General features: G+C 38.1%; 2 protein-coding genes across 2 annotated transcripts; one reads left to right on the plus strand and one right to left on the minus strand.

Annotated features, from left to right (window-relative positions):
• Positions 1-4,378: 4,378 nt before the first annotated feature.
• On the minus strand, positions 4,379-84,967 carry LOC118802933 (LHFPL tetraspan subfamily member 6 protein). The gene is made up of 4 exons (XM_036563382.1): positions 84,628-84,967; positions 83,218-83,754; positions 9,422-9,520; positions 4,379-5,233 (listed from the first exon to the last, which is right to left on the minus strand). The coding sequence occupies exons 2-4, from the start codon at positions 83,600-83,602 to the stop codon at positions 5,115-5,117; spliced, it is 603 nt and encodes a 200-aa protein (XP_036419275.1). The 5' UTR covers positions 83,603-83,754; positions 84,628-84,967; the 3' UTR covers positions 4,379-5,114.
• A 4,473-nt stretch (positions 84,968-89,440) lies between these two features.
• Positions 89,441-136,628, plus strand: cog6 (component of oligomeric golgi complex 6). The gene is made up of 19 exons (XM_036563393.1): positions 89,441-89,586; positions 91,459-91,602; positions 91,701-91,772; positions 92,400-92,458; positions 110,298-110,409; positions 111,065-111,147; positions 112,101-112,171; positions 112,471-112,564; positions 117,569-117,697; positions 119,299-119,390; positions 120,913-120,977; positions 121,206-121,297; positions 121,391-121,508; positions 124,288-124,419; positions 125,500-125,667; positions 126,636-126,743; positions 131,852-131,905; positions 132,015-132,094; positions 136,187-136,628. The coding sequence occupies exons 1-19, from the start codon at positions 89,449-89,451 to the stop codon at positions 136,332-136,334; spliced, it is 1,959 nt and encodes a 652-aa protein (XP_036419286.1). The 5' UTR covers positions 89,441-89,448; the 3' UTR covers positions 136,335-136,628.
• Positions 136,629-144,179: the final 7,551 nt, after the last annotated feature.

Genomic DNA, 144,179 nt, shown 5'->3' on the forward strand with positions numbered 1-144,179 from the left:
TGGAAGAACAATTTACAGTTCATGAAGCTGCACCTGTGGATGAAAATGAGTGCAAATTTACACCTCAGAGGGCAGCTTGTCCTTGAATTTAAGTGCATCAGAGGTCTTTACTGGGGCGTAAAGAGGAATTGTGTAAATGACCATCACTGCAGTGGGTGTTGCATTTCAGAGAATCATTGTTGGCAAGGGGACTGTCAAGTGGACTCCTATATCATTATTGTGGAAATAGCTAGAGGAAAATCCTGGCCTATATCAGCACCTATAGCATCAGGACGGATAATTACTTCACATGTGACTGTAATGGCAGTACGGGACTGCTCCTCTACTGAGAGGTTAAATCATATTGGTCATGGCCTGGATCTCTGTGAATCCTGCTTTGCAACAATGTCTGCTGAAAAAAGCTGCTAGACATATTTTCTCAAATTGAATTTCCTGGATGTAATGCTGATGTACAGGATTTTTTTACATATCTGAAAATGCTGTGTCTCTACATGAAACTAAATAGCCTGTTTAATTTGAAGGCATAAAAAGAGGTATGAAATGGTCGTTTAAAAATGAATTATGGTTTTGGAACATAAACCCACATAAATGTATTACATGGACCTCAGGCAAAAATAAAATATAAGAATATAAGAAAAATGTAGGATATGTGCCAAAGAACTGAAGCTTTTTTCCTTCGCTTTTGGAGGTATGGGTGGTGGTGGTGGTGGTGGTGGAGGATAGATAGACAGACAGACAGACAGACAGACAGACAGACAGACAGACAGATAGATAGATAGATAGATAGATAGATAGATAGATAGATAGATAGAAAGAAAATATCCCCTGAGGTCCATTTGTTAAGTTTGTGTGGTTTTATGCAGCAAACAGAGTCATAATTCATTCTACATGACCATTTTCCAACCTTTCTTCATCCCTTAGAATTAAACAGAATGATTTTGTTATTTTTCCTTTCAGTCTGATATTTGTAAGTGACCTCTGATTGACACACAAACACACACACACACACATATATATATATATATATATATACATATATATAAACACCAGAAAAACTAGGAGTCTGTGGGACTGAAAACACACATCAGAAGGTAGTACTGGGTTGAATACATCAAACTATCAGCCTGATTAATCTGTTTAATATTCTCTTGCTATTCAGGATGATGAATACAGTTTCAAATAAGCATAAATGGTTTATTAAAATAAGTGACACAATGTTACAGTTTATTTGACCACTGGGTGAGTGTTTGAAGTGCCTATAACACTGTCAACACCACTATCAGTATGAAATCTCTTGCATGTCATTATCACACACAGGAGATCTCACAGGAGCACTGCAGGCTATGAGAAATCAGGCTGAGATAATGGGGAAGAGCCAGTAACCCTCTTCACAGACCCCAATAAGTCACGCCACACTGCTATTCAGATGTCTGTCTGGCGCTCGGTAACAATCACAGGCACAAAAGAAAACGGAACAGAGCTAACATGACAGTGAGGGAGAAATAAAACTCAGAGTTTCTTCAAGCATGAGTGAGGAGGAGCATCATTATGGTGGTATCAGCCTGCAGATGAGGCTGCAACTCAACATAATGAGTAACAACCCTAGAATTCTGAATATATGAATGCTGAATATGATTATTATATGGAATTCCAGTGAAATACACTGGTTTACAGAGAATGTTTGCCCACTGGATTGCTGCAGGAACACTTCCAAAAGTCATTACATCCAGCTTACATGGCTAGTATGACTGCAGGAAATGTTTCTTGTTAATCGTTATCATGAACTGGCTTTGGCAATATTGATATTGTTGAAGGCTGCGTTATGCAGCCCTTTAAACGTTGACATTGTTTTTGTGTACTGTGTACTGGAAGCATCTTGACCAATCATGATTCTTGTGTTTCAATAGGAATTTTGATGAATGAGGTATTCATGTAATCCAACAAAAGTAAAAGAATTTGGTCAATACAGTGCAGGCTGGTTTTTAACCAAGCCTCATTGTTGATTCATCAATGTTTTTAAAAGGAATTCCCCTGATCTTTCAATATTTCTGCATGATTAAATGGTAAGATGTAAACAAAGTCATTCAGAGTGGTGTACACACTCCATTCCAGAATTGTTCGCAGTGTGAAATGAACCAGACATTTCAAGCGTTTAATGCCTCTAAAATGCCTCCCTTACAGAGAGTTATTACATGAGGTGGTTACAAATACACTACCTGAAGCTGAGATTATATAATAATTTTGCGATAAGGTTTTGTTTTTTGGTTTTAAGCCACTTGGTTATGTACATGGCTTATTAAGAAAAAAATAGAAAAACAATTTTTCTAAATTCTGAGATTTACCAGATTTACCACTACTTTATCATTATCAGCATTACAAATAAATGTTTAAAATACATGTGTAGGTCCATTTGCCATTTTGAAAAGTAAATAAAATGGCCATGTTTGCACTGTAGACATTGTGACCCTTGGTTTTTCTCACCACAACTTTAAAGAAATATTAGTAGTTAACTTTCTCTACAATGAGCCATTTCACACTAAATGACTGTTTATATCTCAAAAAATTCAGTCATGCAGAAATTGTGAAATATTGGTGGAATTCCCCTTTAATACACTGCAGGGCATATTGCCATCACAGTATGTAGTAATGTAATCACAGTACTAGTATGTTTTATAGTAGCAGTTCAACCTTTTGTGTTAAAATATCATATCTGGGTGAGAGCTAAAGGCTCCTTTTTGGCCCAGTCTTGGGCCAAAAAGTAAACAAAAGGATGAATGCCAGAAAAAGGAGACCATAGCTTTTATTTATGGGCTGTTAATGTTCAAATGGATTAAATGCATCATTTGTTCTCATGTGAACTCTTTGCATAGTGAGTACCTACAATCCCATTCAAAAGTTTGGAATATTAGTCTTGGGTTTTGTTAAAGGAAAACTTTCCTTTTTTGGACATATTATAGACATATAGTCATATAGTGGCCTTAAACTACCATTTGTGTGTTTGTAATAGATCTGACTATGTTCACCCTTCTGTTAGCCTTCAATCAAAACATGATGCAACAGTTAGCAAACTGGAAGTTCAAATCTTGGTGCAACCAACTTTTTTAGACCTAAAGGCAGCCCTACACATCAAGAATTCCTTTGAAAGAAACTTCAGGCACATATACTGTACAGCCTGTGAGGGATCTGTATGAGATGGATGCGTGGCTGTCATACCAGCTACAGTCCCAGGGTGCATCTGTAAAGCTAAAAACCCCTCTGAAGGATTAAGGCTACAATTCTGCATTTCATGTGCTATTTATGTGCTCTCCTCTCTTGCAGCACTGGCTGGATTTAAAGATTTGCATTTTTGTGTGGAAAGTTGATTTTTTCCCTCCCGCTAAGTCTCATTTAACTTGCATTTGCGCTGCAAGAGTGACTTCCTGAGATGGGCTACTGTACCTGAACTGGTTACATTTAGATGCTAATAAGGGCATCAAGTGTGGTTCCATATGGACCAGAAGTTGTTGTATTACTGAAGCGTGTAATTTATATACTGCATAGTCTGTAGTTCCCTGGACTTTTAAAGGAATACTTCAGTTAAAAAAGACGAATGCAAGAAAAAGGAAAAAATAGCTTTTATTTATGGGCTGTTAATGTTCAAATGGTATGAATTACTTCATTTTTTCTCATGTAAACTCTTTGCTTAGTGGAAACCTACACTACCATTCAAAATTTGGAATCACTTTTCATATTGGCAATTTCTAATATTTTATATGCAATAATTTATACAATGAACTTTCAAATACTTTAAACTAGACAACTAAAAGTACTTTTAGATGCGTCACTCAATTTCTGAAATATTTTAGCAACAATAAGCATTACTAAAGGATAAAAGATGGACTGTAATTATCTATTTATAGGATTTTTGTGAAGTGCGATGGTCACTTCTGAAATACAATGTATCATAGATATTATAGATTTAAAGCACTTCATTTTAGAATCTTCAACAGCTTTGTTCATCACTCTGAATAGATCCTACTGGCCTCTACTGGCCATCACTTTCAAATAGACAGCAATCTTATTACCTCGCAAATTCGAGATGAGAGTCCATCTGAGCCAATTCCATACCTGATCTTTATGGCTTGCAACCGTTACCGGACCTGACTTTGGTCAGACACCTATTACCTGAAGACCCTTCTGACCCTTTCCTGGTTGCTCATTTCATTCCTTTTTTAATTTAGATAGTGTTGCTACCTCACCATGAGCCAGTCAGGCCAATCTAGAACACATAGAACACTGAGAGCAATCCTGAAGAACTGTATTACAGTAGGCGGCATTGGAAACAGAGTACAAAATGGTCCGAAAGACACTGAAATGTATAGATAAAAGTCAGCAAATATACTGTTTATAAACAGGTTTTATTTACAAACATAAGATGAATAAAACAATACATGGTTTGGATATTTTCCTCTTCATAAAACATGTATGTCAATGAAGCATACATTGTCCATATTGTATACAATGTATATAATGTATACTGATCCTATAGCATATACTGGCATTAAATGATGAAATGCATCAGTCTTTTGAAAATGTTTTTTGACCGTGTAGAGGGTGAATATGACAATTATTGCATTTCAAAGTGTGCTGCAAAAAATAGGTTGAAATAAATGTATATGAAGATATAAACAATCAATAACAAGAATGCATATTTTCTTTTTCTTTCTTTTTTTTGTAACAGACATCACTAGCACTAGTACATCACCAAACAGGGAAGAAAAAATAACACTCTCGGGATTAAGAGTAGACATAAAAAAGGGAAATTGGTCCTTCTGAGTTTTCCAGTAATCATCCTGTAGACAGACACAACACAAGTTAATAACAGTCACTGTATGTGATCAAGCTGTCAAAATTCCATCACTGGATGTCCATCAGAGCATATAGCCCACTGACTGGACAGTGGAGGATACTGCAGTTGAAGAAGTAATAGATAAAGTGGTCACGCCCTGGATGAACGAGTGCGTCTCTGCTGTTTATGTAGTCCACACTCAGGCATCTGTCCCTCTGCTGTGTGCTGTTGGCAGTGGCTCTGTGCTTGAAGCTGGATTTGAAGCGGAAGGTGAAGCAGGCTCTCTTTAATAAGGGTACTGCTTCTGTTTCTTCCCAGCAAAGCAGGCCAGCCAGGTGCACAGCAGCATGGCAGAGGCAGCTCCCGCCCCGGTGCAGTAATACGCCCAGCCAATCTCACACGAACCTGGAAAAAACACACAGGTAAACCATTAGGACCAACTCATGGCTAAATAACTCTCACTCATGCTGAAACAACAGAATTCCATATGCCTGTGTGACGTGTTCAAAGGGGAGTCGGAATCTTGGGGGAATCAGAATTTGGCACAACACAATTGTCTAAAATGGTTGCTGTGTTCGGCTACAGGTTGAGGTCATTTTTACGGTCCACGGTACGTCATACTGTGTCCTAAACCACATCAACAAGTCTGAGTGACCTGACTGAAGGTCTGGATGTGATTTGAACAGGTTGAGAAAAGTTTTGGGGAAGGATTTACAAAAAAGATTTGGGTGGCTATTGACTTCTAGTGCTTGTTAGCAATGTTAGCCTCAGTTGTAGCGCTAAAATACAGAAGCAAGATTTGGACACCATGCATGCCTTGGCTGATAGACTACATCTGTGAAAGTGGAAAATTGTGTGTTAGATTTTCATTGAATTATTTTTTCAAATCTCGTAATATAAATATTTAAGTTTTATGCAAGCGACCACTAGTCCTGGATCAGCACTCCTTCTCTGAGAAGATACATAAAAACAGGCCCTGACCTCACAATGATTCAAGCTATTTTGCTTAGTATTCTTCAGGAAATTATTAAATGTGTCATGAAGGTTTAACATGATGCCAAACGTTTTAAAAAATCGACTGACAAAATGGACTGATGGAAGCGTTTACACAGGAGTGGAATACAGACAATTATTATGTTTAATATGTTTGCCTATATAGCCTGAGAATTATATTCTGGCCAAAAAGTGAGTGCATACTTTAATTAATATTATTACAGTCAACTAAAATTCCAAACTCAATGCACTTGAACTGCCAACTTCAGATCAATCCATTTTACAACCTACTATACACCTTTATTCACATGCACCACAATCATAATAGCATCATCCTACAGCCTTCAGGGTGTTTCAAGGAAAGGAATGAAAATGAGAGGGTGTAACTATTTTTGGGCAGAGATTAAAGAAACAGTCTGAGAGCCCTGCTTTCTGTCTTGGTTTATATAACACAATGCCTTCCACACAGAGGATAAACTTTCCATAAATGCTCATTTGAACACATAACCAAAATATACAAAATAAAGAAGAAATGAGAAATTTGCTCCGTACAAATTAGGTTATGTTCTTTTTCACATACAGCTCATGAACAATGTCTACTCTAATGCTTCTCATGTTAGTTTTAGTGGAGCCAAGAAAGAACTATCAGAAACCTCTGTTCAGTATCTTAAACTGTCAGTCCTCGGTGTGAAACAGGGTCGATCATGCTGAAAGCAGAGGAGCTAAAGCCCAGTGAAGCTCATTTTAAGAAGCAGAGTGGAGGAACTGATGGACGTCACTCAGCTAAGTGTGACACTTGTTTTTTATGTCAGAAGCTTTTGAGTTCTGCGCTCTCTTAAAGACAAAGGAATAACTTTCAGTGAGAGCAGAAATGTTAGCAATTCATTCTGAATTCTTGAGTATTCTGAGTTCTCTAGTACAGTTTTAAAGAAGCGCTTGATGTCACACTATGAAGGATGTCTGAGCTCCATAGACTTACATCCAACACAGGCTTTGCTGCAAGCAGTGCTGATTTAAAATAGTGTCTAACAGACAGAATAATAAGCCAGACATTGGCTGGAACAAGTTCCATTTTTGCAGAGATCCCTTACAGAGGAGTTCAGGCTGAATGCAAAATAGGCTGTGAAACCACACTCTTACAAGTGAACTGAGCAATTTTAGCCAAGTATGCATTTCAAGAGAGATACAAAAATGTTTTCCTCTTATCCCAAGTGATACCAGATCCCAACATGATTTGCAATACCTCAAAGACAACAAGAACAACACATTGCTCCTCAACATAAAGTAAGTTAGCTCTTGTGGCACCTCTTAAGGTTCTTTTTGGGCACTATGAACAACAGGGCATTAATTTTATTGAGTCCACAGGCCTGTAGCCCAATGCATGATCAACTTAAACAGGATTCCTGACTAAGTTTCAGCTTTACAAAACTAATGCAAATGTCATCTTATGGCAGTTGATAGCTTTCTCTGTAAACTCAGATTTAGATATTCAAGCTATGATAACTCCCAATATGTGTGCACATGAAAGCGGAAATCATGTGAAACATGAGGAGTCGGGTGGCCTATTTTGCAAAGAAGGAAAAACAAATAATTTATAATGTAAAAAAGTAAAGTAAAAGTAAAGCATTTATAATAGTATAAATCAATGCTGTCATTTCTACCCCAGTAGTGCTTACTGGAGTTACAATTTCCTCATATTCTTAATATCTATACAGCATGATTTGTTTCCTACACTGAAGCGCTACATTTTTCACATTATTTTTCACAAAAAATAATAAATGTAATACGAAAAGGATGAGTTCCATCATAAGCTGATCCCTGATTGGTCAGGAACCTGGCTCTAATTGGTCCAAGAGCTGTTCATGATCTAAAATTTTGAATTTCTGAAGCAGGTTAAGTATGCAGTATAAGCTGCTCTGGTAATGTTGCCCAGTAAAAAGTGATCCACCTTTGTGAGAGCTTATTTAGCTGGCTTAACTCACAAAAAATCAGAATGCCTGTTACAATATTCAAATGTCTGTGTTTAATATACAGCTGTCATAAAATGTTCATAAGCACCACCGCTAGTTTGGTGTAATATAACAGTGCCAATCCTAACAGGGCGCTAGTGGAAATTAGTAATATGCTAAAATGGGGTTATCGGGTGCACAAAGCCTACTTATTAAGCAAATTATGCTATGAAAAATGATTTATTTTAAAGCTTGTTTGTGAGACTAGCTATCACTAGAGACCCTCTGCCCACTGCTATATTGATATTTAGTATTAGATCAAATTTGTAAATTTCAGCATCATGATGGCACATAGTTCTTCCCTTTAAATTTGACCGTACTCATGACCTTCCTTTAAGTCACTATGACTGTGTCATGATAAGAGAATCTCTGTGGACTAAGCACTTCATCAAATAGTCAGACTTGGCCATTTGTTCCGTGCTGTGCACTTGTCACTGCATGCCTTAATATGAGGAATAGCGCCAGTGCTTTGGGACCAAATCCAGCGTTCTCTCTAGGGAAGGGTTTATATTTATGAGGGTGTGAAAAATGAATAAAATAAAATGAGAGTCTACACCACCATCTATTATCTCCACATGCTCTGCTGAGCTTTTAGAAGTTTCGGCAACAAAAGTGTGAGTGTTAGTTCGATTTTAGTTGTATTATTTTGTAGGGATGCACTGATGGACACAAATCATAGATCATAGAAATCATAGAACATTCTTAATCGAGAAAACCACTCATTAGCCAGTGACAGTATATTTCCTTTTTTAAAGTGGTCTCAGATGATACTAAATGCATTAGCACCTTAATTCCCATTCAAAAACTGCTGACAAAGTATGACCATGTCCCAAGGGCAAGGTCTAAAAATGCTATAATAAATGCACACTACACATTTTTGTGGTGCAGTCCAGCAGAGCTGTTTTAACTCAGGTCTTTGTTGTCCCAGTACAAAAACCATTCCTGACAGTAAGATAGCGTGCCAATGCTGCTCCTGCACAAAATGTTAGCCTTTAGTGGGTATTCTACATTAAATATTACATTTAATTATGAAGAGATTGGAGCAGTATTCAGGGACCTTGAGTGGGAGAGTATCAGAAGCTATTACGAGTTTTGAAATTCACTATATTCAACTATAAATCTACCAAATAAACAAAAAAACTCAAATGGCATGGGGAGTTCCATGACAAGAGTGCTTAAAGATTAGTAAACATGAAAAGATGAATGAAAACGAATACCAAGAAAGAAAGATATTAAACAGAAGAGAAAGCATGCCTTCGCTTTTGCATTTGAATTAGCTTTTGTTTCAAATGGCCCAGTAATTCAAGCTTGTAGAGCTAAGCATATACACAAATCAATCACTACCACCGCTGGGGAATTGATGATTGATGTTTAACTCAATATCTGTGAAGCTCAAATCAGAGAATGGGCTTCTTGTACAAAAGTATTGCTTCTCTTGACCACACTGTTGTAAATATGTAATGATAACGATTAGGGCAGTTCAATAAAGATTTGTGTGCATGACAACATTAACAGAAGCTGATGTGGATGGTGAATAATGAATGTGCTCTTTAGAATGATTAAGTTGTATAATGGTGTAATGAAGTCTTACCCAGTTGAAACTGGTCTGAGCTGTTGTCACAGGTTTGTCTGACCTCCTCACTGTCCCAGCCAAGGGGGTAGAGGGCACATCCTGAACCAATGAGCAGACCTGCAGGGAGAATGATAGTGACAATGTTTAGAGAAATGCCCACTTTTCTTTCCTTCCATTTAAGTCTTTACTTAGAACCATACATCCACACCAAGAACCATTTAGAACATTTTATGAGTGTAAATGGGTAACATTTACTTAGACTGTGTTACATAACATCAATATAACATTAACATGCCATTAACATGTCATATGCTGTCATGAGTTGGATGACACTGATTATGTCCAGTAATATGACAGTGTCATGTTACCATTACTGTTTATTGTCATGATGTTTGTAATAGTGATGTTGGGAGAGTTAACTAGCAAAAATTAGCATGTCAGGAGCTGTTTTGACATCAAATATTATGACATATGTCACGACAGTTACAAGTAATGGCATCATGACACTATTATATTAATGAACCAAACTTATCATAATGACTTATGACAGCATCAGACATCTGCCATGACATGTTTATGCCACAGTTACGTCAACATTATGTAACAAGGTTCAAGTAAACTGTTACGGGGAAATGCTATGCTAATGCATTTACATTTTTCTAAATGTTACACTATCCATGTCTTCTATTCCCCCTCTCGCCACTACCACTGCAAGATGCTCTGTCCAGTGGTCAGAAAGTAATGTGTGGAAGCCTCTCTTTAGTCCATGAAATATTTGGTGAGGATGGTGAGAACCACTGAGGCTGTCACTCACTCATGTTTAGCAGGCTGAAGATTCTTCACAAGAGGGTGCCAGTGTCACTCAAGTAGCAATGAGCCAAAGAACTTTTGCTAGCCTCTCACTGTACAAAATCCAGATTTATACTGCACATATTTTCCTATTATGGAAATATTACTTTTTCCATTCAGCTGAATGAGAATAAAGAAGCTAAACATAATTTATAGGCATGCTTAGTCTACCAGTCTCACAATGAACACAATACAAAATCCACTTCACTTAATTTTTGCTTCTTTATGATTGACTTTACCAAAACAGCAGTGACAGACTATCATAGCATTCCTGTAGCAGATTAAGCAGGCTACGTTTGTCATCTTGATAAAGATACAGGCTACAGTGAGTGACTGCTTTGAAAGAAAGGGAAGAAAACATAAAATGATACCAGAATTCTTCAAATTAAAGCAAATGGAAGAGGCAACAGTGACAACAGCTACCGAGGGACAATTTATTTTCAATCATGCATACGGTCAAGTAGCACAGGCGTGTAGTTGGCAGGTGCCAAAAGGGGTTTAAAGATCCTCCACATAATGTAAAGGTTCTATTTCTCAAACAGGGTTTTCTATTGAACCATATGTCTGAGCCAAGAACCATTAGGAACTTTTTTCTGGTTGTTGTTGATGTTGGTGTGGTGGATAGTTCCATAGCACATGCTTCAAGTGTATAATGATGCAATCTCTTACGCTTCTATGTGAGTGCAAGTGATACTAAAAGTAGTATAAAAGAGCTCTTTTGCCTCAGTTCCACTAGCAGCCCACTCGCTGGTGTCTCAGGAGGATACTTGCTGCTCTGTGCAATTTGCTGTTTGCCAGGTCTCAGCATTGAACTGCAAGGCCACGGCTGCTCTGCTCTGGATGGATATTAGCCCACAGACCTTCAGCTAAGGGGCTTTGCTATCACATTAGCTTAATCTCTTCCAATTTGCCTCTCGCTCGCCTATCAGTTTTGGGCCAGTCGGGGAGAGGGAGAGAGAGACACAGAGGCACAACCACACTAACCCCGTCACATACCGGGGCAGGAGAAGATAACGGGAAAAATTAATCCCCACACCAGCGCAGTGTGAGCTTCAGAAATGAGTGAGTGAAGAATTAAAGCTGAACAGATATAAACAGGGCAAAGTAAACACATTCATACAGCTAGATTCCTCTAAAGTCCTCATAAACACGCAGCAGTTTCCATACTTAGATATGTACATTACAGGAACCTGGCTGGACTACAGAGAAAAATAATTAGCAAAATATTATATTGTAAAATAGCGTGTTGATTACATTAACATCCATGGTTTTTTTTCTCATTTAGGTGTTTTCGATCATTATAGTGTAGGCATTCTGGAATCCATCTTTAAATTTCTGGGATACTACCAAGATATTGAAATGTCTTTAAATGTCTTCAAGCCATTGAGACACTAGAAAATGCTTAGAATCAGTTACAAACTGGGAAACCTGTAGCAGAGACAATAGGAAATGTTCTCTACTGAGGCCTAATGACTTATTAATGCCCTGTAACAATCTATTGCATTAACAATCCTTTTAACAGTAACATAGAGAAATATATTACATATAACATTTAATTTATATTATGTTTAATATTATTTGCCTGGCTGCTTAAAATTCAGTTAGGTTTAGCTGAATCTTAGCTGTTCTTTCCTAACATGGATGATTATCAATCAGCACCAATGCTGCCATATCACCAGCCCTATGAAGGAATCAATATGAGGATCAGAATGTACGGTATTGTGAAAAAATCAGAGACCAGAAATTTTGATCTGAATTTCAGAATGCCTCCAATATAACTATAGAAAAATTCCCATTAATTTCCCATTAAGGACAATTTATTAATTTTCTAGTTTCCAAAACTGGAGCTAAAACAAATTGGACTACTAACAACCATGCAAAATCTTGAAGACCACCAAAACTGTCAGCATAAGATTAACAGAACTCAAAGCTTTCATCTTTGAGAGAGAGGAGAAAATTAAGCTCCACTCTTGCTTCAGATCTGAAAACAATCCACAGGTGTTTCTGTCCATCTGTTATGAGTCTGAAAGGATGTGCAGCTGTCAGGAAGCCCTTACTGAGAAAAAGAAAATTTGCAAATCAAACAAAGAGGCTGCTGGTGTTCTCAGAACACTGAGTGCCCACCAGAGTCCAGACCTCAACATCACTGAATGGGTTTAGGATTACTTGGATCGTGAGACGCAGAAAATACAACCGACTTCTAAAACTGAACTTTGGAGGTGTGGAAAAATGAGCCTGCAGCTTTCTTTGAAAACTAAAAGCAAGTGTCCTGAAGAGAATGGAAGCTATGATAAAAGCCTAGTGGACACAATAAATACTGAAACACCTGATATTTAGTTATTGAGGCTTTTGCGTAATTCTCTGATAAATATGTTTTTAAATTATGTTTTTTATGTTTTTTTTTCCCGATGCTGAAAAATGACTAACTTGTACTTAATGGCTATTTTGACAGGAAAGTAAATTAATGAAGGGTGGTCTCTAAATTTTGCACAGTACTGTTTATAGGGACAAATCATCAACGTCACTGAAGGATCGGACTTATCAGAGTGTAAAATAAATTGGTGCACAGGGAGAAAGAGTTGTGAACACATTGTTTACTAGTGTCAGCATTTATTTGCACCTAATAATGAACACACTCTTCTAGGCCTAACCTTGTATTTTAATATGAAGAGAGTAATAAGTAGAATTTCTTCTTTAAAATTTGATGAAACATTATGAAAAATGAATATTGCCCAAGTGCTAGGTGTGCAAGGTCACACAATGAAAAGAAGGTTCATCTTAACATAAAGTCCATGAGCCTCTCTTTTCTCCGGATTGCCTCCAGCTTGGTGGTGCAGCACATGACCAGAAACATGCAACAGACAAAATGAAAGAAACATGCAAAAGCCCAACATATCGCTCTTTAATCGCTAGCGCAGCTTCAAACACGCTAACCAAGTCTGACTTAAAGTATGATTAAAAGAGCAGATCAGAGATGTGCCGCCTCTTCAGATGTAGCAGAGTCTTTCTCCAGAGTCTGTTCCGTCTGTAAATCGCTGCCCCACTTTTCAAGTGTGGGTGGGTCTGTACCACACCGAACACTGAAAAGACGAGACCTAAAATATGCTAAATCAAAAGCTGCTAGTCTTCTCTTCTGGGCGCTACCAAAAACCTAGATACTGAAATTTCTCTGCCACAATTTGGAGGTGAGATAAGCTTCTGGTGCATTGCTGCAGCTGAAGCCATGATGCATAGCTCTTAGAAACCATGTTGTGATGGTAATGTATTCATGCTGAATTTTAAACAAAATCACGGATTCTCTTTCAAGTCACAAGTAATGTCAAGAGATAAAGAGGCGTGTAATGAGCTTGAAATGCCCTGCAGTTCTTAATAAATGAAAACAAAAGGAGGACAGTAACGCTTTCCTCCACAACTTGGGTGAAAAGGAGGATGTTAGTCTTTTCCCCTGAGTATGATTAATCTAATGGCTATTTTGGCACAAATTTAGAGTGCAGTACCTATTTACAGGGGATTTAATGTAAATCCCTTCTCTGTTATTACAGAACTACAAGGTAGTGATCCTCATGATTCCCTGTTAGGCAGGGTGAAGGTGTGTCATGTCAGGAAAAAAGCAAGAAACAGTTATCAGTAGTATGAAAATGTCCTCAAGTCCTAATTGCTTCATTTACATTAACTTTATTTGTACACAATAGAAACAGTCTTCATAATATTTTTGGACTTTGATGGGACAAAACATTGCTGAACAATTAAGGCATTCAAAAAATTGCTTTTGCAATATTGACCTTGGAAAAGGCTTGCAGACTGTCAGTGTCCAAAAAAATTTCCTTTGTAATTTTTTTTACATGATTTGAGCACAAAAACTGCCCGTTACAATATGTGAAAACTTCATGAAGAATAAATCAAAATAAATGCTCCAAAATTGCATGAAATAAAATCTCTTTACATTGACTTGCACTAGAGGCATGAACATATTTGCGCTGTCCTGTTAAGCTGCCATTTTGAAGATAACTGCAATGCTAGTATTTTGAGCATATTATTCAGCAACCCTTCAAAAAGCTGATTAAAAATGTTTTCCATGCTTGCTTGGAAAAGAGCATATTAGCTTATGGATGTGGTGACATTTACTGCTACTTTGCTCATGCATCTTGAAAAATGAATAGACTCCCAACAGCAGTGGGAAACAGGGATAATGGTGCAAGTGAGTCCTTTCCGTACTCATTTCCTTGCTCACAAACAGCTGGATGAACAAGAAGCCAGGGAAGAAGATGGCCTACTATCTCCATTCATCATCTAACCAATGTGCAGCTTCATTCTTTCATCTTCTTCCTGTCTTCTCTCCTCCTGCATGCTTTATTCATTAAAACTTTAGCAAAGCACCTTATTAACTTGAATTTGGAGTGAACTTGCAGCAGATGTTGATGACATTTCTGCACATGCTTTCCTCGCAGGAATGTAATGAGGTAAGGGAACACTGCAAATCACTGCAGGTTCTGGGAAGGGAAACTGTTGCCCCAATGAAAAGGAATGCAGTGACGTAATCATAAAGCAGACTCATTTTTGTGCCTTGTTATTAAGGTTCACTGCAAAAGAACCTACAGGCTTAAAGGTCATTCTTCTCCAAACCGTAGCTCAAATCCTTCCATAATGCAAACACCACCACATAGTCTATTACTAGCCTACATTCTTAGCAAAAAGGGTTCCATATTGTACCAAAAATGGCTCTATGACTTTTAACTCTTTGAAACATTTTTTGGGGCTAGATAGAAAGGTTCCTTAAAGAACTATCTACAAGAGTTTCTTCTTCACAGAGGCTGCAGTACAGCAATAAAAGGCCTCACAGTAGCAATAAAAATGCAATACAGAATATAACATAACACTTTACTGAAAGGCAGCTTTCCTCAGGCTACATGACACTTACATAAGCCATAAGACTTTGATCACAACTGACATAAACCTACATTTCTAAAGGCTTATTGCAACAAACATCAGTTGTCATAATTGACAAAAGCAGCTTTTTTGTCAACTGACACTTGTTGGAATACATGTATATGTAGGTGTATGTCAGTTATCATGTACACTTATATAAAAGATGGTTCTTCACAAGTTCTTAAGTAAAGAAAATGGTTCTACATAGAGCCATGAACACACACAGAACCCTTTGCATGTTTTAATGGTTCTTTGCATGGTGAAATGGTTCTTCAAATTGATGGAGAGTGTGTTGCATATCGTTCTATATGGAACATTTTTAAAAAGGGTTTTATATAGCACCAAAAAGTGTTCTCCTATTGTTACAAACTTGATATTATAACAATAGAAGAACCATTTTGGTTCTTTATGTAACCATTTTCTTTAGTAAAGAACCATTGTTTTTAAGAGTGTAGGCTTACAAATGCTGCACTTCAGTACAGCGATACTACATATAAAAACAAACCCTCATAACCTTGTGGACGCAACTGCATTAGAACTAAAATGGCACACAAAAGGAGCCCCTGATGGACCCCTCTTTCACCAAGCATGTTTAAAAATATACGACACAGAAATAGACATATACAGATATAGTGCGCAAAGCACTTATGCTAATTTCTACACAATGTGGTCTTTCCATTGCATCTTTGTTTGACTGCCTTTTGCGCTGAGTGTTTTGGGTGTTAAATCCCATCCTCCACACTCCCTATGTGGGTTATTGAGTCTGAGATGGATGGAGGGAGGGGGCAAGAGGGTGGGCGAAGATTACTAAGAATGGAAACAGCAACTGCACATTTTGTCTACATGCCAAGATTCCAAGAGGGAAGGCAGACTTATGAACGACAGCTTGAGGTTGGAGACAATCTCTGGTGTCATGGAGGCAGACATGTGTTCATGTGTTTCTAAACTACAAAGGCTATTCTGGAAGTTCCTGAAAGTGGTAGGATTATTCACTGGGTCTTATGAGCTTGAGTGCCAGGAACCATTAGACCCAGCCAGACAAAGCAAAATAATCAACACATGCACTGTAAAACATCACTGTTTTAAGTTGAAGTCAGTTTCTGGGCTGCATTAAAACTTCAGTAAGTTAACAGGACAAGATTCTGTGTCTTCAGTTGTATTGATTTACCATTTGAAGTTCAGTAAACTCAAATTTTGGTGTGCGTCTGCTGCTGTGAGTTGGGTCAGATTTTGTAGGAGTTTTCAGACCACATCACACGTCTTTACATTTCACCATCACATGCACAGGCTCAAAAGATCCAGCTCGATGTTTAGGTTTCAAATGCAAAATGTACCTGACAACAGTAGATAGTTCACTTGTAAATGTTCTTTCAATTCTTTCTTTCAGATTCATCTGCTCGAGGAAGGGGTCTGAAGCATAGTTTAGCTTTAAAAGTAATTCCAGTTTTATTTTTTTTAGACCATCTGAAAACATCAGCCGCACCTATCCTTGTGTAAACATTTCATGACAAATGTATCAACGGAAAAGTGAAAAGCATGTGAAATGAAAAGTTACAATTATATTTACATTTATTGAAAAATGTTTTCTTTCTCCTACAAAGATGACATTTTCTTACAACAACAACAACAACGTGTGTGCTTAAGAAAAGAGTGCACCTCCTATATCGGCTTTGTTGCATTATTTCAAGATGAATTTCTAGATTTCAAAAAGGCTGACATGCCACTCACATGTCACTGAGTGAGGAAACACAAATGTTCTCCTGGAAAAAAGTAACAGTGCATCCCAGGAAAGGAGCCATCAATTCCAGGTGGAGATTTTAATGCTATGACTGACAAGGTAGTCAGCTGCTTGGATCACAGAACAGATGCCAGAATATTAATGACTGTTCTCTCTCAGCAGGGAAGCGGATGACCTAGATGTTCAGTAACTAGCTGTGTAACACACTCTCCTTAGCTTATTCACCTGAAGAATGCAAGACATAAAGCACCTTAGATGATTTGAGGGAGAAGTAAGGGCAAGACACAAGGCAGGTTGGAAACAACAAGGAGGAATTTAGCTAACATTAGCTTAATTTGATTACCAACAGTAAAACTACACGGCATGACCTTTCACACGCATACAAAATAAGTATTATTATAAACTCATAACACTTGTTAACAGATGCTACAAAACAATGCATGTGTGAGCAGAGCATAGATAGAACTCCTCTGCTCTAGTTTTAGTCTGAAAGCTATTTGAAACTGCCAGTATCGGTTTAAATTTTAGCAGCACATACTGACAACAGGCCTGAAACCAGATCCCATATTCTTGTCACATCAACATCCAGATGTATGTGTAATTACTTGACTGAAGCGAGAGAACAGCACAGCTGAAATCACTCACACCAACGCCGTAAACGTGTCATGATGAAAGACTTTTGAGAGGCTCTGACAAACTGTGAAGAGGTGCTTCTGTTTTTACCACAGCCCTCATGGGAATGGAAATTGGTTAGGCCTGTTACAAGCCCACAGACACCTACTTCACAAAAATGCTGCGCACTTGCTGGGTGCCTCTAAAACCGACCTAACATTTTTTACTGCAAGGCTATAACAAAGAACACAGCATGAATAGCCTCTTTACTGAACAACTTGATGCACAACCAAAGGGCTGTAGTCCCTTATCTGAATGAATTATGCTAACAGTCTGACTAGCTAAGTGTCATATATCAAAACTGCATTACCTTTGTTTGTTGTTCTGTGGTTGTAGTTTAAAAGTGCCAGCTTTACATTATATAGTGAATGTTTTGTGACAAATGGGCCAATAGAAATGGCCCACAACTAACTGGATTCAAATTTTGCTACATTAATGTACATTAAAGGGGAATTCCACATTTAAAGGTCATTATTTCAACATTTCTGCATAATTTAATCACTGAGATGTAAACAAAGTCAATCAGAGTGATTTGATTTGAGAAACTTATTGACTCAGAATTTCTTTACAGTGGTAGTCATAAGGACTTGCAATGTCAAAGATGCACATATAGCCATTTACTATTACTTACTTACTTACTTAATTAATTAATTTATTCATTCGTTCATCATTCAAAATGACCAGTGAACCTTTGTTCCTTTGAGTTTTCACATGAAACACTGATATAAGTTAAACATTGGTAAATCTGAAAAAAGTTTTCTGGGTACTATTTTGCCTCATAAGGCCCTGCATGTACCCTTACTGTGATTGCATTTTTAAAAACAGGTTTTTGAGCTAAAACCCTCCCTCAGGACTGAAACAATGTTTCAAGCATCAGACACTGTATTCATTGCCACTTTTATCACTTTCTGTGAAGACGTTTTTAAATGGGTTGTGCTCCAGACATCTTGTTCCTATCACCACCACTGTGAACAATTCTGACTTGCTAAGCTTCTCTAGAACTTTGTAAATCTTATGGGTTTAATTATGTTGACATTTTTCAAATTCAGTGGAATTCCCCTTTACAGTTAAGCAGAAAGTTATCATTTCAGAAATATTAGAGTATGAGCAGGAGTGAGGCTTAATCCCTTTAATTAAAATCATCTACAGAAATGTTACGTGTCAGTGTTGTACTTTTTCTGTTGCCCTATTGAGACCCAACTGAGGAACCTTGACAATGACGGTGTCGAACTGTAAAGGTTGTTGGCATGGTAACCAGACAGCAGAGCTGGTGGGCAGCTATCAGCATGAACCCAAAGGCTCCTCTGCACTCCATAAGCTAAATCACTAACTTTCAGTACCTTTGACAAATTCTGCCTAGTTATTTGGAACGAGAATTGTGGCGTGTAGAGCTTGTCTATTACAGAGCGGTACTACTGTGCTCCATTAGGGAAGTGTTCAATACGCAGTTGTGAGTGGGTACTAATGAGCCCTCGCCTACAGTTAATGCTTCCACACACTCTCAGTGATTACCTTACAGCTACTTATTCAGCCCGGCCTGAGAGCAAGCAAGCCTCGCATGTCCTTACAAGTAATTAAAGATTTAAGCTGCTCCCCCCGAATACAGACTAGGTTTAGGAGTTCAGCAAAAAGGCCAGTGGATAAGCCCTACGAGACTGGCACACATTCAGAACCTTTAACACTTAAAGGGTACAGATTACAAACCAGGGCTAAAGCATATAGTGGGATTTAAAACCACGTGGTGAATTCTGAAGCTATTTTCTTTGGAGCAAATTTACATCTAGTCTTTATTGGGAAGTCACGCTTAGAACATTCTTTTAAAAAGCATCACTTGTTTGTGAAGCTACCACTTGTGCAAAACATGATCCAGGCTCCCCACTATTTTTCACTTTATAGCACATGAAAGCACATAGAACATGAACATAGAACTCTCTTATTACATGTTAATCCTATAATAAGAAAAATGCTACAGACTGATGAAATGTAGCCTCTTTCTCCAGGCCCCCTTGTGACCATTCTGCAGGCAAAATAGAAATTGAGTCACATATTTTTTAATTAATACCATCAAATAAATGATTTTACCCCTTAACTCTGTTACCAGATTAACTAGGACACTGTTGCCTCTCTTTGTGTGAAATGTTGTAACTTTGTGTTGAGCTGCTAGTGAGCAATGAGGGGTGAAAGGCAAGGAATAAGTACCCCCTGCTGTGAAAACAGTTCACATCTCTCCAGAAAGATGGCTGTGCTGAGATAAAATGGACATCACAACTGGAGCTTTCTTGATATTAAAAATTCATGTAGAACTACCACAATGAAAATTTGCAATTAAACACAATAAAATCACAATAATATCTAAATATTGACTTGCCTGCTCACCTATGAAGACAAAATATAGTTTGCTTGACGTTTTGTAAATCGTACACATTTATTTCTTAATATATCAATAAGTTTCTTGATATTAAAAATTCATGTAGAACTACCACAATGAAAATTCATATTTAAACACAATAAAATCACAATAATATCTAAATATTGACTTGCCTGCTCACCTATGAAGAAAAAACATAGTTTGCTTGATGTTTTGTAAATCGTACACATTTATATCTTAATATATCAATAAATTACATTCCAACATAATATATTTGAAGAAAATAATGCTTAGTTCAACTAACAGAACTCCAAAACAGGAGTAAATTTGCTTGGCTACTATGGAAAGGGTAAATGCTACAGACTAGGAATGGGACAGTTATGGTTTTATTGATATGCTGTCATATAAAACTCAATGATAATCATTCAGTTTAAAATGTTAATGATTCCAATAACCGTGTATGATTAACAAGCATGTTTACACAGTTATACAGCAGTAGTGCAAGAAAACAGCAGTAATGCTGGTCCCTGCTGAAATAAAACAGCTTAGACCAGCATGAATTCCAAGCTAGAACTACAAAACTCTGCAGGATCGTAAAGCCTGTACAGAAATAGTGTGCTTGTGATTTTGGGACTAATCACATTTACGATTTTCATTCAACGTTCATTCAAACATATTTTTCCCTCCTTAGGATACAAATGGCAGAATGTTGACAGACACATACACACAAAAACACACATATTAGCAACCACCAGGGATACCATAGCAACAGCCTACCATCACCTTAGCAACCACCTGGGATACCACAGCCATGGCCTAGCATCACCTTAGCAACAACCTAGGATTTCACAGTCATTGGTTTTGTCAAGCCAACTTAAAGTTTGTTCATAAACTTCCTCCATCTACTTTGAATTGTAGCTGTTTTTGGTTTTCTAAAAAATATTAATAAAAAGTATATCAATATAGTACCTGCATTGAAATTATTTTGACATGTATTAGCATTTTTTAAAACATTTAAAGAATTTTTTAACCATGTTTTTTCATATTTTTTCATACCACCATTTATACCATTTTATACCAACTCGACATTAAGCATGTCTAGGAGCAATGATTTAGAAGTACTCAGAATGACAAAAATACCACAAGAATTAAAGATTACCTCTTGCATTGCTGAGCAGTTTAAAAGATGAAGACCTGGCCTGTATTTAAGCGTGTTAAAACTGCTGGCAGGTGAGCTCTTAATCTAGTCATTGGAGGTTTACATAGACTATGTGAAATCCCTTCAATTCTGCAGAAGCAAAAGCAAGCCCCTCTCTTTCATCTCCCTGCCATGCTACTGTGTTGGGACCGCTCGTTTTTATGTCCTCCCTTCCTTGTTTACCTCAATGGGGATTCAGGAATTCTGTGCCTTGCTCTCTTGGCCCTCAGTGCCTTTCACGTTTAGCATTCAAAGGGGTAGAGAAAGAGAGGAGAGAGCAAAAAAACGAAATAAAGACTGGCTGGGTTTTTCAGAGAGAGTGGAGAATAGAAGACATGAATAGGTCTGGAGCTAGTTTTAAAGGGCCGGACAATCATTCTAAGAGGAACAAGAGATGGAAAAATGGGGAAGAACTGAAAACAGTGCACCAAGGTAGGGGTGAATGAATCTTCTGGATGGGATATGTTTCCTTGATACACTACAACACAAAGAGAATGAGAAAAACAAAGAGAATGAATGAAATGAGAAGCAGGGCAGTATACTCCCAAAATGAACTCTTAAATGGTTCTTAGTTTGGATGTAGTTGAAGGAAAAGTCTTTATTTGGTATAGATTTTTTACGTGGATTAGGGAAAGTAAATATCATTATTGTGATGAAGTCTCGCGATATGCTTTTCTGAGCACAGATATACTTAGTACTGATTTTTTTTTGTCTGTTCTAACTTATCATACCTAAAAAACCTATTTATAATTATATATAAACTATATATTATTATTAATATTATGATACTTATTGTGAATCCTAAAAATATCTTCATGTATCATGATATTTTTGCAATATCATCCACCCCTAATGTGGAGGTTCTTCAGAAAGGTGCTTCATACTAACATGTTTCAACAAAAGTGGTTCTTTATGGTACTGCTGCAAAGGACCCTTTTGGCTCCAAAGGAAATTTTTCATGTTTTTTCTGTGAGGTCCAGATCAGACATCTGGTTTTATGTACCAAAAACAGTTAATTCATGTTTACCTGACTATTTTCCAACCTCTCTTCATCTCTTAGAATTAAACAGCTTTTTCTGATTTTGTTACTGTGCCTTTTAGGCCTTTATATGTAAACTACCTCTGTTCTGATTGGCTTCCCTGTGTTGTGCCTTATTCAAAAAGTTGAAACACTCCTTATAACTTTGATTTGAATGGGCCGGGCTAAACTTTTTAGGCTGAATCGGCAGATACATAAAACTGTGCAGGTTTTTGTGACATCACAAACACAACAAATTCAAAACGGGCTAATTTTATAGCTCAGTTTCCATGTATGGATGGCTGGACCAGGTAATGAATGGTATGTTTTGAAACTTTTAGCAATGTTTTCATTTTACTTCCAACCTATATCAATGAGAAAAATTGGGTTTTTCATGGTATGAGCCCAAAAACAACTGTTGATTACTTTGAAACTCCATCTCTCTGATAATAACACTGTCATTTGGTGAAGTAATGGTGGTGGAGTAAAGCTTTGATATTTTTTCCAGAATTTTTTCATCCTAAAAAAGAAACAGCACATGGCTTAGTTCAGACCAGAGGAAACAACTCTGGTTTATTTTTAGAAGGCAGTTATATTTTATTGCTCGTCCTCTTTCTTCATTTTCTCCTGTGATCTGATTACTTGTGTCACAAACACTGAGTGCTTAGCTTAGTCTCCGGCTTTTCCTACACTGTTTCATCTTCTTTTAAAACTCTAACAGGATCAGAGCAGAATTTCTCAGAGGAGCTTTATTCCATGGTGAGCTTATCAATGGAGAACGCTTCCCTTAATCCTGTGAGGGGGCGCTGGGGACTCTAGAAAGCCAATGAAAGGATCTATAGCATAGCTGTTTGGGGGAGGAGAAACTTAACTGGGAAAGTTTGAGTATTAGAGTTCAGCAGCTGAGCACTGAGATGATTCTAAGTCCAGAGGGATAAATATCCTCTGGCATTAAGGCACTGAAACACATCAAATGGTGTGCCATTCAGATTAAAACCGCTGCCTTCAGAAATCTAGGAATAAAATTCCAGAATTCTTGACAGAGAATTAGAGGATGTCAAAGGTCAAATGGCTACAAATATTAGGTTTCTAAATGGTTCCTGTCTTGGACATCTAGGAAAAACCTTTGATTGGTATAGAACGTTTACATTATGGGTTGGTTTTGGAAATCTTAATGCTGAATACTATGTAGTCCAGGAGTAGGCTTAATCCTTGTCCAGGAACCTGGCTCAGTGTGTAGTTCTTTGAACTTTGAAAAGGTTTTTCACACTTCATTTACAAAAAACAGCTCTTCAAAGATTCATCCATTGAAAGGTTCTTTAGGGAGCGAAAGTATTTTTTTTTATGACTCCAAGTAAACCTTTGTGGCAACTTCATTTTTATTCTCATTCTGGAAAAATCCATGTCTATCTTTGACTTTTCAATGTAGAACAAATATTATCTACATGTGAGCACAAGAAAACTAAGCAGGTCTCATCTCTGGATTTAGGTGCCACTGGGTCAGGCTGAACTCCATATATCTTCACATGCACTGACCTCAAAAAGACCAGGGTCAAAGCCTAATTAGTCTAACTAGATATTCTTTAAGTGATGGAAACCTTGTAGAAATGCTCCAAAGCATCACCATAGAACTGGCCTCAAGAAAGCAATGAGCTGAGTTGCATCAGTGCCACATTTTGACTAAGGCTCAGTTTCAGAAGACAAATGTAGCTTTTCAAAAGCTGAACAAGAATTGACATGTCAAGCAAGTGCCATCTCTACTGCTTCTTTTCAACCTTTAACATCTGCTTGTCAACAGGGCTAAGGCAGTACTACCACAGCTACATTAAGCTGTATAATCTGAATGCAATTTAGTCTAAGACTAGACTTGTCTGAGACACTGACCAGTATTGTTGTTGCTGGAAGAAAAATCTCCATTGTCAAAGAAAAGGAAAAAAACATTCTTAACGTCTTTTCATAGTAGCCATACAATGTGATTTCTGCCCATTGTGAAGGAGGCCTCTCAGTTGAACTATGCATTTTTTCTTTAATAATGCTGACGGTATATATTTCAAAGGAAATGTGTATGATTTTTTTTACAGCAGGGGGTCCTCGGCCCTCCCATTTCACCCCTTGTTGCTCACTAGCATTCAAAACAGAGTCACAAAGAGAAAGGCCGGACTGGAAAGGCCACAAGGGGGCTTGCAGAAAGAGGTTCCCTTTAATGTAAGTTATTGTAATGAGATATTAATGCAATTTTGAAGCATTTCTATTGGTCCACTGGTGATGAAATGTTTACTCAATGTAGAAAGCAGCTTGAATTTCAAACCGTATAACAAAATAAAACAAAGTTTTGAAAAGACACCAGCAATATGAAGCTAGCTGTGATGTATTCAGCTGACCCGTTGGGTGCTAGTGGCCAATTCCCACAAGTGAAATCTTCAGGGCTCTTTGACACAAGGTCGATTTGTTCCATGTCCCAATGGCTGTCATGTCAGTCCCCCACCCCATACCCACCACCCTGCTTTTGTTCCATTGATCGGTCTTCTGTTAGCGTCTCAGAGGTCTCCAGTCAACCAAAGCTTTTATCTGATTACATGCATAATAAACCGTGCAATGCTATTTATTAGATATGATAATGAATTAAAACATGAGTTAATGTTGTGGAAGCAATACTGAAACATTTAGCTTGGAGAAAAGCCACCAAGTCAGCATGTGGTGTTTCACTGTTTAAATTCTGCTAGGCTCTCTTTATTTTGGGAAAGCACTGAAACCACTTTGAACACACAAGATTCACTGTGGCCTCTCTGAAAAACTTTAAGATTAGCATCAAAAGTTCACAGGTCTGGCAGAGGCCAAACAAACAGAGTCCAAATAAGGCTGAGGCACTTATCCCCAACACACATTTCTTGAGGACTATCTCCAAAAGAGTTTTCATATTGGCCACAGCTCACTTTTCTAAAGATTACAAATTGAAAAGCTTTGCCATTTCCAGTTGAGGCTTAGTGGAGCAGCCGCAAGTAGAATGAGGGGAGGAGAACTTTGAGAGGAACTGGAGAATTAAGGAATGCTCTAGTGCCTGTGAAATGTCCTGCTTTTCTAGCTGTCCCCCTTTTAAAAATGCAGGCGGTCTGCCTCCTTTCCAAAAACTGTTGCTAAAACTCTTGGCACAACATAACTCAGACACCGAAGAGTTGGTGTGGACTTGTACGAACTGCAGAGTGGCTTAGCTATTAAGCCAGTGGGGTGTTCTTTGATGCGTGAGGATTTTCAAAAGGAATATGCCCAGTGATTTTGACTGACATGCTCACAACAGTGAGCAAGTAGAATGATCAGTGCAGCACAGTGATGCACTTTCTTCAATTGCTCCTCTGAATAATTAATGGCACTGAACGTGTAGTAGAACACTGTTAACAGTGTCAATGTTAAAAAGTTTCCTCCACTTTAAGGACAGCATGCTCGCTCTGGGATCTAGCCTGCAGTGCGTCTACTCAATTCCCATGACCCCACAGCTCCCAGGGAGTAGACTGAGGTTGAATTAGTGATGTGAAGGCCTTGGAGAAAGCAGTGCAGTCTAAGCATATATAACTAGGTATGGAAAATCTCATGCTATGGAAGCACACACTATTATAAGGAAATGGTTCTGGCTCGGAGATATCCCAAAATTTGGACCTTTAATACAGTTTCTAGTCCGAGATTTTGTAATCACTGGGAGTTAACTGAATTATATAGAATCTTTACAATATGTGAAGGGTCTTTATTTTTCTTTACACTCACACATCTCATTAACAATGGTTCTTTTAAGTCAACCTGATATCAAAATGGATCTTTTTTACCTTCAAGTAAGTATATAGTCAGATTAAAGGGCTCATATCACAGAAACACAAATTTTTCTCACTTTTTTGGAATAAAAGAGCTTGAAATCATATGTAAGCATTGGTAATATTTCAAGATGTGCCATTCACTCTCCAGCCCACGTAGTCCATATATGGAAACTAAGGCACAAAAACAGCCCATTGAATTCATAGCTTTAGTGATGTCATAAAAAAACCGATCATTTTCATATATTTGCCCACGACACCTCCATCAGTTTAGCCCCAGCCATTCACACTAAAGTGATAAGGAGTGTTTCAGATGACACTTCTTTTTGAATTAAGCACAATACAGGGAAGCCAATCAGAGTGAAGCTCATTTACATGTATCAGCCTTAAAGTTTAAAGTTCAGTATCGGCCTTGGCAGTTATGTACATGAAAATATTACATATTAACAGTGACCCACAATTCCCATATCTGTGCATCTCTAATAATATTGAACAATAAAATCATGTTTCACCTCCACCTCCTATCACTCACACCAGTCATCACGTGAAAATGCTCTACTAGCTTAGAGACCCTCCCTAATACCATGTTCCACTCAGAAATACATCACAATACAGAAAGCAAATGTGATATGATTGCCAGTTTAAACTGAAATTTAAAGACTTTTCACTAAAATATTTAGGAAACCAAAAGTGTTTTTTTAATGGTAACACTTCAAAGAACATGTTTTGCACCCTTATTTAAAGAATATAATTACACCAATATATATGAACTGTAGAATTTTATTAAACTATTTTTTTGGGTCAATGTTCACCCAAGACTATAAGCAAATCTTGGGCCTCTATTCAAATGCCTCTTTCTTTTGTCAACCCACAGTAAGCCAACTGTTGCATCACAACTAAACACATTCATATCAAGCTGTGCATGAGCTGCAATTACGTATTTTCTCTGACACAAACCAGGCTGTGTTTTCCCCTGAGCTTTGTGTCAGGCTGCCTGAAGGTTTACATTGCCAGTACATAGCACAGTTAAAAGAATTCACAATATGGTGGAATATTGTTTTTGATGTTGTTCAAACTATGATGAGTAACACATTCATGTTACTGCAGTAGCAACATGTTATGTGGCAGAACAATCAAATGTGTGGTAGCCTCATCATGCACAATAAAAGCTGTAATCTGTGAAAACGCTGAAATCAATGACAGTTATCTCTACAGGCACACAGCCTATAAGGCGTTAGTCAGGAACTGCAGAAACTATCAGAAAGTTCTTCAACTATTTTACTATTTCATAAAGCCTGGACAAAAATTCTGTTGTTACAGCTTCAAAAAAAGGCCTGCCACTTTCACCAACTCGACAGAAGATGTAAATCTGTGGGTTCTGAATCTCCCTTCTCTACAACCGTTTGATTTTACTTTTTGGCTTTTGCTTTTCCCTCTCAAAGTTTTTCTGGTTCTTCAACATTTCCACAGTGCATCAGACAGTGCTCTGTTCACGCTCTGAGAGAGAGGTAACAGCTTAGACCAAGCAAACCTGATAACCTCACAGCCAGTCTCCAAGGATTAAGGAATTAAAGTATAGTAACAGTTTCTATTTGACCTGAGATGACTTCAACCCACTTATCATAGTAGCTGTAGATTTAAAAGGAGTATGTTCTTAATCCATAATTCATACACAGATTGGGCCACTTGGAACAAAGAAAAACACAAAATAATAAGAGATATATATGCCAATGGATACATAAAGACAACTGTTCACTTCTCAAACCCTCTAAACCTGTCATGGAGATGAAAGCTGTCAGCTACATGCCCCTGGGCTTTCCCAAGTCAAATCTCCTCCCAGTTTATTTTGGTTTCTTCTTTTTTTTCTGCTGCTGTTTGATGTGCACTAGCCTCTGGGTTCATGACTGACAGCAGGTTTCTTTTGCTTTTATGAAATGTATCAATATACAGTAGCGGAACACATTTGGGGTTGGTAAAGTGATCCGTGCTCCTGCAGAGATGTCCTTTAGCCAGACTGTGGAAAAAAAAGCTTAACCTTAAGTTTTCAAAGGCTTCAGGCAAAGAGGTGTGACAGTATTAAACCTGCAGTACAAACCGAGTTAGACGATAAGGAATACAGGGTGTTACACAAGCTGTCGAGGATTATTTCTGGTTTAAAGGTGCTTTATGTTTTGCTGTATTAGATGTGGTGTATTGCCAAATTCTCTCACTAGCTGTTGGGGAAAATGAGGGCTGGGGAAAACAAGATTACTGTACTGTTATGGTTGAAGCTTGACTACATGTCAAGCTTCAAGCCTCAGGAATTTGAGTTCAAATCAACTATGACTTATTACACAATAGTTGATTTATTATGCTATTATGTAACAGTTAGTTCCAATCACACATCATGATTGGCAGAAAAGAGTTGTTTTTTGCAAACAGTTTGGGTTTTTTTCATTATAAAGGCCTTCACACACCAAACTTATTTGTTTGATTTATTTGGATGTCAGTAAATGAATTAAAACTTGTTTAACTGCTGATTACTTGCACATCAAATGCAGTTTTTAAAGGGCAAAAATGCAACACTATTTTATTCATCCTTTGTTTGATTTTGCAAAGTTTTGCAGGCAACTTGAACTCAACCTATCACAGTTGTCTCTGGTGCTAGCATAGCGACAACCAAGATGACTGATCAGTTGTGTCTCAGCAAGCAGAACTTTTTGACACATGTATGCTGCTAGCGTCTCCTTAAGCAATTTAAACTGAATGAGTAATTGTGTGGACAATTCCAGGCACAGCTAATTACAACCTTGTAATTCAGAGAATCCAGCGATGTTTAGTAGAAAAATGTACATAGGACAAAACTTATGGACGTATGAACGCAGGGCGTGGCAGAAGTGGTTTTGAGAATGCCATTCATTTTTTCCATAGGGAAAAAGACTTAGACCCAGAGTTCTATATATGGGCACATGTGCAACAGCCGTAACTCTATCATTCCACAGAACACTGGTTGGTAAGTAACAACAATGTTTTTATATATATAAATACTATGAAGTGGACTTATTTTCTGACCGGGGGCCCAAACTTTTGCATATGACTGTACAGGGACTTTGGTGAAATCAGTGAACTTGGCTTTGCAAACTTAACAAGTGTGCTAAAACTGAAATCCATCTCAGCTGCAGCATCTTATCTTTCTTTCTTTCTCTCTCACTTGCACACAATTTTCAGTGTTTGCCTGCATTTCTTGCATTCGACTCCCTCTGTTCTCACTTCCCAGAAGCCCTTCGGCCTGCTGCTGCTGCCTCCACACTTCCGAGACCACCCGTCCAAAGAGCTAATTAATCCCGCTGCAGATTGACTGTGGATCCCTCCTTCTCCTCTCCCTGTCCAATATACCACTGTGTTCAGCTGCCCACAAGCCCTCTGACAAGCATTCAGCTGGGATCAGAACTTCATTACACTACAGCCTCCCAAGGTTCCTTCATCAGCTCCACACTTGCTCAGATATCTGTGTGGAGTGACGCATCCTTAAAGCTCAGTGGAACAAAACCAGGATCAGCAGCAGATTTTGCTAAACTCTTCTAAGATCTTTGAAAGTCTGGTGTGTTAACTATATTTTTATTGTTTGGTCTATTTGAGAAAATCAAATACTCGATTAATCATCAGAATAATAAGAAGATTCGTTTATTACCATTGTGTGTACCATTAGCTCTATTTTAAAACACCATCTTGGAAATGTTGAATTAATATAATCATTTAAAATATGTTTCCCCATGACTCTGTTGAGCTGTTAGCGAGCAATGAGTGGCAAAATGAGAGGGGTGAGAATCTCCTGCTGTGAAACAATTCACACCCCTCGAAAGACAGCTGTGCAAAGAGAGATAGCACAACTGCAGTTTTCCTTATATCAAACAATCATGTACAACTGCCATTTTAAAAAAGCATTTCAATAGTTCTATCATCAATACAGAATTTAACCTAATGAAGTATTGATTAGACAAACCATATCAACAATTATGGGCGGCACGGTGGCACAGTGGGTAGCGCTGTCGCCTCATAGCAAGAATGGCCTGGGTTCGATTCCCGGCCGGGTGACCAGGGTCATTTCTGTGTGGAGTTTGCCTGTTCTCCCCGTGTCTGCGTGGGTTTCCTCCGGGTACTCCGGTTTCCTCCCACGGTCCAAAAACATGCAGTCAGGCTAACTGGATGTGCTAAAATTGCCCCTAGGTGTGTGTGATTGTATATGTCTGTCTGTCTGCCCTGCGATGGACTGGCGACCTGTCCAGGGTGTATCCTGCCTTCCGCCCAATGACAGCTGGGATAGGCTCCAGCACCCCACCGCGACCCAGAAGGATAAGTGGTTTAGATGATGGATGGATGGATATCAACAATTATAGGATGATTATTACAATTAATACGGGATTTAATGAGGAGAGGTTAAGCAAACACAATAACAATTATAAAATCACTACTTATTGTATTAATATTGTTTGTATTTATTGCAATATCTATTTACAATACAGATTCAAATACAAACATCTTTTAAAATCTATTTAAAAACTTTTTACATTTTTTTCAGGTGCCTAAAACTTTTGCACAGTGCTGTATGTTGACTTGCTTGCTCATCTACAAAAATGAAAACCAAGTTCGCTTCTGGTTTCATAAATTATGCATATTTCCACCAAAGTATATTCCAGCTGTATTATTGAAGAAAAAAATGCATAGTACAAAGACTAAGGAACATCCGAAACAGATGGAAATTGCACTTTGTGGCAACTGTGAAACAAGCTGAATTCTCATGTAATTGTGTATCTTCAGACCAGCATTTGTAGACATTCTCATCTGCATATGTAGAGATATTCGCACATCTCTTTAAGCTTCTCTCACATTGGCTCTTCATTATTTCTTTCTTATTCTCTATTCTATTTACTGTGTTCTTATTATATTTGCCCCTTAGTTAAATATATGTTACTAGCCTGTGTGCCTGTCTGGTTTGTTCAGTATGTTACATCATACATGTGTGCACTCACCAAGACAAATTCCTTGTATGTGTAAACATATTTGGTGAAATAGTGATTCTGATTCTGATTCAGTCAGAACAGTGATCACATCATGTTACAGAATCATAAATATTTACATCCAAGTTCTTCATAGCAGTTTTCACTGACTTTCACTGACTTCACAGCATGCAGCCCCTGCTAGGGTTTGAGGAACCTTATAAAACAGGATGGAGCTGTTTGTGTTTCTCAATACCACATCTGGAACAATACTGTAATTCATTACACTGTGCAGAAAAATTCCTCATGAAACATCTGGATGCAATTTAGCCAACCAAATCATGAGAAAGAAGGTATAAACACACCTAGAAACACACTGGAGTCCAATCCTGTGAATTTACAGGGCTCTGTGGATCACATTTAATGCTTGCATTTTCGATATGACTGTGCTAAGCTGACTTGTGCTAACTGAAAGCTCAGCAGAAACCCAGCTGTTGGGTAAAATCAAGCATGACCCAAGTTTGCAGCACTATGAACAGTTAAAACAGCATTAAATCATCTAGTATTATCTGTGAATTCAATCATTTGCTTCAGTAGGACAAATGTTAAAGCTCTTTTGAGGCTACAAGCTGAGTTTAGATGATGTTATTTATGCTTTGTGTAATACACTCAATGGTTAGGATTTTATCTGTAAAACATATGCAGATTTTGGGGGGTGTTAACCACGACAGCCAAAAGCCACAGTTGTGGTTAATATTAAACACACAGGTCTAAATAAGATATATAGGGTGCTAAGGAGGTTCTAAACAGACAAAGGAAATACTACTGTATGACCGATGCAGACACTGGGGGCATGTTTGTAGGCTGATTGAGTCAGGTCAGGTGAAGAAGGCATGCCATTTGCTTGTTTAAAGCTAATTTTTGGGCTCTAGTCGATGATGTGGTTTGTGTCATGTTTGATAAAACGGCTGGGCTTGGGTCAGGTTCAGACTCCAAATCTGATATAGTCTTTAAACACCACTAAGGTTTTAGGTTCGGACTCAAAATCCAGAATTTTCCTCAATTTTTAAAAATAAGTTTAATGTAGTTTTTAATCACTGCTAAAGTTTTAAAATCCTCAGCAGCCCAGTCCATACATAGAAAATAAGCAGCAAAATGATCTGTTTAGAAGTTTTTTGTGATATTACACATTTGCATATATCCACTTATTCAGCCTTCGGCAGTTTAGCCCTGCTCATTAATGCTAAGGCTGTAATGGGTGTTCTGGCCTAAACTGCTTTTGAATGAGGCACAATACAGGGCAGCCAATCACAGCAGAGGTCATTTACCTATATCAGTTATAAAGGTGCAGCAAAAAGCAGCCTGTTGTTATTCTAAGGGATAACAAGTAGATCCAAAATTGACAGAACTCCTCATATAAGGTTCAGATGTCATTTCTTAAATATGTGCTTTGCTCAGGTTGGGTTCAAATGTCATGTTTGGGGTCCCACAGCCTACCTCAAATTTTAACAGATTTTATTTGACAATTTGGGTGATGATTGACTGGTTCTGGTCAGTTTCGGGCAGAATTTGCTGGTGCTCAAGTTAGTTTCAGACATGATCACATGGTTTGAGTCGATGATGTGGTTTGGGTCGTGTTTGGGTAAAGTTGTGCTGGGCTTGGGTCAGGTTCAGACTCAAAACTTGATTATGTGGTTCAGATTGGGCCGAGTTCAGAAAAACATTCATCAAGCTTGTGTTGAGTTTTGACTCAAAACTTCAAGTAGTGGTTCAGGTTGGGTCAGGCACGGACAGACAGTTCTCAGGCTGTAATTGAGTTCAGATGACCATTTCAGGCCTGATAAAGCTTTAATAGAGAGAGGTTGTAAAAATTTCCGGGTAAAATGACTGATGACTGAATTAGCCAGATTTGAGGGTAAAGAAAAATGTTAAAAATTAGAAAAATGCAGGATATAGCCACTTTAAAGACTAAAGGTGAAATCTGTCTGTGAAAAATGAAAATACAGAAAATAGATTTTAATGAAACATAAATACATAGGATGTACATCAGTGAGTACAGCTATCTGGACCCGTTTGTTGTTTTGACCTTATGTGTGGTGGGCAGGTCTTTAGTTTCTGAGCTGATTAGTGCAGTGGTCTGTGTCATTTGGACCATGAAAGCACTTGTGCACACAGGCTCTGCCAGAGAGAAAGTAAATAAATTAAATTGTCCATATATAATACCTGAACTATCGGAAAATAGATCACTTCATTGACTTGATATTTAATTCAGTAATATGTGACACTTGACAGCATTGAAGAATTCACGGCGGGTTATAAAAATGCCTTTACTAAATCACTGCTAGTTCACATTTTGTATTTTCAAAGTCAGTGCATAAATGCAACCTGACTTTTCATGTCTTTCACTGAATATTTTACAGTGCTTAAAAAGATAATAGATTGCAAGGAGACAAATTCCTTTAGACATTCACTGTGTGTATGTGTGAACGTGAAAGTGTCTTGACTCCAGCCCTCTCTTTCCCACACCACTCTTCAATATTCAGTGCATTCATTAGCACATACACACATCTGTGGGAATATACTCCCCCCTCACATGTGCACACACACACACACACACACACACACACACACACACACACACAGGGAAAGCCCAAGATTGTTCGCATTCACAAAAGTGAGAACAATGCGAGGTGCCACTATGCACACACCCACACATCCCCCACACATCTCACACACATCCCCCACCCAGCCCACAAGCTCAATGTCAGTGTGTCCTAAGCAGCTCCATCAATGTGCTGATGATTTGAGACAGAACAGTCAGGGTTCCACATATTTTACCACAGCTATAAACACGACACTGTATACACTGTATAAAAAACATTTCAGTTTTTGTTAATCATCGCTTTTCCTCTTTCGTCAAGTCAATTTATATTCCCCAGCATTGTTCAGATTATAATCTGGGTGTTTGCTGTTAACCTATTAAAGAGGATTTTTCAGTAAACTGATAAGATGTAAATAAAGTCATTCAGAGTGGTTTAATGTGAAATACATCATTCTAGAGAAACATATTGAGTCAGAATTGTGGAATTGTTCACAGTGGTGGTGATAGGAACCAGATGTCTGAAGCATTAAACGCCTCTAAAAGCTACATCACAGAAAGTTATTACATGAAATGTTTACGAACACACTGCCTGAGGCCTGAGACACTGTTCCACAATATTTTTATAATAAGCCTAAAGCATATTTTAAAAACACATTCATGATGGAGAGGTACATGCAGGTGCTGTAAGGCAAAATAGTAACCAAAGAAAATTATTTTCGACCTTCATCAACATTACATATGAAAACTATGAAAAAGTGTTTCACTGGTGATGTTGGATAGTGAAAAAAATGGATGTATTTGCAATCTAGACACAGCTACCCTTGTTTCCTATCATCACCATCGTAAAAGAAGTCTGAGTTAGTAAGTTTCTCTACACGACCCATTCTACATCAAAACCTGACATCAATACTTTGAGTACATTTCAATGACTGAATTACAGAGACATTTTGAAAGATCTGTGGAATTCCTTTTTTTTCAAATAGATCAAAACGTGTCTAGAAAGGGAGATTTTCTTACTAGATTTTCATATTAATGTTAGTTTTTAGTCACATGGGACTGATTTTTACGAAAAACTAAACAATAGAAAATCCAAACTGAAAATGCAATAATATCAATTGGCTACTGTTAGATCTTCATTATTATTACATGAAATTTCATCTATTTAAACCAGTCAGAAATGCTGTGGCATTTTTTCTTATCATGCACAATGTAGCTGTTAGACATGATTGGGTTAACTTACTATTGGAGTCCAATTAATTCAGTATTTTAATGCAACCAGATTACTGGTTTTAATTTTAATCACTTTAACACCAAATCATTTTTACAGTGCAGTAGGCCATTTTGGTGGATTTATAAGCAGACGGAGTGCTTCCATTTACCACTAAATCATCATAATGTTCAGAAATCATGTGACTACCAGGCAACATTAAAGAAAAAGAGCTTTTATGAATCATAGTGATCCTGTATACACAATGACTGTGAAACACATAGTTTGGGATGTTTCTGTGGTTGCTTGGTTTTATAATCCACACAAAATAAAGGGGTTAAATGCAGTTCATGGAAAAATAAAACCATTCCACCCTCAAGCAGCTATGGGAACCAGTTCTGCATTTTCCACTCTTTTCCCACTGCAGAGCAGTGATCTATCACCTGCCGACAAGCCATCAACACCACCTTAAAAAGCACTTTACCTCGTAGGTCATAAAAATTATAAGTGAGATTCGCTTTTCTAGCCATCCCGTTCATCCATTTCTGTTCATCTAATCTTCTATGGCTACAGAAACCTCCAACTGCATCTAAAATCGATGTGGAGATTAATGAATTGCTGAAGATGAGGGGACACCTTGTTGAAAACTCCCTGCTGAGCCCCCTAATGGTTCATAAGTTACACCATGAGAGTGGGCAGCTTTCTTAGCATTGACCCATGCATCACTTTCTGTGAAAGACACTGGTTCAAGCCGGGTTCATGAAAGCCTGAGGAAGACCAATGTTTTCCACTTGTGCATCTCACAACCTAGTTACTCTCACACTTGGAGAGGAAACAACTTCAGTGCCTGCATTGCAATACAACAGACTGCAATACACCAGAGAGGAAACATCAGAAAGGCCTAATGCTGAAAAACCCTTGGCTGTGATTTTAGTTCTTTTTAATTTAAGCAAATAATTGTGATTATTGTATTTAAACTCTGCTGGTATTGTAGTAATACTTTTATTTTATTGCTAAGCCAAGCTGTCTTTATTGTCATTTCATAGTTAAGTCAATCCCTCAGTCGTTGGTCTTTATTGTCATTCCTCAATGTAAGGTTCTTCAATGTAATGTTCTCCAAGCATTTTGTTCCAATGTACACAAGCTATACAGATGAATAACAGTAAAGACGGCTTGTCTTAAGTTTTGGTTGGAAATAAAAGGGTGAAAGTCTTGGGAAGCTTCACAGTCCAATTCGATTTTATTCCTGTGATGTCTAGGTGGATACAGCAAAGCTAGCTCTCCCATTGGTTGGGACTTCAGAAACTGGACAGAAGGCCTTACACTTTAGATTAACTACTAACATAATTAAAAACTGACAGTAGAATCAACTAATCATGTTTTGATTACCAATATGTGGGACCAAAAAGCCTTCTAGAGTGACTAAATACGTCACTGACTGTGAATACAAGCCGTTGCCTAATCAGGTTTCAGTCAGTTATTAGAAATGAATAACAGTGGCAGCTGTATGCCAGGACTCTTTACTGAAAGAGTCACTGAGGAACTGTTAAGGCCTGTTACAAGCTTCAAATAAAACATGGAACATTTTTACAAGCTTCAGTCGGTCGTGTTTAATGGAGAACAGCCAAAAAATGTTCACGTGCACCAGCAATAGGTTAGCACAAACACAGGGTGTCACTGAGGTGCCAGCAGAATTCAGCATTAAAACAGAGGTGTTTTTTTTGATCAGGTTTTGAAGCTAGCCCTAAGGGTCACTGTTCACCACTAGTATACATGTATGGGAAGTGCTGTTGTGTGTTCCAATGCAGACATTAAGAGAAAGTCTTTACCTTAAATCAAACCACATACTCTGTGGTTTGACTGAAAACTAAAGCATATTCCAATAAATTCTTGCTTAAAATGCTAATACACGGTAACTCTGTGATACAATTCTCTGTGTAGAGTTGATAGTGAAGGCACATGAAAGAGAGCTTCAATTCCCTCCCGTGCTGACAATGACAATGAGATGTGTTTCAGATCAAATGCGTTTATGGGGCCAATTCGCGTCCATGCACCCCCTGTCTTCCTGTGCCAAGAGTGGCTAAACCAATATTGATTTTTAGTGTGGGTTATTTAAAAGCTCACTGTGCTATAGTGGAGGAAGGACAGTTCAGAAGAACTACTGACCAGCAAGCTGTCTGAAAAACACGGCTTCCTGAGATATTATGGTTCAATCCCGAAGCTTCCCTCTTTATTATCCTCCATCAGGAGAAGAAAAGGCTCTTTGATCTTTCGGTGGAACTCCTCACAGGCAGAATGGAGCTCGGAGGGCAAGGAAAGGTTTCCATAGATGAGGTGGCAAACAGATGAAGAGGGGAAGAAGGTGCAGAAGGGATATAAGGTGCAGAATGGAGGAAGAAGCGGATTAGATCTAATCTCCCGGGATAAACTCAAAGAAAGAAAAGTTTGAAATCATGTCCAGCACCAGACGGGACACGCTGTAAAAAACATTCTGAGACAACAGTAAAAGCAGACTCTTGAAAACAAAGGCAAAGAGGCATTCAATCAAGTGTTCTTGAATAAGAGAGCAAATTGAAGTCTTCAGAACAAGAGGACCATAATTGGCCTCCAAGGTTAACTGTGGCGGAAATAGGCTGTGTGATTAGGTGTCAATAGCCGGTAGATCTACCATCTTTTATTTGAGCTTCCTCTTCTTGTGCATTCCTGTGTTCTTTTTCCAGAGCCTCGTTTTGCCTCTGTTGTTTCGCCAATGCTAAAATAGGATTCGGCTCAGCGGGGAGCGAGCTTTTCTCTTTCAAAAGCAGACACCATGTCCCTTATGATGCCAGACATGACACACAACAGAAAAGCATGTGGAATATGTAAACAAACAAATCTAGACGACGCTCTGCGGACACGTTGGCGCATCAGGGCCAAGGCGTTGGCCCTCTTCAAACATTTCAAAGGTTGAGTCTGGGGAAAAGAGAGTGGAGGATGCATTTAAACCTGAGAAATCTAGTGTTATTTTGCTATACTTTGAAAAAAAAAAATTTAAATATGTTACTCTGCTTCCGTCTATTTCTTATGCTTCTTGTAATTGTATAATTCATTGCATAGTTTTGTAATGAAACACATTTTTATTTGATTTACATTTTCTGTTGGCAGATTTGAAGGGGAATTCTGCCTTTTTTTCTAATTCGTCTGTATAAATCAATTGTTAAGATGTAATCAGAGTCACTCAGAGGGGTTTGATATGATATGCTCCATTCTAGAGAAACTAACTGACTGAGTCAGAATTGTTCATAGTGATGGTGATAGGAATCAGACATCTGAAGAGTTTAAAGCCCCTAAAAGCTACGTTACAGAAAGCTATTACATGAAATGGTTACAAATATGCTGCCAGATGGCTAGATTTGAGAGGGTTTTAAAACATATATTTTTTAAATGCATTCATGGCAGAGAGGTACATTTAGGGTATAGGAAGGAAAGGAGTCCCCAATGAACTGTTTTTTATGATTATCAACATTACATAACTCATACAAAACTCATATATAAAGTGAATAAAATGGCTTTACTTGTGTTGTAGACTTTGTGGCCCCTGGTTCCTATCACCACCACTGTAGAGAAATCTGTTTACAATTTTTTCTTCCATGCACCAATTCAAATCAAAAGACTGATTCCTCAATGATTAACTTGTGCAGATATCAGTGGAATTCCCCTTTAACCCTGCTCTTCTGACTTTTTTATCCAGGTGTTTTGATTTCACACACAACTAAAACATGGCAAAAATGTAAACAATGTTTTACATTCTGCAAAACAAGACATGCACAACAATAATGTTTTCATGAACGTTCAGTTCAAATTTCAACAGAATTTCTCCAGCTACAAATGAGAAATAATTTATACAAAATTACATTACATTAGACCTCTAAAGGTTAAAGGAATGTTTGGCCCATAATTTCTAAAACATTGACATGAGTCAAGGATACAGTCAAATAAGGAGCAATATAGCACCCAGAAAAAAATGCAATGAGTGTTCTCAGTATCTTTCCACAGCAGGCACAGAGGAGACCCTTAATCACTGAATTCATGCTCAAAGTGAAGGCAGTGATGGAGGAAGCATGCGACACTGAGAGAGAGAGCAGAAAAAAAGACACTGCATGGGCACGGTGCCAATGTGTGGGCACCAATTACTGTTGAGGATGGTGGCAGAGGGATTAGAGATGCCCAGTGGGCACAGATGGCACAGACGCCCTGCAGGTTCTACTCAAAGGTCACCCACTACACAAGGACCCCTGAAGCCCCTTGTCTCTATTAATCATTTACACTAGAAGATTCTATTTTAGCGCATGAGAAAGCCAGCTTGATGCACCTTCAACACCTTCACCCCCTTTTGAAAGATTGTTACATTATGTTTTCATGTACCCCTTATCTCATCAATGCAGCAGTGAATTGAGACAGAAGCATCAATGTACTTAATATACTTTAAGTGAAACAAATGATAATTCAATTCTGACTGTGTGCACACACTACAGCAGTGCATCCAATAATAAAGGTAGCATCATGCTTCTTTTATATTGTGATAGAACATACAGTAACACAGAGGAAGCTCAATTTCCACACGCTGATCCATTTTACTTTGCACAACATGGATATATGTGTCCAAACTTCTCTGGTGGCAGATTTAAGCTAAAACGGTCATCACCAAAGTCTCTAAATGTGTTGATGTATCATTAGGTAATTAGGTTAATTTGATATTTTAAGGCAACCAGGTTACTGACTTTTTTAACCTAAAAGATCAAGCCCTATGGCTCCAACTCAAAGGTCACTCATTACATAGGAATCCCTGTGGCTCATCAGTTCTATTCATAATTTACACCAAAAGATTCTATTTTGGCTCAAAGAAAGTCGACCTATGCTCTTTCATCCCTTTCTCCCACTTCATCGACAGCCCTTTCACAACCGAAGCATGTGTATGTTATCTAACGACAAGCCAATGATTTGAAAGCCTGTTATACCCATGTGAGTCCAGCGATGTCACTTCAGAGTTGCTGGCTCAAGCACAACTCAATAAGCTGCTTGTGTGGGCTGCTGGAAAAGAGAGAAGATGCTATCTGTGTCTTTTGTCAAGACGTTTTATCAGGACTGACCTGGCCAAATGCCACACTCCGACTGCGCTACACTATAAGGGCATCTCTTTCCGGATCCCGTCGGCCAAATGAAATGCTATGATGGCTGTAATTTGCTTTCAGAAGGTCAATTCTGACACCCGCTCCACTCGTCTTTCCCAAAGATGAGATTCGCTTATTTCCATTTTTTCATCTTTAGTAGGGGTGTAAATCTGAGTTCACCATGATTGGATCCCATTACAGTTCTTTATGTTCACAAAGCTAATGGCTTCATCTTAAGTTTGCTGCATAACGTTACAAAGGTTACAGTTTAAAAATACACTGCCAACCTTGGACTGTGTTGTAGCTAATCGAAACTATGTGAGTTGGAAACTACAAAAACTAGCTACCATGCAAAAAAATCTGACGTTTCCTAACTGACCATTTATGTCCATTTTAAAAATATGGAAATGACCCCATTTCTGATGTCTGGTTTTCAGTGCACTAATCACAAGAATTCCTCTTTTTACATACATTGGTATGCAAAAGTTTGGGCACCTCTGGTGCTTACGTTTTGTCGATTTTGTAAGTGAAAGTCAGTCTCCTCTCCTCAACCTCAGAGAATATTACCAGTGTTGGTGGTATCGTGTGACTGGGAGAGTCCTAACTACTGGGTGGAATTGGATATGAGTAAATTGGAGGGAAAATTGGAAAAAATACAGCCCCACAAAAAAATGAAAATAACAATGCATTCCATATAAAATTCCCATGGTTTTTGAGTTGTGGGCTATAATTTCTTTACAAGATTTTTATGTTAAACTTGAAATAAGCAGCATTACTAAGTCAGGAGAAGAGAAACACATTTAAATGTGTTATGTGTTATGGTGTCCATGTGCTGCTGTGAGTCACCCTCTAAAGCCTGAAATAAAAATTTAGTTAAAAATTTAATTTAAGTTAAAAAGAAGATCTGACTCAATGTTTAGGTCTCAAATACAAAATCAACCTTTTACTGATGAAGATATGACGACAGTGTTAGATACATCCTCTGAACACACACGTCCTTCGCCAAGTTTTGAATGTGTGCTCTTCGATACTCAATCAACATAGTGCAGCTTTAAGTTTATATTATATTTATATTTAGATTTAGATTTATATTAACATTCAGTAAAGCTTGACCAACCTTGTAACAGTTGCAAAGAAACTATTTTTGTCCACTTCATGGGTGAAACATCGATACATTTACATTTTACATTTATGTTATTTGACAGACACTTTTAGAGAATGATACAGTTCAAGTCATGTTACAGAGGAAAATGAATGCAGTGTTAGGCATCTTGCCCAAGAGTTCTTATTACTATAGTGTGGTGTGCTTTGCCTGAGCAGGGAATTAAACCCCAGTCTGCTGCGTGGAGGGTACTACTTCACTACACTTTGCCAATCTGCACAGACAAACATTTCCTCCAGGTGTTAAACCGAGGACGTTTGGTATATAAGATGATCATGATAACCACTAACCAACAGAAACCAAGAGTTAATTAAAATAACTACTTACACAGTAGTGGAATACAGAAAATGACCTGGGAGTTTAACTCTATCCAAAAAATGAACTCAAACTGAACTGAATATTACTATAATTGATTATAATTGATGATATCATTTCAGCAGCTGAATCACACTGCATTTCCATCCCTATTCCTTGCTGGTTATTGCTGTTTTCTGTTAAACACTGTGCTGGCTCCGCAAGAGCTTCCTGACACCATACGGCTGACACCCCCACAGGCGCTGGCTTCCACATCATAACCATATGGCGCGGCCTGGGCCCGGGCGCCACACAAGATACCAGGGGAGTTCTCTCTCTTTCCTCTATCTCTCCTTCTTCCCAACCTCCCTCGTCCCTCGCTCTCCTACTTCTCTCTCTTTGCTGTTCTTGTTTTCCACCTCCGGCTTCTCTGCCTCTTTCCAAGTGCTAGAAGAGGGGATGCTGTTTTGCCAACTGGGCTCAGCTCCAGGCTTACAAAGTCCTTCTTCACACACTGTCACAATCCTACACACTCATCTTCACAATACACTCTGATCTTCATATCCACTTTTTTGGCTTTTGCTTTTCAATTCATATGCTGCATTTATATAATTGGTGTAACACAGTAGATGAGGTTTTATTGCCATTCCAAGACAGTAAATGAAAGCCAAGATCAAAAAGGAGGATGCTTCAAACAGCCAAATGCACAATACTGTATAACACTGAAAATAAAATTTTTATAAATTGACATCAAGAATTCCTCGCATTTCAAATCCTGAAGTGGATAAGGAGACAAGTAAAGTTATATATATATATATATATATATATATATATATATATATATATATATGAACTTAAATAGAAACTTTCTGTATTTATCATTTAATAATTTTTTGTTGTATCAAAAATGTATCTATCTATACAGAGCCAGTTATTACTGAAGAAAATTACAGAAAACTATTTTTTTTATCTGACCTGCAAATGTGTGTATGTGTGTGCTTGGGCCCCTTTGTGGGTCCCATCTCTCGCAGCATGGGGTCAGTACTTGGCATGCATGAGCGATCACCTCTCTTTAATGTTCTGGTGATAAATGTTGGCACGCTAGCATGGTGATGAATAGGGCACATTTCCCCTTGAGATCTGAACCCTTCATTACATCTCTTATTACTGTTCCCCCTTTGATGGCTTAATTGATCCTCATGGCTTCTCGCCTTGGTCTTCTAGTGACCAAAACCGAGGGAGGGGAGGCTTTTACACTGTGAAAAACGAGGCCCTTCATCCACAGATCCCAGCCTTTGATAAGAGACGCTGAGCAATGTTCAGGACCACCCCAATTCCACATTCTATCACCCGCCTGTCAGACCAACATAAATCCAGCGCAGATTGGATGCTGCGAGGCCGCTGCTGTTTGTGTAACATGCTGCGATACATTTCCTTCCCTTTTCTTTTTCACTTTTCAACGTTATTAGATTGTATCGACACAACAAATAACAATATGTATTCATGAACTACAGAATTTCATAACAGGACGCCCAGTAAGGGCAGGAGTTCCAGCTTGCATTGCTGTGGTAGGAGCTGAAATAAGCCATGAGTGTTTTTTACGCTCTATCTAAAAGCAGAAACGCTAAGTATGTGAAAACAGCCCTTTAACCCAGCCGCAGCAGTGGGGCAGTGCTCCCGTGGTGTTGTGCGTTTTCTAGCTTTCGTGTGTTTTTCCAACATATTTATAGCGCAGCTGCTTGATTTAGACACTCCATCTGCTCTTTCAGGATGAGGATGTGTGCTGAGGCGCTTTCTTTGACTGCCTGCTCCTGTAAGTCTGGCTTTTAAGAGAGAGAGAAGGATGGCAGTGCATTATTCATCTCCCCCACACAGTCTTAAAACAGATCTGTGTGTATGGGTATGTTTTTGTGTGTGTATGGTTAATTTGACCTAAACTGATAATGCAGTCTGCCTCTACTGCCTTAGAGGTTTACGTAAAATGTAAGTGTGCTTTTTAAGATAGCATACAGAAGACTCCACAAACATATTTATCATTATATGTGAGAAAACTTGTCACATGAATGATCATGTGGAGTCTTGAGTATGTTCTTCTTAGAGCTATCAAATGCGTTCACAAGCTTTCCTTGTTTGACCCTTCCAACCATCCATAGTAATGCAGGCTGAAGCCCAGCTTCTCGCAGAAATGCATTTAAAAAAATGTGGGTTGAAGCCCAGCTGCTTGGAGTAATCCACCCGTAGTAATGCAGGTTGAAGCCCAGCTGCTCATAGTAATGCATCTATAGTAGTGCGTTGTTGCTATAACTCTGCGACTGTAGCCCTATTATTCAAACACAGCTTCTAAAAGCCAAGTTTCATTGATGGCTGTCTTGATAAAAGTTATTTCCAGCTGCTGCTGTAGTTTACCACTAAAGTACATCAAGACTGAAGTATCATTTACAAGCAAATCTTTCTCTATAATGAAATTTGAACAAATAAGACAAATGTGATTGATCAAAACTAACTACACAAAATAATGCAAGAATGTGTACTTCATCGCTTGAATCGTTTGGCAGCCCTAGTGGAAAATTGTTCAAAGTAGCTAAATTCAATTTCTTCAAAGTAGCTAAATTCATTATTTAGAAGGCATGTCTGGGCACTTTTGGACATAATGTTTGGACAAATAAACACTGACTAGGGGTGGGTGATATGGAAAAAAGGGCATCATGATATTTTGACACATAGACAAAATACACCAGTTGTGTCACATTTAAAAACTGCTATTAAAACTATAAATAAAATGATTTTTATTTCACATACTAAACAGGACCAATTAAACAGGACTAATTATGCTCTCATTTGAATGAAACATGCAGTCAGTGTTCTTTAAGTACGGACGTTATCCACAATATGCTCTGAAATGCGTCTTGTATGTTACGATAAAAAAGGATGATGATAGCGATAAAATATCATCATGTTGCACACTTCCCTCAGGCTCTGACACTGCAGATCCTCATTCTGCCTCCCCTGACACTGCCCTGTGTTAAAGCCACTCCTATCTGAGATAACAGCTATGATGAGTGTTTGAACAAGAAGAATGTGTGAGAGTTTATTACAGCCTGTACACTCCACTGTGAGTGTAGTTTATGTAAATGCTTATTGCACCCTCTACACATTCTCTCACACATAAACGACTAAGCTCAGAATCATGTTGTTGATGATTTATGGTGTGAAGTCCTGCCAGACTGACACCAAAGTCTGCAATATTGAAATTCTCAAAATCACAAAAAGAGAAGACAGCATCTTAAAAAATATATATCTATTTATAAAGTGGACGTGAAATCTTCTCTCTTCTAAAACACAGTTCTGCAGCCATGATAACTAATTTATCAACGCTGTCCAATCTCTGGAAGAGGAAAAGACCATTTTATGAATAACACAGCTTTAACTCAAACACAACACCAGAACTCAGACATGCATTAGCATTTTTAAAAGATTACAGATAAGCTTCAGAGTGCCTCAATCTCCTCTCATTCCTCTTCATTAAGGAGTCCCCTCACCAAATCAACCGCAATAGAAGCAATTTCTCTTGGATAACCACTCTCAGTGTGCAGTAGCATGAAAAATCTGATTTTTCTTTCCTTCTCTCTACTTGTGCACTGATATGGGTTTTAGCTCCAGTAGTTGACACTTCCATCCTGCAGGAACAGATGACTAACCAAAGCCCTGTCAGAAATGACCTGCCACTCAGTGTGTTATGTCTGCTTTGTGTGGCAAACAGCTCAATGCAGAGCTCATCTTCTCAAAAAAAAATAAATAAATAACCTGCCTTCTGTGAACCTGCCTAGCTTGAACTTTTTTATTTAAATCAGAGAGCTGATTTCAAATTTTATTTAAAATTATTATGTTGTATGATGTAATAAAATACCATACAAGAATGTTCACTGGCTCTGCTTCTGACTTGCATATGCCAAAGTACATGGGGCTGTGAGTGCATAACCTTAAATGAAAGTTCCATTGTATCGTACCATCAGTTAACACAGACAATACATTCAATGCATTTCCCTGTGCTTAGAGAAGAACTAGAACCTGTTTACTCAACACTCACTTATAATAGAAGCTGTTGAGCAGCTGCTGAATTCTCTAAATATGCATTTGAAATAGTGCTGTGCAAACATTTTAGGCACCAGAGAAAATTAGATTTAAAAAGCTAGTTTTCTGGACAGTAAGCATTTAAAAAACAGTAATATTGGAAAAAATGCAAATAATATTAACACAATACGTTACAATGTAACACCAACTTCCTCTTCTCGAGAAAGCCCAGTATTACTAGTAGTTACCATCCAACACCTGGTTCGGCTAATCAGTGCTTCATTGTGTTAAATCAGGTGTGCTGATGATGGAATTTAAGAAATTAATGCGATGGCTGAGGGTGTCAAGAATCAAATCTGGATCTATAATTCAAACTAGCAACTACTTGAAAACAAATTATTGTTACTTTTTAACAAATTACAAATAGCTTTTTTTTGTTTTTATTCTAATGTTGATTTCACAAGCAAAACACATGTATTGGCAAGACAAGTGCTTTATATAATGTACTTATGTGCCTAAACCTTTTGCACAGTACTGTATGTAAGACTATATAATGCAAATTTTAAAAATTTCAACATGTTACATTCTATTAATACAGGTCCTCGGAAGAGACAGCCAAGAGAATGGTGTACCTAAACTTTCAAACTGTGGAGAAACACTGTTACTTTCACTTTCCGTAAGGTTTTCTGGTATCCATGCTCAAATCCTTTCCTCTGGAAAACTAGTCCCCTCTATGAAAGCAAAAATAAGATTTGCAGCTACATTTACAAATACTTTATTTACAAATTTGTAAACTGTTTCAAGTCAACATTTTATAACAAGAATGAGAAACACATTATTGTTGTCCATCAACCACACAGCAGCTAGGGATAGGCTAGAAAAAGGTGAGGTGCTTCTTTAAATCTTACAATGCTAATATCTCAAAAAAATTCTCACAGCATCGCGTAAGTACTGTTTCAAAATCCTACAGTTTGTTCTGCCTTCTACATTTACTAAATAGTTTGCTTCAGAAACACATTATAAACCATTGACCTGTTTGACCAGTGCACTGGTCAGGGAAATATCCACACATAAGCTATCCGTGCTTCCCATAAGTCTTCATTATCTAAAAACAAAGAGTAAAGAAATTGGTAAACAGTAGATAATAGGTCTTTGTCCTCCCAGTAGCACAGCATAATGTAGAACAAATAGGCTGATGAGGTTGGCTTCATTTGGCCAGTGCTTGTGTGTGTGATTTGTATTTGGGACTGCACCAACAATGAATGAATAAATTAATAAATAAGCTAAACTCTGTCTCACTTCATGTGTCTTGTTTCCATCAAACTGACACACAACGATTAATAAATTTGATATGATGATGTAATGACATAATTTCTTGCAAAAAGCTCCCACAATAGCTTTTGCTTTATCAAATACAAGAGAAACTGACTTGTTCATCATAATTTTCTTATATATCACACATAAAATTGTGCTTAAAATTTTTTTGTTTGGTTTCCTTGACTTTTCCAAAGTCTACAGACAAAGCTGCCAAAAAGGACAATATATAAAGAAAATATAAAGAAAGTTTTTACCATTTAACATTTCTTATGTCTCAGCTAAACAGCACAATTAACAACACTGACAATCAATTTATCCTCTAAAGCAAATCATGAAAAAAAGTTTTGCTGAAATTTGTATTACCACTACATATCATTTATACTTGGCAAGTTTTTTTCCATGTTTAAACATTTTTTGCATAAAATTGGATAAAATCCATCTACACACTGGAAACCTCCATTTTGCATGTATATTGAATCAAATATAGCAGCATGGGATGTGCACAAATGCAGCTCAGTTCTACTGTCAGTAGCTTCAGGTAAGCAATGGTCAGCAATATTGGACAGTCTGTCCTCTAAGCTCCTAGGACTCCCTTGTGTGCTGAAGATAGATGGAGTAATACAGAGCAGCCTGAGGCCACCCTGGCCCCCCAGGGAGCACTGCCCCAGGCTGGTGGATTAGGCCTGGATCACTGCTGACAAGACCAGGAGGGGTTGAGCGTTTCAAGGGGTCTGGGTGGGGTTACTGCTGGAGCAGAATGTCCCAGTGCCCCACAAGGACAGGTTTTAGTGGAATCTAGTTGGGAGTGTACATCTCTGACCTTATAGTGATTTAATTCAATTGTAATTAGGAAATGTTTTAATGCAAAATGCAAAAAAATAAATAAATTCAAAAAGTGTCAGATGCATTGCTTTCGCACTGTTTACTGGCTCTAACTTCAGGTTAGGTGCTGCTGCCACATGAACACTGAATAATGGTGCACGCTCAGTGGAAAAACCCACATTATGACGTAGGATCACATATGAATCTGATTTCTAAATATCAGATTTGCGTCTCTACACAGCTCTAAAAAATCAGATCTGTGTCACATTAAGGCAAAAAGTGTCACTTAAGCTTGATAATGTGAATGCAGCCTAAGACACACACACAAAAAAAACTAACTAAAAATATACTGTAACTTTCATTTTGTCTAAAGATAAACATTATTGAATGTTTTTATTACTGCAGATCGATGCATTCATGCCTTTTTTTAACACTCCTACAATTTAGAAATGCTACCATTTGCTTGAGGTAAAAAATTTTAGCAGGACCTTCTGGGAGTGAAAGCTGAAAGAATTTTTTTATCCTTTCTTTCTGATAGAAACACAAGTTGTGCCTTCTTTTCTCCCATTTAGCTCAATTCATTGTCAAACCATGCTCCTGCTACTAGTGCTGATCTACACCTCCTTGTGACAAGATCACTTTAGTGCTCAGCCAGGCGTTTTTTTTTATTCGGTAATTCTGTTTCCCCTTCCTCACGCACGGGTAACTAGCCATCAGCGCTGCTGTAAATCACTGCACTAACTTCTACACACGACATCCGCCCTTGGACGAAAAAGAATTAGCATTCCATGCCGAGCTGACGGAGGGCTAATTGCTGTGGACTGTGGTGTTGGAAGACAGAATGGACGCCTCGTCTGCTTGACCCAGACATGGGCCAGCCTCCTATAATGGGACAGAGACACACAGCAAGAGCCATCCAATTAGGAGGCCAAGAAAGTTCAGTGGTAAAAGCAAGGTGAATGGGATGAAGGTTAATTGCCATTTTGCTTGATAAAAGAGGTGGGGGGAGAAGTGCAAACCAGCAGCCTCACTTTCACACACATATGAGTTTGTTTTTATAGAATGGTAGGATATGGAGTCAAATTCATCTCCCATATGTATTTTATATTCATATATACACTGACTGACCACATTAGTTAGTACACCTTCTTGTTTCTACACTTATTGTCCATTTTATCAGCTCCACTTACCATATAGAAGCACTTTGTAGTTCTACAGTTACAGACTGTTGTCCATCTGTTTCTCTGCATAATTTGTTATGTATAGCGTCAAAGGTGTCACTGCTGGACTGAGAATATTCCACTAACCAAAAATATCCAGACAGCTGCAACCTGTGGGCAGCGACCTATGACCACTGAAGAAGAACTGAAGGATGATGATGACTAACACAAACACAAAGAGATGCAAAAAAAAAAATGGGTACAAGTGGGAGAGTGCATGTGTCAAGAGAATGGTACAGGCCTGAATGCTTGACCCCTACAGTGAGGGGGTCAACTGTACAAAGCCAGGACCCTGTTTTTGTCTTTTTTTCTACAAACTGAGGAGATTTTTGTCCTTCAATGTAAAAACAAACGCACAGACACACCTTTCTTAAGGTAAATGATGGTCAGAAATGAACGTGCAGCACTCCGGGAGAATGAACAGACACTTTCCCAAAGTCAAAGTTTTGCAATTTCACACCAAACAGCGTGCCTGATGTGGATGATATTTGCTGTCACTAATAGACACTGTCTCTGCCTCCAGAGAGAAGCAGTGTAGGGTAGAGCTCTTTTCAAAGATTAGTAGGGCCTAGTAAGTGACTGCATGGCAAGAGGAAAGGAGGGACCCTTAATTAAAATGCACATTTTGATTTTTCACATAAGATTTTCCACATGAGATCACACATATTAAATCACAGGCATGTCTGAGATCACGTATGAAAGACGCATGATTGCATGTGCAATTTCAGAACATAACATGTCATATATGATCATGATGTCATATGTTGACTTGTGGCTGAAAAGAGTTCATTGAGAAGGAGAGAATTCTTCACTCCTGGAAGTGAGCACTATTCTCAGTGGAGATTCTGGCTGGCAGAGGGTGAGGGCTTTGATAGTGATTACATAGCCTCAGGCCTAACACAGGTGTCTCTCTCTCTTTCTCTCTCTCTCTCTCTCTTTCTCTCCCTCTCTGAATCGCTTCTCTTTTCCACTTACACAGTAGGGCACTAGGGAAGCGCCCCATGGCTCTGCAGCATTTAGTGGGATGCGGAGAGCATTTAAAGCCTCTGACAGGAATCCTCATGACTGGCAGGCCAGTGTGGTTTCAGGGTTTCCAGTAAAGTCCATTTTTGACTGAAAAAAACACTCTCAGAGTCCAGAAATTTAAAATCCCATTGGACACAATATCCAGTAAAACTATTTACACAAAGTACATACTTTCACTGTCACAACAACACATTTGAAATCTCTGAAAAAGTTAACTTTAAAAGAGAAAAGCATACTAACTTTTAATATACTGTTGTTGTTGAGCCTTGTATCTCCAAAATGATAACTTTTCATACATACATCATCTAAACCGCTTATCCTTCTGGGTTGCGGTGGGGTGCTGGAGCCTATCCCAGATGTCATTGGGCGGAAGGCAGTCCATTGCAGGGCAGACAGACAGACACACACATTCACACCTAGGGGCAATTTAGCACGTCCAATTGGCCTGACTGCATATTTTTGGACCCGGAGGAAACCCGCACAGACACGGGGAGAACATACAAACTCCACACAGAAACGACCCTGGCCACCCGGCTGGGAATCGAACCCAGGCCGTTCTTGCTGTGAGGCGACAGCGCTACCCACTGCGCCACCGTGCCGCCAATAACTTTTCAGTACATTGGAAATTAAATTGGAAGTTAATATGAACATATTTTATTCCAAGTTATTTTGGAGCATTTCTATTCTTCCATTCATCATGAAATTTTGACACATTGACACAAGACAGCTACTGTTTCCAAATGATGTCAACAAATTAAAAACAACCAAAAAGAGATACAAAGTTTTGTTCAGACAGTGATGATATATTAATGTTATAAGATTTTATGCCAGGTAATTTTGCCCCATTTCTAGTTCACACAACATAAAGGGTACCTGGGGCGATTCGATTCGATTACAAGATTAACTGCAAGGATATACTGTCGTGTGCAAAAGCTTCAACACCCCCATCAAATTATTTGTATTGTTGATTTTCTAAGTAAAAATAAGTTAACACGTTCACCACAGAGGACACACTTATGTACGGTACGTCTTCAAATTTTACTGCATAATATTTGTAGAGTTATTGGATTCAGAGAATTGGACATTCTCTGTAGAGGATGTGCTAACTTAATTTCAATTAGAAAATCAAACATATAATTTAAGCAGTGGCACAGAACTTTTGTATAAGACTGTAAAACGTAAAGTAAAAACAAAACAAATATTTTCGTAAATGTAAATAGCCAATTGGGTTCTACACTAGAAGCCCACTCTGATTGGTTATTGCATGCCAAATGTCAATGTACAAATGTGCAGCTGAAAAAGAAATTTTCTAAAACCTGATGCTGATAGGATTAATGGTAAAGTGTCTTAAGGATTCTAATCAATTTTACTTGTAAGCGTGTCATGCAACATTATCACCATGTCTATGGTAGCCTTTGACCAGAATCTTACCTATTTGTGTGGCAAACCAAAGTAAAAAATACAAACTAAATATTTCCAAAAACAGCAATTTGCCTGCTTAAAAGTGCAATAAACATGGTGACCATGCTTTCTATTCATAAGCCTACTGCAGGGACAGCTGGGATGCTACTTCTGTAATCCATCATTTGAATGAGGAGCATTAAGCATGAGATGAATATTTTCACGAAAAGAGAGCAGAATTATAACTGAAGTCTAGACAGCAAACACACTTTATATTTACCAGCTAGTCCTTAAAGCTCCAATTAGGTCCTGCTGAAAGATCAGGGATTAGATCTGTGTTTATTATAGAGAGGACAGTAATGATACATGCTGCAGAGTTTCAGTAGCTGTAGCCTTGTAGCGCTGTTATTATCCAGAGGCCTCTGTCGCCACAACGCCAAAAACCAGTGAGTCAAAGTGAATCCTGACTGGGACAAAGTGATAGCTTGGCAAATAATCACATTTGCACAATTTTTCCCTTACCTCACATGTAGATGATCAGCTAAGACATGTTCGGTGTTTGAAGTCTGCTTCTTTAGTTTTGCACTGAAGCTACAAGGCTAATGTAGCTAACAAGTAATAAAAGCACACACCCTGCTAATTAGCATGCAGAGTTCATGCTTACATTTTTACATACATTTTTCAAACAGTGTTATTTATCTCAAAAAGAGCTGATGTGGTTGCTAATGTGGTTTTCGTATGTCATACTGTTACTGTTATCTAAACGAACTGGCAAAAGTACAAACAAAACAGGCTGCTACACTTGCTTTTAGCTATGCAGTGTACTATTGTCTGTTTTTACACATAACAAGAAAATATCCTCTGTAATTTACAGGTTTGTTGGGCAGACAATTTGAGGACAAACCACCTCATTCAAGGACAAAGACATATTTTTTACCCGACACTTCTACAGCAAAATGCTCACCATGGCTTTACAGCTCCAAGGCCCTGAGAATTACAGACATCACTGTCAAGATGTGTTTTTCTTTACAGCCAGAATGGAGGCCTTTAGATCATATTTTAGATCAATGGCTTTAGGTTATATTTTAGAGCAGGAAGCCCATGCTTGCATAGCTGAAATAGCCGGTGGAAACAAATCTGTACCACACCTACACCTCCTTTTGCCACAGTGCGCCTGCTTCGCTCATCAGGGACTCTGTGGATTTCTTTTGACTTTTACTGACTGACAAAAAGCAGCACGTCCTCTGGAAACCTCATCACGGAGCTGCTATGGTATGTTGTGGCCTGGTATATATAGCATTTCAGGTACATTAGGCTGTTAAAAGACTCTACAGGGCATTCAGTGGAAACAGTAATGCACTGAATTTACTTGACTCAATTAAAAAAAAAAAATCTCTGTTTGTTGTGAACAGTATTAAAATTATACATATCAAAGTTTCAGTAGACGTGGTCTTGGTTATTGCGATGTTATGATCACAAGGCTTCTGTTGTTGGAGTACAAAAAAGTTTGCTCCTTCAGTTTTTCAAGATAGGCAAATAAAGCTAAAGAGTAATGGAAGCTTAAAGGGACCAACTGTCATTGTGCAAACTGCAGAACTAAATTATCACAAACTTGCTTCAAATTGTGTCAGGATATTAAGGGGAACAGAGTGATGTAATTGGATATCAGCAACGATTCACAACTAACACATCAAAAACAATGTTCACTGTGTTAGGAAGCAGGGCTGACACAGAACTGGAGAGGACTATTTATTTAACAGTTTGGTAAATAATATTACATAATACACACATTTAATATGTTCTGCCTTTTACTGTTAAGACAATGAATTATTATGGGCATTAATAAGCCATCACACTATGATTCCTTGCTGTCTCTGTTGTAGGTTTCCACAGTGTGTGACATACCTACTGTCTCTCTTTCATATTCCAAGAATTTTCATAACATTTTCTGCATAGCTTAGTTCTCCTGATAGTTCAGATGGTAAAACTGTGGAAATACAACATTTCACAGGCTATAGTTGATCTCCAGAACACATCTGTTATAATGATGGAAATATGTAAATCATGTGGACGTGGCTTTGGAACTCACTCACTCACTTGTGCGTGTGCAGTAGTCTAAAGTTTGTCCACAAGGTGGAGAATGCAAGTTGCTGTTGTGTGCATCATTTAAACAGAAGAAACATCAATGGACCCACACCAGCAGGAGCTCACAAATCCATATGTTTGAACAAGAAGTGAAATAGTTTATTACTAAACAGTGTTGAGTTACTCAATATTATATTATTTAATGGGTGATTTCTACTAAATTGGTAAATGTTTAAAAAAGCATATAAGCTAAAGATAACATAGGAAGTAGGCCTAAGCTGCAACAGTGTGTCTTTTCAAGGGGCTGAGAGCTGGAATAATATAATTGATAGTCCTTTTTTAACAGGAAAATATTGAGCTAATTATTTGTTGATATTGCCCAGTCCTAATGTTAGTAACTTCACATAGTGGTTACTAAGATTGAATGAATTGCAGTTGGTGTTCCAGTTTTCTTCCTTTTGACAACATTTTTGTCACCATACCATCACTGATGGAACAAAACCTTCTCCATTTTTGTGTTTTTATTTTTTTGGCATAATTTGAAAACATTAACTGCTCTTAACATTGTGTCAGAATTTCATGATGAATGGACCAATGGATATGGTCCAAAATGACTAAACTCATGTTACATTAACTTACATCAAAAGTTAAAAACATTTTGTCCTTCTCTTGTAAATGTACCGTTTTAGACATTGTGGACATTTGTTCTGACAGCGATGACACGGAAATGATGTATATATTCAAATAGATAAAATTCAATGTATTACTTTTTTCCAGCATTGATGTACATGTGTGGAGAGAGAAGTGCTCCCACTTTAAATGAGTTTATAGAAGTTTAAACGCCTTTTCTTTTGTCTCATATGACAGCCTCCTTTTGTACTACATAACACATGAGGTAATTCTAAACAAAAATCTGATCATTTACTTCTCCCAAGCATTGTTCACTCATTATAGAGGGTTAACAACGAGGCTCGCGTTTCAGATGCACCAGAAGCGTATAAGATGTCTAGCTCAGTCACTGCTCATTACATAAACACTTTCTTGAGTCGCAAGAATGATGAGAATTCGAAATCCAAACACTGCCGCGTTCACATATCAGGCTGGGTCGCTAAGCCGAAATAATAAGCTGCCAGAATCCTCGCTCCAAAGCCTCTGACACTTCATTCACTTTTGTTTCCATTTGCTGAAAACACGTTCTCTCTTCTTTCTCTTCTCTGAATGTGAAAAGGCTGAAAAAGGTCATATTAATACTTAACATCATTCATTATATCGTTTTTTAAGCTGTCTTTTATAAATCAAAGCTACATATGGTGACCAGGATAGGCATGTGGGCTGAGGAAGAACTGGAAAAAAGAGAAGCATAATATGTAACCTGACATTTCGAGGCCATGTCAAACACATAGCCTTGTTTAAGATGTCAGCATTATTGCAGCATGAAGTGATGCTTCAGTTGTCTTGTACAGGTTGATAGAAAAAGAACAGAAAGAGCTCTTTGCCATTTCTCCAGCATCCATAGTCACTTTTTGCTTGCAACTTCAATAGAGTACACTGAAGTGCTTTAATCTTGAATCTTTGCAGAGATGCTGCTACTCACATTTAGAAAGTAGCAGAAGATCAGCCACAATATGAGCCTTTAGCCAAGTTGTTAACTCATTCACAACTGCTAATGGTGTCTACTGCCTCTTTTAGAGTCAGTTTTCTGGACATGGATTAAACCTTGTCTCAGACAAAATTGCAGCACCAACGGTGAATCTTCACTGAAAACTTTCTTTAGTCTAGGTTTAGGCTTAATATGGGATTGGGAAAACTGTGCCTTAGTTGATTTGTTTAATCCCTAGATGTTTGCAGGTTTTTGCTATAGTATTTAAATGCAATTATATAGTCATATTCACACAAGCATCGTAAGTGTAAAAAATAAATAAAATGGCAGAAAAATAAAGGAATTTTTCCTCCAACAGCCTTTAGTAGTTACAGTTGTATGCAAAAGTTGTCAAATGACATGTTTTGCTGATTTTGTAAGTCAATATAAGTTAACATCCTCTACAGAAAATACATTTCTATACATTTTAATGTGCAATCACTTTTTTGGAAGAATTGTGTTGGAAAACAAACCAACAAACAAACAAATATATAATGTGGCCTGTACGAAAGTCTTAAAGATTTTTTCCAATATGACACTCAGCAATCAAATTGAAACTGTGCACTAAAATTGGCAGAAAATACTATATTTAAGTTTGCAAATGTAGCAGTAGTGGACGTAATTTAACTGGGGGTGTTCAAACTTTTGCATATGACTGTATACATTCTGTACTACATAGTAATAGCCATACAGACAAGGATACATAAACACAGTCACAACATTGGCGTTATATATTCACAAAGTGTTCTACAGAACATAATTGATAGTGAACATCTGAGAATATCAACTGAGCCTCCATGTGCACTTCAGTAACTGCACTAATTACACCACATTGCATAATAAAACCTGCATGCCTGTGGCTCCCCCTCCCTCTGCCATCTGCATTATTGCTTATAGGTCACTGGAGTAGAATAGAGTTAAAAGAAGCTATCTAACTTTATTTGTCTTGCACTAGCTCAAAGGAAAATCAACAAGCTCTGGCAATATAGCCAGAATGTGCCTGGGGAAAAACATCCCACAGTAGAGTCTTAGCACGTTCAATATGAATAAGCACTAAAGCATGGTAACTGCATTAGCTACGTTTGTTGCACTAATAAAAGCCACAGTCTGGCCTTCCAGCCTGCTGTCTAGTGTTGACTACTGCACTGCCCAAGGAAATGAAATTTTCACACAAAACTGTCAGCACTAACTCACTGAAAAGCTCTGTCAACAAAGGGAGGAACCTTGATTTGTCTCAAGTATCCACCACAGTATGGCCACGCTACAATTACACTGCACTGCTAAGGTTCCAGCCAACTCAATTAGCATCTAGCTAGCAATTAGCAGTGCAATGACATCTGATCTACATGCTTTTAGTGTTTATTTACTCACTCTAGCAGACCTAGACCTGTAGACCAGTTGACACTGTTGAAATTACTTGAAAAGTGGAATTAACCTAAAAAATTCAGGTATTTTATTACACATAATTAATTAAGTCACTGCAGTTGTCAAAGCTGACACAATGTTTGCCGTATAAAATCTAGCATTGTTAAGGGCATAAGTGACAGTGCCAAGCCTTGACTATTAGACCTTCACTTCAGACCATAAATGTCAACAAAGGGGAAAAAACATCTCTATAACAATGTTAATTTCTGATAGCACCCGAATGGCATTTCTCATAGTACAACAGTGCTAAGCCAACTGTGATGCGCATGAACTTATGTGTTTATATTCACACTCAGTGACATATCTAGGACTTCAAGAAGGTGACACTGCCTCACAAAAATTGTCCCACCCATTGTAAATCAAAACCTGATTGTTTGATTTCTCTGTCAGTTCATAATTATGTTAAGGCCTTATGTCCAGGTCATGAAGGCCTAACCAATGGGAGAACTTGTTTGGTTGTATCTACCCAGATACACCAAGAAAAATTGCACATATATTCTATATATATTCTGATTTTTTTAATGCCACATTTAAAAGTGCCAATAAAATCTATGAGCACAATTCATTTTATTCAGCATTTCACATATTGCACATCACTAAACTACGATCAGGACCCATTGGTTGTGACATGCCTAATCCATGCTAATATGCACAAGACTAGCTGGAAGAACAGAATGCCGATTTTTTTAAAGGGTGTAGAGCACTTCAGTCAATCTCTTCTCCTCTCCCACGCTCTTTGCAAAACTGAATAATGAATGAAAACTCACTCTTTGAGAAGTGCTTTGACAGAGTGAAGGGCTTAGGGACTGCAGGGGTGCAGGGCACGTAGGATGTGTAGAGCGGCAGGAAGGGCTGTAGCTTATGGCTGCAAATTCCCAGTGGGCTAGATATAAGGTCATCTTGCGCACTTTTCTGTCTACTACTTGCACTCTGGTTGCCATCTCAGTGGTTAGACTTTCAGTGTCCTGAACAGTTGCAACAGTGTCTGGTGGGTAACAAGTTGATTTTACAACTATGCATAGTTTTGTTCAGCACAATGCTGGTTCTTGCCACTGTAAAGAAAAATACAACTGAGCCACTAAACGCACAAAAAAACACAGCTCTGTCCACAGCCATGGAGCAAACAATTTCATGTCTGCACAGTAACAGTTTGCTAATCCTTTCCTCCATCATAACATTTTCTTGTGTGCAAAAAATACACACATACAATGGATGGAGAGAATGGCTAAAAAAGAAAGGAGTATGGCTCAGCAGATTGAAAAGCATATAATGATGGGAGATTTGCTTTCACAATGGCTGGGAGGCCAGCCCCAGGCATTATCAGTCGCTCCAGGAGCCTGAGTGTGTTCTTAGCCCTCATTATCAATCTCTTAGCACGCAACTGCTCATTAAGCCATCAGTGGCCCAGTCTGATAGAAGACTCTGGATTTGAGCACAAAAAAAAAAGTCTTAACCCCAGCCACCTTCTGCCTCATAATTATCGCTCTGTGTGTGTGGATAATGGGAACTATTATCAACAACCTCAGAATTTAGTGCAACTGCACAAATTATACTGTAATAAGGGTTACAATAAAAAGTGCTTGAAGTCAAATCTGGTCACTAATCTGGTCAGTAAAGGGAAACAAATGGTGGACATTTCTGTACAAAATAGAAACGTAACACATTCACAATATATCATAGAAGTTGTTTCATTTTGCCATATTATTCAAATGTAATTACATGATCCCTTATGTAATTATATAGTACAGTATGCAAAGAAATTATAATTACATTTTATTCATATTCTGTATCCTCAGGTTAAAGTCTGCACAGACTTTTGCAAAACTGCAATAATGCTTTTGTAATAAACATAAACAAAACTACAAGGTAAAAAGCATTACTGTTATCAAATCACATTTATTGTCGCATCACATTTACACAGGTGTGAAGGTGAGTGAAGGTGGGTGAAAATCTTAGGTTCTTAGGGACATTCCAATGTACAGATTTTGTACAGTAATATAAGTTATAAAAAAAAGCATAAAAGTTATGATATTTACAGTTTTACACATTAATATTAACATTAACATTACTGTATTATTACAGAAGTCCTTTGACCAAACTGAGCTAACAACAAAGAAAAGCAGTTAACAAAATAAACCTCCAACATTATTACAGTATGTAGGCTACAGTATGTACCACAAAATTCAATGTCCACAACAACAGAGAACAGGTGCTCACCCAAGGCAATGACTTCCATAACTTTTAGTTGTACTTTGCACTTTGGCACTGTTGTTTGTGTTTTTATTTCAAAAACAGTGGCTACAGATGCTGCTTCTGTTGTTTTACTTCATACATATTGAGTAGGATGTTGTGTTTCCAGATGGTGCATTAATAAACCTGTATTAAAAGAAATTTTTAATGTGTTGTTACTCGTCTTGAACAGTGATTACAAATTGCTTGTCTGACGTCCCTCATAGAAACCATGTAATAGTTCCACACAACCGACATTTTCACTGTTAATCTGCTGCTGCTCACACTATTCTAATGCATCTGCACTGACCAGAGTCATACATGCATGGCAAACATGAAGGTAAAGAATGTTCTACCAGCATAAATCACACACTGGTGCACTGGCTCTGCAATCATATGGTCTAGACTTAATGGACATAATTGAAGAAACTAGCTCTAAGAAGAGACTGAGAAGGATAACATTTGTGGACAGCAAATCACTCTGCAAGAAGTCTTTATGTCAAGTCAAACCATTAAAACGCCACATCTTTTATTTATTGTCCAAATCAATCAGCGACATGTCCGATATCCCTCTCAATCCTGATTCCTATTGTGGAGTCTCAACCCCTTGGTCAGATGATGGATGGGCTGGTGTTCAAGCCTGCAGCAGTGGAGTGGGTGGGTGAGAATAGGCTGAGGAGGTAGCGGCTCTGAGCAGAATGCTAAGCATACTAAAACACCACTAATGAAATTCTCATCACAGTGACAGATTAGCTAATGATCCAGTCTTCAGCCATCTGAGTGGAGACAGCACATCCAGCATAGCCACCACAGTACATGTGACAGCAAGCCCCATAAATAATAATAACACAATCGTTGATGGCTCCTGCTCTCCTTAGCGTCTTGACAACGTATAGGAGATGCTGATAGCACCTTGCTACAAGTAGTACACAGTTACATTCTTAAGAATAAAGGTGGCAAAATGGGTTATTTGGAGCAATGTCATAGAACAGGAATGCCCAACCATAATCCTGGAGATCCACCATCCTGCAGAGCTCAGCTCTAACTCTAATCTAACACACCTGATCTAGGTAATAAACAGTCAGGTGTGTTGTGAACTGTATAGTAATACAAATAATTACAAATAATTTTGTAGGTAGTTTGACCAGAGGAGGATGGGTCCCCCCTTGTGAGCCTTGGTTCCTCCCAAGGTTTCTTCCCCAGCTCTGAGGGAGTTTTTCCTTGCCACTGTCGCCACTGGCTTGCTCACCTGGAGGATTTACATTTCATGTAAAAAATTTGTCCTTAATGGATTTCTGTGAAGCTGCTTTGTGACAACATCAGTTGTAAAAAGCGCTATACAAATAAATTTGACTTGACTTGACTTGTATAGGGCCAAGACTGGACGCTCCTGCCACAGAAGAACCACTTTTGGTTCCCTAACGAACCTTTTAACTGAGTGGTTTCCACTGAGAAATAAAAGGTTCTGCAGGGAGCCAAAAGTGGTTCTTCCGCAGGATTGCTCCAAAGAACTGGTTTTGGCTCATTTTTAAAAGTCTAAACTGTTTTATTGTGTGCCAGTGGTCCAATCTTCAAATACCAGTAGCCAGGCCACACTTTTGTTCTATTCTAGCTCCAAGCACATCTAAGCCAGGTAATGAGTGTTCTACAGCCCTTGATGGTCCTTAAGGAATGTGAATGTGGCGAATGAGAGTCTAGGTGCTACAGCATTTTAGCAGGCTTTTCATCAGACTACTTTTGGGAAAAACACTCTGCATCAGTAGAGTTGATTATAGCTGCACGTAATGGAGGATGGAGATGAAAAACGAAAGTGGATGTTTTCATCAGCAACAACACAGTGCACCGATATGCTGGGGATTTTCTTTGCGTGTCGCACCAGGCTCCAGAACCACAAGCACTAAATTAAAACAAGGGAAAACACTTCAGCTGGAGTGAAAGCACCTGGCTGAGCTCTGCTCACCAGACTGCCAAATAGCTCTCAATCTGACTGTCCAAACACATGTACTGTGACAATGAGAGGCACTTTAACCACAGAAACAAAAGTTCACTTCATCTCAGAAAGTACACTTCGAAAAAGCACAGCAGTTCAAATCACCTGCAGCAGCCATCAGCTTTTTAAAGGGCTTGTTCAGTTATATAACAACAGGCATATGTGAGTTTAACATTCACTTGGGGTGAGAGCTGAAGGATTTGGGGGAAATATCTCATTGTGATTTTTCTGACCATTAGTGCAATTGATTTAATGATTTAAATGTGATTATTTTATATGAATTAAGCCTATTTTTATCGAGTAAACACACACAATGCTGAATGTAGTGTTCCAGACTGCCAGTTTGCAAGCTCTACGTTATTAGGTTAAATTTCCGCCGTTAAAACTTCAGACAACAATGAATAATGTAGGACAGTGGTTGTCAACCAGTGCACCATGGTCTGAATGCAAGCACTTTTAATAAATGTAGCTCGCAGCTTCTGTAGCAGTCCTGTGTTGGAGTTTATCCATTCATATGCATTTATGTAAAACAGCTGAAGACGGCTTCAACAACAGAGCATTTTTTGTAGATTTCTAATTTAGTTACATTTTCCGGTTTGAGTTGTGACAACATGGCTTGTTAACCCCTTAAAATCCCAAGCTTATTACATACTAAGGTTTATTATTCAGTAAGTACAGGGACTTCAATGCAAACTGGCTAAGCTATTCTTAGGTTATAAAAGTGGCTATGTAAGGGGTTAAAGAAGGAACAACAACAAAAACAGAGTGTTTAAAAATGAATAAAAAGAGAACTGTGTGCTTTTCTCCCTTTTTTCTGAGCATTTAGTGGATATCACCAGTACTTGAAGAACACTGACCAATAGGATTTTTCATCATGACCATAATTCAGAGACATAGTCAAGGGGTGGCCAGAGGTGGTCAGTGCCACCCTGGAAACAAGCATGGCCACTCCACTGGCCACCCCAGTTATGAAAAATGAGACATCCAGCCATCATCAGTCAGACACCATTCATAAAGCATCAATTATTCTTTATTGTGATTCTTTATTCTCAAAGTTATGAGAGTCTGATGATGCTGCATTTAATAATTAGCATATCCTGCTGTGATAGGCTAATTTACTTAGCAAATGGGGGAGTGAATGTGCACTGGGTCAGTGCTGCTCTGTCAGCTACATTATGATGTTGGCTAAGTGATAGTAAGTTATCTATCAAAAATGGGCCACCCCATTCTAAAAGTTTTAGCCATGCCCCTGCCATAATTTGTCCTGTTTAATTATATACTGCATAATGCAGTAATAATACTCACTTTTTGAAATAAATACAAAAAGGAAACAGCAGTCACAGTGCTCTTCTATGTCTGTTGTCAGCATTTACATGGCATGGAGGAAATGTGTCATAATTTGCATTATATCAGTGTTCTCAATGTCAACCTCTGACTGCCAACAGAAACCCTGTAGCAGTTCGTGTAGTTAGCTTAACCACCTACAACCTGCACACCATTACCTCTTCTTGACAGAAACTGCTTCATAGGCAGTGACAGTAATTTTATGCATGCTGTGTTTTGCTTGGGTAATAGCATTTTCCTACACAATGCCGTAAACAGAAAGCAAACTGTCAAGGAATGATCCAGTCTGGCCTGCACTTCACTTCAGCTTGTGCCTGCACTATCAATACAAACTCTCAGCTAGAACAATAAAAGTAAAAGTGAGAAAAGTGTACTAAAGAAGTAGATATAATAGGAGAGATCTGAGAGAAAAAGCAGAAAAGAGAGAGAATAAATGATGGAAGGGTAGAGAGAGAAAGTGAGAGAGGGACAGAGAGAGAGAGAAGTGGGGAGTAAGAGGGGGGAGGAAGACAGGCAACAAGAGACAGATGAGGAGAGAGAGAGAGAAAGAGAATCTGTGTTCCTTCTACTCTGATAATATCTTTCTTCCTCTATTTCAGCAATACTCAGTTGGCCTTGCAAACGCTTCACAATAACTGACGACAAGTAGTGCAGAGGGAAAAGTGCACGGTTTGATGTAGTTCACAGAGAAAGGATTAGGGAAGATGAAGGGAAAAGAGTGGACAGGGGCCTATGGAAAAGGAACATTCAGCCAGAGTGAGCGGTTGCGAAAGAGAGAGAGAGAGAGGGGCGTTCGAGCTCCTGTCAATTCTTTAGACAGGTGAAAGAGGGGAGGGAAGAAAGGCTCTGAAAGAGTCCCGGTTTCAGCTTTCACTGGTGCTAAAAATACAGCCTGTTCACAAACTCTGCTGAGGGAGAGCAGTTTGGAGCTTTGAGAGCGAAACCAAGGCTACAGTCTCAGTTCACTTATCTTTATATCCCAGTCTAAACTCTTATATATTATGATTCCAAGGAGTGCCAGGATTCGCGTAACATAGTTGATTTCCAGATTCTTTTCCAGAGAAGACATGTCAAATCAAGGAATGTCTCTGGGGTTTGTCTTATACATAACAGGCTTGCCCATGTCAAACAAAGAGGACAGGTTATACGTTTAGTATTACACTCTTAAAAATAAAGGTTCCTGAATGGTTCTAGGGCTGGGCATATGGTTGCATACTCTTCTATCCCTTCAAAGTGTTCTTTGAGTGATGCCTTAGAAGAACCATTTTTAGTTCCCTAAAGCACCATGTTTGAAACAGAGATTTGTCAGTGTGAAGAACATCACATTATGTAAAGGTGCTTTACCAAATTAAGTGTTCGTTCTAGAACCTTTGTATTAAGTGGAAAAAGGTTCAAAAAATGTTCATCATGCTCATACAATTCAATTATAAATATACAGCTCTATAGAATCATCCACTCAAAGGTTCTTCAGGGAACCTAAAAAGGTTCAACTGTGGCATTGTGCAAAGAACCCTTTCTGGCACCTTTACGAAAAGTCTTTAATTGGCATGAAACCATAACACTATGTGGGGGTTCTTAAGGTTTTACCAAGGTTCCTCAAGTTCTTACATTTCAAATAGTTCTTTGAAGATCCATCCTTTAAAAGGTTCTTTAGGGAGCCCAAAGTAGTTCCTCTGTGGCGTCTCACAGAAAACCTTTTTTGATACTTTTATGTTTTAGAAGTCTTAAATTCATGAACCTTCAGTTCTTTACATGATCCTTTCCATTTTGATCTCCAGCTGTCTATCAGTCCAGGCAGAGTGCACTTTATATGGAGTTCAAAAGCACTGCACAATATATTATGTGGTACTGTGATACAGACCTCACCAACAGGTCAAGCCATATTCAAAAAAAAACTTGAATGACCAAACATTTTATTGTGCGATGTAAGGATTCTGACCAATTCTCAAGCAACCCAAGGGAGTTTTTGGAGGTTTTGATGAACTGAGGTATTCATTCAACGATTTTGGTCAGAATGATGCAGGCCAGTCTTTAACCATGCCACATTGTGTCACAGTATCCCTTAGAAGTCACAGTTATCACTGGTAGGAAAAACAGGGTGTAATTTAATATTAATTATCTCTCACTCGTAGATTGCTGAGACAAGCTGAGAAATTCTGTCAAAATTGCAGATTCTATATTTACAATCATTACACATTTGTGCTCACAAGTAGAAGGGGGGTAATTTATTGTGGTTTAAATTTAATGAAAAGTTATGTTATGAAAGCAGGCTTGTTTTGTGTAAAGAAGAATCTTCTTTTTTTGCTATTTCCTTTTTTTTTTTAAATCAGAAGTCAGAAATACAGATTCATTTCTACGAAAACAGACGTAAATTTAACGTACATAAAAAGTTGCATGCTGTAGTATGAACACCTCCAGTCAAATTACACGTTTTGTTGATTTTCTGAGTAAAATTAAGTTAACATATCTTTTACAGGGAACAAACTTAAATATGTTTTATTTTTTTCTGAAAATATTGTTGCACAAGTTCTATTTAGTTTGTGAGTTAAGATTATGGGAAAAAAATTAAATATAAAATGTGCCATAACTTTTGTACAGGCCACAACTTATGTTTTATTTTATGTTTAATCTGTTAAATTCAGCAAATAATCAGTAATGCAAATGACCAAAGATGCCCAAACCTTTTCATTCGACTATATAATTCATTTTGTATTGTGTATATAATTAAATGCAAAAATGCCTAAACATTTATATCGTATAGTAACATGAATGTAATAACTTATGACTTCTTAAAGTTAACAGTTCACCAGTGTGGTTTAAGCGTTTAAAGGTATATTGCAATCACAATGTAATCACAATATTGTAATCTGTCCATATTGTGCAGCTCTGCTTCGACTGTGTATATATAGAAGTAAGGAGTCATGGACTAATATGGTAGACAGGCCCAGAGATTCTCTGTGTTTACTGAGCATGCTGAGCTTCAGTTCTCATGTAGCGTTCCACAGCTCTTGTGTTACAAGTATATAGGTCCCTACAGAGGCTTAGCTTCAAGTTATTGCTGCTAAGTACCCACGTGCTCCACCACGGTGGGTGGTCAGACCAAGGGTCAGTGACTCAGCCAGCAGTGCTGGGGATATCAATATAATCCCTGCAATGCCAGCCACATGCACATACCAGTACACATATTAACCCATATGTAAGCCAAACTTTTGATCCATTAGTGGGTATGGAAGATACATAAGTTCAATGCCAACTTTACATATATTTGCCCACATCTTATTCCACACAGATGTGAGTTTTCCACATGCATTAAAGCACTAAATTCAGCTTAACTGATGAAGAAAGTGACACTCCGCCATTTTGCTCTACCATCAGCTTTGCTCTGTGATGCATTCAGCGAAAAGTTTTCTAAACCCACCTGTGCTGGATCATTTTGGCACTTCAGGATTAGGTCTCCTTCTTATCAGTCAGGCAGTGATATGAAGTCTCTCAGTTTTTATTTATGTGCGCAGATTTTTGGCCGGACGTGAGCCGCTCCACCAGATTGTGTCTTCCCCGTCTCCATCAGATATAAAGGCAACAATAACACAAACCAGCTGAGTGTATCAGCTTCACATTTTAAAGGGCCCATATCATGGAAAACCTAATTTTCATCACTTGTCTGAAATAAGAGTTTGATGATGTATGTAAACACTGTGAAAGTCTCAAAGCGTACCTTTCGTACGCTTCACTCCTCAGTACATACAGTCCATATATGAACGCTAAGCAGCTCGTTTTAAATTCTCTGTTTTTGTGATGTCATAGTTGAAACAACCTATTCAAACATACCTGCCTATTTGGCATGTAGCAGTATAGCCCCCCCACTGAAGTTAAAATGAGTCTTTCAGCCCTGAATATTTTTAAGTGAGGCACATTATGTTAATTATATACACCGATCAGGCATAACATTATGACCACTTCCTTGTTTCTATGCTCACTGTCCATTTTATCAGCTCCACTTACTATATAGGTGCACTTTGTAGTTCTACAATTACAGACTGTAGTCCATCTGTTTCTCTGCATACTTTGTTAGCCTCCTTTTACCCTGTTCTTCAGTGGTCAGGATCCCCATGGACCCTCACAGAGCAGGCACTATTTGGGTGGTGGATCATTCTCAGCACTGCAGTAACACTGACGTGGTGGTGGTGTGTTAGTGTGTGTTGTGCTGGTATGAGTGGTGTATGATAAAGTCTGTAACTGTAGAACTACATAGTGCACCTATATAGTAAGTGGAGCTGATAAACTGGACAATGAGCATAGAAACAAGGATAATGTTATGCCTGATCAGTGTATATATATAATATATAAGTCTTAAAGGCACAGGAACAAAAAAAGCCAGTTGAATATTAAGAGGAACAGAGAGGTTGGAAAATGTTAAGATGAATGACTGTTTTGGGGATCTAAAACCAAACAAACATTATAAGTGGACAAAAAGACAAAATACAAAAAAATACTAGAAGCATGTTGGATATCAGCCTTTTAACATATCTATTTCACTACTGGACCCACATATTTCTTGTACTTTTTCCCCTTAAGTCTACTTATAACATGGTTTCACATAACAAAAACAGTTGTAAATCATTTTTACATTCGCATTTTCCAAACTCTCTTTATGCCTCGGAATTAGGCAGGCATTTTTTTTTCTTACTGCGTCATTAAGACTGAAATATGTAAATGACCTCTGCCCTGATTGGCTCCCCTGTATTGCATCTTATTGAAAATGCATTCCTGGCTGAAATACTCCATATAACTTCAACATGAATGGGTGAGGCTAAACTGCTGTAGGCTGAATAGGAGAACATGCAGGGGCCTCAGTGAGCTAATTAGCTAGTTAAGCAAAGTTTGTAATTTAAACCGTTTGAGAAGCCTGAGTACAATGTACATATACTATATAAACTGTCAATAAGGTTTAGAAGAAAAGTTACAGCAGACATGTTTAACAAGTCATGGAGTAGTATGGCAAATTGAATGCTATAGTTTTGAAATGTTAAGTATTTTAATGTGTTTTATTCTTGTAATTTTTCATTGTATTCTTTTTTATTGCATTCTTATCTGTATTTGTATTCTGCTGATGAAGGGTACATTTATGCTGACTTGATTCCTCACCCCTCAAATGGCTCCTCTAATGCACTTCATTTGAGCTAATACAGTAATGGAACAGCCCTTAAGCTGGTGTTGGGATTCCTCTCGGGGGGGAAACGCTGAGGCCAAGTCAACAAGAACATGCTCTAAGTAATGTAACGGAGGGAAGGTTTCTCAGTAGGCCTCACTATAGAGGTTTCTGTCTCTGTCTATGTCTGCAAAAGCGTATTGGTTAATGGGGCAGTTATTGATAGTTTGTTGGACGTGGCTGCAGATCTGTTCAGCTCCAACTGTTGCACACCCACTGAGGCTCAAGACCCCGTGCTGCCATGGAAACAAGATCCCATAAAACGGCAAGCCCACCCAACTGCTGTCCAACAGAGATTAAACTTTGCAGGACTGGCTGAGGAAGAAGAGGCTGAAGAGAAAAAAGAACTCACCCTACATTCCTCTCCTCCACTGCCGTGCAGTTAGTTTACGGTGGGGATTTGTGGGGAGATATCCATTTTTCAGCTTAACTCAGCCAAACTGCCGCTTAAGGAAAGTAAGCAATCAGGATTTCAAACCTAGTTTTCTTTAGCATTTGAACAAATGAATTTGATGGATGTTTTATATACTGAGGAAAGCGATATAGCTACAGTTTACATAGTAATATGAATTATGTTCAATTAATATGAAGTTTAGATAATGTAGCAACAATTGTTACTCATAGGGCTCTTTTAGTGTTTAGTAGACAAAATTTGGCAACATAAAACACTAAAATGAATTGATGAATTAATCCATTTTCAATAATTTGCTACAAATTATTATATAATTTTATTTATTATGCCTTTAAAACTCTATTCCCTTTAAAAAAAATCTAAGAAGCTACTTCCAGACATTTTGTTTTATTAAGGCCATAGCTGGGTATCAAGGGGATCAGACTTTAAGCTTCATTAAGCATCTGTACAGTTGACTGAGAACTAAGAGCAAACCCTAACCACATTTTCATACAGCTCCAACACTCTGTGGTCCTCTTTCAGCATCATTTAAAGTTGAACCTATAATGTATTATGAAGCAGGAGCAGGAAAGCAAGCATGCTGTGGTTTTATTAGCATGAGCCAATTCAGTTGGAGAGACTCAGCGGACTAAGAATCTATGGCATTCTGGCACTTACAGTGACTGCGTCATAGTTATGCACATGTTTAACGGTGCACTTGAGTATTACGTACTGCAAAATGTCATCCACGGGAACACTTACATGCAAACTAGACTTTATCTGACCTACAGAAAGGACTACAGTTGCCTGGGTTCATTGTTATGGGGATAGATGCACTGCACTGTTAGTTTATGACAGACTTTGTTCCATTTCACAATAAAACAACACATCTTTGCTGTCATAACAAAATCCCATATCCACAAAACAGTAACTTTACAGAAGGAACAAGCTTTCTTAGCCTACATATTTCTTCTACTTAGTTTTTCCCTCTACTTAAGGCATTTGCAGGGGTTTATGTTCCAATAATTAATTTTTACGTGACCATTTTCCAACCTCTATTTATCCCTTATGCAGGCTGTTTTTGCTACTGTGCCTTTGGGGCTGATTTATGTAAATGACCTCAGTTCTGACTGGCTGGTCTCATTCAAACAGTCTGGGCTGAAGCACTCATAACTTTAAAACTGCTGTAGCTGAATAGGCAGAAATATGTAGATGAGTTTGTTTTTGTTGTTCGACATCACAAAAACAATACATTTAAAAGAGGCTCTATTTGCAGTTTAGTTTGAACATATTGTTAAATGTTTGGACTGGGAAGTGAACAGTACATTTTGAAACTTTAACAATGTTTACATCAAATTATTTCATTTTCTCCATGAAATATGCCCTTTAATATAAGTTAATTGTAAGGAAATTTTATTCAAAGCAATTTTGAATAATTTCTGTAGATCCATTCATCATGAAATGCTCACACAAGATAAAGCAGAGCTGGCGTATTCATTATGCTCAAGGTTTGTGTTGACAACAATGACATACTGTTTAGACTACACTGACAACAAGGATCTGGGCATATCAGCTGGATCTTGAGTGATAGTGAGTGAGTGATGATGTGGAAGTAAAGACTGCGAGTGAGGTCACTGAGTCAGCGCTTACAGTTCAAAAACGCAAAGTTAAAACAGATGCTTGCTTAGCATAGTAAAGGTGCGCAGCATTTCAAGGAACAGCTACTGTCAGGAACGGCTCCATCTGGATAGTTTTCATTTTCTTTGCATTTTCTTTGAGGCTGTTGTTCAAAGACTGTACTCCCCCACATGCTTTGTCAAACACATGCCTGCAACTCCAAAGGGCAGGAGAATAGTTGAAAGGCAGGCCTGAAAAAAACAGCTGTTTGGCAGACTTCCTGTGTAGCGTTCATAGCACACACTCCTCTGTTTATTCACCTGCCTCACACACTGTCTCACCCCCAAAGCCAGGAACAATTACCCGCACAGGCAGTGTATGCTCTAACCACGCACAGGAAAGAGTAGCGTTAGGTCCATTTACCACGCAGACTTATCTGAATCAATCAGAGTTGTTGTGTCTGGTTACAAAAATGCTTGGACAGGAAGAAAGCTGTCGCATCAGATATATATGTCTAGCCATAGATTCACCAATATTTAACTAGGAGTGGCCAGTATGGCAGAAATACGATATGAAATACATAAAGTTTTCATGATACATTTTGTGAGCGTTGATAATTTGGAATAAATCAAAGAGCTCCACTAGTGCCACTTCTTGGGTGATAATAATGGGTCTTATGTGGGTGACTGGTAGCCAAGTGGTTGGCGAGGTGAGCAACCCGGGGGCTGTGGGTTCAAATCCCAGGACTGACTGGATTTTCCTGGCTGTGCCCTTGGGTAAGGCACTTAACTCCCCACTGCCCCAGGCAGTGCTGCTCTGCTACTGATGTTGTGCTGCTCCCAGACTGGCCATGGTTAGCAGCAAAATGACAAATTTCCTCAATAACAGTGGACAATGTTATAAAAATAATATCAAAAGCTATGAATACAGTGACTTTTTCAGCATTTATTACACTGTCCTGTAGGGTGATGTCCTGTTTATTGTGATAAATTACATCACATTACATTTGTAAACATATTGTGGATATAATCAGTACTTAAAGAACGCTAAACAACCACCATTTTTCATTACAAAGACAGCTAATCCTGTTTGACTGGAATTTGAGCAGGACAGTATGTGAAATGTGACACTATTGTTTCTTTTTTGTCTGTTACAACTGATCAAACCTCAGAAAAACTAAATATTGTGGTACATATTGTGAATCATGGTGTCCTGAGGTATAATTGTGTTATATTTCTGCCATATCATTCACTCTAGTGCCCTGCAGTAAATCCAATAAGCTTTCTTTATAATGAAACACATGGTTGCTCAGTGCTCAAGTACCGATGAGCATATTGCATATTGTAACTTAAATTATCACTAAAACGATAAAATATTGTCCTATTTCCCATGCCTATAGAAGTCAGTTATAACAAATGCATGATGTAATTTTATTTTTCATTTCTTGCTCGTAGCTCATTGGAACAAGTGAAGTTGAAAGTGTAGATCTAATACATTTGTTTTGTAAGTAGAAGAGGTATTTTATTATTGTTTAAATTTCATGAAAAAATATGGTTTACAGCAAGAAAAAAACATCTTTTTTGTCCTTTCTTAACATTGAAACAAATGGACTCAAAGCTGTCCATCCAGAACATAAATTTGATTCATTATGTAAATAACAATGCATTTAACTGTGTAGTCATGCATTTACATTTTTATAGTTATATAATTTAAACTGAATGCTTAACAAAGTGACAGTGAAAACTTAAAACATGAAAAACATAAAGCATAATATTCTAATAGATTCTACAGCAAATATGTTATTTTGTCTCAGTTGAAAGGCAACTGAGCCAAGAGACAACACTGTGTTTTGTTTGGGGTTAGTTAGTGTTTGAACATCCTGGGACGGTGGGATTCGGTGTGTAAACGAGGGGAGCTTTACTCTGATACACGACTGACTGGTTTGGCTTTGCTGACATTTCACTGCCCCTGAGTAAAACCAGATATGAATGCAAATGTTCTAGTGTTGCTTCAGCATATGTTCTGATTTACATTTGTTTAAAAAGCTCTAGCTGGTTCCAGTAAGCAGACACTTTCTTCCATAATAGTAGCCATCAAAGAATAGTTATACCTGGCACCAAACTTTTCCTAAAACCCTGTGATCTTAATCCTATTCTCGACAGTCAGAATTCCTTAATGTCTGGAAACAGTCATTTTACACATAATGTGTATTTTTTTCAGTGGTTGAACCAAGCCTGCATTAACACGAATCACTGACTAGACAAAAGGGTTAATGGTTGTATAAAGGATTTACATCAATGCCTAAGCACTGCAGTATAAGCCTATATTATGTAGTTTTGTGAAGCACAGGAATTCAATTGAATGAGGCTGAGCTGAAGTGAGTGAAACTCTGAAATCAACTTAGTTTTAATGGATTCTACTGCACACACTGGCAAGATAGGAACTTCCCAGACACGATTTTTCTCCCATGGATTCTGAGTCATCCCACCTACGAACACCAGACATACATTTCTCTGTAAATCTTCTCATTTCTAACAGTTCAGTCCGCTATAGCAAAGGTTAACCCCATTACCTGCTTCACTCTCAAAATCACATGCTAATTTCACACACTGTAAAAAGTGTTTCATAGTTCAACCTAAAAAAATACTTCATGTGGTAACAAGTACATTAACTGTTTCATTCAATCTAAAATACCTTGAATGAATGATTCTTTAATCAAAGTAATTTGTGGCATTGAGTAAAACTAGTTCAATTGCTTGTTAACACATGAAGTCATTTTTTTAGGTTGAACTATGAAACACTAAGATCACATTCATAAAGCATACAGGTTTACATGATATTAATATGGACTACTGTGCCATTTTACTGAGAGACATTTTTCAAAATAAAAGTTCTCACTTTTTATTTTGGAACATTTTCAGTAAAACGCCTCATTTTTGGACAGCCGATATAAAAATGATCATTAAGTGCTTTGACATTCATCATACTAAGATTCAGTTGAATGATTGTTCCTAAGCATATATGTAAGTAATGTAGTAAAGTGACATGCAAAGTAACAAATGCTTAAGAAAAAACAGATAATTAAAAAGAAATCAAAAGTATAGGTGAAACGTGCAAGGTCATTTTTATTTTGGCTGTCTCAAAATGAGGTGTTTTACTGAAAATAACATACTTTTTTTAAAATAAAAAAGAGTTCTTTATTTTTAAAAATGTATCTCAATAACATGACATAGTAAACCATATTAATATCATGTAAAGCATGTATACTTTATAAAAGTTTATTTAAAAATGTATTAACATGTTGTGAAGTGTTTATGTAAGATGTTATGAATGTGTTACATAGACACCCTTCAAGTAAAGTGTTACTGAAATTTTCATGCAACTAGCTGCAGTATGAAACAATCTCAAACAATCTTTATGTCAACAGGGTAGAACAGCAATAACCTCATACTATGACTAGCATTAAGCTTGGAACTAGAGCATTAGACTGGGGCACTAAAAACAGTTTTTGTTTCAAACGTTGTACTTTTATAATGATAAAAGCTCTATTAAACTGAATGGTAAAATGGAAAATTGGAAAAATTATAAATAAAATGGAAACATTAACATTATTAACATAAGGCACATTTCAGCTTTTATTATTCTGCGGTATCATATTGAACTGAGAAACCAGTGTATTGCATTGAATCACATAATATATTTTGTGAATCGTTACTCCTTTACTAGCTAGGTTGACCAATATACAGCAGGCTAACAAGGCAAAAAAAACGCTGCCACAAGCAGCCATTCAAACAGCTGTCGTGTTATCATTAGCTGACCAGCTAACCAGCAAATTACGCTAACTAGTTACCAGCATGTAAACAACATTATTCCAAGAGACCATTTTTGTTTTGATTTATGATATGTTGACTAGTTGAAATTATGTCCTTTGATGTGATCTGCATTTTGATTGGCCATTTCATAAGACTTGTTTCACAAATTTGAGATGGTTGCAATTGTTGCGTTTCGAACAGGTTTCCAGTGAGTTGCAGGGCGCTTTACACTATGCAATACAAGTAAAATTTTGTTTCCTGTAAGTTTCAAGCAACTAAATGTGTGTGAAAAGTTTCACTCTATAAAGCCAGCACTAACATTAATAACTGAATGACAATGCTTTTTCTTAAGGGTTAACGATTCACCTGCGTGTTGGCAGTTCTTGCTTTCTGGGTAACTTCAAGTTTGCTTACATAAGCCTTTCAGACAAAAATCACAACCACAGCTCCTAAAACTATGCCCAGCTATGAAACAGTTTCCCCCACAACTGCTTCCTAATTTGAAGGTTTGCTGTGCAATAACAATCCCCTTACACTGGCACGGTTTATTTCGAGAGGATTGGTGCAGTGGCCACGCAGCTCTTGGCCCTGCGCTGCTCAAAACAAGGATTTAACCTCCGAATGGGCTGAAATAACATTTCCTGTCTGTCCTTTAGTGCTCCAGACTTCCTGTTTGACTGAGACAAATCCCTGCTGAAGCTGGACATTCCGCCCTGCACTGGCTCTCCATCTGTCTGATTCACTTGCTCTTTTTGTACCCTCTCTCTTTCTCTATCTATCCCTCTCACTCACACTCATCTCCCCTCCATCTCATTTTCATTCTTTCACTGTCCATTTTCTTTCTCTCTCTCTCAGAATCTCTTTCTCTCTCTCTCCTTCCATCACCTCCTCATCCAACTCATTTTCATTCTATCTGTTCATCTCATTCTCCCTCTCTTTCTCTCACACTTGTCCATCTCATTTTCACCTAATTTACTTTCAATGCCCCATCCTCTCTTCTTTCTCTTCTTCTGTCTCTCTCTCCTTCTCTCTCATTTTCTTTCTCTCCTCTTTTCTTCTCTCTCCTCTTTTCTTCTTTCTTTCTCCTCTTTGCTGCTTCTGCTTACTTTCTCTTCTCTCTCTTCTTTTCATCTCTCTTTTCCTCTGTCTTTCACTCTTTCTCTCTCCTTCTCCTCTTTGCTTCTTCCTCTCTCTTTCTCGCTCTTTTTTCATCTCTTTCCCTCTCCTCTTTTTCTCTCTTCTTTTCATCTCTATTTTCCTCTGTCTCTCTCACTCTTTCTCCTTTTTTCTTTGTCTCTCTATACCTTTCGCTCTCTCTCTCTCTCTCTCTCTCTCTCTCTCTCTCTCTCTCTCTCTTTCTTCTTCTTCTTCTTTTCTCCTGACCCCTTGTCTCTTGTTTTTTCCTCTGGCTCTCTCTCTATCTCTCTTTTCCTCTGGTGTTCTCTCTCTCCTTTTATTCATCTGACTGTGTGTGGACTGAAGCAGTGAAAGTAAATTAGGTAAAAGGTGAATTGGAACTAAAGTAGACAGCTTGAAATAAAGATGGACAGTAATAACCACAGGCGACTGAAACTTTACACAGAGCTGAGGCAGACGGCGAGTGAGTGACCAAGTGAGGAGAGAGAGAGAGAGAAAGAGAGAGAGAGAGCAGGTAGAAAAGTCAAATGTCAGGAGGAGAACTTAGCTTGATAATCAGCATTTTCTGGACATTATCTCAGTGTCTCACAGTATTTAAAGACTCAAACCATTGTTTGTCTTCTGCTGTCCTGTCTTAAGGTTAGCACCACGTTCTGGAGGAGCTGTATTTCATCCCTCACTCAGCACAAAGCTATGATGAGCAGGGGTCTTTGTACACTACCTGTTGTGCTATGAGGCCAAGTCTGCTCTCCAGAGCGTTGGCCACCTTCATCTTCCCATCTGCATTACAGATCTCAGTACCACCTGAGCCGAGTAAATGTATTCAGAAAGCACAGAATGCGCTTTCACATGAGCGTCTTAATAATTCTTCAATTTTGCAGCCTGACAGCTGAAAGGTAGGAGTGTAGACAAGCAAATTAATGCCCAGCATAGAGGCAAACGTCAGCTTCACATCAGTGATCAGGAGAAACATTCAGAAGGCTGTTATAGATAGGACAGTCTTGCTGGTGACCCAGACAGGTACCCTCCATAGCAAATGCATGGCTAAAGGCTGGACTGATATCATATGAATTTCATATGCAGTAACTAGTCTGAAATAACTCAGTGGAGCCCACTGCATCACTGAGCCCTGGCGTTCATGAGCTGGATAGATTTTACATTAATGTACTACTCTGCCTTCCACTACACACTACTGAGAGATTACCATGTTTAGGCTCGTGTTTCAATAAATTCAGGCATAGAAACTGAAATTACCTGCATTCAAATATCATTTGTATGATGCATTGAAGTCATTCAGAAAACGGGTCATAAGAGACAAACTGACATAAACGTATAAAATGAAATGTATAAAATGAAATGAAATGTATATATCAAACCTGTGTGTTTGACTGTATTGAATATTGCAACCATTAAACACTGTTTAATATGCTATATGTCCAAAAGTTTGCAGACACCTGCTCATATAATGTTTTTTCTGAAATAAAGGATATTAATATTGAGTCATCCCACCTTTTGCTGGATATTGGAACATTGTTGTGAGGTTTTGATTGATTTAAGCTACAAGAGCATTAGTGAGGTCAGCTACTGATGTTGGATGATTAGTTCTGGATCACAAATGCCACTCTAAATTATCCCAAAGGTGTTGGATGAAGCTCCATTACCCCAGAAACACAATTCCACTGGTCCTCAGCCTTTATACCCCTCAAGCCATTGTTTTCCATTGAGTTTAGTGACCTTTGGCTCATGTGTGGCTGCACAGGGATAAACAGTATAAAAATACATTGTGAAAATGGTCACTTCGTAATTAGGTTTTCCATGAGGGGAAGATCCAAGACCTCTGCCACAATTTGAACCCTAGGTAAAGTATTAATCTATGTCACATCATCAGTATTATGTCACCATTACATACACTGAGTAATAAAGTCAGCTGTTATAATGTGCTATATCATTTAACCCTAAAAAGTGTCATGACAAAATCAAATATCAAAGAAATTGTCAGACATATCTGTTGTGTCAACTTGACATAAACATTGACGAAAATCAGCCTTTATGACAGACAATACCTATTGGAACAGGCCTTTATAAATGTTTATGTAGGTGTATACCAGTTGTGATTACAAGCATACACAGATATATAATCATGAACAGTGTCTACAGTAAAGTGTTGCCAGTCAAGTCCAATTATGTGAGAACCACAGCAAAAAAAGCTTTAATAAACATTTATGTAGGTTTATATCAGTTGTTCTGATATGCATATGTAGGTATCATATAACCTTATGAACACTGCCCTACAGTAAAGTGTTACCAGTCAGACTTACTCAGCTTCTTTGAGAAGTGCAGCAAAAACTATTTCACTAAACCCATTCCAAATATTTACATGGTTTGTCATAACCACATAACTGTTAATAAACGCAGATCCATTTTGGACAGGTGATGAAACACATATACATGCATTTGCAGACATACAGACACATACACACACCCCTTTCTGGCAGTTCATCTTGGTGGAAGAACAACATTTAGTTACAGCTGTACACCAGGGGCATAATGCGCAGGCTGTGTGAAGAAATGTTATTGCATAACTCATTTACATGTTCTGGGTTTACGTTATCGTCTCATGGCAGTTACATTAATTCCTAACCACAGCAGGAACATAAAACTGTTTTGCCTTGAAGCGATCTTGCTATATATCACACACTCCCCCACTCCACCCCCCAAACCGAAAAGCATCAGTCATTTCAGACAGAACAAAGAACGCCCTTTTAACAACAAGGGTGAGAGGATCTCATCCAGGCCATTTTTCTGATGAGACGTGGAGGAGTCATCAGTTATCGGCTAAACGAACAGCAGTTGAATAGAAGGAGAACCATAGGGAGGCTCTGTCGTTACCATTGCTGCCCAATCCACCAGACAGCCAACATTAGGAGAGGACAATAGGAATGTGGAAGATACAATGGTTGAGCTTTAACATGAAGGTCACTTTCTCTCTCACTCATTTACACTTTGTTTCACTTTGTGTATCACTCTCCCTTATTCTCCATCTCTCTCTGCGTCATCATCTCTCCTCTTCACTGGACACTTTAGGTACCTCTATCTATCTAGCATTGTTTCAGTGTTAAAGTGGTAATTTGGTCAAAAATCAAATTTACGCAGTTTTCCACTCACTCCTATTGCAGTCAATCAGTTCAAGACATTTGCTTGTTTAGTTTTGTGCTGGAACTTTGAGTTGTAGCTAACATGTAAATGTAGCTAACAAGTAAAGGAAGCTTATAGCCACCAGTTAGCATTACGCAAACTTCCTACCTATATCATCACATTTGCCTCTAATTGTTTTAAGTTGTTAAGGAGTCAAATTCATCAAGTCATCTTTTTACAGTACTTTTCTTGATACAGAATACAGAAGGAGATCTGACAACATGTAATACTAACCCCCTTAACAGGCCAGAGCCCAAGGTTTTATTAGACACTTCTATAATCTAAGAATAGCTCAACCAGTTTGCACTTAAATCCCTGTAGTTACTGAATAATAAGCCTTAGTATGTAATAAGCCTGGGATTTTAAGAGGTTGAGTACATTTCCCATTAATATGACTGATGGAATGAATAAAAAGGTATCTGACACATTAACTTCATGTGCTACAAGCTCTTCAAGGACACAAGATGTCAGTTTAATTATATGACCTATTTGACCTTAACAGGGTAGTTTGTAGAGCTTATGCTAGCCAGGTTAACTCTGCTATCAGGGACTGGCTAAACTGTACCTGATTCTCCATGTTTCAGCACCCATGAAGTTGGTGGTAGGCCTCGTTTTTGTTACACATTTTATTTTGTTTTCCTCTTTGCCCAGAGCAAAATACAGGCAATTTAGCGATGTGTGAGTTGTGGAAGGACACAGTTTTCAGTCAGGCTGCCTACAGAGTGAAAGCAGAATATCTCGCACTCTGTGTGCATATAGGAGCAGACAAACATGAACGTCATTATGTGGAATCGAGTCCAAAGCTTAGGAGTCAACTCTTGATTTCCAAGTGCCTGGAAGTGATGAATTAAGTCTTATTTCAGGATCAACTCAGTAGGTAAAGGAGCCTTTATTAACTTTAGTATTTTAAGAATGCAGTTTCTCCATGTATACTAATAACATGCAAAACATGTAAAGCTAAAAAATTGCTGGTTAGTACAAACATACTTTTGTCCACCAGGTCAAAATGTTTGATCGCTCCTGATCTTTAGAAATTAAAAAAAGTAGACTGTCACATATGTCATGGATGGCACATAGCTAAAAAAAAACAGCAGTAACCGCCAAAAACAGCAGCAACAGTCTTGATTTGTTTCTGCACTTGTCAATTTTTATAGATAAACCACATAAGAATGTCTATTTCAGATTACGTATAGAGCTCATATCCTATATGTTTCTTGTTTCCTTTTTTCTCTGAGGTGTACGTATGTCATTTGTGTGGGTGTATGTGCCAAAAACAATATTTTTTTATTTTTAAATGGCCATTTCTTAGCCTTTTTATGCCGTAGAATGAAACAGGCTGTTTTTGTTCCTGTGTCTTTAAGACAGATATATGTAAATAAGCACTATTCTGATTGTCCTGTATTGTGCCTCATTAAAAAAGTAGTTTAGGATGAAACAGTAAAAACTTCAGTGTGAATGGGAAGGGCTACATTTCTGTAGGCTCATCGTAAAAAGTGGCTCCTCAGATCTACTTAAAAAATGACTTCATGTGGTAAATTAACTAGTTTTATTCAACCTAAATAAATACTTTGAGTGAACGATTCTTTCAATCAGTGTAGTTTTTTTAAGTTGAATAAAACTAGTTCAATTGCTTGTTACCACATGAAGTAATTTTTTTATGTAGATCTGACAAGTAACTTTTTACAGTGTTGAATAGGCAGATTGGCTTGGCTTTTGTTAGCTTCATTAGCTTTGTACCTCCAATGCAAAACTAAAGCTGTAAGTTTCAGACAACAAACATACACTATATTGCCAAAAGTATTCGCTCGTGTGCCTTCACAGCATATGAACTTGAGTGACATCCCATTCTTAATCCATAGGGTTTAATATGATGTCGGCCCACCCTTTGCAGCTATAACAGCTTCAACTCTTCTGGGAAGGCTTTGCACAAGGTTTAGGAGTGTGTTTATGGGAATTTTTGACCATTCTTCCAGAAGTGCATTTGTGAGGTCAGACACCGATGTTGGACGAGAAGGCCTGGCTCACAGTCTCCGCTCTAATTCATCCTAAAGGTGTCCTATCGGGTTGAGGTCAGGATTCTGTGCAGGCCAGTCAAGTTCTTCCACACCAAACTTGCTCATCCATGTCTTTATGGACCTTGCTTTGTGCACTGGTGCGCAGTCATGTTGGAACAGGAAGGGGCCGTCCCCAAACTGTTCCCACAAAGTTGGGAGCATGAAATTGTCCAAAATCTCTTGGTCTGCTGAAGCATTAAGAGTTCCTTTCACTGGAAGGGGCCGAGCCTAACTCCTGAAAAACAACCCCAAACCATAATCCCCCCTCCACCAAACTTTACACTTGGCATGATACAGTTAGACAAATACCGTTCTCCTGGCAACTGCCAAACCCAGACTCGTCCATCGGATTGCCAGACGGAGAAGCGTGGTTCGTCACTCCAGAGAACACGTCTCCACTGCTCTAGAGTCCAGTGGCGGAGCTTTACACCACTGCATTTGACGCTTTGCATTGCATTTGGTGATGTAAGGCTTGGATGCAGCTGCTCGGCCATGGAAACCCATTCAATGAAGCTCTCTACGCTGTTCTTGAGCTAATCTGAAGGCCACATGAAGTTTGGAGGTCTGTAGTGATTGACTCTGCAGAAAGTTGCTGACCTCTGCGCACTATGCGCCTCAGCATCCGCTGACCCTGCTCTGTCATTTTACGTGGCCGACCACTTCGTGGGTGAGTTGCTGTTGTTCCCAATCGCTTCCACTTTGTTATAATACCACTGACAGTTGACTGTGGAATATTTAGTAGCGAGGAAATTTCATGACTGGACTTGTTGCACAGGTGGCATCCTATCACGGTACCACGCTGGAATTCACTGAGCTCCTGAGAGCGACCCATTCTTTCACAAATGTTTGTAGAAGCAGTCTGCATGCCTAGGTGCTTGGTTTTATACACCTGTGGACATGGAAGTGATTGGAACACCTGAATTCAATGATTTGGATGGGTGAGTGAATACTTTTGGCAATATAGTGTATCTTGGCTAATCAACTGTTTGGGGTTACGGGGAAAGTGTGCCAATTTTTTTTAGGCAAACTAACTTTTAAGAGAATGACATGATCTCCTCATGTTTCCTCCAAACACAGAGAGAGGAAAACCTCTTTTTCCATCCATACTGCACAAGGTTTCTCCATTTCAAAGACACGTCATGCCAGATAGTGTTTGAGGTTTTGCGTGAAAGTGTAATATATTAAAGCATGCACATGACTATATGTCCCTTTTTACATGCACACCCACAGATATTCGAAACTATACTCAAATGAACTACTGTAAAGACAATAGTGTGCCACATTAATTCAGGAGCCAAAATCTGAAGGAAGCGATGCCTAATTATCTGCTCGAACAAAGACACTGATGAACATTTGCTTATATAAGCCGATATGCCACATTATATGAGTCAAGACCCCCAACAGACTTCATGATAGAAGCAGTTCTATTATTAGCATGCCATAATGATGTGTTCCGCAGTCTTCCCCTTTGTCTTTTTCTTTTATGTTGGTTCCCTTTCGCTGTCAGGGAGAAATGACAGCTCACACTATGCCTGTAAGGAGGAACCAATATTATGTGCTCGCTCGTTTGAGTTCAGGTGCATCCTCAGCTCCACCAGCCCAGCCTATATGACAACAGTGCAATCGGAAATGAGGGCAAACTTCAAACGCCTCTTCATGGGATTAATACACAAGGCTTGCATGTCAAGCCATGAGCCGAATAATCAAGCAAATGCATGCAGCTTAAGGAGCTGGAGTGGTGGAGCAGTAAGGCAAAAGCTGTCAGCAGTCATCTGCCTCTATTTAACACAGCTGTAAAGTGACTAGCTAATGGCAGGGTGGCAAACCACAGTATGAGTCTATGTGTGTGCAAGCTGAGTTAGAGTGAAGCAAAGATAGCATTGCTAAATTGATGCAGAGAAGACATGCTAGACACAGCAAGAAAGAGAGAGAGACCAGCGTAATCAGAAAGATGGGCCCCAGGTTGTTCTTCAGTTTTCCAGAATTGTGTTACTATAGTGGTTCTCACATTTTTTCAGTCTTTAAAAGTCTAGAGTTAATTTTGTTTTGCTAATTAATTTTGTATATTTAATTACATTTATTGCGTAGTTCCATATGATTCATCTGTAACGCTTTACTGGAACCTTGCTACATAAAATTGACATAACCATGCCATAAACATGCCATGGCATGTCATGTCACATGCTGTCATGACAGATTATGTCCAGTAATGTAACAATGTATAACAATGATATGTTAACATTACAAGCAGTTCTCATAATAGAAGTCATAATATTTGTTGTCATTACAGGTAACTAGAATAGATTAGGCAACAGTGATACCATATGCTTTCATGACATCAAACCTTTTAATACCAATTACTGGTAATGATAACATGATGCTGTTATAATGTAATGGAATAACATTCAACATATATTCTGTATTCACAGGTTTGAACTTGCACTTCTGTCTTTTTTCCACCTGTTTCAGTGTCAAGAAATGACAAAAACACGGCAAAGACGTGTTTTACCACAAAATAAGCCTGTATACATAATAACTTTTCATCAAGTTCAAATTATTAATTGCAAATTACACTGGGCTTTTGTTATTGTTAGTAATATTTGTAACTTCTAAGGGTTAAGAAAGCTGTAACTGCAACCCCACCTTCACCACTGTAAGGTGGGCTTCATGACCTCTCAACTCTCCCTGACACGCTACAGCAACCTTCTTCACATTTCTCCACACTCTGCCACATTCTCACACGCAACGCATGGAGGAACAACAACAACTTTGGCTGTAAACAGTTTTAAAATGTGTAGTAACGCTTACAATCATCCAACAACTCAGTCATTCCAAAAATAATCATGTAATGCTGATAAACATAAAAGGTAGAGAAATTAGCTGCTAGGTTAGCTGTTTTGGCTATGTTCTTCTGCCCACTTCCATCAGTTAGAGGCATTTTTTATTACAACAGTGAGTTTTATCATATAATGATAAGGTGATTTTATGGAAAAGCTATTTGAAAAAAGTATGTTATCAAAAATATATGTCTACATACTTTTTCTTTCCCAGACATGCAGCTGTGTGATCATACCAGCTTCAGCCTGGGTCATAACAGAGACAGTCCACAACTTTTACAGAACTGATCAAAGTTGACACCTTTCACTTTCATCTGAGGTCACTGCCCAGCTTAGCTCTATGCAGCTATCTAGACTGCCCTTTATGATCAGTGCACTCCACTTCTCCAAGTTTTGAACCACATGTGGAAACAGAATGGAAACAAATGTCAGCATTCCTCAAAGACACCCCACACAGTCTGTTTCAAATCTGCGATTGTGCACTAAGAATCAGCCAGGCGAGTAGGGGGGGGGGGAATAAAAGGCTATTATGTCACGCCGTGGGCAGGACCCTAGCAAACTGAGTTTGGAATTACAGCCCTGAGCACCCAGTCTAAAATGAATCAGGATCCCTCCGCATTGTCCTAATACGATTTGGAGAAAAAGGCACCCTAAGCGACAGGAAAAACTGTGGAATCAATGCTCTCTGAACCAGAGTGAGAGGTACAGGCAGAAGGGCAATTTAGGATAGAACTGGATAGCCTTTTATTATAGTGCGAACAATGACTTATGATTTATTAATTTATAGACTAATTTTTAGTCTTATGACTTATGACTTACTAGTTTATAGACTAATTTTTAAAGAATACATTAGCAAAAATATCCCTAGATAAGCCAAAAAGATCAATTCACCCAAGTTAAGAAAGGCTGTTTCAGTTGTTGCTAATATCAATAATTTATACAATCAGTATAAAGTTGTGGAACTCATTACACAGTGAAAGAGCAAGGTCAGATCAATTAGGGGTCAGTCTGAATGGGCCGTTAGCTTACTCACCGCCGACAAACTGGATCCCCCCTGCCACACGTCCAATGGCACGAGAGATGAGCTCGGATACGCAGCAGCCCATGAGCGCTGTGAGCGCCACCAGCAGCAGCAGGCCACATCCCGTTCCCGTCACCACTGTACACACACGCCACTCCACGCTCGGGATGCCCTGGAAGGTGGCGTAGCGGCCGCACTGCTCCAGCATGACAGTGGCCTGCCTCTGCTCATCCCGTACGGGGTAGGAGCAGCGCCGGAAAGTGCCGAAGGACACCGGCTTGCCCATCTGTGACCCCAGCAGCCAGTAGGGCATGAAGAAGCCCACACAGGACGCTGCAGCACTGAGGAGAGACACCAGGGCCCAGAGTATCCCAGCACAGGTTAAACTGGAAGCCATGGTGAGTGAAGTGGGATCTGATATAATAGGGAATTCCCAAAAGACTTATAGACAAAAACTTGTATTCCTTTTCCTTTTTCTTTGGAGGATGAAGATGACGTCTATCTCCACACAGTTCTCACCATGGTCCTCCTTTCAATGCCTCCTGTTCCCTTTGAGCAGACACAAGGGAAAAAAGGCAGTTAATATAATAAAAGTTATCTTGCCTAGATTATTTATGCCTTAAAAAAAGGCTTTTGACAGGTTACAGCTTGTACAAAATGTGACTAACTTGTACCACTGAAAGGTCTTGCTTGTGCATCACTTTGCTTGCTGCGTCTGGAATTTACTTATTATGTTTTTAGGCCTTTTATTAGTTGATAAAGCTATTATTGCTTTGGCACCCTCATACATTGCAGAGTGCTGACAGACTCTGTTCCAAAAGGGATCTTAAGGTCATCAGATGCTTTTATGCTGGATAATCCTCCAGTAAAACATAAGAGAGTGGTGAAGCAGCCTTTTGCTGTTATGCTCCGAAGAGCTGGAGTTCTCCGCCTACTCAGACACGACAGGCACTTTCTGCTGACACTTTTAAAAGTTTACATATTCACTTAAATTCAATTTGTTTATGCTTGTCTGATTTTTTCGTGAAGCACTTCGAGCTGCCTTTCGATGCATGAAAGCTGCTGTACAAATAAATGTACTATTATTCAAACCTCAGCGCACGACTCTTTCATAATATATTCATACATGCAACATTCTTTATATATGCAAATTAGACTGCCTACGTAAGCGCTCCACACGCGAGCGCTGAAGCTACAGAAGTCTTAAACATCTGCGCCTCGTGCATAAGACACGGCATCTTATAGACAAAACGGAGACTGAGAACAAATTATGGGTGTCCGATTTATGAAATGTCCTCAGAGACCCACTGTCCGATGCTCGGAGCGGGAATATAAGCAGCCCTGCCTTCAGTCCAGTGTGAAGAAACAGCGACAACAAATATTCAGAACTCACAGCAGAAAGAGACTGAGATGGTAACTTACATAATAAAGGGCGCCGTTTGAAGTCTCAGGTAAAAGTCAGCAAAGCCATGTCAGTGTACAAATCCAAAGTTTCCCTCTGATGAGTCCCTCTGTGTTCGCTTCAGGACGGGCGCCCCGAAGACGGACAAGTCCCCCAGAACGGCTTCAGTCCAGAATGAGAGCGTCCTCTGCTTTAACATAAGCACATGAGGCTGGAGCACATCAGGCTCTCTCTCTCTCTGTTTCTCTCTCTCTGTTTCTGTTTCTCTCTCTCTCTCTCTCTCTCTCTCTCTCTCTCTCTCTCTCTCTCTCTCTCTCAGCTGTATGCTGTGCTCCTCTCCACACTCAGTGAAGGAGTGGAAGCTGAAGGGAGCAGGAGGGAGGTTCTCAGTCTGCTGGGCCATCGCTCGCACACATCTCCGCCCAAAGGGGGCTGGGCTAGTTTCCCAGACTCACACACAGTGCTTTTTCCCATATAGTTTCAGGAAGTGTGGTCATACATTTATCTATCATGTGTGCCCCATGTGTGTTTGTTACACACACACACACACACATACACACACATACACGCACATATATATATATATATATATATATATATATATATATACATATACATACACACACATACACACAAATGTATGGAAAAAAAATAATGCGTGGCCACGCCTCATTAACGCGTGGAAACGAGCAAGGACCCAGTAAGGCATGGAAATGGGATAATTAAGTAGTGGCCACGACTTAGTAATGCATGGGAACCATTCCCATGCCTTACTAAGTTGTGGCCACCACTTAATTATCTTGTAAGATAGATAGATAGATAGATAGATAGATAATATTATATGTATCACGTAATTGTAAGTATCAATTTGTAATAATAAAGTGTCCCATATGTGTCACATACATATAAGCACCTATATGTAATGAAAATCTGTTCCATATGTATTATATACATAGGTATCTATATAATAATAATAATAATAATAATAATGATAATGATAATGTGTCCCCTATGCATATATATGCATATATATATATAACATTTAATTAAAAATTCTAGGCCTAATCCTAAACCTAACCCTATCTTTGATCTTACTAACCAAAAAGAAACATTTTTACCTTTTCAGTTTTAAACAGTGAAACAGAAAAGCTTCTGTGAAATGCTCTTTAATGCTGTCACTGTCAAGAAGTAAATCATACATGCTCACACAGTTGAGTTTGTGCAAGGTAATAAGATGAGTGTAATAATGACGTGTCTAATATGTTATTATGTATGTGGAAGTACCTTTATGTGTGACAACAGATTTCTTCTTTTTATTATGCCAGGTATGTTACACATATGAGGAATGTGTGTTGGAGAATACACTCATGTAAGACATGTGACAGCCTAACAGACCAGACAAATACACAGTATTATTAACAAATATTCTGCAGAAATAAGACATACTGACTAAGGGGAAATTAAATAACATAACATTAAACAGCCCATGTCCTTCGTTTATCTTGTATTTTAATTTTTTCACTTGTAACATTTGTGCAGGGTCCTACAAGACATACAATCCAATGTTCTTTACAATATATTCGATGATAACTGCTAACGTTGGTGTAATAATCTTTGTGCAAGTACCAGTATCTCCTTCTAGTTGCACATCACACTCCACCTCCTAGCAGAATATTTTCCTCATGACCAGTTGCTTAGTAAACTAGTTAGTCATGCAGGCTTTGGCAGGGCTTGCGGTCAGCACTGCTGAGCGAGATGAGGAGCAGGAGCGCAGTGTGTTGCTGCAAGATGGAGACCGAATGAGGGGAAATGCTGTGCAATGCAGTGATTATGACATCACACATTATGGCTTTACGTGAATTTATGAGCATTTGAGAGTTTGTTGATAAGTGTAAGCTCACTTGCCTGACTCTCAACTGACCAGGCAGGGCTGCTACTCTGAGAATCAGTGTGTGTGTTCAGCTCATGCACAGTGATAAAGTTACTTTAAAAATGCATTTTTATTCTGCTAAAATATTTACTTTTATATATACTTGAGTATGCTTAAATTTCAATGATTTTTGACTTTAACTTATATATCATCATCAAGCACAAGTATCTCCTTTGTTTTGTCTTTTGCATTGCATAACAAATTCATGATGAATGGACCACAAGAAATGCTCCAATGCAGAATAAATAAATCCTAAGATTAATACTTGCATATTAAGTCTGTAGGTGTTAGATTATCAACATCAACAAAAAATAATATTAAAAAAAAATCTGAAAAATGTTCTAAAAATGTAACATCCGAAAAAGTAATGACAAATGGCATGCACATCATTGATGTTTGATAATGGAGCATGTTTTTTATATGGTTCTATGTACAGCATTTTTGAAAATGGTTCTACATAGCACCGAAAAGTGTTTGGCTATTGTTACGATATCAAGCTTATAATACTAGAAGAACCCTTTTTGGTGCTATATAGAACCATTTCTCCATCAATCTGAAGAACCATCTCACCATACAAAGAACCATTTAAGCATAAAATGGTTCTATATAGAACTCATGGTTCTGTATAGAACCATTGCCTTTACTAAAGAACCCTTGAAAAGCCATCCTTTTTCACCCCTTAAAATACCAGGCTTGTTACATTCTAAAGCTTATTATTCAGTAGCTACAGTGACTTCAACGCAAACTGGCTGAGCTATTCTTAGCTTATAGAAGTGTATAATAAAACTTTGGGCCTGCTGGTGGGCCCTGGCTGTTTAAGGAGTTAAGTGTGTAAGGGTTACATGCGGGAGCATTTGCGTCTGTGCATGTGCATGTCAGGATAAAAGCAAAAACAAGCCAGTAAAAACAAATAAAAAGGAAATCATTTCAAACGATTGAAAGACAAACTCTGTTTTCATTTTTATAATCGCCTTATCCCTGACCTTCCCTAACCTCACTTTTTATGACTTTGCATGGGCCATCTGCCATGTCAGAACTGCTGCTGGCATCTACAAATGCACTGAAGTTCGGTATGGGATATGAATTCCTAATCTGAGATCAGCTGCGTGCTGCACAGTGATCAAAGTATACCATTCAGAACTTGGTGATGGCCCTAAATCAGTACAAAAGCAATGAACAACAGGCCAGAGAGAGGGCAGGCAATCTGCTACTGGACTAGTGAGAGGCCAGAGAAGCTCTGTTTGTCAAGAGCAGTAGATAAAGTATGGGGGCTCACGGCGGGGCACAGGAGTTTACAGAAAGGACGCACTGCTGTGAATTATTCAGAGGTGCCTCACAGAGCTATATCCTTCTGTGTTCCCTTTACTTTGTATGTAACCTCTATCCAAGATACACTTGTGGACCTACTACTGGAATTTCATTGCCTTTTATTTCGCTGTAATGCAATAACAGGAATGAGCAACATTATTCAGTGTCAAAGGTATTTTTCTTTTCACTCATGCAAGGTCAGGTTTACAGCTACAGGCAGGGTTGAGTTTAAGGTCAATTTAATCAAACTGAGCCAGAAAATCTTCTGCAATGACAAAGAAACAAATTCACGAAGATATTTTGACAAGTCATTCAAACACTTCAAACTACTAAAAAAGGCATCAGTGGAAATACTATATTAGGTTAGAACACATGCTTTATATTTTTCTGATTTAATGTATGGAGTACTGTAACTGCAGTGCATTTTATATTTGTATAAGTTCTGCAATGTGTGAATTAGTGAATTTGGAATGCACTTTTATGAACTTATGAAATAGTATGACCAGCCCTCTGCTCAGCCCTTACAGAAAAGTTACCTATATTTCACATGTGTAGTGTGCAAAAAAAATGTGTTTACGAGTGAACACGTGGATAAGGTGCTATCACATGTGACATTAAATGACACATTCAATCACATTTTTACATGTGAAAATGTTTTTACATGTAATTACTCTTTTTGTGTGTACACATTTTGTTTTGTGATCGTGTTTTTTTCATGTGGTATAGTTCTTTTATACATATGTGTGTATAAATTTCACATGTGCTTATTCACATATAAACTTCATGTGTTTTTTCTGTAAGTGAGAGGTTTTTGGGTGTTTATTACAGAATGAAATGAAAGAAATCAAAGAATTTTAGTCCGTTTTCTATCTTACTTTCACTGTAGAACTTCTTTTGAAGTTTAAGACCAAATTTATCTTGTTATAATGTAAGAGTTTTGATTGAGAGTGTTATGAAAATAATTTGTTGCATAGTGCAAAAATAAAAATAATTTTTATTATTTAGCCTGTGCTTTAAGACCTACATGACCTACTCAAAGGGACAGGTTCCTAGACATGAGTTAAGCATAGTCTTAAACTATAATGTAACATCAATGTTAATATACAACCGAAAAGCTTTTTTTCAGTCTAGGCTTCAGCTTGAAGGTCAGATCTAGAGAAGTTTTAGAGTGAATCTCAAATGGCTCCTTACTCCATATCCACTGCAATCTCCTAGCTGTAGAGTTGTACAGTTATGGCTGAACATAAACGGCTTTATCTTCGACATATAATGCACTTTTTGACCGTAGAAGCCATTGTTTCTTGACTTATGTTGGAGACTACATAGGGAAAAGGGGGCCATTTGAGATTCAGCCTTAGTTTGCTTTCCACCATCGTTTCCCCTTCAGCTTTTCTTTCAAGACTAAATTTGTCTTATCTTCCATTAACATTTTGCTTTATAACATTATGAAAATATTGCATATAAAGAAAATTATCAGGAGTGTAATCATTTGTTGCTTTAATTTTAGACCGCTGCTCTCAGGCCGGAACGGATTTGGAGCAGCGGTGTGTTGCAGTAGGACCGCATTACAGCGTTGCCTTGTGGGTGACGTGGTTTGTTTATAATGGCGGACACAAAAGCAGAAAGTTCAGTTGACAGTTCAGCTCTGATCCCGAACAGCGGCAATGTCTCCTCTCAGACAAACAACCCTCTGGCCAGGAAGCTTAATAAGATTTTGGAAACCCGGCTGGATAATGACAAAGTGAGTGAGAGTCTCATTTACAGCGTACTCTTTTACAGCTCATTCAGAAGTGCTCAGCTTGCTAACGTTAGCCTAGAAGCTACTTACAGCTAGAAATATTACTATTAATATTTTTCGCCATGTCGTTAAGGCAAGATTGCAATGCCCAGGTTCAGGCATGCGATCTAATTCATAATTAGACAAATAACTATTTAAAATATAAGTAAACTAACTCACGTTATCTCTGTGTGTAGTTAGCAGGTGTCTAACACCTGACTATGGATAAATCTCAAATGGCTCCTTACTCCCTATGTAACCTAGCTAAGTTAGTGTACTATGTAAGTCATGAGCTAATGACTTCCACACCCATACAATATGCATTATATGTCTAATCGAAAGTCCTTTATGTTCAGCACCAATACCTATCTATCATTTAGTTCACTATGTAGGTGTAGAATTTTGTGATGATTGGACCAACAGAAATGATCCAAAATTACTTGGAAAAATAATTTCTCCATGAACTTCCATTAAAAGTCGAGAATGTTTTTCCTTATCCTCTAAAGTTACCTTTTTGGAGATACAGGGTTTTGTTCTGACAGCAGCTTTGTGTAGTCTCCACACCTCTTGTCAGGTGGATAGGAAAAGGGTATCCAACTGTCATTCACACCTTTATATAAATATTTAATTAGAGACTGTGTAATAAATTTAGTCACCCCTGAACTTAAATGTGAAGTGTGCTGAAATTACTACTGGAAGAACAGACACAATATCTTAAGCTTCACAACTGTTAGTTGTTCAATAAATGTGTTTTAGCGATATGCTTCCTTCACTAAAATGGACTCCTTATAGAGGATGTGCTGTTCCTTTAACTTTAGTCATGGTCCCGTCAGAAAGAGCTACTTAGGGTTATTAGACTGAAGGATGTGTGTTTGGTTTTCATTTTCATCTAGAGAGAGAGAGAAACTGGATACACAACAGTTTAGACACCTGTATGTTGTCAGCGATGAATCACTTCCTGCCTCGTAATAAAGAACCCAGTCTAATAATGAAAATAATGATTGTAGCTCGTGCTACACAGTATTGCTGATCATTAAAATGTCTCCTCTTGGATAGATAATAAACTGCCATAGTTTCAGTTTTCATTCTGCATCATTGTGTGTGTGTGGGCTAGCCTTTTAAAAACATGGATGAGCACCAACTAAAATTAAATTTGAAGTAAACCAAGATTATGCTAATTGGTATAGGTGGTATTGATGGGGCTCTGCCGATAACCTTGATTTTATTTATGATTGAACTTGCAGCTTTAATGTTGATATCTGCTCTACTGTTATTTTTTTTTACTCCCTAGCAGCATAGAATACCTTCAGTTATCACTTTGTATGTCATATGCTGAAGCATTTTTACATGCAGTTTCTTCCAGATAGACTACTATAATGATCTATTATTTCATCTCCCTAATAATAAGCTTCAGTATACACAAAATACAGAAGTCAAGGTTCTAACACTAATGCACGCAAAGCATGTCACATTATCGCTGGTTGCATGCCATGTACTGAGAGTAGGTAGACTTCTTAAAGTTCCAAGATTTAGCTTGGCCCGCCTGGGTGGTTGATAATTTCAAGGCACCATGTGAATTAAACTGATGATGATCAGAAGTCATTCTGAATATAGTGCTTGCATGCCTTATTTATAAAACACAGTGAAAGTATTTTAGTATTACTGAAAACTGTGACAGTAATGGAATTTCTTTAAAGGGTTTTTCACACAGCAGCAATTTTAATCATTGGCTAATAGTGACCAACCTCTTGGAAAATGTTTGCCGGTGCTGTTGCCGTATTGGTGATAGAGGCTGTTTACACTATCTCTGTTTACTCTGTATCTCTGTTCTTCTAGGAGATGCTGGAAGCTCTGAAGTCCCTCTCAGTTTTCTTCACTGAGAACAGTCTACGGACACGGAGGAATCTGAGGGGCGACATCGAGAAGCGCAGTCTGGCCATCAATGAAGAATTTGTGCGGATATTCAAAGACGTGAAAGAGGTTAAGTTAATGTGAATTCTCTGATTGCTGGGGCAATATGAAGGCAATACAATAGGCCATGTACAAGCCCTCATTTGTTTTTTATTTGGTGCACCTAGGACCTGGAGAGTATACATGAAGATGTCCAAGCCATGAGCTCTTGTTGTGAAGAAATGACCAGTAGGTTAAAGGTGTGTTTTTCTTTTGGCTCTTTCAATCTAATCATATTTTGTGACTTATAGGACAGTTTTCTGAGCTCCAAATTGAGCCTATGCTTGTATTAAATAAGATACGTTTAATCTATTTCTGAGAAACTGACCCATAAAGTTAAAACCAAGCGTGTGCCTGAGATATGCAGCCATCTTAGTATTGGCTCCATCCTTGGGATTTTGCAGGTTAGGCTTGATCCAAGAGAGCGTAATTACTGTCTCTCTCCCTGAATGGGTATGGGGGTCCTGTCTCTCCAGTATTTGGTATGATGCTAGCCAACATGGGCGTTTGTTAGCTAAAGTAACAGAATTGGCAGTTAGCATTCTTCTCAAAGCGCACTAACTGACATTGTGCTAATGGCAGCTTGAAAAGACACAGTGGTGCTTCATGTGTCTTTGAGGAAGACATGCTTGCCTTCACCCTTACAGATTAGTAGCTTTGTGTGATGGGGGAGACCTAGCTATGAAATTGGCCATGATTAAATCGGGCAGAAAACCTAATTTAAATAAAAAAGTTAACACCAATAAAATTGATCACAGTGGTGTGTTGTTTGCAATTGCATTTTCTTTTATGGCTTTGTTTATCGTAAGTCCTCTTTGTTTTAATAGGCAGCTAAAGAACAAACCCAGGACCTGATTCTGAAAACCAACAAACTACAAGGAGAAAAGTGAGTTTAATTAAATGTTAAGTATTGTTACAGTGTTGAGTTATTAAAGCATGACTTGCTTGCTCTACAAAGATGTTTTATTTTAAATTAAGTGATGTGGTATTCGCAACATGCTCCCTGAAACCCTAGCTTGATATGGAAATAACCATTAGGTATTTTCAGTTTAGTCTGGCATTGATCAAACAGTGAACCAGTCAGTGATTTTATGAGCTGCAGCAGCTCTTTAGATAGTGGCAATATTTGGAACTAATAAATGGGAATTTCTAAAACTGAAGAAGAAACTATGAAACAAAGAAAGAAACTAAACTGTGACAGAACTATTGATTAGAAACTATGACACAAACTATTAGCCAGACTCAACCTGAAACAAGTGAGTATAAATAAGGATTACGTCTCATCATCCTTCACCGCATAAATAGCATTTTTATAGGGAATGTGTGAATTATCATTGCTAAAGATATACTATACTGTTTTAGAAAACTAGATATAACCCTACTACTTGATAAGCTGTAAAGTAAAAGTTGTTTCAAAGTCATACCCAAGGATCTAATTGTAGGACCTAGAAGTCAGTGCACTGAAGAAACATTCTGAAGCTAATTACCTTGTTTATTTTGTATACATCACGTTGTTTGCTAGTAGAATTGGAAACACTTTATGAATGATTTAGGATGAAATTAGAAAGTTGATTCAAAGTCTTTAAGCCTATTAAAAGCAAAGAGTCAATGCAAATATGCCATGAAGTTGATGTGCATAAATGGGTCTAACTTCAGACACTTATCCTCTGTGTGCTGGCACACAGAGTTTTGGATGTTTGTAAGTAAGAAAACAAACAAGCAAATCTTAAAGATATATGGATGAGTAAAGTTGGATTACAGTCCTTTCATTTACAAGCCTATTGTTCCCCTGTCTTAGCTCAGAGGCTTTTTGTTTATTGCAAAGAGATTTACTGACTCAAATTCTCTCATCATTCACTGTTAAATGTTCATTAAGTTAAGAAATATTCTAATGTGGCCTGATTGCCAGACACTTCGTCAGTCCTTTTTACTTCATATGTGCTTTATAAATCGTCTTTCATTTGTTTTAGCTACCGTTTCCGCTTCAAAACATTATAATGTTGTGTAAGGTTTTAAAGTTCATATAAGTTAAAAATGTCAAACTCACATGGATTTAAGTGACCTAAAAGCAGAGCTGGGTAGTACCTAGTCCCCTTTATTCAGTTACATGTAGTCTGATGCATTTGCAACCGATAATACCTTTACTTCTACTGTATTTATGAGGAAAGCACTCTACATTTTACTTGGTTCCATTTCCCTCATTAATGTTTATAACTCTCATAGCTTAGTTTATAACTAAGTTATGTTGACATCATCTGGATTGCTTTGCAATTGTAAAGAGGTATAGCTTTTTATTTTAGACTAAAAGGCTCCCAAAAAGTTCCACTGCTGTTCTTTAAGTTACTCAGTAATTTTGGACTTTCTACTCAGTTGAAATGTACTTTAATTTGAATTATTATATCATTATATTATATATATAATACTTTTACTTGGGTATGAGTTTAGAAAACTCTACCACCTCTGCCTACTTTTAAACAAATTAGTGCAGATGTTCACATTCTATGCCAGTGGTCTCTAACTCTGGTCCTAGAGATCTACATTCCCATGGAGTGTGGTTCTAATCACTGCCACACCTGCTCCAGCTAAATAACTTCAGAACTTCAGAAGTTCTTGATTGCCTGGATCACGTTAGTGTTAGGTAAGGGGGCCAGCATATTAGTACAACAGACAGTTTTGGTCAGGATTTACTTGAGAATTTGTTTTAAAAACTACATTAATAATTAATGAAAAAAACAAGGCTGGGAAGAATGATAGTGACTATTTTCATTAATGTTTACATTACATTTGTGGTTTAAAAAATGAATCAGTAATGCTGAGGAAGCTTGTAGGAACTGTTTTATAGGTGTGGTTCATGCTGTGGGGCTGGCTAGAGGACAGAATGGCGGAGGCAAGGCTGAGCTTTCTGCTTTTTTAATCACAAAGGCAGCAGCCAGGGAGGTGTATTTTGGCACATATGAGTGTGCGAGACAGTCTAAGCCTATAAAATTGTCAGAGAAGTGCAAAATATTCACTAACGTGCCACAGGTGACGTACAGCACTTTATTACCATCCGCTTAGCATTTAACAGCATTACAACACAAGGCAGTGCTGCAAATATGCAGCCAAAATGGCAAGAGGCTGCAAATACGCTACAATGGAGAAGTAAACAATGTCTGGGGAAATAAAACTAACTCAAATACACAGCTTACAAGGAGTGCACATGCCTTAGCACCTACTGCATTCATGCACACAACAGCACACAATAAACTAAGAAATAAACTCTGCTGTCATTAGTTTCTCTATAATGCACATAAGGTGCCAGAGTAAAACGCCTTCATCTCTAACACAGACATTCAAACAAGTAATAATTCTTATTACGCATTATCAATGTAATTATCGGAAAGAGCTTTTTCTATTTGCTCAAGAGTGCAAACCTTAGACACTTTAAGCTGAATTGCTGTTTTAGCTGAACTGCATATCTGTACATTTCACAAATAGTAATCACTTTGATGCTTGCATGTTCTATTTTTGTTGTTGGTAGAAATACAGAGCAGTGAAACTCTCTTGAGGATAATTTCAGAGTTTTCTATTTCTAGAATGTAACATCAAGTGCTATTTGATACTGCTTTCGTCCTATTTTAGTCAAGCATTCTGTCATATCCTTTGTCAGCCTTTGGTCTGCTCCAATCTTGTATTTGTTCATGTGAGGAATATGAATGAGCGTCCATAGATTCATAGATTAGTAAGAAATGCGTGTTTTGATGAGCTCTAATGAATGATTCATAAGCCAGCACTAGAAGTTTCATTCCCGTCTTACTTCAGTGCAGAATGGGTAATTAATACTGTCATATCTCCTGTTTGCTGCTCATTTTGAATTCGACTGATTATAGTCTCCAGAAGATAACAAAGACAATGTAGACACAACAGCATTTCCCCTCGGACAGCGGAGAAAGGAAATGGGTCTTTGTGGCAGGGGATCTGTGTTCTGTTGCGACATAAGCGGTTGAATGGCAAGCTATTAGAAGTACTCCTCTGGGGCCTGAGGACATGAGGACAGAGCACAGAAGCAGCGGGTGATGAATTGATGTCCTCAGCCAGGGCATTTCCATCACCTTTTGCCACCCACAGATCAGCTTTATGGTCCTCGCTGGTGTCGCACTGTTGTTTATGACCATTGAGAGACTGCCAATAAAACTCATTTGGGTGGAATTGATTGGAGAGTGGGGGCTGTTGAGGAGGCGACAAGAACGCTCAGCAGAGTGTCACGCCTCATGATCCACTGTCACGCCAGAGTGAAAAAGAGAGAGAAAGAAAGATGGATTGAGTAAGAGAGAGAAATAGTGGTCTATGCAGAGAAGTAGTGACTGCCAGAAAGTTGGGCAGACTGAAATAGGCAGTCTGATTAAGTGATTAAACCAGGCCGAAAGTGATGGAGATGAGCTGAGCACTGTGGGTTTGCTGTCTCTCTGACCCTGTGCAACCACTTCTCCCTCTGGCCTGAGCTGTGTCTGACAGCTGTGATGGTCAGCTGGTGACGCCATGCTCTGGTGCCCCGGCCTTAGACCTTGAGAATGATCCACCAAGGGCTGGGAGGCACCAGAGACATGATGTGTGGTGCTTGTAGTGTTGGAACAAGTGGTGAATTCACAGGCTGTGGAATTTAGCCAGGGATAGCATGCATTTGTTTTAAACTCTTTACGCTTATTTCTCCTAGGTCCCCTCTGGCATATACGCCTTGAAAAGCCTCTACATTTTTGTTTAATTATTTCGTACTTGTAGCTACGGATTTTAAACTTTGAGACTATTTTATTGATTTTTTTTTCTGTTACCATTTTATCATGTTAGACATTGAGGTAAAGGTAATTTTACTAATTTTTCAAACTTTATAATTTGATTGTTAAGAAGTAAACAAAGTCATTCAGAGTGGATTGATGTGAAATGGTGCACTGTGTATTGACTTCAAAGTCTTTACAATGGTCTTGATAGGAGCCAGAGGTTGTAATGACTTTAATTTGAATACAGCCATTTTATTTACTATCCAAAATGAACCCACATGTGTCTTCAGAGTTTTCTTATGTAATGTCGATAATGGAAAAATATTAATATGTCTTTAAAAGTGCATTTTCTTTTGGGGCCTTTTTTGATTTACAATGCTACTCATATACTTCACCACCACACTGTCAGGGGGGAAAAAAGGTGTACAGTAAAGGTATAAACAGTGTAAATGTACTGTCAAAGGTACAACAATGGTCTTGAGGTACAACTGTATACTTAAATTGAGTTTTAAAGGTTCACTACATTCATTTTCTCAGAAGAAAGGTGCATATTTGTACCTTTTCATAACCTAACGTCTTAAAATAGAAAAATAAAGTAAAAGGCTGGTGTCTAGCATGTATGGAGTCATTCTAATTTAACATAAACATAATTGCAATAGATTGTTTCCTAACCAAAGATACTGACAGCCCCCTCTTTGACAGTTTGATATCTTTTTCCTATGAGAATGCATATGTTTTAGGCCAGAACTATCAAAAAACAATGTCTTAGAGGTTAGGCAACATATTCACAACCATTTTAGCCAAGTCAGATCAGTCAGATTACATGTTTTGTTGATTTTCTAACTGAAAAAATGTGCACATCCTCTACAGAGAACACATTTCTGTATGTTTTAATGTACCATTACTGTGACTGTTTGCTTAATTAAACATATTGTTTGTGCAGAAATGATGGTGTGTTTTAGATTTTATGTTTTATTTGCTTTCCAATATGTTAAACTCAGCAAGTATTTAGAAATTGTGCACTAAATTTTGCAGAAAAATGCCATATTCTACTTTGTTCCCTGTAGAGGATGTGTCATTTTCACTTCAACAAAACATGTAATTTGGGGAGTTGAAACTTTTGCTTGACTATTTCCACTTTTAACTCATTGAAACAAGCCAAGAATTCTGTTGCAAATGCAGATTCCAAACTATTAATTGATTTTGATATAACGTGTTTTAGTAGAATACTAGATTGAATTATGATTTGAATTGGGTAAAAGGTTTTTGTTGTGTGAATTGTCTTGTTTTGCAGAAAGAAAAACATCCTTTACATTTTACCATGTTTTTGTCATTGTTTTTACATCAGAACAAATTGAAAAAAACAAAAACAAAAAACAAAGCAGAAGTGTACCCTTGTATTTTTAAGTCATGATGTTCTTACATACAAAGATCATAATGCAAATCGAACGCATAGCTTACTCCCATACTGTGTATTTGGTACACACTTTCTTCTTAGTGGAAAGTTTACTAATAGCTATAACAGGTAATAATTTTGGTGCAATGTCCTCTGCAGAATTGAACTGGGTGTTCTATGAATATAGAGTGCATACTCTGGGTCTGTTGCCATTGTCATTTTGTCCTACAGTCCCTTTGGGAGCAGTTCTCTCTCAGTGATATTTTTGTCAGTGCCTCCACAATGCACCGAGCCAGATGGGAGTGTTCCTGCCAGTCCGGCTGCTTTGTAACCTTCCCTGACATTTCTTGCCTCAAAGGGGGGATGCTGTGGGAGAGGCAGGACAAGGACACAGGCTACTCGTTCACTTAGTAGGAGAAAAGACCCAACAGAAAGTCCCAAATATTAACACCACAGGACTTTTCCAAGCTGAAGCACTATCCCAGCTGACCTTTGGGGCCACTCTTTGTGACAGCTCTTGTGTAGGAGTTGATGATATAGACCAGCTTGCTGACCTTTTTATTTCGACCCCACTGGACACTTGCAGCTTATTTTGAGGAGCATGACATGGCATTTCCAGGATGCACAAAAAACCCAGCAGTGGAGGTGCATGGTAAAGGTTGGCAGTGGTGGCGTCTTCTTTAGCTTGTTTCAGTGAGGGCTTTCCTTCTTGGGCTGCTTCTGTTTTGCTGTGGTTAATAAGATTGTGATGAATAAACATGTAAACTTTAACAGATAAGGTTTTTCTTTTGGAGGTATAAATTACAGTCTTTGGCAGATAATTGCTTAAAAAATTATTAGCATTGGGTTGATATTTAGGTTTGACCAATGTAATCATATTGTGGATGGAGTTTCTCAATAATCATAGTGTGCTGCGTCTAGTGACTCCCACCCCTTTTTAAGAGCATGTTTGATGATAAGAGGGAAAACACTTGAACCTAGAGTTCTCCAGTCAATGAAATTCATAACACCAAGTTTAGAGGTGAAGGGAGTTTCTGTTTGAACAGTAAGTGGCGAAGGACAACAGTTATGGTAGAGCTGAAGTATTTGAGGGAAAATATCTGATTGCAATATTTCTGACTAATATTGCAACTACAGTTAAAATTGCAATTATTTTCTTTTTTCTAATATGGCCAAGAACACCAGAATATCCACCTTTTCAGGCTTGAGGCTTGACCCCTGAATGTATTGTGCCCGACTGCCAGTAAGATGTGGTTGTGATGTCACAATACATGGAGGTTTGGTGGATTTGATTGGTCTAACTTACCTACTGCCAGTTCACAAGCTCTGTGTTTTTAGGTTACATTTCACCACTTAAAATTTAAGACAATATTTTTTAAGATGTATGTTGCGATTTAAAAAATTGCAGCTCTTGAGATATGAAATTTGCACTCTATTAAATTGTGATTTCTATATATAAACGATTAATGTTTCAGCCCTGAATGGTGGAGTTTCCTTCTAGGACCTGTCATGATTACTCAATAAAGCTGTTAAAATGTTCTTTCTCAGTACATCGCCAGTGAGTAGTTGGCAGTTTGCATGGTGTTAATGAATGTTTTAAATTTTCCTATTGATCTGATGGACGCACCTATTCGTATACCTTTTTACGAAGTCTTTATAATAGGCTTCCTAGTTTATCATCTTCCAATTAGGTATTTTGGAATCTTTGAAAGGCTAGGCATAGTTTATTGTTTCGTTTAGTCCATTTTTATTGTTTGGCCTTTTCCTACTGTCATTACTCAATTGCCAAAATAATCGGTAGACTGCTTTACTGCTAATATAGGTAATAGTGACAGGCCTAGTTCTTACTTTCCTTTAACCGGTTAATTTTATTCATGTAATAAATGGTCATATCACTTATTGTCCTTTGTAAGAGTACCTTGTCTGATTTCTCCAGGTTATTTCATACTAGAAGATGTTTTCCCTTGTCCTATCCAAAAGACTGCAAGCTTTTCAGACAGGCCTGATCTCAGTGACAAATGAGCATCTCAGTTTGATGAGAACGCGTCTTGCATCCTCTGTCTGCCTCCCACCTCCTCCCCATCACTCAGTGCCATGGTGTCATTTGTTAACATTTAGCGCCAACGTTTCACAAAAGAACACAAAAGCTCTGGCTTGTGATGAGAAGGGGGGAAAAAAGCCCTGAACAAAGAAGACAGAGGACAAGCAAACAGACAGGCACCTGATAGCATTGATTGTCTACCGCTTCTGCTATTGCTTCTCCTTTGAAAGAAGCTTTCATTAGGGGGGAAATGAGTGTCTCAACTGCATACACATGCTTGCTGATAGTGCTTTGACCTTATACCATGGAATAGAAATGTGCACGGGTACTTGAGTACTGAGTTATCTGTTTGAGGTGCCAGTATTTGAATACTGTACTGACTATTCAAGTATTTTGTTATGTTTCATAATGGGGGAATGCAGAAAATATACAGGCTAATAATTCAGTGAAATGCTAATTTTATATTTTACCAGAGCTGTAAAGTTTTGTTCACTTTTGCAAGTATGTTGTGTTACACTTTACTACTCATGAAACAGAAGGGCCTTAACATGAGTGCATAGCCAAGTACATGTTGTTAAGGGTGTGAAAAGGCAGATAGTGCAGATAATGCAAATTGTGATGTTGGTAGGTGAAAATATGTTTCTCTGACAAACTGACATACTGACGCATTGTCCACTGAGGAGGAAAAAAATACCTGTAGAAATGGTTAGCCATACTACCTCAGTGGCTCATATGAGGCAACACGAATAGCTAGCGGTTTGCCTTTGCTGTTTTTTAATAATAAAACATGTTTTGAAATCTATTCTTCTGCCTCCACAGGCACATAAAAAGTTCCTGCAACCCTGGACTAATTTCGGCCAAAGTCTGTTTTCTTTTCATTCATTCTTTCTTTTCTCCTTTCCTGTAGTTAACCGCATATCTGTTCATTAACTCTTATGCATACTCTAATATCAAAATTAGTCAAAAGGCACATCTTTAGGGTGGATCCCATGCCGTCTGAAGCTTGAACACTTTTCAAACATGCCTGAAAAACAGCAGATGTTAAAGTACCCAGCTGAACCTGGCAAAGCTTTGAATTGCTCAGCAGTGGTCCTCTGATGCCATATTCATATAAAGCAAAATCCAGACGTAATCTTTTTTTAAAGTCTTTATTTATTTGCCTTATTTATTTGTAATTATCTATACTACATACTGTCAATGCTATTTTTAATTCTTATTTATAGTATGATGAAAAATTCACTGTTTCAGTTCATGTGGTGGTGCTGAGAAGGTTTTCGATGAGATCAAAGCTTCTGTCAGTGGGGGCTTCGATAGGGATGGTGGTTTAGCATAGTTGATGAAACATGTAATGGAGGGACAGATAAATGAATGTAAAAACCGAATCGGAATGTGTGTTGATATGCTTTTTATTCTGGCCAAAGTTTATCCAGATACGTTCCGGACACAAAAACGTGTTAACGCGAGGTGAAAACATAATTTGTCTAATTTACAAACAAAAATAATAAATTGTGATTTAAATGATGTCATATCGCAGTACTTAGCATATTACAAATCTTCAGAAATCACCATAGAATTGTACCAAGGAATTATTGTGATATTATGTCGTCGGGTATCTAAGGACCCCCAACCCCCCCCTCTTTCCGTAGGGTACAGTGTTCGTGAGCAGAGAAGGGACATTTGAACCTGGAGTTTGACAGTCTGTGAGAATCATCAGACTAAGTTTATAAGTGAACAGACTTGCTGTTTGAAGAATGATGACTTTGTTCAGACCATGGATGACTGATTAGGATATTTCATCAGGCTGTGTCTGAGTCCCTTGTTTGATTCTGTGGCCTTGTGTCCGATTGGGGATGCATGAGCGAGCAGGTTCACTGAAGCGTAGGATAGGAAATGTATTCCACACTTTTCCCATGACATGAAGCTAGACTTTCCATTAGTTTGATGGACAGAGCAAGAGAGAACAAAAGATGAAAAAGGGGAAAATGGTTTTAATCAGTTATAGTTTTGGAATTGCAATCGATTGTAGTTGCAGCAGAATCTTTGGGTCACTGACTGTGGTTAATGGAACGGTAGGATGATACAAGCAGCCAGTTAAAATTCCTGTCACATTGGTCAGAAGGACAGGTAAGCGAACATCCTTCAAGGGTATTGACGCATGACTAACTATCTGCTTTATGACTGCCAGATTTTCCCAGGACTTCTATGGAACAGCTGCTGATGCCATAGGTTCAGCTGAATGATAGTGCCAAAATGAACTGACTAGGACTCTGAACAGACACCATGAATTAATTTTGATTAAACTATCTGTCGGCCCTGCTTAATTTTAATACCTTTGGATTGACTTTGAATGTTACATGTGTGTAAGTTGTTTTATATGCACACTGACTTATTTGCTGGCATAGCAAGAGATTTGTAAAGAGATGAATTTACTTTTGTACTGGTGAAGTACACAACGTAAAACATCATGGCAAAAGGAGACACCAAGGAAATAGTTGAGAGAATATTGAATGAAAACCTGAGAATATTGAATGAAACCTGAAAAAGTATGTATAAAAACTTCAGAATATAAAATATAATAAATGAATGGTTGGATTGAAAACAAAATTAAAAGCTAAATTAAATTATAAATATATATAAAAAAAAAAAAAACATTGACGTTGACACCATGTGATGCCATCTTGTGTTTAAACACTGTGCATAGACCCTAATGAATAATATACTCTAGTGAAATTTGTGGGTTGTGAATCTGGCAGAAATCTTAATGATAAATTGGCCAGTGAATGTGTAGCCTAAAGTAAAATAAGCATGAACTTTCTCAATTTCATCATGGTAATTCTGGTCCAATCTATATAGTAAACACAAATATATATTTAAAAAAAGCTCCCTATGATGGCTTTGTAAGCACTTTGTCAGCTGGGACTTTGCAGTAAGTTCTTGGACCTGTTGGCTGCTCATAAAAGGCTGGGTACCTATCCATAATCCTAATAATAATAATAATAATAATAATAATAACAATAACATGAAGAAATATTCTAAATAACATATTTTATGTTATTTAATAAACAGAGATTGAAACTATACTGAAAAACTCAAACTTGTCCAAGATCTTGAGACTCTCTTTTTAAGGATCCTCCACTAATGTCATACCAATATGACAAAAACAATGTATAGTAATTGTAAATAGGGCTGAATGATTGGGGTCAAATATCTCATTGTTTTATGTTGTCCCATACTTTGACTGTGATTTAAATTGTTTCTTGAATGCTGAACATAGTATACTAGACTGCCAGTTAGTTCTGGTTGTGATGACATGTTCACAGTACATGCAATATATATGTCTCTGTGGGAGTTGTTATTCTGTATCCTGCAAGACATTCAGTCAACCCTATATTGTAGAAACAGAAAAGAGTCTGGGTTTTTTGCTTTTTGCCAAGGACTTTTAATTCCCAGAGACTGTAAACACTTTTAAAACAGTGGACAAAACAAGAATTGCATTTCTTTTAATATTGCAAGCTTGCTGCTGTGTTAGAAAAGAGGTTTAGGAAGGAGAAACTCATCTGCTTGAACGTTTGGAACTCTGGAATTAACGTCTACTTTAAACATCTTGAAATGTGAAAATCTGCTCACTCTCTTCTTACTTTATTAGAAGCTTTTTGCCTGAACAGCAGATAAAGGATTTGTATCTGGACATCTGAAATGTCCTGTTTCTCAAGACACTCTGTGTAGCAGTCTGTAGCATGCAAATGATCATATAACAGATCACTGAACGGTAGATGTTCATTGGGTGTTTGGATGAATCAGGGAATTGGCATGATCTTTCGCTAATGTGTATTGCAAGGCATATTGCAGTCACAACATGCATTTTTTTATTTTACCCAGTGTTTTGTACATACAGGGATACGCAGCTGGAAAGTTTGCGAAGTTTGAACAACCCTGTTGAATTACATGTTTTGTTGATTTTCTAAGTGAAAGTAAGCTAACGCATCCTCTACACGCATTTTTGTGTAAATTTTAGTGTACAGTGTCTATTTATTTGTGGATTCTATCATATTGTAAAAATAAAACATAAGATGTGCCATACACAAGTCGCACAAGACACATTTTATGTTTCATTTTTTCATCTATGTTAAATTAGGCAAATAAACAATAATTATGCATTGAACTGTGCAGAAGTGTGTTCTCTGTAGAGGATGTGTATGTATTTTGACTTAGAAAATCAACAAAACATAATATTGACTCGGGGTTCCAAACTTTTGCATACAACTATATTTTATATTTCCACTGTAGTATTATTATAGGTAGTAAAATTCAATTTGTCTCTGTTCTTCTAATTGTATTTCATTAGAATTGTGTAGTCCGTTTGCATTTGTAGATAAATATCTGTCTGGTATTTTTTTTTGGACATGAAGGAATGAATGCAAATGCAAATACAGAACTATTAAGAGGTAAGTTTATAAAAAGTCTCTTTAAAAGTCCCACTCATGGAGTATTTAATGAATGTCAGTGATAAAGCAAACTTGTTTGAACCGAAATTAGTTCTGTGAGATGGTTTATCTGTTAAGCTGTCTGAGTAAATGAGCTGATTAACCTTTTCTCTTCTTATTTTCATCATGCCAAGAATGTTGAGTTTGATAATTATTACTTTTGATTAAGGGGGCTCAGATGTGCAACTCTTTAATAGGTTAGATTCATAATGACTCTGCCCTCACTGATTGTAGCAGATTTATTTGGCATTTTTCCTGTGTAGCAATGACTTTATCTCAGACATCACACTCTCAGACACTTAAAAAAAATAATTAAAAACATTGAAGGCAGCAGAAGGCCACAGTTTTGCAGTGTGTAATTTAAGCTTCAGGTCACTTGAACCAACAAAGGAGCATCCACACATGTGAGTAATGCTATTTTCATGACAAAATAACATCAAATGATTTGAAAACTCTGTGCATCAACTGTGTAGCAGCACACTGCGTTTTATTGCAAAGCCCTCAGTATTAAAACCTAATCAAAGCATCAAGGCATATGCAGCAACCTTACCAGAGCAGAAAAATAGCTTGAGGGTTGTTCAGCCTTGTGCTTACAGAGCCTAGTATTACAGTTCATTTCTTTTTATAACAGGCATATCAGTTTTCAATCTGTGAATCTCCAGAGAGGAATATGAACATAGTTATAGCTACTAAGCCATGCAGTTGAATTCAGGTAAAGAGAACAGAGTATAGTTCAAGTCCCAGGGAACCTAAATCTGTGTTTTCTTTGTAAGTAGGTTAATCTTGTTTTTGTAAACACTCAGTGTACATGTGCAAAGTAAGTCTTGTGAATAACTTTCTTATACCCACTAAATGGCCAATGTAAAATTCTTCTCTTTCGATATATGCTGGTAAGTCCTAATCTTGGGTAGTACTTACATAAGTAGTACCTTCACCAGTCACAAGGCTGATGTAGTTTGTTCTGCCCACACAGCTTTAACAAAAAGATATTCCTCTACAGTCTGTCTGAGTCAGAGAAACAAACAGAACAGAAGCTACTGACCAGCGAAAGCTAACCTAGCATAATCAAGCTAGCTGTTTGTATCTGTCTGTATGCATGTCCGTTCATCTGCCTGTCTGTCAGTTTGCTCATTCGTCTGTACTGGTGGGCAATATGATGATATTTTACAGTTATTGTGATAAATTATGTCATAATACGACAATACTCGTCAGTACTTAAAGAACACGGACTAACTACATGTTTCATTACAAAGTGGGCATAATTTGGCCTGTTTAATTGGATTTAGTGCAGTTTGTAAAACGCTGAATAAAAATCATTGTTGTAAGTTTATTGTTGTTATTTATTTATTAATTAGATCTTGGACAAATGGAATGGCATGAAGCATATTGTGTATCAAGAAAATGCATGAAAGTATTGTGATATCATATTTTTGCCATATCGCCCACCTCTGTCTGTCCATTTACTCACCTGCCCACGGCAGCTTTCCCCCAGCATTCCCAGCAGGGTCTACATCACCACCTGTATATGTAGAGCCCGTTTCACTCATTTCTCCCTGCTTGCACTGTTATGTTTAGTTTTGCTTCAGTGCCATTGCAGACTGGGAGTGTTGTATCAGAGATGGCGACTCGAGTCACATGTCGACCTGACTCGTGACTCAACTTTGATTCATGCCTAACTGACTCACAATTTGACTTTGACTCTTAACTGACTTACAGACTTATCATTTCAAATTGTTTTACCCTTTTATTTTAAGCACTGTGTTTAGTACGTGTAGTGCTTCAGTTCTGTTCTTCAGATTGAAGTTTTTTTCTGTAATGAAAGGCTCGTTATTTAAAGACGTCATTCTTGACAGATGCAGCCAATAACAAGACTAAAATTCTCTACTAACCATTTAAGACTCAACTCCAACTCGCACCTCAAAGAGTCAGGACTCGACTTGGACTCGCATGAAGCAATTGTGAACATCTCTGTTAAGTGTGCTCATTAGATCATTAGGACCAAGATATCATACAAAGATTTGTGATATTTTACACTTATTTATACATGTTCTTGATGTTCAGAGAGATGCTGCCTTCACCATATTGAAATGTTCCTGCATTTGCGAACTGATCTATACTGTAGTTCAGGACCAAATGCTTGTATTTTCCCCTTAATAGCAGAAAAACAAAAGCGAATATACAAACTTGGGCAAAGTTTTAACTGAGCCACAGACTAAAAAAGTGGCTTTCTCTGTCCTGTCATTGGCTGAGGCCTGCCTTTTAAACAGTCTAGATGCTAGGCAGCGCATGAATCCTAGCTAGCTCAATTAGAGTCTGCTTAGGGCTGATATACCCATCACATTGCTGGAATGACCTTTACCTTGTAAGCTCCAGGGAGGTGCTGTTCCACCCAAGCATGTCATTTACATTATGATTTACATCACTGGGTGACATTTATGACTACTTCCTCACCACACACAGTTGGTGTAGTAAGCCTTTGCTATTAGATAGTCAAAGCTATATGGCACCCTACATACATGTTCCTGTTTATACGAAAACCTTTTTTTTGTTCTCCCAGAGGTTTTTCCCCTTCTTGTACAAGTTTAGGAATGCCTAGCATCTGGCCTCAGGCGAGGAAAGGATGTCATACGCTCCTCTTCGCACAGGAAACGAAGGATGTGTTTCTCAAAAAAGTGTGCATGACTAAACACATCTCTTCGTCACCTGTATGAAACCGTAGAGGCTCAGAGTGTCATGGCTAGTCATCAGGCACAAGGCAGTGTGGAGAATTAGAATGAGACTTGGGGGTTAAATCTAGCAGGAGTGAGAAGCACGAGAGGATCTGCCGCAGGCTAACTGAGCTGTGCTGCCTAATGACATGTGAAATATGGGCTTGATTACGTTAGTTAGCTTTTGTACCAAAAAGCAATATACTCTCATACTTAGCCATAAAAAACAATATTTGAACTTTTTTTTTTTTTTGTATTATTATTATTATTTAATTATTTGTCTGATGGAACAGATACGCTTCTGTTATAATGAATGTTTCACCGGCTGTGCATCTTACGCCCATCAGAACACAAACCTGTTTTTTCACTTCCACGTGACTGAAGCATAAGCTCCACAGAGATGCCATCAAATCACGCCCTCCTATTTTCTATAGTGTTCTAAACCACACTCTGAAGGATGGTTCAAAGGTCCTAAATAGAAAAGGTAATGGTAACTATTAAGTTATTATAGAACGATTTCATGGTTAAATTAATCTTTGCACAATGAATTGGTTGTTCAGATTGATGGACAATGTGTTGTGTATGGTTTTATATATATATATATATATATATATATATATATATATATATATATATATATATATATATATATATATATATATATATATATATATATAATACACCCATTTGGAAAATGGTTCTGTATTGCACCAAGAAGTACTCTTCTGTTTTTATGATTTCAAGCTTTAAAGTGATTTAAGTGAACTAATTTAGGTTGGTACAAAACACAGTAACAAAGACAATAATGAATAAACAGACAAAAAACATACCACCACAAGATTAAATTAAAAGCTTAAAAAAGAATATATACAAACACAAAAAAGGAAAAAGACTAAGTGTATAAATACATAAATAAATAAAATAAATCAATATTTTACAACAATAGTAAGTCTAAAGTACTGCCTTTACACATTACAGTACACCTGTGTCTATATATGAGAGAGCGATCAATAACTAGCTTATCAAGGAAGTTCTTGGGAGGGCAAATTTTCTTCATATTCAGAAAAAAAGGAGTCCCAGACTTTCTGAAATTTCTGTAAGGAAAACATTTTTTTATGCATCTAAATTTCTCTAGTTTCACTACACAGAGGACTTCTTTAATCCATGAGTTGTGAGAAGGAGGTATGGGAGATTTCCATTTAATTAATATTAATCGCCTGGCAAGCAGAGTGACAAAAGTACAAAAATACAAAAAGTACAAAATCAGCTACCAAAGATGAAAGGGATACTAATGGGGGAATCACGCCAAACAAGGCAATTGTGGCATTGGGCACAGTGGATTTTTTTCTATTATGTCTGTATATAACGACTTGAATATTTCTGTCCAGTATGAATACAAAGAGAGACAGGACCAAAATGTATACACATGGGACACTTGAGCTTGGTGACATCTATCATGCATAGGTTCTATATTGTTGTAGATATTGGAGAGTCTGACTTTAGTGAAATTAAATTAATGTATTATCTCACATTGCATGAGATCATCCTTTGCAAAAATAGAAGTTTTTTGGACCTTCTCAAGTACACCATCCCAAAGTATTTCTGAAGTGTCCTCTCCTAGGTCCACTTCCCAGAGAGATTTAATAGTATGAAGAGCAGCTAATTCTAAGGAACGGACCTGTTCATAGAGATATGAAATTAAACCCTTTGTAGAAATTACTGGTGTTAAGAATATGTCCAAAGCAGTATCAGTGGGTAGATTAGGAAACTGTGGAAATGTGTTTCTGGCAGAACTGCAGATTTGTAAATATCTGAAGAAATTGTTTTGAGGGAGAAATAATTTAGCAACTAGCTGTTGAAAGGAGGCAAATGTATTTTCAGTATATAAATCTTTAAATGTCTTAATACCCAAATTGCTCCAAATAATGAAAGCACCATCTGCCAGCGAAGGAGGAAATGTAGGATTTGCTGCTGTTGGGGCCAAGGTGGAGAATGCTTATAGCCCAAAATATCATCAGAATTGATTCCATATTCTCAAAGAGGTTTTGACTATTCAATTTTTTACATAAACAACACTCTGCTACCCCACAGAAAGAAATATTTTTTTTTCTAGGTTATTTTGGGCTTAAGATTACAATTCTCCAATGTGATGCAGTATCATGAGGACCGTAGTACATTATGAGGGAAGATAAGGCAGCTGACTAAAGGCAGGAAGGCTGAAGAGGAGAGGTCTTTCTCCCATGAGTCTGTGCTGAGTTACCTCCCTGAGGAGGTTGCTTGTCAAAGCCACTATTGTTCTCCTGCAGGACAGCTCATACTCACAGATGTACTGGCCTCACAGTGGAGCCAGAAATTGCCTACAGCTAGATTTCTGTGCTACTTTATTCGCTCATCTAGTCTCTCATCCCTTTTCTTGCAGTTTGATCTTGCAGAAATTTCAAGTGAAAGTTAGGAATAATTACAATCTTTTTTTTTGTTTTTTTTTCTTGTGGACAGTCACTGCTGCCATCTAGGGTTGACTTTTTTTTTAAGGTCACCACTGCCATCTAGTGTTGGGGAAAAAAAACTTTCAATTTCCAAGCAAACCATGTATTTAAAGGGTGCATAGCATGGAAAGCTGAATTTCCTTTTTTTAATGAAGTAAAATAGTTTGTAGTTTGTAAACACGGGGGGAGTATCAAAATATACTATAAGCAAATATCAGGGATGTCCTGTCTAATCTGCAAACAGCCAGTGTAACTACAGGTTTTCATTCCAGTCAAGCTGATGCTCATCTGATTCCACTTGTTAAATCAATTGGTCTCAGTCTTCAAACAGTTGATCATGTGAGCTCCTGCTTTGTTGGAATGAAAACCTGCAGCTACAAGGACCCCTTGCGAATAAGATTGCACCCCCTGACATATATTCATCTATTCAGCGTACAGCAGTTTAGCCCCGCCCATTCTCACTGAAGTTATAAGGAGTGTTTCACTGGACTAATTTTTGAATGTGCCACAATACGGTGCAGCCAATCACGAGGACATTTGCGTATATCAGTCAGGCACAGTAACAAAAACAGCCTGTTCGATTCTAAGGAACAAAGAGAGGTTGGAAATATAAATATAGTCATGTAAAAAAATCAATTATAGCTATTTTTGGTACATAAAACCACATATACCTTATAAGTGGACTTCAGTGGAAACAGAAGAATGCAAGAAAAAGTGTAGACTGTGGGCTCTTTAATACACTAAGTAAAATGTAAAGCTCTGTATGTGAAAAAGGTCACAGGCACTGTAAGCTGTTATTCACTTTAATTATATGTTTACCGTTCTTTTTCTCTCTCTCTCCCTCTCTCCTGCTTAGTCATCGTCTGGAGGTGCGTGCGCAGGTGGCCCAGGCTTTTCTGTCAAAGTTTCAACTGTCCAGTGAAGAAATGGCTATTTTACGCGGTGCCCGTGACGGCCCAATAACTGAGGTAACCTTTAAGGTCTAACTCTGCAGGTCTGTAAGTATGACCTAACAGATGGCCACAATTGGCTATTGTCTCTCTCTACATGGAAGCCAGTGTCCACCAACCCTCCTCCTGAAGAAGATCTGCATTCCAACCCCCAGCTTCAGCCCCTTTCTACGAGACCTGATATATAGATTAACTATCTTTAGAAGATCTTGATTAGAAGGGTCTGGTGTGAAATTTTAATTGGAGAAGAAACTTCCATGATGGTAGATCTTCAGCAGATGATCCGTTAACCACAGCTCTAAGCCCTTCTTGTCACCCAGAGGGCAGCAAGTTCATTTGTGCTGTCTCACGTTCTCCAGACTGGTTGCATGGATTTAACATTGTCAGAATTCAAATGCTGGTTCCGATAATAGGATAATAACAACCTTTTTAGCACCGCTCAGGAGCTCCAGAGGTTTGGTTTCAAAAAAACAATCAGCATTGCTTTACATATAATTTACGTTGCTTTACATTTTGCCATAAATAACATGTGCTGTGTTCTACACAAAACATGGGCTGAACTGTCATCCACAGTACAAGATGTTAATAGAAATCTATTTGGGGAGTCAGGCTAAAGAAGCGTTGCTGGGTGGGTCAATGTAACCCTTTCTCTGTGGATCTTTTTGACCTGCAGGATTTCTTTAAAGCTCTGACTCGGGTGAAGAGCATACATGAGGACGTCAAGGTTTTGCTCAGGACCAACCAGCAAACAGCAGGGTGAGAGAGGAGAGAGGGAGAGGTCTCTCTGACCTTGTACGCTTGACTTGGTTACTATTTCATACAAAGATATTGAAATATAGAGCAGAATTATATAAATGACAGTTAATGAAAGGGTACATAAAGGCCATACAGTGCTGTGCAGAAGTCAGAGACCACCCTTTTGGTCATTTAATTTCCAGTTAAAACAACCATTAAGCAAGTTATTTATTTTTCACTGTCTGGAAAAAAAAACAGGAAACATTGTATATTTTACAGAAAATTACACAAAAGCATAATATCTGGTCTATCATTATTTAATAATAGACTTTATTTCTCCTATCTTAACTTTCCCTTCTTTTTTAAAACCAACAAGTTACAGCTATGTCACCCCAACAAAAGCTGCTTCTAAAGGTGTCGCCGATATTATGTTTCCCTTCAAAGAGATGCCAACATGCATACAAGCAACTACTCTTAGTCACCACAGCTGCCTTCATATTTCTTCATGTGCATCTAAAATGGCTAACAGTGGTATTTTTGAGGAGTTCCGATATAAGATAATCCGCTTTCATTAGCAAGGATAAAGTCAAATGAAAATGATGAAAAAACATGAGTTTTCAAAACTGGAATTCAAAGAATGAATAAAAGATACAAAGAAAATAATGGAAGTTGTAATAAAGGCACAGGGTGAACACAGTAAATACTGACATTTTTGATCTTGTATTTAGCTGTTGATGCTTCTTTGTAATTTTCTGTTACGTATGTGTTTTCTGCTTTTTTCTGACGCTGGAAAATGAATAGCATGTGCTTAATGGCCGTTTTGACTGGAAATTAAATGAAAGGGTGGTATTGCACTGTAGAATGTGATAGAAATGTGTGTGTGTGTGTGTATGTATATATATATATATATATATATATATATATATATGTTAGCAAAAAGTGTTTCAAGGTGCTTCGGTGGTGTTTTAATGTAGACTGGAGATCATGGAGCAAATGGCAGTGTTGCAGGAGACATCATATGAACAACTCTACCGCTGGGCACAGAGTAAGTGTGTGTTCACACGCATGCACATTAAAACACAAAATGTTGCTGGAATAGTGGCACAGATGTTGTGAGGGAGTGTGGTGACTCATAAATAAATTCTGAATAAACTGATCTTTTGCTGTTCTAATTAAAATAGTCTTTAAAAGCCAAAGAGAGCAAAAAAGAAGGGCGTCGTTTGGTTTTTATCTGGTTTTTAAGATTTTGAGAGGAAATTTGTTCCCTATTCTTCCTACTTTTTCTCTCTTCTTGTTTCTCTTTCTGTCTCTTTGTCTCCTTCACGTTCTCTCTCTGTCGTGTAGATGAGTGCCGGGGGTTGACTCAGGAGACGTGTGATGTTCCTCCAGTGCTGACTCAAGCCATGGAGGCTTTGCAGGACCGTCCTGTTCTTTATAAGTGAGTACACTTTCTCTCACACGCACACGCATAAACGCTTTGGCCTTGTAATACAATAGACATTTTATTCCTCTGGTTAATGAGAGCATGCAGCCCTCCAATAGAAACCATTTGTCAATGCCATTCGTAGTCTTTTGTCTGACATTAGTGATGTCCACTGTAGTAATTTATTCTCACCACATGGTGTCACCTCTGATTCAGACTGCACCTTCCTATTCCATGTAAAGTATTTTTGAGTGACAGTGGAATGATAAGAACTATATGCTGCAAAGTGAAAACAATTGTAAAAATGTAAATGTGAAATAAAAAGAACTGAATCTGAGATTTTAATTAATTAGTAAAATCTTTTGGTCATAAATAACAAAGTATTACCTTAAAAACAGCTGCAGCAAGAATACTTTAGTACAGTGCGTGCAGAAAAAAATCTGCCCTGGGTCTGTTCTCTAAACATTGTGATGCTTCAGTGCGGCGTCTGGGACTCTGCCGCTTCGCACACGCAGCCTGTGTAAAAGCGCTGACCACTTAACACGTGCTCCAAAATGAAAAACAAGACTTTCCGCGTTGCTCACGGCACGCAGATGCAGTATGTGTGAATCAGACCTATGAGAATTTGCGTGTTGTTCACGTGAATAGTTTATTTGAATTTTTTACACAGCAGAGTCAGACTTTTTGCTTGCTAGTTGCTGCAGTATTGCTAGGTTTGCTAAAGCAACATTTTAATGGATTAATTTCATGCAGATTGTAATCGGTGAGAATTTGCCAACATGCTTAGCATTCACTATATGGCCAAAAGTTTACGGAAACCCCTCCTTATTATCAGGTGTTTCAGCCACAACCATTGCTAACAGTGGTATAAAATCAGGCACATAGCCATGCAGTCTCCATAGACAAACGCTTTCAGTAGAATGGGTCATACGGAAGGGCTCAGTGACTTTAAACGTGGCACTGTCATAGGATGCCACCTCTGCCACATGTTAGTTTGTTAAATTTCTGCCCTGCTAGATCTGCTCCAGTCAACTATGAGTGCCATTATTGTGAAAAGGATGTGTGCTAGGAGCAAAAACAGCTCAGCCACGAAGCAATAGACCACACTAACCTACAGAGCAGGGCCACAAGTGCTGAAGCACATAGCATGTTAAAATCTCCTTTTCCAACATAAGTGCCTTATCTCACAAATGCTACTTTGACTGAATTGGTGGAAATGTCCACACATTCCAAAATCTTGCCCTTCCCAGAGGAGTAGAGGCTGTTATAGCTGCAAAGGTGGAGCCAACTCCATATTAATATCCATGGTTAAAAATGGGATGTACAACTAAATCACATTGGTTTAGTGGTCATGTCCACATAATTTTGGCCATATAATGCATGTTACGATGCAAAGTAAATAACGTCCTTTTTATTGAGACTAAACAGCGTTTTTATTAAAACACAAACCCTCCAAACGTTTTGATACAAAGCACACAATCATTATATTAAAGTAAGTGTTTGAATATTTACTTAAGGAACCACGCACTATAAAATACAAAGGGGAAAAAATCATTATATCTGAAACATTGCTAAAGTTTCTAAAAGAAGAAGATCATTTTGTACAATGTAGAGTAATGTTGTGATTTTGGGCTTTAAGTCAATCAGATTCATTTAGAAATAGGTTCAGGTTTTAGAACGTTGGATTAGAGATTAGGTAACAAACGTCGCATTACTGATTTGACTTTACCTGTTTAATTTATCAGTATGTGAAGGTCAGTTAGTTGTTTGAATAGTCCTGCTAGCCTACTAGACTACTCATTAATCAATGGAGTAGTATGAGAGTTTGGGTCTGATTCTTCATCTCATGTTAACATTTAAAATGTCAGTAAAGAGTCTTAAATATAGGCAGCATTAACACAAGACAGCTGCATGTTTGTGGGCTTCTGAAAAACACAGCTTTATGGTGGAAAATTCTGTTCATCTTATGCATTTCATTCCAGTTTACAGTGTCATGCTTTTGTGGGAGTTTGTCAGAGATTTAGATTTCGGGTTTCACTTTTTCTTAGAAACAGTAAAAACTGAGCTGTTTCCAGCATTAATGTTTTGTGTAAGCGGATTGCTATCTCAGTCTTTCCAAAGACAGAATGTAAACTTGGCCTTGTGGTGAGAGTTTCTTCTTTTTCCCTCATGCACAGGCCATGAGAATATCCCTCTGTCATTTCTGATTTTTAATTTTCTCCCAGAATAAGTTGGAGAAACTGTCTGAGCATCAGTGGAATGTGCACTTGTTCTCCATCTGTTGGGAACACAGAGGTTCAGGTTGCAGCCACTTTGTGAAAAGTTTGTCATCTCCTAAAAAATATGATCAGAAATTTTAGAGGAATACAAAGTGTCAGTTTGTAAGAGTGATTGTTATGCTTCAGGTAAACATTGGCAGAAAGACAGAGATAAAATCAGTGTTTTCTCTATTTTGTTTCTCTCCCACATTCTGTGCTATGGCCTCTGATGAGGGAAGGGATGTGGGAGTCCAAGGCCAGAGCAGAGAGACAGAGAGAGAGAGCGAAAGTGTGTTCCTGCGACTTGTGCCAATCTGCTCCACCCCTTTTTTCTGTGGCTGCTGTAGTGGCTACTGTTTAGTCTGCTCTGGCTCATTCTTAGCCCATAGATCAAAACACTGCCGCTTCCGCGCTACACCGGGGGCCTCCACTGTTTTCGTCTGCCTGTGTGACCAAGGCACTTGCTAACCTCAAGCAATTTTCTCTCTCTGATTCTGGAGGTCATGGTTAGGGTCCAGGCAGAAGAGATTTGTTTTGTAGGTGACACTTTTCAGGTTTTTCAAAATGTTTTTAATAAATGACCATGTTTGTCTGGTCTGTGGGCAGTAACTTAAAATGGAAATTGAAAAGAAAATTGCCAAATCATTGGACTTGTTTAGGCAAATCCTGCTCTTCATATCAAGGACAATACTTTGATTACATTGAAGTCAAGTATTGCAAAATATACTCAAAGTATTAGCAAACGCCTTTTTTAAACTTACTTTTGCAGGCCCTCTTATGGGCAAATTTGCTGGTGGAATGGCAGTAGACTTGGATACTTTAAAGTAATATAATCAAATGAAACATTTGTTCCATTGTCAGATTAACTAGGACACTGTTAGCTCTCTTTGTGTTAAATGTTGTGACTATTTTGAGCTGCTAGCGAGCATTGAGGGGTGAAAAGAGAGGAATGAGGACTCTTGCTGTGAAAATAATTCACATCTCTCAACAAAGACGGTCATGCTGATATAAAATGGACAGCACAACGTCAGCTTTCTTGATATCAAAAATCATGTACCACTGCCACAATAAAAATAATTAGCATTTAAACACAATAAAAACACTTGTGCTTATGTCATCGCTTTCAGAATAAAAACTGAAAAAAAGTATTGGGACACACCTCTTAACCATTGAATTCAGGTGTTTCATTGCCACAGGTGTATTGCCTAGCCATGCCGTCTGTCCTTACTAACATTTGTAAAAGAATGGGTCGTTCAAAAGAGCTCACTGAATTTGAGCATGATGTAATATGATGCCACTGCCACAAGTCAGTTTGCAAAATTTCTTCCCTCCTGAATAGTCCATGATCAACTGTGAGTGGTATAATTGAAAAGTTAATGCATTTAGGAACCAAATTGCAACTAGCAACTTGATCACATAATGTTATAGAGAGGGTTGCCGAGTGCTGTGGCCTATATACATATAGGTGCCAACACTCTGCTGACTCAATAACTGCAGAGTTCTAAACCTCCTCTGGCATTAACATAGCACAAAAACTGTGTGCCAAGAGCTTCATGGCATGGGTTTCCATTGCCAAGTAACTGCTTGCAAGCCTTACATCACCAAGCACAGTGCCAAGCGTTGGACGGAGTGCTGTAAAGCACGCCGCCACTAAACTCTGGAGCAGTGATGAATCACGCGCAAATGCCAGGAGAACGATACCTGCCTGACTGCATTGTGCCAACTATAAAGTTTGGTGGAGGAGGGATAATGCTATGCCTAGGCTGCTTAGTTCCAGTGAAGGGATATCTTAATGCTTCAGCATACCAAGACATTTTGGGTATTTGTGTGCTTCTGCCTTTGTGGGAACGGTTTGAGGAAGGCCCTTTTTTTTCTGTTCCAGCATGACTGTGCCTCAGTGCACAAAGCAAGGTCCGTAACGGCATGGCTGAGTAAGTTTGGTGTGAAAGAACTTGACTGGCCTGCACAGAGCCCTGACCTCAACCCCGTCAACCACGTTTGGGATGAACTAGAACGGATATTGTGAGGCAGGCCTTCTCGTCCAACATCAATGTCTGACCTCACAAACGCTCTTCTGGATGAATGGGCAAAAATTCCCACAGACACACTTCGAAAACTTGTAGAAAAGCTTCCTAGAAGAGTGGAAGCTGTTTCAGCTGCAAAGGGGGAACCAATTCCATATTATTGCCTATGGATTTAGAATGGGTTTTCATTAAAGCTCCTGTAGGTGTGATGTGTAGGTGTCCCAATACTTTTCCATATAATGTATCTCCAATATGGTAATTTACAGGAGACAAAAAATGTTATTAATTTTGAATGGAAGTTCAAAAATGTAAAAACAGTCATTTTGCTTCATTCATGATGAAAATTTAACACTGTTTATGCAACAGCTGGTATTTTCAGGTTTTGGAAAAAAAAAACCCCACACACACGAAAAAATAGAGATACAAGGTTTTGTTTCCGTTAGTGATGACTTGATGACTTGCTGACTTCTTCACTTACCTACAAAATAATAAATTGTACACATTTCCATCATTCAAATATATTCCATCAACATTGTTGAAGAAAAAAATTGCACAGTTTACCTGAAGGACCTCCAAAATCGAAAATTGCATTTTGTTGCCACTGTGAAAAAGGGGTTAATGAACTGAAAAGTAACAGTGAAAATCAAACATTACATAAAACATTTTACATCTCTCTCTCGCTCTCTCTCTCTCTCTCTCTCTCTCTCTCTCTCTTTCTCTGCTTTCATGGTTGTCAGATATACACTGGATGAATTTGGCACAGCCAGGCGCAATGCGGTGGTCCGAGGCTTCATAGATGCACTAACGCGGGGGGGTCCAGGGGGCACCCCCAGACCAATAGAGATGCATTCTCATGACCCTATGAGGTAAATTACTCTACTAAACATGCACATCCACTTTCTAACCATCCTTGCATTTCCTGTGATTAGAGTTTTGAAAAGCACATTGAAAATTCCAAAAATCTAATGGGTGGCTTTTTGAGCTCTAAAAATAAAACAGTCATTTCACAGCTAATTGGAGGTCATCTTGAGGGTCTTGCTGTCATTTAGCACTAAAAGCCACTCCATATCTCATTACATCACACACAGCACTCATCTCTGTACCAACACATTCCCCTTTTTTTCTTTTTTTTCTTTTTTTTTTGGCTTTCTGCCTCTCTTATGTGTCTAAACTGTGTCTCCAAAGTTGCAAATCCAATTCTGCCCTCTAAATACATTAAAAACAAACTGATTCTCTTTCAGAGAATCCTCAGGCCTTCTTCAGGGAATCAGTTAGCGTAGGGGGTTCAGAGAAAGGGCGGCTATTGAGATCTATGGATTTCAGAATGTTACAAGGACCCCACGTCCTGTTTCTGTTCTAACGTCTTCAACCCTTCTCTGGAAACCCGCGGAGAGAACATCAGGTTCTCCGCAGGACGTCGATAAAAGGCGGGAAGAGCACTTCTCAGAACCGCTTGTCTTCTCACCTCTTTTGCCGCTTTCTGATAAAGAATATAACAGTAATGTAATGATGACATGCTGTGATGGCCATGTTATGTAATGAGTATCCTGTTGTTGCATTTGAGACACTCATAGCCAAACCAGCTCTGCCTTCTTAACACGGTAACAAAATATTCTGTTCATGTTTTGTTCAGATTTATGGGCATTGTCAGTGTTTGAGAATACAGTCGCAGTTGCAGTGAACTGTTTATAGGACACATAATCCGTTCACTGCCTTCTTTCATACAAGAGGCAGATCCAACAACACAATCTGATTGGTTGAGAAGAATGTTTATTATTGTCGCCAAGTAATGATTTGCTTTACACTGCAGCTAACCATTTCGAAGTTTCTGCTTTTTATATGTGTGTGTGTGTGTGTGTGTGTGTGTATATATATATATATATATATATATATATATATATATATATATATATATATATATATATATATATGTATATATGTGTGTATATATATGTATATGTGTGTATATATATATATATATATATATATATATGTGTGTGTGTGTGTGTGTGTGTGTGTGTGTGTGTGTGTGTGTGAGAGTAACACTTTTTGCCATTTCAAAAAAAAAATAAATATATAGTTTTTGTCACGAGCACCTTACCATGCCTGACATTGTAGGTTAGCCTGTTCTTCTCTGGTTTTCCTACAGACCTGTGACCTGAAAGGACCCCTATGTGCACATTTTTCCTGATTAGCCACTACTGTTAACTGCTGCTGACATGCTGGCAAACAGTGAATAATGACGACAGTGATATGTACATGTGCAGTGAAGTGTAGGGGGGCAAAAAATCCCAAATTTTGATCTGACCATTCTCAGTACATATCAGATACATATACAGCAGTGTTCTAGGACAAACAAATGAAAGTGTTTTAAATTTGATTTGATAACAAAGACACAAAAAACAGATTTGTGTCACTTCAATGCTGCAATGATCAGTCTTTGTTTATTTGTGTATCAAACTCTTAGGTATGTGGGGGACATGCTGGCATGGCTGCACCAGGCTACAGCCTCAGAGAAGGAGCATCTGGAGGCTCTCCTCAAACAGGTCACAGTGCAAGGTATATTCCGCTGCCGCTGCCCCTGCTCCACTCAGCTCTACTACCTGTAGCACTGCAAACACTGCTACTGCCAGCTGCTGAGAGACTGTCTAGAAAGTGTGTAGCGCTGAAAATGACTTCATAAATTGCAAAGATTCATGTGTAAATAATTATATTATACTATTGTTATTATATTTTCATCAGTATAATGTAGAATTTGCATTTAAAGGTGCCATAAAATGGAAAACCGTGTTTACTTTGGCATAGTTGAATAAGGAGAGTTTGGTAAATGGAGCTGACATACCATAAACCTCAAACAATTTTGTCTCTTCCTTCAAACACAAATCCTGCATAAGCAAAAAGAGGGTAAAACAGGCCAATTTCAAACTCTCTCTTACATAACGGTCTTGAAGTTCATCTTTAAACGAGGCTGAAGTTGGCTTCTTATTTGCCAGCTTCTTAACCAAATGTTCCATTCCACCTTAAATGCTACAGGTTATACAGGCGCCAGAATGTAACTGTTGCACCATTTAAGGTGGAACAGAAAATTATTTCAACAAGCTGGCAAACAGGAAGCCGACTTCATCTCTCACATGTTTAACAGGGTCCCAGACAACATTAATTCGTAGTTGTTAGTTTGTTCTGCACATTTCACTCCAGACAGTTTCTCAAACCTTGGACAGTATCAAGCAGGCTTCACTCAGTATTTGAGATTGAAGAGAGGTGCAGTTCCAACTTTATTAGCATCACAACCCCTACAGCAACCTGTAAATACCTAGCCATGCCATGTGATATCATCTACTTTTTGACAGTTGAAGTCAGATCATCTTAAATTGAAAGTTTCACAGTGAGCAAACAACTTTAAATTACTTTGTGTTGTTGTCGAGATCGACACAAAGTAGCTAGTATAGGTAACGTTAGCTACTAGCAAGCTCCAGGTAACGTGCATAGCTAACTAAGTAGTATGATGACCTAGCTTATTTACATGGCGGTTCATTTTATTTTCCTATCTGTGTCTATTTTCACATTTTGCGTCTGTGTGAGCCATCATGGTGTCTCACTGTAAACCAGCAGAACAGAGCCGAGCTTATCAAATTATTTTTGAGTCCACCAAAACCGGGAAAACATTGTTTCATTCCAGGGCCAAATCACAGGGTTGTAAATGGGCATGTAAAGCCGCATCTGGACGTTTTTTGCTCCGACCAAAAGTGGTAGACAGAGAACAGTTTAAAATACCAAATAAATGCACAGTTTAAAAAAAAACAAATAAATGCAAATAGTTATTTTAGGCTTTACCAGATGACTCGGAGCAGTGCACGGACACCTTATTTTAGTGTGTTATTTTTCTCCTGACTCAGTGATGATGCTTCTTACACTTTTTAAAAAAATCTGACACATTGCAGCTGTAACTAACTCAAAAAACTCATACCAAATGAAATGTAAAGTCTAAACTAGCCATCAGCAGCATCACTAGGTAAGGAGGCCCCCCTTTTTTTTGTTTGTAAACTGAAGAGATGTGTGGTGTGTGCTTTTGACTGTGCAGGTGTTGACGACAGCATGCAGGAAATTGTTGGCCACATAACCGAAGGGGTTTGCAGACCACTGAAGGTAAGGGGCTGGGATGCATGAGCCAAGTTAGATGAAAAGGCCCAGTCCCGCCACATTTTCAGACTTTCACTTTGTCAGTACTAAATCTAGTGAAGCTCATTAGACCAAAACATACTGTATTTGACCATAATTTAATTATAAACTATAAGGTGTCTGTTTAATACTTATATTGGTTGTGTCTCACATTCATATAATCCACTTGGCTTTTTGTGACTGCTTGTCACTCAGGTGCGGATCGAGCAGGTTATAGTAGCAGAACCGGGCGCTGTGCTGCTCTACAAACTCTCTAACCTACTAAAGTTCTACCACCATACAGTCAGGTACTGTCTTACCCTCTGATGGGTGAATGTTGGGACTCATTAAAATGATGAAGTCAAACTATTAATGTTTCTCTTTCTCTATCTCTCTCATAGTGGCATCATTGGCACAAGTGTTGCGTCTCTGTTGATCACTATTGAAGAGATGCATGTCCTCAGTAAGAAGATGTTTTTCAACAGCCTTAGCCTCCATGCTAGCAGACTCATGGACAAGGTAAATAAGCAGTAGATGTTAAATTATACAAAATTATATATTTAAAATTCTTCAGAGTATCCCCTTCCCTTTAAATCAAAGATCATGAAAAATCTGCAAAATTTATAGTATATGTCAGAGTTTATTAGGTGCATATAGTGTGATTCATAACCAACTCTACATAGACCTTGAGAATTCAGTGGGAAGCGAGGTAATGCTCAGATCTCAGAGCTACATAAAACCTATATATTTTATCTTTTCTGCTATTGTGAAATCCTTGAGGTCAACAAACTCTGAAGGACTTGTACCTTGTAAACACCAGGGGTACACGCCTCCGCGTAGGCGAGCACACTGGGCTGCAAAACAGCAGCCCCACACCGGTGCCTCTTAAATTACCGCCAAAATATCCTTGAACACGGCCGGACTTCTTCGGAAGGCTGTTTCATCGACAGGTGGATCGATTGGAACAACAAGTCAGTCTCGCTCTCTGCTCTTCAGAGGGAATTATCGCCTTAGCAGCACGTTAATCGAATCAGCACAGGCTTAGGGACGTTACGTATCAGTGGCCGATGCTCAGTGCCAGGAACGCTGGCCGGAGCTAATCAGCTCCATTAGAGGCTGCAGGGCACTACGGTCTGCTAGCGTGAAGGGATGGAAGGAAGAGCTGAGCATTTATTAGTAAGCAGTGAGAAGAATCAGAGGCAGTGTCACACATGGTAGGCAGGTTATTGAGCATGTGAAGAGGGCAGGTGCAGCTTTGTGAAATTTGTGGAGTATTATTCAATATATTGTAGTTTAGAATTGCTTGGATGGATAGAAATGTTGATAAATTAGATCAATCTCGATTAAGCAAAGTCATATACAACGTTCACAGAAGTGAAGTATGAAACAGTTATGTACTTGGGTAGGTCAGTCATGTTCTTGTTACTGTTTACTCCACAGTTCCTATAGCCAGTGTTTCCCCTAAATGTTTTTTCAGGCTGGCTGGTGGACCCTGCAAAGCTACCGGTATTATTATGTGTAGGTGGTGTCATCAAATAGACCTACTTTTGGTTATATGGCTTGAAGAATGCTAGTAACTTGTTTGCTTGTGTCTGTAAACATTTAGAAGGGGGAGTTCTTGCTGGTTTTAGTCATCAGTAAAACAACAAAAATGAAACACCATACTTGAAGTTGACATTTTTTCAACACCATGTTTTTATTAATATTTAAAGTTGTTTCTTAAGGACCAAGAAATTCTCTGATTAAAGCCTGCTGTGACTAACTTAGACGTTGGAAGACTAGACCTATATAGACAGTGCTTATCTGCCACAAACTCATATATGAGACCATTTTACTGAACCTACAGTAAAAAAATAAAATAAAAAACAATTATGTATTCACTTTAATTATTGACAAGGATTATATATTAATTGTGATGGTAATAAGCATAATATATATTCAAAATCATAATTTATAGTGTACTTTCTATTGGGAAGTGTCCCAAATCCTAACTAAATTTAAACTAATGAAAATGCTATTTTTAAGAGATCTCTTTGGATTCTTTTAAAGTGGAGTTGAAGGATTTTAATTCATCATGAGTTTAATTTGTAAAATAAAAAAAAAAACTTGAAAAATGCTGTCCCACATTTTCATATCACTACCTTTGCAAGTGTTATTGTTGTATAGTGACAAAATTAGATGTTCAATTATTTATTTTAATAAAATAAACATAATTAAGGCATGAGGTCATTTAAAGGATTTTAGTCTAAAGTCCAGGTCAGTTGCAAGTTAAAAACAGGTTTTCAACCAGTTTTCTTTAAACCAGTTTGGTGGAATGTTACATATTTAGTCAATAAGCACAAACCAGTTCTCCTCTGCCAATCACTGTTATCACTTGGAATTAAGTGAAAATAATCAATACACCACATAAGAAATGAACAACAGGAAGCAAACATAAGCCTACCAGCTACGTCCTAATTGCTGTTTTGTTCACAATAAATTAATAAATGTTACATTATTTTTATATATATATACATAGTGTCATGTTACCATTACCATTTAGTGTCCTGATAGTATATAATGTTGGCAGATGTCAAATTCATCATTGTTGTGATGTCACTGGCATGATTGTGTGTACAAATGACTGCCCATTCAGCCTTCAGCAGTTTATCTGCCCATTCCCATTGAACTGAAGAAGTGTGGTTTCTGCAGACAGTCTGTAGCACTACTGGAGTGGAAAATGTGGGTGAAGATGATTAACTGTTGTGCTGTTCCTGGCTGTCGGGAAGTATATATATTATTGCATAACCTTCCAAAGGACCCAGACATCAAGCAGGAGTGGCTTTCCAGCATCTCAGTCTGCACTAAACAGTTTGTTCTGTACATTTCTGTGGACTGTTGAATGAGACACAGTATAGGGCAGCCAATCAGGACAGAGGTCATTCACAAATTACATGCAAAACATGGTTCAATAACAGAAACAGCCTGTTTAATAGTAAAGGATAGAGAGAGGTTGGAAAATGGTAATCAGAAATGAGTTGTGATTGTTTTTTGGTACATAAACCCACACAAATGTCAAAGTGGGTCTTAGGGTAAAAAAGTGCAGTGTGTGCCTATTATGCATGTATTGTTTCCGGCTTTTCAGTTGGTTTCTCTTTAGCTTTCTTTTTTTTCTTTTCTTTTCTTTCTTTTCTCTCTCTTTCTTTCTTTCTTTCTTTCTTTCTTTCTTTCTTTCTTTCTTTCTTTCTTTTTCTCTCTCTCTCTCTCTCTCTCTCTCTCTCTCTCTCTCTCTCTCTCTCTCTCTCTCTCTCTCACATAGGTGGAACTGCCTCCTCCTGATTTGGGCCCCACAGCCTCCCTCACTCAGACACTTTCTCTCCTTAGAGAGGTTCTCGCCTCCCACGACTCCTCTGTTCTCCCCCTGGATGCCCGCCAGGCTGACTTTGCTCAGGTAAAGAACGTGTTGTGGATACCAAACCTAAAGGATATTCTAGATACTGTATTTTACAGTTTTGCGTCTTTATTCAAAGTGTACTGTAGTTTAGTGAAGCCTTGTTTCTCTATTATGTTGCAAAATATCCAGTATACAGTGTCCTCCTTGCCATACAGTGTCCTTGAAAACCCACGATTTGCAGTCTCTTGAGAAAAAAAAAGAAAGTCAGACAAACAGGTCTACTGAAGAAAAGCACTGCAGCTGAGGATAGAAAAACTACTAAGGTTGTAAGACTCTAGAAACAGCTGTCCCTGAAATCACCAACAACCTCCAGATTACAGGAACAATCTACTGTTTACAGAAGATTTCAACAACAGAATTATAAAGGCTGCACTGAAAGACATAAACCTCTCATCATCCTCCAAAACAGAAGGCCGGATTACAATAGGCTAAAAAGTGCAAAGTGGTGGAACAAAGTTTTACAGACAGAAGAGATTACGGTAAACACATTGTAGAAAGGTCAATGAGTGGAGAAAAGAAGACTTAGACAGCCAATGCAAGGCTTGCTTGCTCATTTTATGAAACATGATAGAGGTTTTTGTTGAACTGTGTATGACTTGCAGCCTCTGGAGGTGGCACACTCATCATTACTGATAAAGAATGTCACTTTTCAAGTGCATAGTATGTCTGTTTCCTAGAAGTTTCCCAATGTATATTGAGGTGGTGCTGCACAAAGCAACAAGATTCAAACGTGCGTTAAATACAAAAGGTGGAAAGTTTTGGACTTACCATGACGGTGTGCCATTTTTTAAACCAATGTTTCACTTGGTGAAAAGATAAGTGCAGCCAGAAATCCCCTCAACCCAAAGAAGAACTGAAAGTTATTTTGTCTCGTCATGGCTACTTACCTTAGTGTAATTTTCCTCCAGTTTTTCTGCTCTTTCCTCATTTTCTGTCTAATTATAACTGCTTGAGCAAATTGCAAAAGTAACTGTTTGGACTTTACTGTGTCTGCACTTTCGTGAAGGTGAGAACACTCATAAATGCTTATTAAACAGCACACACATCTCGAATACTAGTCTTCTGTGTTGTGTTCAGGTGTTGTCGTGCATCCTGGACCCTCTGCTGCAGCTCTGCACTGTGTCTGCCAGCAATTTGGGCACTGCAGACATGGCCACATACATGGTGAACTCTCTCTACATGATGAAAACTACTTTGGCCTTGTTTGAGTTTACGGACAAACGGCTGGAGATGCTTGAGTTCCAGGTACAGCATGTCAGCATTGTATTTTGAAGAGAAGGTTGTCTATCCTGTATCAAAAGTATGGCTTTTGCAAGTTCCTGTTATGATTTTAGTGATCTCGATTTTTACAGCTTTCAGTATCCTTGCAGTGTTATTAAAATTTACTGTAACTTTTTTAAAAAGCACTAATATGCACAGATATTAAACTGTCAGACTTTGATTGAATCACCTGTGTTTCTTTTAACACAAAAATGTAAACAACTTTGTAAACCATATATGTAAGCGTCTTGGTAAATGTGTCTTTAATTCCACTGTGACTTTTTAAAGGGCCCATATCCTACATTTATTGTATGCTTTATTTGTTCCTCCAAGTTCCCGCTTATGTGTAGTTTTATGTACTAAAAATTAGTAATTCATAGTATTTCGTTTTTATCAGTTTTACCATTTTGACTAGCCTCCTTTTTTTTACTGTGCCTTTAAGACTGATAGATGTAAATAATATGGAAATTGGTTGACCGTCCTGTGTTGTGACTCATTCAGAAAGCAGTAAGCTGAATAAGAAGATGTATGTAAATGAGTTGGCTCTAAAGACATCACAGAAACAGTACATTTAAAACAGGCTGTTTTTGCAGCTTAACTTCCACGTATGGACTGTATGGGCTGGGGAGTGAACACTACATTTTGAAGCTTTAACTATGTTCACAGGCTAGTTAAAATGTGTTTTTCAAGATATGGGCGCTTTAAAAAGATATTATTCATACATAGTTACAGTAACAAACCAAACCCTTTGCAAATCAGATTCTGCCCTTCTCAACCCCTCTTTCACTATGTGCCTCTGTCATATTGCTTTCCATCGAGTTAGCTGTTGTAATGAACCCCTTTTAGGTTCTGGCGGGAACTGAAACGACTCCAGCTCTTCTAGTGAAAGAAAGTGGCAGAGAATATTTTAATGTTTTTTGTTTTTCTCGATGTTTCAATACTTTGTGTATTAGATTGAGGCTCACTTGGACACTCTGATCAACGAGCAGGCGTCCTACGTGCTGACCCGAGCTGGACTCGGCTACATCTACAACTGTGTACAGCAGCATAGCGTGGAACAGGTAGGACTGCTGATCCCAGACCAGCTCTGCTGTTTTTAATGTTATACATCTGGCCTAGACTGTTGAAGGTGAGCTAATTTTTAATTAGCACAAAAGGGCAACTTGCTACTGTCCTGGTCAATTTTTGTCATCCTCTACAGTGAGTACTGTTTATTTGCTGAATTTAACATAATGGAAAAATATATAAAAACATAAATAAAAATATATAAAATTTGGCCTAAACAAAATTTATGGTATATTTTATATTTCAATTTTTCCAATATGCCAAGCAAATAATATGCATATAAATATAAACCGTACACTAAAATGTGCTAACTGTAACTGTAATAGCTGTAATACAGTTCACGTGCACATTTTATTTTACCACTGAATATTTATAGTGGCTCAAAGGCATGTAATAGTATAACAATAACCATGTTAATTGTATTAATTAAACTTTATCTTTTAGCTTCAGAATTTGACCCATGAGTATTCAGACAGAAGAAAGAAATAACTTGAAGTCTTTTGAATCACGTTCAAGGTCATGGCATCTTTCTTGCAACATACTAAAAAAACACATGGGCCAGTATTCTGTGAGAATTAGGCCTTTATTGGTGAATGTCATGTAGGTGTGAAAATTTGAGCTCACATCTCAGTCTGCCACTCTCAGGTCTTGTATTTCAGATATTAGTGCAGTTTATAGAGTCAGTGTTTGCTTAATGGGCTTCTTTCATCAGAATCCATCCCCGCTAGGACCTTACTTCTGTTGGAAATGTTGTTTGGTCCAGTCTAGGACAGCCCATGATCAATATGTAATTAGATAGCAACAAGTAATTGTAGTATTCAAGCATTTCAGCACACCAACAAAGGTCACTTATGACACATAAAATAACCTTAAAAATGTATAAAAATAACCTTATCATAAACAGTTTGTTGATATCAGCTCCACAGCACTCAAATTCTGTCTCAGTTTTGACTAATCAAATAGCTGATTTTCCATGTCCTTTCATACTGGAGTCCACCAGCCACTGTGGGCTCTGGGCTGTAATGGCCCAGCATCATGTTTTAATGATAAGAGTTAATTGTTGGTTATCAAGAGTGCACACACAGGAGTGGATGAGAAAGCATTGCTCTGTATTTTGGCTTTATAATAGGTCAGAGTAGGCCATGTGAAGATATTGTTATTGTGATAAATTATGCCACATTACATCAAAATATCCTGGATATCATTGATACTTAAAGAGAATTGAACAGCTGTATGTTTCATTGCAAAGATAGCATGTTTGTGTACTGTGCAACATTGAATAAAAATGTTTTTTTTTTTTTTATTTATTTGACAGTATCCGTACTTCTTCTAGCAGCACACCAGTACTGTACTGTATGCGTAATCTGCTTGTTTTAACATTTGGCTCCTGATAGACAAACAGATTGTTCTTGTAGCACCGGCTTCTGCTAACAATTGCCTGATGAGCAATACAATAATGGCAAAGTAATGCATTTGACTTTGGCACATGGAACGTGGGATGTATGTACTAGTGAAAGTTTAAAAAAATGGTCTTTAATTTTATTTTTTATTTTTTTTGGCTCCAATGTAAAAGTAACAGAGTGCTTATATCCTGGGCACATTTCTGGCCAGTCAGTGAATATATGAATCCATATGTATAATTTTAGCCATTGCAATGTGCCTAAAAACCAAATGAAAAAGGTGCAGTGTCGCTAAAACCAGAAACCAGCCTATGTCAACTATACAGTACATTACATTGTGAATTACATTTAAGCTGAATCCCACAGTGCAAGTGCTACTGCAATAAACACACTTATCCTTTTCATCATAGGCAACTGTCTATGATTCTGCTTTTTGATTGTTTTTCTGTCTGTTGTTTTTTTTTAAAATTATTTTTAAACCAACAATCTAAATATATTGGCTTGTCTGAAAAAATAGCTGGAAACAATTTTTGTAAAAGTGCTCTTTGTCTTTCTGCTCATGTATACCACAGAGGTATAAACTAGAAAAGCTTTTTGGAGTCTGTATGTGTCTGTATGTCATAACGGAAGCTCACTTAAGCTCCTCTCTGCGTATATTTAAAGCAGCGTTTATGGCTGTTATATTGCCTGTAATGAGTGCGCTGTCTGCCTGCTGCTCATCCTCATCTCTGATGGCTCACTTTGCTCTTTTTTTTCCCTTTTTTCTTCACGTTTTACAGGAATAGTCTGCTTTGTTTACATAGCCTCTCTTTAGACCCTGTTGCCATGGTTACGCCATGGTAAAGCTCTCATCAATAGATCTGTGAGCACAGCTTTTTGCACAAGTTTTTCAGACACCAGGAAATGACCTGGGATTGAAAAGGCCCAGGGGGAAAAAAGAAATTATTATCCATATTCTCCAATTTATCATGTGTCTCATTACATACATCTTTTGAAGTCCTCTGTTCCCCACTCATTTTGATGTTTTACTGTTTCATTGTAGAAAGTCTTTATTTAGCACAAAAGTGTAGTGTGTGCAATCCATACGTTGTAATTTATGATATTTGGGGTCTGGGAGGTTTTTGGAGTAACTTTCAAGCAGTATATTGAGTATACCTGATATTTGCAAAACTTGACAGGAGAGAAGGCAAAAACGTTCTTAACATTGAATGAAAGGGTTGTTTTTTTTTTTTTTTTTTTGCCTCAAATCTTTATGGAGCTTATTTATTGTGCCATTCATCATGCAATTTTACACATTGTAAAGGACAGCTGGTATTTTCAAAATCTGTTAAAAATAGAGATATAAGGTTTCGTTCCAAGGCGACACTGTTTCCCCATGGAAAGAACCACAGTAGTTCATTTTGAATTGGTACTTAAAGTACCTCAATTCATCTCCATGTTTCACTCTGTGTTCACTGCCCTGTAATGCAAGTTTCAGTAAGCAACTTCATGTCAGCTTAAACCCATTGAGGAGGACAAGTGATGCAAAACTGGTATGTTCCTTGAGCTGCTCATGACTCCTTCTGTTACAATGTCACTCTCTATTGTCATTTATATGAATGGACACTTCAGAGGAGCAACAATACGGAGTCAGGAAAAAGTCAGAGAGGGAGAGAGAGAGAGAGAGAGAGGGAAAAAAGAGAGAGTAATGCCTTGGCATCGTCTTGCAGTCTGGTCATTCTTTTGCCAGTCCTCCCCCATGAAAGGCTGCAGGGTGACTAACTGCCTCAAGACACCTGCTGTCCACAAGTGCAGAACACAACTGTCTCGCCTCCTGCTCCTCTGCCTTCTCCCGCTACATTCAGCATTAATTATGGGCTCTTCCTGCACTCAATTACTTTGACAATAAAATGATTGGGTCTCGACAAGTCTATTTTCTGGGTTTTCAGGTTTTTGTGTGAACTGTTTTAATAATTCTTTTGTTGCAAGTCTGAGTGCTACTTCTCCAAGACTGTAGGCCATTCAAACTTTGATGTCTTTAAATTGGCTTTTATAGCTTTTTTTATGTACTTCTTTTCTCTCACGCTGTTTAAAAGCTTGGCAGGTTTTTCTTCATTACTGAATGTGTTGTTGGATTCAAATACTTACCTAGCTAACAGTCAGTCCAGGTTAATCTTGACTAGATAGCAAAGTCTCGTGTGTTACTGGTCCCTTCTATCTGTGATGCTGACTTTTTTGGGGTCAGTTTTCCTTTAAATGGTCTCTTCTGCTTCTGGAAAGTATGTTGATGTAGATGTAGATGTGGCTACAGCATCATTACTTCTAATATTGTTTGAAAAGTTGCCCACCTGCTTATAGTCCGGTCATATCTTTTATCCAATTGTGTGTCAAATGTATCTTTTTTAGCACATCACTCTTTCTCTCCTGTTGTTGATTTTCTAAGTGAAAATAAGTTAACACATCCTCCACATAGAACACACTTCTGCCATTTTAATGCACAGTTACTGTTTATTTTCTGAGTTTAACATATTGGAGAAAAAAAAACACAAAAAGTGCCCAGTACAAATATTCAGAAGGTGCATTTTATATTTTTTTTTATAGTTTTTTTTCCCCCCAGTATATTAAGCTCAGCAAATAAATAGAAATTGTTCACTAAAATTTACAGGAAAATGTAATTTAAGTGTGTTAAGCATTGCACTGATATCGATGTCACTTAAACGCAGTATTAAAATCAGTATTGGCGATGGAGATACCAGTATCTCTGACCGATACCGCAAAGCAGTTTCTGATGCACACACGTGCTGGTGCTAGACGGTACTTAACAGTACATTAGCAGTGTGGGTTGACAAGCAGGTGTAAAAGTGCTCCTGGCAAAATCTGTAATGCCAGAGTTTCTTGGGAAGGCAGTAGTAGTGGGCGATGTACTGTTTGGAATTCTTCCTAAACTATTGTTTCACCGATATGTCACAAATACACTAGATAATGCAACGCACATACAGTGTAAAACATGCTAGCAGGAGCTCCTTACCTGAATGGCTGAGCCGCTTCTCTTAGTGATAACACATCTCCCTCTATGTAGTCAGTAACAGACCAAGTTAATGTTAGCCCAGGTTGTTGTTAAGAAAGTGAACATTAGAGAGAGTTAAGGAAGGAACCGCCAGTCTTTTAGGGTAACGTTAGTCTTCAGCATATCAGCCCACTAGCAGAGCCTGTGTGTGCCCCAGCCACCCCAGCAGTGAGCCTCCATCATTCAATTGCATCACGCAGCAGTGTGGTCTCACAGCCGTCTGCATCAACCAAGCTGAGAAATCCGTGGCTCAATTGCTGCTAATGACAGCATGAAAGACTTTTACTCAACTCCAGCAGAGTCTGTTGCTCGGAGATGTACGGGACGCACGTAGGAGTCTTGTGCCTTGAGAAATCCAGAGAAGTTGTTGTGTGCTAATATGTGCAGACCATGGATTTATTTATTTATAGTTCAGTTCTGTTTTTAATAGTAACTAAATAATAATTATTTAGTCTTATTATATTTTTAAACGTCTAAAACAGTTTTTTTTATAAAACGTTTAAAAAAGTGTGTGTGCGTGTGTGAAACCTGTTGTTGTTGTTGTTGTTGTTATTATTATTATTATTATTATTATTATTATTATTACTACTACAGGGAAATGTATAGATCATTGATGCGTGATATTTATCTCTCTTTCCATTGCCCTCCCACCCCCCAGGGTCCTCTATCCAATCTCCCAAGCATGGACAGTTCATCTCTAAAAGCAGCTATGGTGAGTCTCTTTTTACACACATTCAAACACTCTATTGTTACTTTTCACTTCATTCATTTTGTTCTTCTCTTTCTCTTTCTTGTAACTGTCATCCTTTCTTTATGCCCAGGTCCAGTTTGACCGCTACTTGTCATCTCCTGATGCTTTCATGATGCCTCAGCTCAACTTTCTCCTCAGTGCAGCTATCAAGTGAGCCACTTCTTGTCCCTCCAAGGCTGCAAACACTATATAGAAATTGTAGCGTTTATGAAGATTCCTACTTTTTGAACTCACATCAGCTTCATTTGTATGGGATACCATTGCTTCAGCAATGTTATTTCCATGATGCGTCCTTTGTACTGCATCCTTTTAGCGCTTTGAGACGATACCAGGGCTATCAGTTTTGCTGATGTTAATGAGAATAACACAATGCTTTACACAGAAATACAAGTAAAACACTGAGAAGATAAAATGTAAATGGATATAAATGGAATTACAGCACATTTAAAAACAATTTCTAATATTCTCTGGGATACGATTCCAGAGTTAAGGAGCATATATATGATCTTTCACCATCTGAGCTGAGAGATCCTAGGATTATTTTACAGTTAATTATCAGGTTACAAACAACACAAATAGGCTTATCTGAAAAGTAACACATTTTCCATAGTTTTTCAAAGATTTGAAAGCATTTCATTGGAAGAAAGATAAAAAGGAAGCTAAAGATGTATAATACTGTATGGATAGCAGTGTGTAAAAATGAACAAACATTAATGCAGTAAAACCTTTTTAAATTTCTTATTAAAAAAAGAGCTCTTTTGAGCTGATGAGATGAACACACCACCTCCAGTACACCTGATTCAACATAATGAAGTATTGATTAGCCAAGGTTTGTGATGATAACAACAAATAATACTGGTCTGCAACAAGAAGTGGTTTGGAAATGGTTATACGAACATACATGAAATCACTACTTATTGTACTAACATTATTGTTATTTATCCCCTTAAATGGCCAGGACCCACTGACAGGCCCAAAAAGTTATTGCACACGTCTATCCCCTAAGAGTAGCTCAGCCCGTTTGCATTGAAGTCCATGTAGTTACTGAATAATAAGCCCTAATATGTAAGACGTCTGGGGTTTTTAGGGGTTAGTCTAGTAATAGTACTTTTCTGAGCCAAAAATGCCTTAAAATTGCCTAGATGAATAGCTTTTTAAAACTAAATTTTCCAGGTGCCTTTTGCTCAGTACTGTATAGATTAGCTGACTAAGTGAGCCTGTTTAACAGTGTATCTGTTTAGCTCTGTTTTTTAGTGTAAGAGAGGCCACTAGAAGAATTTAAATTATATATTATCAAAATGCAGATTGCATGTAGTCATTGCTAATTTATTGCGAACGTATATTTTAATCTATTTATTTATTTATTTATTTATTTATTTATTTATTTGTTTGTTTGTTTGTGTTTTTTTGGTCCAGTAAATAAAAATAATAAACCATTCAGAAACGTACTGTTCGTTATTGTCCGTACAGTTGTTCCCACTGTGGACAGCAAGTAGAACGGCAAGCATGAGACTACATGTGCATTTGTTGTGTTTCTTTTTTTTTCCTCCTCCCTCCTTTTTTCACTGCAGGAGTATGCTTTTAGCATGAGTGTGGTGTTGCTGTTTGAGAGAGAAAGATAGAGACTGACTGAGTCACATTGTTACTGGGAAATGTAACAGGGCTCGAGGAGCACTCAGTGTCCCTTAGGTTAATGTTCTCTATTAATGGAGATGGAATCACGGATGGGCCGGCCACAGCTAATTATCTACCGGTCCATTTCTCTCTCGCGTTCTCTTTTTCCCCTCTCTCGCCCACCCCTTCCAAGCTCCACTTCTCTCTCGCCTACACATAACCGCTAAACATGGCTTGACTCTACGTGGCTTTCAGAGTGGGGCAAATAGGTGGAATGGTTTATTGGAAACCTTGTTCACACGCATTCATATATTATGCACTTTGCTATACACACTTCTTGTTAAAACCAAGCTGGTTGTTGAAATCAGGCATATTTACACGTGGAGATAAATGTTTGCATGCTTTTCAGTTATCCTTTTACTGCTAGAGCCCACACTGTCATCGTATGTTTAACTACAGCAGCTGAGATTTTGTGCAGCTGTAGGTGGCACTGTTAGCCTCTTGTCCTGACTGTGGAGCAGTGGTGTCTGAGAGACCTACTGTATGTGCTTCGTCAACTAGCAACGTGAAGCAGGACTTCATGTAGTTACCAGTTAGAACAGCTGGTACAGTCGTGTGCAAAAGTTCAGGCAAATTATGTTTTATTGATTTTTATAAGTGTATGTACGGTAACACATCCTCTACAGAGACCACACATTTTAATATGCAATTACTATTAATTTGCTGAATTTAATATTTTGGAAAACAAGAACATAAACTGTGGTCTGTGAAGTTATGGCACATTTAAAATGTTAAATTTCAAAATGCTAAACTCATCAAATAAATAGAAATTGTGCACTAAAATTAACAGAAAATGCCATATTTAAGTTCTCTGTAGAGGATGTGTTAACATATTTTCACTTTGAAGATCAACAAAACAATTGGTTGTCATTTGACTGGAGTGTTCAAACTTTTGCATGGAACTGTATGTGTTGGTATATAACGATGCTTACTGATAAAGTGTTTTATTTTGTGATATTCTGTTTCCCACGGGTACCTAAACTTTTGTCTTGGGCCGTCAAGGTGCAAAGTTTGTGGTGGGCTGAGGGGCAAAAAGACAAAATAATATACACATGAAGTTATGAAGGGTTTAAATCGAGTTCTTAAAAATGTACTTTATTACATTATATCGTGTTATAACACTGTATTGTGCTACTAAACACAATGAAAAAGGAAAATAAGGAATAAGAGGTTGGGGGTAGGGTTACTTTCTGGCAGGCCAAGTCATACGTCCTCACAGGATAGCTTTGGCCTGTGGGCCTCACTTTGGGCACTCCTGCTTTACCCAGATCTCAGTTTGCTTTGAAGTTTAGACTGTAAAAATATACTTGTTTTATTTAGTCTGAATGCAGTATTTTGTAACTGAATTGAATTGAGCATACTTTTTTTTGGGGTGAAATGCAGTGTGACTGACCTTCTCTTTCAAAACATTTCAAAATTGTAAGGCACATCTTTGCATTGACTGTTTTGCTAACGCTGCTTTGAAGTACATAATAGATGACATTTTACATCTATAAAGGTGAGTCAAATCAGTTAAAAGACAGAATGGTTGTGAAAGACTGTGAAAAGAGGAGTTATCTCCGAGTTCTTTGATATTTCCACAGCCTTCTGATGCAAACAAGTGTCTTAAAGCTGTAGCGAGTAGAACTTTCCTTTTACCATCAGAATAGGAGATTATAATAATCCATTTTTTAAATAAATACAGGGGGTCAACTCTTTAAATCTATTCATGGTTTTAACTATAGGGTCCTGCTTGAATATACTATTCACTGCCAAATAAACAACAGTGCCGGTCATTTCAGATGACTTTCTATATGTTCTTGGTTGGATTTGAGAGAGACAGCACTGCATTACGAAGACGCTGATGTCAAGTGATCCCTCAAGAATCAAAGCTTTAGTTGTGTCTAACCAGCTACCAGAATTTAAAAAGACCCCTTATCTGTGGTAAAATAAATGTAAACAGACTTCGTGAAAACTCTGTGAAAGATCAGTTCCACATTTTCACGTGAGTGAAACTGGCCTTTGAAGAACCTTTTTTTTTTTCCTTTTCTAGCTCTACTGCGCATCGCATAGCTGTCTGAGCTGCTGGGCAATGTGTACAAGTGCGTAGTTTGTTTGCTAGTCTGACGAATGTTAGACTCTTAGCTGACAAATGTTGCCTATCAATGCCTTGTGGTGTTGTTTTTTTTTGTTTTTTTTTGTTTTTTTTAGCAAATATTAACATTTGTTTACATGAGCACTATACTGTTTGTGTTAGTCACTAACATTTACCACTGCGGTAACTGTGGTCACTACCAGTCAGTTTACCTCAATAATTCGGGATCTCACACAGATTTAAAAAAAAACAGTAATGTAGTCGTTTATCTGACTTTGGTTAATGAAGTCACAAATCTTTAGGATCAGTGATATGCTTGCAGTCGAGTTGCCAGCCCCTTATATTGTGTTATAATAAAATATCCATCCGTAGGTTGTCCCTTGTCCTCGAAAAAGTGCTATAAAAACAAAAACTATAATTCCTTCTTAGTAAAAATAAGTAAACTGGACCAAATTAGAACTCATGTTTTTTTTCCCCCTCTCTCTCTTCTACAGAGAGCAGATTTTCAAGCAGTCCACAGAGCTGGTGTGCCGTGCATATGGAGAGATGTATACAGCTGTAACCAACCCAGCCAACAACTACAAAGAGCCTGAGAGTGTGTTACACAGATCCCCTCAGCAGGTACAGACCCTGCTGTCCTGAGCTCCAGCACACACTCCCACACATCATCACTGGGTCTGGGTCTGAACCAGTATCACTGACTTTGGCGTCCAGAAGATCAGGTGCCACACACTGGCTGGGCGGCAATATGAGCCAGTCAGTCAGAGGCGGACACAATGTGGATTCTAGTGGTGCGGCTGGGGTAGGCATGGGTGGTGACAGTGTGTGTTTTAAACTTTTAAGCCACTTGGTGTCCTTCTCTTCGGCTCCCACATTGTTGTGGGTAAAAGGCTCTGTTTGAGGAAGAGACAGAACAGCTCGCACTCTGCAAAAAAACAAAACATATTTTTCCTCTCCACATGAACGGATTCCCACTGGCAGGCCTGGGAGAACAAACTAAAGACCTTTCAGCACCACACACATACATTCACGCAGAGACACGCAGTGCATACGGTTACAGTGCAAAACCATCTACTCTATCAGGGCTGCACAATATATTGTTAATTGTTATTGCGATGTCAGCTTTTGCAATGCCGAAATCTCAGAATTAGTATGCTGAAGTTTATTAACTAATTACTGTGTTGTTAGCATCTTGACCAAATATTTTGTTCAAAGTATGCCTGTGCCCAGTGACCATTAACGGAGTTACCTTGTTAACAGCTCTGAATGATACGACGGTGTTTTAGGGCCACTGTTAATAAAAATAAAAATAGTAGACTTTGAGAATAGAGTCATACTATTTCGAGAATAAAGTAGTAATATTTCTAAAAAAAAAGTCGTACTATTTCGAGATAAAAGTCGTATTAGTTCGAGAACAAAAGTCGTAGAATTACGACATTAAAGTGGTATTATAACCAGGAAAGGTCGAGATAGTGTGGCCAAAGCCTTTGTACAGAGAAGGCAGCACCTCCTCGTGTTAAAATGGGGCGGGGAGGAGGAGGAGTTACACTTTCATATCGATTTCACCCATAAAGAAATACTCAGTCTCCCTGTCTCTCCTGGCACATCAGCACCAGATTGTTATTAGTATAAGAAACAGCTGAAACGGCTGTGCAGGAAACTGTGTTTATTTAAAATAAAGAACCAGACGGACTCAGAGGAAACTGTCTGTCTGTTTTGTTGAAGGAGAATTGCAGGTAGGGTCGTCTACACGGCTATCGGTGGCTACATCTCCGTGCTATTCAAAGAGGGCATGTAGTTTCACAGACAATGAGAATGATAATCAAAATGATCGATCCACAAAGACACAGGAGTGTGTGGAACTCCACCGCCACTACAGCAACCGAGACCCCAACGCGTTATAGCAGCCCCCCAACAGTTAGCCCACTTTATCCTTGAAATATTCAGACTTTTTTTCTCTAAATATTACGACTTCATTCTCGAAATAGTACGACTTTATTCTCAAAGTTTACTATTTGTATTATTTATATTGGCCCTAAAACGCCATTGTAGAATGATGTCAAAAACTTATTTACCACCAGTCTAAAAACCTGTTGCATTTACATTGCAAACCATATCAAGACAGTTAGCTTTTAAACATGCTGGGTGATATGATATCCTACAGCAATACCACATCTGTCTACCTAACAGATGAGGTTGTCATCAAGACACTGCCACTAGTTGAACATGCTCAGTGCTTCAGGCAGATATCATGCCTGTACAAAAAGCTGTACACGCTACGGTGTGCATTTTAGCACATCCTCAGAGCTCATACATCGAACAAAATGTCTTTGTCTCACATGAAAAACACTGTCCTGTCCCAGCTCTCATACACTCAGGCTAAGCTAAGCGCCGACAGAGACCACAGCATTGGACTGTAAACTTTGTGTGGTATTCACAGCTCCCTTCTTTATTACTAGATCAATTATACTTCTGTGGCCATTTTAAAGATTGACTGACTACAACCACATCTTTTACTGAACTGCACATGCTATGTTCATTTATTTAACTCACACAGTATCACTGTGCTTGCTCCTGTGTACAGAGTTATGAGCTGTCTAAAAATTAAAAAAAGAAATATTAATTTAATCAGTGATATTCCTGAAAACCTCAGCAGATGTGCTGATAATAGTAATAATAATAATAGAAATACTTTCTTATGGTCAATTTGAGGCGGACTTTGACTTGGGAGCAAACACCGTAATAGTGAAGTGGAACTTCATTGTTAACAAAAAATGGCAAAGTAAAAGGAATAAAAGAACCTTGTTTGCTGCAGTTCTGTTCCACATGGTTATGTAGCGTATGAGTTGAAACTCCATCTTTGTCAAGTAAAAAATAAAGCACAAGGGGTAGAAAATGAACACAGCATAGCGGTTTTATACCACACAGCTATCTGAATAAGAGGATTCTGTTACTGACACAGGCCTAGCTCAAAAATGCTGCAGCCAATATTTAATCACGTCACATTATTGATATTGATTATATTCATGAACATGTTTTTTAAATATTGCAAGGCATATCACATGATGTAGTTAGAGGTGGGCAATATGGCAAAAATACAAGATCACAATACAAAGTACATCAAGATTTTTTCGGATGTCTGATAAGTTGGTAGAGACAAAGTAATGCCACATTAACGTTAAAAAATAGCATCAAAAACTGAATACAGTTATTCTATTAAAAATGTCATACACTGTGCTGCACTAAATCCTCCTAAACAGGACTAATTATGCTCTCTTTGTAATCAAACAATCCAGCTGTGTTCAGTATTCTTGGAGTGCAGGTGATGGCCGTGACATGCCCTTAAGAGCATATTATGACATGTCATCATATTGTAATTTACCACGGTAATGATATATATTTTCATATTGCCCAGCCCTAATTGCTGTACTTGTATTTTGTCCATATTGTGCAGCCCTGTACATGATCTTAAACACAGTGGTTTATTTTTCAACCATATACACACAGATACGAACAAACACACATAGAGCCCAGTCTGACTCAGCTCCAGCCTGTAATAAGAAACAGTTCTGCCTTTCTTCTCATTAAATCTTCTTTTTTTTCCCCTGAACTGCATTAAAATACACCCAAATGTGCACATGCTGGTGTCTTGCTGTTTTTTCTCTTCTCCGCCTCTTTTGAAAGAGATAGTTAAATGAAATTTTGCGGCCACCCAGCCAAAGCGTCGACCAATGGCGAGCTGGCTTGATAGATTCTCTGAGACAATGGTGCTTTTATGTTGGCGACCTGATCGCTAGTCACGCCATCCTTTAATTGCAGGCAAAATGCCTGCCAGTGCTCATTCATCAACTATATTTAGCCAAACGATGAAAAGCAGTAAAAAAAAAAAAGCCCACATTACTCTCAGGCTAATAATAGAAGTTTGAGCTAGTTTTTTTGTAATGGAAGACGACCAAGTATTGAACCCTGGCAGGCATATGGGGCAGAAGGGTGAGAGAATGTGCCAGGGTGAGGAGACCACATTGAGATGACTACAGAAAAGCTGTTGAGGACACACAGGCTTTCATCTGGAGAGTATTTGGAGAGGGTCACATGGCTGCAGTAAGGGAACTCTCCCCGCACTGCCTGTGGCCAGCAGGACTGCAGAGAGCTTCACATGCCTCGCATTCAGCTCCAGGCTTTCAACTCCCTGAAAAACCAAGTCAAGCAAAAGTCAGGCAAAGTACAGCAAGTGTGACCGTGTTGCCAAAAGTGGTGTTCCTCTGCAAAATGGGTCATCGAGTTGAAGTTCTATTTTAAACTTCTGACATGGTCCAGAGGGGAGTGCAAAGCTATCACGTTTTCGCTTCACTTGTCATTCTGTATTTATTTTTGAAAAGCTCTTTTCTTTTATTTTCTTATTTATTTATTTTTAATAATATATAATATATAATCTTGCTAAGATCAATATCTGAATACCGTCCAGTTTTTGATACTTTATTGTAAATTACTTACATATTCTTTCTATCCAAAGATATACAAGAAGCTAATATAGATCTCCAGGCAGCTCTGACATCCAGCACTCCTCACATTCACTGAGTCTTAGCTGTTTCCAGATATCACTCTTCATTCCCATATTCTAAGGCTTCATACTTCGAGGTGTTATTTAAGCTGGGTTGGCGCTGAAGTGTTGGACGCCATAAGTGCGTGATGTCATTGCTGGAGTATGCTGGATCTTCTGGTTTTAAACCCATATGGTCTCTCAGGTTTGTCCCCACGTCCTCTCAGCTCACTTAGCCCAGCAAGCAGTGCAGTAAAATGATAAGGAACCCATCAGATGAAGGTTATTTTCCAAGTTGTTTTTTTTTCTTAAATAAATCCATTGCCTCACATATAAGAATTTCTACGTAAAGCAAGTAGATTGAAGGTGTTTTACAAGGCTCATATGAATTTTTTTGTAGCATATGACGCTGCTCAAAAGATAACAGTCTAAAACACACCAGCCGTGTTTGGATAGATCTTGGCGTGGTTGGTTTAAAATAAATGGGTGAAGTTAACACATAAGTATGGAACAATTATCTAAATATTTTTGGGAGCCACTGTACGATACCATTCCTTCAGAAGGATCAGAGGAACTTTCTTAACCCTTCACTTGTCAATATGTGATGGGATTTGTTCCTACAAATAGTTACTGTCTAAACAAAGCAGTTATAGATTCAGAACATGTTCAGTCAGGTTATTGACTTTTCCTCACATCTAGAGGTCTGTCAATGATGTTGAATGGAATAACATATCTAACCCCTTCCTTAAAATTTTCAGCTTTTGCCTTGACAGGGTTATCCTTGCCTTCTAAAATAATAGTTTGTATCTTATTGTAGAGCTTTGAACAACTGAAAGTTGTTCCTTAGTACAAATTTCATATATTCTCCTAAACAGGATGCATAATGCATTTACAGAGGAACAGTCTACTGTGATTGTCTGCATGCCATTCATTTTTACCTGTAAAAACTCATTGAGAATTCTGATTACCTATGGCTAACACAACCTGTTGTTTCAAGCCCCTGGAGTACTCTTGAGTTTAAAGAAATATTTCGCTCCAAAATGACTTCATATAACCTTGGTAGGGGTCGGTTAACACCATTCAGTTGAGATCAAGCTAACTGATTACACCATTTTTGATTTCAGCATTCCTTTCAGTGCCCTGCTCCAGCACTGCTAAGCAGTATTCCGTGTGAAAGTGGAGACCTTTAGGAATTTCTTGTAAAGATTTCCTTTAATGCCTTGCAGGAAGCAAAGTTCCTACAGTCGTAGCCACTCACTTACCCATAATACCATGATTCATGGTGTGAAAAAGGTCAGAGCACTGTACTTATCACTACTTACTGTACTTGCATATGTGATCTTTCCATCAGTTCAACTCAAACGGTGTCTTTTACAGCACTGTTTTACAATATTCAATAACTGAATGATATTCATTCTTACTTTCAGAGGGAGAACTTTTATTTCTTTCGGCTTGTTTAATTGTAACTTGTAACTGTGCCTGTAAAACATAGTCATGTTGCTGCAACACAGACACAGTTGGCTCAAAAGGTTTTACTCTGGGGTTTAATAACATGGCTACACATTACTCAGCCTTCAGTAAAGATTCATACCGCCTCCCCAAAACTATGCACATTGCCTTGTTGACCCAGTTTATGAACACCTCAACTCCAGGGGGCTTACTTAAAGAGTTACAAACTATTTGTAACTGCGCAATAAACATTCATAGCTTCTCTTTATTGTGACGTGGGACCATGGTTGTTGCGCTGTCAGAATTAGTTTTTATTTTGTATGCAATAGTTGCTTATACTATGTAGATTTAAATAATGTACATTTGACACTAAAGGATATTTTTAGATGTTTAATATTTCAACAATATAAAATACGTTATTAAATAGTTATTAAATTATACATATACTATAATTTTCAGTAACTTTTGTCAAGTTATTGGCCTCAAGATTCGATTACCAGTTTTTAAATATGAAATACTCTGGATATTAAATTCATTGTAACTCCATCCTCTGTGTTATACAGCTTTCTCAGTCATTTTAGAATCGTCATCTCTCTTCATCATTCTGGATACAACTAAGAGCAAAGATTTCTATATACAGAATGTTAGAATCATTTTAGGCATTTATCTGCAATCAAACTGGTTTTATATAATTATGTACAGCAGTGGGCAAAAGTCAAAGACCTCTTTTTAATTTATTATATTTAATTTCTGATGAAAACTTACTAAAGTTAGTTGTATTTGAGCATCAAGAAAATGGCATATTGAACAGAAAATTATACAAAAGCCTCAACAACTAAATATAATGTGATTTTGTTCATTTTTTTGGAGACATGCTTTCAGTTTTACAAAGAAATATGCAGGGATGTTTTTCCACACCTCCAGTTCAGTCTTAGAAGTGTTGACGGGTGGACAGTCTATTGTTCTGAGAACACCAGCAGCTCCTTAGTTTGATGTGCAGATTTTTTTCTTTTCTTTTGTCCATTTCCTTTTCTCAGTAAGGGCTACACGTACTTTCAGACCCATAGTGTTATCTTCTCACAGTGGAAGGATGGATAGAAGTATTTGTGGATTTTTGTTTAGTCTGAAGCAAGAGTGGAGCTTGATTTCCTCCTCTCTCGCAAAGATAAAAAACTTTAAGCACTGTTTATCTGATGGTGACAGTTTTGGTGGTCCACCAACTCCTACACAGTTGTTAGGAGTCCCATTTTTTTCTGTATCTTTTACTAATACTAAAATTAGACATAGATATGTACTAAAACTCCAGTATTTTCAATTATTTTCCTTTGACTTTCTCCTTCCTTAGGTGAGTAGACATGCAGGTGGGGAGTGAGTGTTATGCTTTGTAACAACGTTTACATACTACATCTAACTCTTTTCTTTAAAAGAAGTATGAAAAAAATAGGTTTTCTATGCTATGGGCCTTTTCTTACAACTGACCAACCGTTCCCTTTACCACTTACACTTGTGCTTAATGGCTGTTTTCCGTGGAAATTAAGTAAATATAAGACTGAGTTTTGCACAGTACTGTATTTCTATAAAATTATTTATATTATATAATTATAAACACACATTGATTTTTGAATGTGATTCCAAACTTTAGCCCTTTAGTGTAACCGTTACTGGAATGTGCCTGGTCCACTGTGCAGCGGAGCGCGAATCCATGCTTAACCCTGTACGCACGTACACCCTGGCCATTTAGCACGTGTTACACGCCCAGCTAGCTGATGTGCAACAGGTGGTCAGGCGCATAAACAGGCGTACAAGGGACCATTAGGATCACCACTTACACAAACAAAGCCGATGCACTCCTCTATCCATCCTGTCGTCTGTCCATCCATCCATTCATTCACCTCTCCGCCCCATCGCTCTTAGTTAACTAGTGCGTAAACGTCCTGCGTTTGCCCTTTGACCTACTGAGTGTGATAAAGCAGGCATGGGTAGACGGTGGCTTTTCTGCTGAGGTCTGCAGTTTCCTACGTTACGGTTAAGACTGGCATATGGGTCCGTGAAGCTGCTCTTAAATGAGAGCTAATGGATAACAGATATACAAGGCCTGATTTTCTCAGAAGTGTTGTAGCAGAAGGATTGTAACAAGATGTCATCACATTCAGCTAACAATGAACAGAAGCTCTTGAACCCTCAGCTATTACTTAGTTAACTTAATCTATTCAGTAAGTGTTCAGTAAATGCTATTAAACTAATGTTCTGTTCAGATGGTAATGGTTTTACATGGGAAGGTGCATTACTGTAGTTATTAGCAGAGTATTTCTGTGATGAATTCCTGTGTGAATCTGTCAAGTAAGCTGTGCAGACTACACATTTCTAAAGTTGTAAAATGGCGCTACAAAATGAGCTGGATAAATAAACCTATTTAAAGGCTATATGAATTGCGTGCAAGTTCTGTTCGGTTATATCCTGACCGATAGACGTTTTTCTACTTTTTCTTAATTGCGGAA

The sequence above is a fragment of the Colossoma macropomum genome, unplaced genomic scaffold (assembly GCF_904425465.1).
Source record: "Colossoma macropomum unplaced genomic scaffold, Colossoma_macropomum, whole genome shotgun sequence".
In the NCBI taxonomy this organism is placed as follows: Eukaryota; Metazoa; Chordata; class Actinopteri; order Characiformes; family Serrasalmidae; genus Colossoma; species Colossoma macropomum.

What these genes read in the sequence shown, in the direction of transcription:
- LOC118802933 (XM_036563382.1), bottom strand. Translation starts at nt 83,602, where the DNA reads ATGGCTTCCAGTTTAACCTGTGCTGGGATACTCTGGGCCCTGGTGTCT. An exon ending in GGGGATCCAGTTTGTCGGCG is followed by an intron (nt 9,521 to 83,217) that starts GTGAGTAAGCTA and finishes TTCTCCCTGCAG; the next exon opens with GTCTGCTCATTGGTTCAGGA. An exon ending in CTCAGACCAGTTTCAACTGG is followed by an intron (nt 5,234 to 9,421) that starts GTAAGACTTCAT and finishes TGTTTTTTCCAG; the next exon opens with GTTCGTGTGAGATTGGCTGG.
- cog6 (XM_036563393.1), top strand. Translation starts at nt 89,449, where the DNA reads ATGGCGGACACAAAAGCAGAAAGTTCAGTTGACAGTTCAGCTCTGATC. An exon ending in GTGACGGCCCAATAACTGAG is followed by an intron (nt 110,410 to 111,064) that starts GTAACCTTTAAG and finishes TTTGACCTGCAG; the next exon opens with GATTTCTTTAAAGCTCTGAC. An exon ending in CAAACAGGTCACAGTGCAAG is followed by an intron (nt 119,391 to 120,912) that starts GTATATTCCGCT and finishes TTGACTGTGCAG; the next exon opens with GTGTTGACGACAGCATGCAG.